We start from the raw sequence: 126,096 nt of genomic DNA on the forward strand, positions 1-126,096 counted from the left end.
TCCATCCCTCCCAGCCCCGCTTCATGCCCAAGGAGACTCACCCTTTCAGATGAAAAGGCGGAGGAGAGAGTGGTCAGGCCTCATTCTCTGCCATCACCACTTAGGAGCTGTGTCTCCGTTGGTAGCTATGATGTTCCACACCTGTGGCTCCCCTCAGGTGGCCCATCTTTCATGCTCTAGCTCTCACCAGGTTCCAATGTCAATTTTCCTCCCCTTCGCCCCATCAGCCCTAAGGGAAATAATGGCTTCCTTCGAGTGCCAGACTCAAAATCCCTTGTTCATTTCCTCAATTTTGTCCCTACCTCTCAAGCCTCTTCGTTCAAGTTTCTTGGTGATTGCTGTTTCCTGTGGGGAACCTGACTGATAAACCAACTGCCACTCATTTGCATTAAAAGAGATCTCAGTTAACAAAAACAGATTTTCTTCACAACTTCAGAGTATTGCTTAGGAATATGGGTTTTGAAGTCATGCAGATCTGTTCTTATTAATTGTATGATTCTAGGTGTGCTTCGCCTTTCTAAATATCAGTTTTCTCATCCAGAAAATGGAGCTAAAAACGGTGTTTAACACATCAGATTGTTGTTAGGATTAAATCAGATAATGTTGGTAAAATAGCACAGTGCTTAAAACATCGAAGACTGTCAGTAAGATGGAGCTCTTCTTTTTATTATTATCTTTGAGTTTATTTCAATTTTCAAACTATCTAAGAATGCATCTTTATATATGAATTGTTCCGTGTTTCTTATTTGTGAAATGAAAGCCAATTACAGAATGTTATTGTTGTTTTACCAGTATGGACAATGGATGCTCAAGGGATTTGTACTGGTAGATTAAGAACCAACAGCAGAGAAAGAAAGGAGTTCAAAGCCTTGCCATTGGTTACTTTTAGGAAATAGCATTGCTCTTACCAACTCCCCCCAAAACAGATACCTAGCTTTTCACTCTTTTCATACCAGCCTATCACACATTTACCCCGTTCTGGGCAATATGACACATGATCTTGTCCTTTAGTGCAAAACAGAATTCCTCTTTTCATCTGTTCACCTGAAATGTACTGAATCAGCTGGTGTTGGTTTAACTGTGAATGACCTAAAACTCAAAATAATAGTAGTGTAAGCAAGATGTTTATTCTTCCTTCACATAAAATCCGAGTGGGTAGTCCTGAGTTGGTAGGGGACTCCATCGTGTCAAGGACTCAGGCTTATCGCTCTGCTGTGCATGGCCCTTCTCCCTTCTTTCAAGATGGAGCTCCAGCCATTACAGCCATATTCCAAGCAGCAGGATGGAGGAAAAGAAGAAAGATAAAGGACCTTGTGAAATAATAGAAAATATATATATTGGCCTCCGTTTCCCAGTTCCTGCCACAGTCCTCCTAAAACCCTTATAATTTCCTAAATGATAAAAGCAGTAGGAACTCTCATTCCTAATCTTTGGTCTTTGACCCTAGTTCTAGACACACAGCTCCTAAATTCCTTGGAATTTCCAAGATGTGTCATTTATTCTAATGAGATGGGGCCTGGTGACCAGAAAGATCAAGCCATAATTAGAAGCTTGGAACTTTTAATCCCACCCTCTATTCTCTGGGAAGTTTTATAAAGTGGCTGGAGATTGAGTTAATAACCAATCATAGCTAAGTGATGAAGCCTTCATAAAAATCCCCAACATATGGGGGATTCAGAGTTTCTGGGTTGGTAAACACATCCACATGAGGGGAGAGTGATGTACCCCAACTCCACAGGGACAGAAGCTCCTGCGCTTAGGACTCTTCTGGACCTCTCCCATGTATTTCTTCATCTGGCTGTTCATCTGTAATCTTTATCAAATTCTTAATTATATAATAAGCTGATAAATGTATGTTTCCTTGAGTTCTTTAAGTCACTGTAGCAAATTATCAAACCCAAAAAGAGGGTCATAGGAACCCCAATTATAGCCAGTCAGAAGTATAGGGGACAACACAGGACTTGTGATTGGCATCTGAAATGAGAGGTCGGGGGCAGTTTCGTGGAACTAAGTTTTTAACCTGTGGGATCTGACACTAACTCCAAGTAGCTTGTGTCAGAACTGAGTAAAATTGTAGGACACCCAGCTGGTACCAGGGAATTGCTCAATATGCAGAAAACCCACACATGTGGTGTCGGAAGTGAAGCGAAATGTGGTAGTGGTGTAGGGGTAAAGGAGAAACATGGGAGTTTTTCCTTTACATTGTCCTACACTAGCTCTCCCTTAAAATGGGGATCCCAGAAGTTGCCATTCGACATTTCTGCTGTGAGCCCATGGGCCACCACTCAGTCAGGTGACTACCCTAGCGTCAAGGAAGCTGGGAAATGTCTTTACCCCGGGAAGTCACGTGTCCAGCTCAAATTTCTATAACTATAGAAGAAACGTAGAACAAATACTGGGGGCAAGGAGCAACTTCTGCCACAGACATCTTCCTTTCCACCACTCTTCTTCCTTGCCAGAGTTAGGAAAAAGAGAGGCAAAGAGATTTTTTAAAAAAACAGTGCCATCTTGACAGTAGAAAAGGGCACTTCATTATTTTTAATGTTTGTTTGTTTGTTTATTTATTTATTTATTGAGAGATAGAGGCAGAGAGAGAATCCCAAGTAGGCTCCTCCCTGTCAGGAGCAGAGCCAGATGCAGGGCTTGCATTCATGAACCATGAGATCATGACCTGAGCTGAAATCAAGAGTCAGATGCTTAACTGACTGAGCCACCCAGGTGCCCCAGAAAAGGGCACTTTAAAGTGTTTTTCAGCATCTCAGAAATGGTATGGTGTGAAATCAAAAGGAAACTGGAAAACTGTCATGCATCTTACTCTGCCCCACCTCAAACTCTGCTCAGATCAGTTTCCAAACATGAGCAATCAGTAGACCTTCTTTTAGACCATTGCCCATACACAATCAGAGCACAAATCTATATAAATATAACATTGATAGTAACTGCAAACACAGAATACATTTTATATCTGAAAGATAAGAGACAGCCTAACAAAACAGTCTGATGTTTATCTTTAACCATTCAGACATGGATTCAGCTGGTACCCATGGCAAATGCCTGGCAAATCCATTCTGTTGCCCAGTGGCCATCTCCATAATTCATAGTACTTGGGTGTCATAAAGATTTTTGAGTACATGTGCAAATAAGATCAGAATTATGCTCTAAGAATATTAACCTGGTAAAGTATTAAGTGGTCAGGCAAGAGAGAGAATGGAGTTGACACCAGTGAACAGATACTGCAGTGCTAATGACAAGTGAGGTATACAATGGGAATGGGAAGCTGGTTACAGATAGAGATCTACTCCAAAGGACGCAGAAATAGACTGTTTTCAGGGGACACACTGAGAAGAAGTTTAAAGAAGGAATCTGTCAATTTTGTGTTTTTAAGAGTCTCTTTTTGTAGATAATTGTTCCTCTGCCATTCTATATGATTATGGCAAGGCTGCCAAATTGCAGGACCCTGCTGTTTAACAGATGAACAGAGATGTGAGTGTGTGTGTTAGTGGTAGGAGCAGCCAAGCATAGAATCTTAAGCCCAGCCAATCATAGTACTCCATTCTCTTAGGCACAGTGATTGGTCCAGGGATGGACAATACATGCCAGTCTGGGCCAGTTAGAGCCCTTTTCTGAGACTTTTTAATTTGGAGCTGTTGGGGAGGAGGCAGGAGTGGAGAAGAGGTGTTGCTTATTGGAAGTATGTGAGTGAGGAGTACCAGCAGCCTTTCTCTCTCTCTCTCTCTCTCTCTCTCTCTCTCTCTCTCTCTCTTTCTTTCTTTCTTTCTTTCTTTCTTTCTTTCTTTCTTTCTTTCTTTCACTATTTGGAGAATACCTGTCTGCAGTAGGAAAGAATGAAGGCAACATAGATAAGTGGGCAAAGGGTACATGGGGCAACCAGTTGAGTTCCCGAGTCCAGTCAAACTAGAAGTTAGATCACTGCCTGGACTTTCCAGCTATGGAATCCAATAAATCTCCTCTTAAGCATAAGCTAGTTTGAGTTGGGTTTCTGCCATTTGTAATCAAAACACATCTGAGCTGGAAAGAAAGAAAGAAAGAAAGAAAGAAAGAAAGAAAGAAAGAAAGAAAGAAAGAAAGAAAGAAAGAAAGAAGTTGAATAATATGCTCTTGCTATTAGAAATAGACTTAATAAACATCTAAGAGTCCACAGTAAATTCAATGAAATGAATGCTTAAGCACATTGGTAACTAAGAAATATTTATTAGCAAACTATAGACAAATCAAAGGTGTTAGGAGAATGTTGAAGAAGCCAGTTTTGCTCATTTTTGTCATATTCCTTCTGACACCGGTAGTTTTTGCTTTTGAAATTATAAGAGGAAGAAAACAGATGTGTCAGTCAAGAGAAAAGGAATTGATTGAGAGGCAAGAAAAGGAGGTATGGGAATAAAATGACGGGAAGGGAATGTTGAGAGATGGCATGGCATAGCAGTTCTAGTCTGGGAGTCAGGACCTGGGTCATAGCCCTGGCTTTGTCACTACTGTTCCACCAACTTGGGTAAACCACTTTGACGAGTTGTAATTTCTACACCTGAGAAATAAGGAAACCTGGAATAAAGGATGATAAGGTCCCTCTTGGTTCTAACAATCTATCATTCTAGCATATCCTGTTTCTGCCAGAAAAATGAAGGAAGGAGGGGAATAGGGTGCATCACTATTGGATTTGCAGCTGTCAAGAGAGTGACCTAAGTTTTCTGAAGAGGTACAGCTTGGATGTCAGCTGCTCTGAGACACCCTCACCAGCCTCAGATCATCCCATGGGCAACTGAGGCTCTGACTTTACCCTGGAGGGTCAAAACATGGTCAACAATTATTGGGCTGGTGATAGAAGTAGATCCAAGGCAGGGCTCCCTGTTTATAATTCATTAAATAATTTATCTAATTCCTTAGGCAGAGAGAGAACCAACCTAATCTCCCTCTTCTCTCCCCACCCTCTTCCTACCCACTAAGGAATCCTGACCCACACTAAATCCTATCCAGAGGAGCATACTGGAATCCATCCAACCTAGCAAGTGGAGCCTGCTTGGCAGAGACCTGAGCAAACCAGTTTCACACAGGAAAATTCAATAGCCTGCTATTATCACAGCCAGGGAGGCAGGGGAGGAGCAGTCCCATCTATCACAGCAATCTGAGGAGGTGGAGAAGTGAGAATGGGAAGAAGAGGTGAATAAACAAACAGGGAAAGGAAGAATTATAGAAGGTGCTCCTGCCCAAAAGTTGGGGCTGAAGGATACTGTGTGAGAAGAAAGGAATTTCCTTCGAGCTCTTTCAAACTGTTTCTCCATTCTCCACCAAAGTGGTCAGCAAGAAGTTTCTCAGTTCTTAAGAGTTCTGAAAAGACTTGGTACACAGTAGGCATTTAATATATATTTACTGAAAGAAAAAAAAAGAATGGATGTACAAATCTATTGGTCACCATGTTTACTCTTTGTCTGACTTTCTGATGAACCACAAAAATGGAATATACTCCATAGAAGAGAAGGCATGATAAGGATAGGGGCTAATTTCAGGCTCAGCTGAGGCTGATAGTCCCCACTGTGGACTATCCAGGCTGAGTCGTAATAGGTCACCTCACACAGAGGGTGTTTCCTTCAGTCAATGAGCAATTGTTAAACAACACGCTCTTATGGACCCAGGACCATGTAGATGTTAGTCCTGGAATTCTAACTGAAGAGGGTGTTAGCCCATATAGAACAATGATATGAATCACATAAATGAATAAATAGCCTTGTTTAGGGAGAACTAGAATTGCAATTAAAGTTCAAAGAAAAGAGAGATGAGTGGGGCTGGAACAGTCCAGAAAAGCTCCACTGAAGTGGGATTTGACCTTGATGCAGAGAACAGGCAAATGTTCATTCACTTGGGACAAACTTGGGTTAACATTCTGAACTCTGATCCCACCTGGGTCATCACAGTGCTATTTTCCAGCTGCATGGCTAACCCCCCTTCCAATTTGCCTTTCATAATCTGCATGGCAAGTGAGATTTCCATCACCATTAGAGCAGAGGGGAACCTCACAAGGAGCAGTGCAATTTGAGCGGTGATGAAGCCAACAGGTTTGATTCTGAAGGTTATTATTGCTGCCAGGCTGTAACCTAGACATATAAACTTGCTGCTTCAAATGTTCCATCAGGAGAATCGGCTGGGGTGCACTAATCCTAAGTGAAACCCTCTTGATTACAAAGGAAGAAACGACAACACCGTATCATTTAACCACTGAACTTCATAATGAAACACAAAGCGGCATTAAAGTTCTCTGCCTGTAATGCCTCGGTTTAAGCAGTTAATCTTATTTTAGCTGAATGGCATGTTCATTACAGCAAATAAGTAGGTAATATGTGGGATTACTGAAAGGAAAGATAAACCAGTTATGGGCATCATGTTGATTTTTTTAACTGTCTGATTTAACTTGGTATTTTTCATCAGTCAGAACTAATGTATACTCATCTAGCAGAGATTAAGTAGATGGGACTCTTGCCCAGAAAAGCTATTATATACAACTTAAGATACTAGTTTTAAGGGCAGCAATCCATGGTACTCAGCACTAGTTCCAGCTTGGAATCTTCAGTGCTTAAACTGGAGTGTTCCTGAATGGTAAGATGGCATTTCTCTCTTTTCTATTAAGTATGTTTTCACCATTTATGCTTCTCATGGGCAGCTGAAGGACTTTTCTTCAAGGTCTCAAATATCCTTCTGGGTGGAACTGCTACAAAGACGCCTTCCAACATAATGCATAGTGCAGGGATGTATCTTATCTCATTCATACATGCTTTCCTCAAGGAAGTACTGCTCTTACTCCAAACGCCATTCACTGAGCAAAGGATACAAAAGGGAGATATATAGTCCCTGAACTGGAGAAGATAACAATCTAGCCAAGAGAGAAGGGATAATAATCACAAATGTAAGGAACCCAGGAAACAATGTGAGAGGGTGTATAATCCAATGCCAGTTGCACAATGCAGTCCATAAGGGAAAAAAACTAGTACTTACTGAGCAATATGAAGCACTACATATTGGGCATTGCACTGTAGGCTCTTTGTATACCTAATCTCATTTAATTTGCACAATAATCTTGTGAGAACAGTATTATTACTTCCCATTTTCACAGCCCTCCCAAAGTGAAGGCTCAGAGAAGTAAATTGCTTGCCCAAATAAGGGGAAAAACAGGAGTTTAAGCCCAGGTCTGATTGATTCTAAAGCCCTTGTTTTTTCTGTTATGGCAAAGTGCTTCCTTAAAAAATATGAAGAAAGAGGGGCGCCTGGGTGGCGCAGTCGGTTGGGCGTCCGACTTCAGCCAGGTCACGATCTCGCGGTCCGTGAGTTCGAGCCCCGCGTCAGGCTCTGGGCTGATGGCTCAGAGCCTGGAGCCTGTTTCCGATTCTGTGTCTCCCTCTCTCTCTGCCCCTCCCCCGTTCATGCTCTGTCTCTCTCTGTCCCAAAAATAAATAAACGTTGAAAAAAAAAATTAAAAAAAAATATGAAGAAAGAGCAGAAGAAAATCCTAAAAGATGTAGTGAAAGGAGGGGAATTGGATCTGAGTCAGAATGTATCTTCAGTCCAACTTAAAAACAACAAAGTTCATTACTAGTACCTATTTGAAAATCAATTCTACTTCCAGAAACAGCCTAAAGAAATAAGCTTTCCAGGTAATGCAATGACCTTAAAACATTTTAACTCCAAAAATAATCCCCTCTTGATGTTTATGCCATTGTTGTTTTTATCTATTCATTCTTTCATATACATAGATATATGAATATCTATCTATATATTAGAGAGAGAAAAAGAGACATCCCACAGAATATTATTGTTGTGTCCAGTCATTATTATTTAAATTTATCTATATATTTTACCCTTTTCATCAATCTTTTCTTCTTATACCTGAGTTTCCATCTAGGGTCATTTTACTTCTCCCTGAAGAACTGCCTTTAGTAAATCCTTTAATATGTAGGCCTGCTTGTCAAAACAAAACCAAAAACAAAAACAAAAACAAAAAGAAAAAAAGAAAAAAAATATGTAGGCCTACTTGTGAGAATTTTCTGTCTTTATGTCCATAGATGCCTTTATCTCCTTCTTAATTTTGTTTTTTTTTTTTTAATTTTTTTTTAACGTGTATTTATTTTTGAGACAGAGAGAGATAGAGCATGAATGGGGGAGGGGCCGAGAGAGAGGGAGACACAGAATCGGAAGCAAGCTCCAGGCTCTGAGCCATCAGCCCAGAGCCCGACGTGGGGCTCGAACTCACAGACCGCGAGATCGTGACCCGGGCTGAAGTCGGACGCTTAACCGACTGAGCCACCCAGGCGCCCCTCTCCTTCTTAATTTTGAAAAACATTTTTGATTGGGCGTAGAACTCTAGATTGTCAATCACTTTCTTTTAGCACTTTGAAAATATTCCATTTGTCTTCTGGCTTTCATTTTCTCTTGAGAAATAAGCAATAAGTTTAGTTATTGCTCTTTTAAAGGCAATATCTTTTCTCCAGCTGGTTTATAAGATTTTCTCTTTGGTTTTTATCTACTATGAATGTGACTAGGTTGTTTTGGTTTGTTTTAAATTCTTCTTGGGCATCTTCATTTGTGGCAATGTTTTTCACCAGTTTGGAAAATTCTCAGCTATGATGTTTTCAAAAATTGCTTCCATCTCATTTTCTTTCTCCTTTGCTTCAGGGACTCTAACTATATTTATATTAAATTTTTTAATGCACCCCCTCTATCTCTTACCTACCCCCTCCCCAATCTGTATTCCCAAACTTTTTTCTTTCCCTGTTTCCTTCTGAAGATACTCTTCCAACATATTTTGAGTTAACTCTTTAACTATGTCTTATTTGCTATAAAACCTTTCCATTGAGTTAATTTCAGCTACCATATTTTTGGGGATTTGGTTCCTTTTAATGGCTTCCCTAATTGCCAATCTTACTTTTTGTTTTACCTCTTTACCTTTTGTTTTGTTTTTGAAAGAAAAACTATTTTACTTAAAAAAAAAAAAAAAAAGTAGGCTCTGGGAACAGAAGATTAGTCCATTTGAGCCTTCAGTGTCCTGGTGATAATTTTGTCCTTCTCAATGATGTGGACAATGGCACCCATGCCTGGCATTGCATCTTGATCCACAGCATTCAGCATGGCTTGTAGGATGGTTTCAAACATGGTTCTGGATCCATGTTAGGCTCCCAGAAGGACTCATACATCCCATTCTTGTTTGGAGTAGATGTCACTGACCACAAAGTCGTCAGTCACCATGGGGTTGCTGATGAGGTCTAGAGATCAAATGAAGAGCTTAAAGGTCTTCAGGTTCAACCCAGGGATTTCTGGCTCTGTGTAGTAGGGGCCAAACCATCTCTGTACAAGAGGTTGGCCATGATGCTCATGAGGGTGTAAGCCTTGATCTCCCAACCATCCTTCAGCTCATACAGGTTCAACCAGAACTTGAGTTGCTGGGCAACAGTCTGGACATCAGTGATAAGCCCAGTCAGTCCTATATACAGCTGATTGCCCATGAGAAAGAACTTCTGAAAGTCCGTGGTCACCATCTGGGCCTGGATCCCAAAGTGCCTGTCAGCAGAGATAGCCACACAGTTCTTCCCTTTCAAGGCCATGACGGCCCCTCCATTATAGGACATAATAGACATAATTGCAGTATACTGGGACCTCCAATAGCCACAATTCCAGTCAACTGGTTAAGGCCCTCACTGCCTGTTTTACCTCTTTGAATGTATTAAACAAATTGTTGAGCAGTTTTCCATCAAGTAAAAACAGTTGACAATAAAGAAGCAATCAGCGAGTTCTAGTCCCACTTAGGATATAGAAAGCCAGTAAACACTGCTCCTACCAACTATTTTGCTTTGGGAAGAGTACAGGAGGAAGAGTAGCAGCCAAAAAAGTAAAGGTAAAAAACCCGAAATGTTAACAGAAGTTTAAAGACCAAGTATGGCTAGAATGACAACTTAGAACTCCTGGGAGCCATGGATACAAAGTGTGTGCCCCATTTGCCAGCACTTTTCCATAGGCCTCCCTGGGTATTCACAGGAAAGACTGGGTGCAGATCAGGAGAACTGAAAGAGCCTCCCTTTGGTGAGACAGGCATGCAAATGACGGCCAGCTACCAATGCGAGACAGGCATGGGGCCCATGTCCATCTTCCATACAAAGAAAAAGCCATCTGCCACTAAAGGAGTAGTACTAAATCTTCTTGCCCCTGGTCCCAAGATAAGGTTGGCTGTGGCAGAAGAGGAGTTGAAGCAAAAGCCATCAGATGCTGGAGGAAGGCAAGAAACCTACCAGTCACCAGGATCCCTCACTGATACAAAGCAAGGTCTACTGTCAGTGAGAAAGGGACAGAAAACTCACTCCCATTTAAGACCTCCCCCATTACAATGCAGTGTCCGATTGCCATGGGGGAGAAGGAGGCCCACCTTAAAGCTCAAGAGCCCAGGACCTGCATGAAACTGAGGTTAGAGGGGGGAGAAACAATGCCTGCCCCTACCATAAGCCTTGCACAAAGAAACAAGCAAGAGACCCCTATAGCTGAGGAAGAGACAAGACCATGGAGAGAGATCCCACTTAGCACGGTTATACACAGTCTGCTGAAAGTTGAAGTAGGAACACTGAGAAGAACTCTCTTGGCATTCTAGGCCACACACCAAACACAAAGTAGCTGCACAAATTCCATCACTGGAGGAATTTGACCTGTGATATACTGAAGGTAATAATACTAACAATAAAACTCAAATCCAGATCAACTACTGATGGGAGGTATTCAACCCTCACTCCTCATACTAATAGTCTGATAGAAATGTTTGCTCAGTTGTAGGTATGAATACTAGTTATTTCAGTTTCTACTGTTCTTTTTCATGCAATGTCTGGCATTTAGGCAAAAATTGTAAGATGAATTAAAAATCAAGAAGAAAATGACAATGATGTATTGTTAAGAGATGAAGTAATCAAAGAACCAGATCCAGAGATGGTTCAGATATTGATACTATCCAACAAGAACTTTAAAATAACTGTGATTAGGGGCACCTGAGTAGCTCAGTCAGTTAAGCAGCCAACTCTTAATCTCAGCTCAGGTCTTAACCTCAGGGTCATGAGTTCAAGCCCCATGTTGGGCTCCACACTGGGCATGGAGCCTACTTAAAAAATAAAACATAAAATAATATAAAAATAACCATGATTAAAACACTAAAGGATCTAGTGGATCTAGGAGAATGCAAAGAAAAATACACCCAGACACATCACAGTAAACCTGCTGGAAATCAAAAATTAAGAAGAAATCTTGAAGGTAGACAGAAAACAACAAAAACATTACATACAGAAGAACAAATACAAGAACTATAGCAGGACTCTCTTCAGAAACTTTGCAATCCTGAAGGCAAAGGAATGATTTCTTTAAAGTACTGAAAAACTTAGACTTTACCACAATCCCATCAGGTCATTTGAATTTTTGGTGTTTGTGAAGCTAATGGGGACAAAGAAAAATGGTGGCACTATGGGAACAAGAGTAAATGACAGGGCTTAAATCCAAGGAGCTGGGTGGACTTGAGAGCCAAAAGTGACATGGATATACCTCGTGAAAGCAGACTATCAATAAGCAAGGATCTCAACCCCCAAAAGGGTTTTCCAGAGCCTGACCAGGTCAGTGACTGCATTCTCTAACTCACTTCCAGCATGGTGGGGTTGGTTACAAGCAAAATTTCAGTACCCATGTAAGTAAGCACCTATCCATGGTGTTTCAAAGACTCAGAATGAGTGGTGCAGATTTGGTGATAATAGCTAAACTACAAAGGATAGTTCCTATGATTCCATCTATTGTGGTATTAGGAGACGGGGAAAAGCGAACAAAGAAAAGAGGACATAAACCTAGCAGGAGGAGCCAAAGCAGCTAAACAACAATTTCATGTTTCTCCTGAGATGCTGGGTTGGAGCAGGAGTAAGTCCTGAGTGGATGGTGGGCAAAGTGTGGCAAGCAGTGTAATTTCAAGCAGTCTTAGCCCTTTCACAATGTCCATCATTTTCCAAAAGCCTCCCCCAGTAAATATACAATCTAATACTACTCCTAGAGATTTCCATTCCTAGGTCCCTCCTATATAAATATTTGGGAATCACAGGGGAGAGGTGTGAGGGGAAAGAGTAAATGTGGAGATTCTACTTGCTCACTCACACTCTTTACATCCTGTGCTAGCTGTTTGCCGACACCATAATTCTCCAAACCCATAAGGAGAAAAGCAAGAGAAAGAGCATGTGTATGTGTTGGGGGGTGAGGTGGGAAATGCTGGAGTTTGACTGATAACAGCCCCTAGGTTGTAAAAACAAAACAAAACAAAACAAAACCAACAAAAAAACACTGCCTTGTTTAGTGAAGAACAGCCAAGATATAAAGAGGATTTAGATTTTATTTGTTTGTTTACTTATTTTGAGGATTTGGATTTTACAAAGCCATGGTCAAGCCCTTTATATCTCAGCTCCTATTACATTACTGGCAATAGCACTTCAAATGAACATAGAAAATGAAGTACTAATAGGAGGGAGAAAGGGAAGACATAACTTCCCCTCAGGAAACAGGGATGACTGTCAAGCTTTCTCTTGTGGGCCTCTGCCTCTGAAGATACACATTCTGGTGACCAGAAACCTACTTCCTTCTGCTTACTCTTCTGCTTCAGAAGTCAAAACAGGATAAGCTAACAACTTCCAATCCTCCTATCTACATTCTAGTTGTCTACAATTACTCCAGAAATTACAGTTGTTGAATTGTTTTTCACTTCTAATGCTATTGGGCAAAACTTTTGGATACAATTCTGGTACTTAGGTATGACAATGGAGGATTTACTACAATATCTAGCTAAAGATGGGCTTATCATTCATTCCTTTTAAAGGTTTGAAATATTTTGATTGCATTTAGGTACTGGGATGGATGTTTTAAAAAATACATCTGTTTATCACAGGAAAAATATTTTAAAAATTATTATGGAAAACCTCCCTACTTTAAGAAGCATGAATTAGTCATATTATCTTCTAAAAGCCCTCTTTAGTTCCAAGGAGACAAAGAAAACTACTGGTCATTAAGTATGTTACATATATGACTAATATTTATTATACCCAACGTAATAGTTTAGAACAAGCAACCCTGGTAGAGTTGTAATTTTTATGTGTTACATGTATAATTCAGCATATGCCGAAGCTCTTTTTATAATCAATGTGATCATTTTTTGGAATTTTGGATGAGCCGAGTAGAAAAACATTTGATTAGGTATTTCAAGTCTCAATTTTAGATTTGACTATCAAACAATGGCTCAGTCATAAATAAGGAGCTCCATGATGTTCTGCTTCCTCAATTGAGAAGATAGGAAACAAGTGACACACTTTTTAGAGGGAATTCATGCAGTGGATGGGTTAGATCCAGCTGTCTTTAGGGATCCATCTGGCTCTCGGAGTCTGTGACCAGATGACCACTAAGGTTTCTTGTAGCTCAGAAAACAATGTGCTTGGAACATAATTTTTTTTCCTATCTTCACCAGGTACATAGGTTACTGGTGTAAATTTTGCTTTTTTAATTCATTGCTGCTGATGTCTATTATTTATAGATGTCAAGTCTTTCATCAGGAATGCAACCCCAATAATAACGTTCTGGAAAAACATTTCGGTTTATAAGGACTACACTGCAGTAGAAGTACAGCTCATCCATGAAACATTAGAAAATGCTGTCCCCTTAGAAGTAAACTTTACCATCTACACTCTGGTGGTATTGATTTAGAGTCACATTTTAAGATAGCTAGCTGATGCTAGTTCTACATCTCAAATCCAAACAAAAAAATAAACAATCCAAAAGTACATTTTTATTAACAACAAAATGATTAGATGGTACTTTTAAAGTAGGCATTTAAACTCAATGCCTGAAAAACTGATGTGTGACGTTCAATTACATCTGAAGTTTTGAAAATATATCTTAAAAAAATCAAATATGGTGCACTGCAATTTTTTAAGTTACTTCCTTTATTTCAAAGTGTCAAAAAGCTAAAGATGCACACACATATGCTTGTGTCTCAGAATTTAAAACTATGCAAAGAATTTATCTGTATGACTAAAAAATGAAGTATTTACCCACTTCAGTGTAATGCTTAATACTTATTTTTGAAATCTATTGCTGATGCTATGTTGAAAGAGCAATGACTCAACCAGAAAAATAGCAAAGGCTATCTTTTCTAAAGTGCTTATTTGCAACCATACCCAAAAGCAATGGTTTTTAGAAATACATAACATTGAAAGGTGATCAAAGAGTCACTACTTACAGATTCAAATATGCCATTTTGTAACTTTGCATATGTAAACTGGTTTTATCTGCATTAATGAAAGATTGCTTTCAATGGCCCTCAACTATATGCTTCAAATCAAGACAGTGTTATTAGTATCAGCAGCATGAACAATGACAATGACAGAATAAACCCCAGCACATTTTAAATGGATCACAGCCAACTAGAAAAACTGTAACGGCTTTTGGATGTGTTACATATCCAAAGATAAGCCTTCTTTTTCAACTCTACATACATAGTAAACATTAAAAAAAATTAAAAACACTTTCTTGCCTCTTTATAGAGCATTTTACTATATATGAAGGGATTAAAATTCTTGTACTATTTAACCTAATTCTTGTTTCTATACAGAGCAGGCTTCACATTCTCAACATTTAGAACAAAGCCTATTTCCACCAAGAAAGCAAGAAGGAATTAACAAATGAAATACCTAACACTAAAAACCTGAGGGAAAAAAACTGTGAACAATTCTGAAATGAAGCTTTTTTCTAGAAAGGTTGATACAAACATCCCAAAATAGAATTTGCTTTCTGACAGTGAAATATCTGACTTCATTTCTATCATATCACATTTAACTGATTTAAATAATTTAGAAAAAAAAACAGGCATCTTAACCTAACTGCTTTCTGTATCAAAGTCATCTTAACTCATGCCCTCAACATGAACCATTCAACAGTCTTCTCGTGAGCACCCCTCACGTCCCTATTTTCTGAACCTTAAGGTTTTTTTACCCCTCCTCTCTCTCCCCTCCAAAAAATCTCCATATATCCCAAGAGAATCTCCATTAAAAAAAAAAATAACAACTTAAATACATATTGTGAGAATGCTACATTTGATTTAAAGTAGTAATAAATTATAAATTGCCAAATAACTTAATGTAATTCACAATGTAAATCCCTGGTAGAAAAAGAATCCATCTTGCCCTGAATATAATACAGCAGTCCAGTGATTTCAAATTATTTAAGAAATAAAGGCAAAAATAAGGTGTAAAATACAACACTATTTATAAAAGTTAAGTAAGAAACCAGTTATTGTAAATCTTTTTACAAAGATAAATGTAATGTGCCTTCCTGCTTCTAAAAATTGTTAGGGAGGTTTCTAACTAGTGGTTTCAAAAATCACTTAAAGTAAACTAGAGATTGAATTACATATTATTTGTAATGTGTGACATATTAAATATATATATAAAACAATAATACTGCAATGGTAATTTAAATTAATCTTTGGACCTGCTACTTTTTGGCAAGTATATTTCTTTTTCAAAGTCTTTGCTATAATTAATTAATTTTTAAATGTTAGTTTTCAAAAACTTTGCTACTAAAATACTATATTAATAAGGAGATACCAGAAGTCTCAAATAGTAATAATATGCCTACAAAACAAAACAAAGATTGTCCTTGCATCTTTTGTTATTGTAACAAATACTCTTTAAAATAGACAACATTACTTGGCCTGGAAATTAAAAATACCCAAACCCTTAAAAAAGGAACAAAAAAGGAAAGAAAAATTGAAAATCCTTATTTAAAAATAAATCTGAAGTCCTTGCATTTCTTAGGAACTTGACTTGTCAAATCAGTTTATCTTCTTTTGGACCAAGCTGCATCTCCTACCATTCACCCATGGAACAGGACGTTAATTCTCCGTTTTGTAGATTTCAGTTTGAATTTTCTTGAATGTTTGCAAAGCTGGTACTGGACTTGAGACGTTTGGCTAGATAAATCAAAAGTATTATATTTTAACTCAATTGTAATTCTCTAAATGTAATTATTCATTATTTTTATGTAAACTATAGTATTCATCTAATAATTCTATGTTTGAATCAGAATAGACTCAATCTTCTAAGAATTAAAACCCAAGTCTATTTTTTTCTACCAACCTCAAAAAACCTAACTTTGCTTGAAGCCACACATGACCCTGTTAGAAGCAGCACCAAATAAAACAGACATAATTTATATCATCTTGAACATCACAATCTCAAATATGTAATATAGGTAAGAGTATTCTACTTAAAAATTGGAAGTGTTACAAGGTACAATAATAAAATTGTATATTTAAAAGTCTAAGTTAGTAGGGTGCCTGGATGGCTCAGTTGGTTAGGCATCCAACTCTTCATTTTAGCTCAGCTCATGGTCTTTTTTTTTTTTTTTTTTAACATTTATTTATTGAGAGAGAGAGAGAGAGAGCGTGAACAGGAGGGGTACAGAGAGGGGGAGTCAGATTCCAAAGCAGACTCCAGGCTCTGAGCTGTCAGCACAGAGTCCGACATGGGGCTCAAACTCACAAACCGTGAGATCATAACCTGAGCCAAAGTCAGATGCTTAACCAACTGAGCCACACAGGCGCCCCAACAGCTCAGGTCATGATCTCATGGTTCGTGAGTTCAAGCCCTGCATCAGGCTCTGCACTGACAGAGGGATTCTGCTTGGGATTCTCTCTCTCAGCACCTCGCTTGCTCTCTATCAAAAATAAATAAATATGTGGATCCTGAGAAACTTAACAGAAGACCATGGGGGAGGGCAAGGAAAAAAAAAAGGTTAGAGAGGGAGGGAACCAAGAGACTTTTTTTTTTAATTTTTTTTTTCTTAATGTTTTTATTTATTTTTGAGACAGAGAGAGACAGAGCATGAGCAGGGAAGGGGCAGAGAGAGAGGGAGACACAGAATCGGAAGCAGGCTCCAGGCTCTGAGCCATCAGCACAGAGTCCGATGTGGGACTCGAACTCACAGACTGTGAGATCATGACCTGAGCCGAAGTCGGACGCTCAAGCAACTGAGCCACCCAGGCGCCCCAAGACTATTAAAAACTGAGAACAAACTGAGGGTTGATGGGGGGATGGGAAGGAGGGGAGGGGGGGTGATGGGGGGCACCTGTTGGGATGAGCACTGGGTGTTGTACGGAAACCAATTTGACAATTAATTTCATATTAAATAAATAAATATTTTTTAAAAAGTCTAACTTAGAAATCCAAATCTAGATTTCTCTTAAAATAATTCTATAATGTCAAAAAATTGTCAAAAAAAAGTTGAAAAAAACTTAAATGACTTACAAAAAAAAGTTACATTGAGTTATATTACATGTGCACAGACACACAAATACATATGGCTGCTAATAAAATATGTGCAATCAATTTGATTATGATGCTAATGGGACTGAATCATTAGGGTTAATAAAGGAAATCATGGCTATTTTGCTTGGTAATGTTTGTGCTTATAGTTAAATGTGAATGTTTCTCATGTTCCATAAGTGAAAAACAATTGTGCCATAGTAAAAGTATCTTACATTGGATAGCTAGGAATCTATCTACTTCAGAGGCTTTTAACATGAGAGTAGAGGTTGTGGTCAGAAGGTCTGCGATGGGACCCAGGCGTCTGTTTTTATGTTTTGTTTTAAAGCTCTGCAGACAATTCTGATATGTGTTCAAGGATGAAAACCAGTGTTCTGGTTTCCATCAGGGTCTCTGCTAACCACCACTCTAAGATGACAACATGACTTTCTGGACCAGTGTATTGCTTCAGGCTAAACTAAAGGGCAACTTAACCTAAAAAACTGCCTAAGCTTGAAGTCTACTCTTAAGCTTCTGTGGGTTTGGGAGACAAACTAAATCAAGAGGGTTTCTTCCTATGTTGTTTAAAATTACTAGAAATAATCTAGTTTCTCACTAATTACCAAGTTTATTAAACTAACCAGGTGCAATGCCAATGAGTACATGTATCTACAACCTCCTTGCTTCCTTTTTCTCTAATAAATCCCTATATCCTTCAAAATTCTACTCCAGGGGATATAAAAGGAGAGGGGAGGGAAGGGGAGGGGAGGGGAGAGGAGAGGAGAGAAATTCTACCCCAGAGATCTAGGGATGAATTCCAACAGCCCTAATGCAGAGTTGGTCTTACTCTCTGTGGGCCAACCACACTGTATACCTTTAACTACATCTGTTGTAATAATTGGATTATGGTCAGTGTGTTCTTTGAGGGCACATATTGTGCCTTGTTCCTTTTTTTTTTTTTTTTAATCGCTAATTCCTACCACAGGACTTAATAAATTGGGGCATATAAAATTGTGACATAAAAAAAAAAAAAAACAAAAAACAATGTCCATGAGATAACAGCACAAGAATTGTTTGCTTACACTAGCATTTTCTTAAATTCATAAATCAATTCATAAACATGAAACATCACAGGTAATATGCAAAAGTTCTGTCAAGTTTTGGGAATATAATCTCAGAACCTTTAATTTATATTCAGGTACATTATGGAGATCATAAAAAGGAATTTCACAGGACTAGTTATTTTAAGGAACACACCCTAGGAAATGCTAACATTAGATACACGTTCTTTTATCCAACAAATATATTTGAGCACCTAATATAGGCCTGGTACTTTCTAGATACTGATATAGTGGTGAACAAGATAAAATCCTTGTTCTGATGGAGCCTCCAGTTGAGTCAGGAGAGCAAATAAGATAGAATATAAATGAAAAAGTTAAGTTAAAAAGTGTCATCAAAGAAAGATGATAGATATAGGAGAACTGAAAGAAGGATGTCTTAAGGATGGGGGTCATAGAATGTATCTTTGAATAAGTATCTTTGGCCTAAGACCTGGATGACAAGGAGCCAGTCAAGGAAGGTAGAGAGGGCCAGTGTAAGAGCTTTGGGAAGGGGGCAGTGTGAATGAGTTTGGTGTTTGAAGGGAGCAAAAAGGCCAGTCTGCCTACATACAGCATCATGAACAAAGAAAGGAGTGGGTGTAGTGAGTTTAGAAAGGTAGATGGGGCGGGAGGGGCAGGTCACACATAGCTTAGAAAGCAGACCCTGGAAATATGTTTTGAGTTTATTCTAGATGCAACAGGAACACAGGAAGGTTTCAAGTGGGAGAAAAGCATAGTAAAATTTGCGTTTGAAAAATTACTCTACCCACTATATGAAGAATGGATTGTTGTGGGTCCAAAAAATGGAAGCAGGGATACCAGGTAAGGGACTCCTGCATTAGGGCAGATAAGAGATGGGATGGCTTGGGCTAAGGTATTATCAGTGGAGGTAGAGAAAAGATAATTTAAGATACATTTTTGGAAGTACAGCTGTCAATACTTGCTGATGGAGTGAAAAAAGGTAGGGAAGAGAATATGGAAATGGGGAAATAATAAAGAAAAGAATTAAGAAAGTAAAGATAACAAGGTTTGTGGCTTGTACAAGCAGATGGATGAAAGTGACTTTGAAAAACCCTGATCATGGGGCGCCTGGGTGGCGCAGTCGGTTAAGCGTCCGACTTCAGCCAGGTCACGATCTCGCGGTCCCTGAGTTCGAGCCCTGCGTCAGGCTCTGGGCTGATGGCTCAGAGCCTGGAGCCTGTTTCCGATTCTGTGTCTCCCTCTCTCTCTGCCCCTCCCCCGTTCATGCTCTGTCTCTCTCTGTCCCAAAAATAAATAAACGTTGAAAAAAAAAAAAATTTTGAAAAACCCTGATCAGAAGCAATAAGTATCTTCCACAGAGTTAAACTGATTTGCAAGGCAAATACGATGTTAAACTTTAAAAGTACACTAAGCCTTGAAAAAGAAAGTTTCTCAATAGTGAGGTCCCTGCAATATTTTGTTAAAACTGTAAGTAAGTGCTTTTAGGACTCATTTATTACATATTTTATAGAATGCTAGCAATCTTTGAAAAGCTTTGCCAAATACACTCATATTACAGACTTTCCCCTCTATTAGCTAGCTTTTCAAGGTGACATTACAAATTCAGTTCAAGCTGATCTGTAAGTAGCTTTTTTTAGTTAAATATATTAGTGAGGTTAAATAAACTGTGAAGAAGAAAGGCTAGAAAGAAATTTATAAAGGAAAGAAATTTTATATCATAGGTTCCTAGACTAGGAATAACATTTAAGAGGAAAAAAAGCCTAACTTTTTTCTACAAAAGACATTCTCTATTTTAAAAATTAAAATTATTAAGGGATAAGCCCATACCTTCATTCTGATCATAAACAAGAAACCCACTAGACTTAGAAACCACTCGTCTTCAGCTAAATAGGAACTTCTAGTTAGTGCTTTTTCTGCTCTGCCCTATTTGATGGGGAATATGTGTGAGCACATGCTGTATGTGAAGTAATGTCCTTGCAACTACAATTCCAATTTATTCATAAACAAATTGTCTGTGTGTTCACTATAGTTTCTCCCCGCCTTTTTAGGTGGCTTTCTAGGTGGCTCCGCCACAGCTCTGATGGGCCTGAGAGCTGTCCACCTCTCCCTACCATGGCCGTTCAGGTCTGCAAAACCTTTGTTGCTATTCTGTTGTTGCCTACCTAATTCCAGAGCTAGCTCTCTCAGTTAAAACATCTGAAAAGATACTGTATGTTGACTTTTGATTATTTGTACTTATAGACTTCTTACACATCTCTCCTATTAGTAAGTATTTACTGTAAAATTTGAAGCAGAGAGCTGTTTTAGTCTAATACAGTTTGAGTTTTCAGAGTATACATCATTTCTAAAACAGGCTTAAGTTTTTAAAATACAGGTTTTAGTTAAATAAATAAACAGTCGTAAAAAGAAACTTACGTAGAATGAGTTTCCGTTTCTTTTGTTCTGAGTGAAGAAAGCTACTAAGGTAGAAGACAATGGGTAGAAAGAGAATGAATACAGAAACAGCAATTACAGGCACTGTGTCACTGCAAGGGACAGAACAATTGAAAGTTCGACTCCAAAGTTTTCGAGTAATGTTCATCTGGAACGATAGCAAATAAAATTACTTTGTTTTACATTTAATTTGTCTTCAAGTCATACAATTATTTTATTAGTAAAATAACAGGCATCCAGAATTTAAAACTAAATATACATCCCTAAAAAATCTATTAATAGTTGAGGACAATTTCTTCTGCCCAGGAAATTAGCTAGTTTACAATCAGTCACTGTGTAAGTTTATATCATACAGAAATTTCATATTCTAAATTCATAACACCATCCAAAGAATGTCAGCCTTTCACAGATCTCAGAGAACTTGTATCAACAGAAATATGGTTAGACCATGCTTCATTCATTAAAGAAGATTTAAAAGGGTAACAATGTGAGGTGATGGATGTGTTAATTAACTTGACTGTGGGAGTCCTTTCACAATGTATATGTATATCAAATTATCACGTTGAACACTTTAAATATATTACAATTTCATTTGTCAGTTATATCTCAATAAAACGGGGGGAAAAAGGCTCACAAAAACAAATTTTTTTTATGTTACATGTGTAATCTCACTGAGCTTGTTGCAATATTTTTAGAATGAAAATAAAAACATCAACTAAATATGTAAATACAGCTGTTCTTCAAGAGATGATATCTATGAAATGTTTAGTACCTTACCTAAGATATTATGAAAGATTCATATGGCAAATAATTGTTTAAGTCCATAATATCTAATGAATCATGGAAACTTTTTTAGATAGTATTTCATTTAGCACCATACATTAAAAACAGATATATTTAGGGGCAGCAATACCCCATTTTCATTGAGCTTACAGTTTCTGTCAAACATGGTAAGTGATATAAGGAAACTATCAAATTTAATGTAGAAAACTGTTCTTGCCTGAATTTTGAGATATGGTTTGCAAATGGTGCTTTGTATGTTTACTGTAAGCTTTGCTTACTGTAAGAAGGACGTTCTAAAAACAGGCAGTCATGTTGATTTCCTATGTAATCCAACCTTTGTCAGGGAATCAATATTCATCTTTCTTCTTCATTTTAAAAATGATGAAATAGACTATTATTCTTAAAATAAATATTTAGTATTTACTGAGAACCTACTAGAAGCAGGTACTCTTCCAGACATTAGAAAAAGAGCAGTAAAAAAAATAAAAATCCCCATGGTATACCCATTTTAAGTTGATAATAAGTGCTTTTTGCCATCACAAATATTATTGATCCACCATAGTTCACTCTGAGCTGCTATTCATATTCATCATTCTCAACCATTAAGTTTATTAACTCTGACCTTTAGTTCTCTACTTTTAGCCAGTAATTCCTATTTCCTTTGATGCCTCAACCCTCAGGCACCATATTCCCATAAAAAGGCATGATCGCCATCTAGTGGTGCCCCACATGAAGGCCGACTACACAGTGGAGGAAAAATCTTTCTTGTTAATCATTTAATCAATATACATTACTAAAGGCCTACTATATGCTTGGCACTGTTCTAAATACTGGACAGTAAACAGAAAAGGACAGGAGGTCCTTTTCCTCATGTGGCTTATATTTCAGTGAGAGGTAACAGACTGAAAATAAGTAAACTAAAAATTTCAGATGATAACAGATATAAAGAATAAAAGCAATGGGATAGGAAGCAATTCAAAAATGGCTTCAGAAACACATGGTAGCAGGGCACCTGGGTGGCTCAGTCAGTTAAGCGTCTGACTCTTGATTTCGGTTCAAGTCAGGATCTCACAGTTTGTGAGACTGAGCCCAGCGTTGGGCTCTGTGCTGACAGCGCAGAGCCTGCTTGGGATTCTCTCTCCCTCTCTGCCTCTACCACCCCTCAGCTGTTCTCTCTCTGGAAATAAATATATAAGCTTACAAAAAAAAAAAAAAAAAAAAGAAACACATAGTAGCAAAACCATAGACTTCTTGAATCAGCAATAGCACACAAGAAACTGAAATGTAAACATATAACAACACCCATGCCTCTGAAAATGACACATTTTATCAACCTTAAAACACCAAACGTACCAAATTGTCAACTCATTTATGAAGTACTTGATTAATGTTCATTTTAGTTTGACAGATCAGGATATTCTAAAACTCTACTACTTTATAACTAGTTATTTCTGGTTGAAGACAGCATATACAGATTCCAATATACCTCTAAAGGGGATAGTACTACTGAAGGCACAATCAACAACACTGCAAAATATGCATCATATCACAAGTACTTACTGCATCTTCCACATCAATGCATAAATGTGTTCCAGATTCAGCCTTATTTTCAAGTTCATTCATTTTTTGCATTTCATTGTATAGACTACTCAGAGTTTTGTATGCTTCACGACAGTTTTTGCAAACTTCTGAATAATTCCTTAACTGCGTAAGACTGTGAACGCTCACCTAAAACATTAAAGGCACATTTAATACACACAATAAACATTACATCTCTTTTAACATAAGCTATTTGACCTCCTAGCAGACAGGAAACACTATAGCACATTAAAGTACTGAGCTGTGTGATGTTAGGTTACTAAATCACTCTGAGCCTGTTTTATCATCTATAATATATTGCTACCACTACCTGTATTATAGGTCTCAAGGATTAGAGAAGCACGCACATAGCAAAATATTTTCGCACTTTCTAGTTACCCTGAAATTTTGAAAACCACTGCACTAGTCGCTGGTAAGTGAGAACAATAGCTCCGATGCCAAATTACTAATGTCTAAATCCCCCAAATGTCTTAAATCATCTGGTCATTTATATGGCTGCTCTTATCTATCCTACTCTCACAGAATAAACCAAATATGCCGTTCCCTGTGCTGACTTCAACACTGAAGTCTGCCTCATTGATGAAGCACTTTATTAATGCGGAAGGAAAATGCACCAAAACTACATCCCCACTCAACCCTCTTATGTCAAGTCTTGTAATCCAGACCTCTCTAGTCAACAAAAAGGGACTAATGCCAAAGGATTATATAACCTAAAATGAAGGTAGTGGATATAATATGTAAGCTATTATGTTGCTGAATCTCAATCTTTTCCATTTCCGCGACTGACACTTGTCTTTTCAAGAGCAAGTTTGCTAACCAGTCAGTTCACATCTTTGCCTTCTCTTCCCTTATTCATTACCTTGTAGCCTGAAGAAATGATATTAACTGAATATTGGAATGAAAGAGAAAAGAAACAATTAAAGGAAACTGATGCAGCCCCCACAATGTTACCCCCCCCACCATCTATTTAACAGAGAAACTAAGTCTCCCTTTAGTTCTGCCACAAGAACCTTACATGGCCTGTTTTTCACAGAACAATTGTGCATTTCGCTAAATGTGTTCAAAAATTGAGCACAGAACTTTGATGGCGGAGTATAATTTAGCCATTTATATGAAAATTTAAAATGCATATATCTTTTGACAGAGCAATTTCACTTCTGTTAAAGTCATACAAATACTCAAAAAAGACATGTTTGTAATAGTAAAATACTGAACCAAAAATCTCCATCAACATAGGGACTGACTGAATAAACAGTGGCATAGCCAAACAATAAAAAGACCTACAGTGTTTAAAAGGAATGAGGAAGTAGGATTCTAGAAAGAGGATGATATTAGCACATGCCTTGTGTCCTGACTTCTTCACAAGATTCAAGAAAAGAAAGGTAAATCCAGGCACTTGAATAGCACCTTAAATACAAAGGTATGACATGCAAGTCTCACATCACAGGAAGGTTGTATTGTAATATCAGCTACTATACCAGTCCCAGAGAAACTAACCAGAACCACAGTCTTGTGAACCTCTATCCCCTGCAGCCAGCCATCCACTGGGCTCTAGAGATGCAAGAGGCTAGAACAATAGCCCTACCCTGTCTGCAGACCCAGCCAGAAAAAGGAGCCTTTCCACAGCCACCAAGACAGTCCAGGTTCTCAGAGAAGCCACCTGCAATCGCTTACTACCCAAAATGGATCCGGTCTGGAATGTAAACCCATTTTCCCGCCCAAGCACTGAGCACCGAGCCACTGCCACAGACAATGTCACCAATTAGGCTGCTTCCCTTTTGACCTCAAACTTTTTAGTTGCGTTCTTTCCAGTTTGCCTCTAGGCTCAGGCAGAAGACCCTGAGGGCAAAGCATCTCCAGAGGGGAACTTAAACTACCCCCTGAAGCAATAAGGGCGGCCCTGAGCCTATAAGACACTGCCCATGATTGACTCCAGGACGATGAGGATGATGATCAATTTGACCTTCACTTCCTGCCTGCACTATCCACCCATCTTTGCCCCACATTTTCCTAATGTAAACCTGGAAGTATTTTCAGCACTTTGGAGACAGTCTTTGGGATGCTAGTCGGCTGTCTTCTGGACATTGGCCTCATAGAAATAAATTCCTTTCCTGTTTCATCACCAATCAGTCTCTCTGCCTTTGGATTTTGTCAGCAGCAAATGGCCGACCCTGGTCTGTTTGGGACCCCCGGAGCCAGGCGCTCTTGTACCCCAGCTACACCACTCTTAAGCTGGCTCCCTTCTCCTTTTAAACACATGGGCGCATGCACACACACACCCTACCTATAAAACACTGGAGTTCTTTGGGGCCCCTTTATTATCACTATAGCTTTACTCATTCACATTTGGTCTCATGACTTTAAACACCATCTGTACCTGATCTGATGATGGCCAAATCTGTATCTCCAGCTCACACCTCTCCCGAGCTCCAAGTTCACATAGAACGTTATTTGACATCTCAACTTAGGTGTTCAATAGCTATTTTGTATTAACTTGCTCAAAACAGAATTCTTAATCCCCAATCCCTTACAACCAGTCTTTCTAGTGGCCCCATCATACTCTCGGATACTCTAGGATAGTCCTGCTTCTTCTTCCCTCTCTGATCAGCCACCACAAATCTCAGGAATTACCCAATCTATCAGCAAGTCCTGTTAGATATACTTGCAAAATATATTCTGAACCAATCTGCGTTTCTCCAACATTACAGCCAGGACCCCAGTCCACACCATCTCTCTCTCCTGTGACAGCTTCCTAAATAAGTTCCTCCTTTCCGTTCTTGCCCAGGTTCAACTGAGTTTCTCCACAGCGCAGCCAGAGTACTATTTTAACATGCAATTCATATCATGTCACATTCCTGCTTTAAATGGCTTCCCATTGTGCTCAGAATTCAGTCCATATTTCTTCCTTTGTTCTGCACAGCTCTACAAGATTTGGCCTCTGCCTATCTCCCCGTATCTCATTCACATATGCTCACTGTGCTCCAGCCAAACGGGCCTTCTTCTTATTCCTTGCACATACCAAGCTCATTCTCTCTCCCAAGGCCTTTATCCTTGCTTCTAAGGGAAGCATTCTTCCCATGGCTGACTCTATGTCAAAATTTAGATTGTCTCAAAATTCACCTACTCAGAGGTACTCCCTGCCCACCCTCTCTAAAATAGCACACTACACCCCTTTCCAGGACTCAGTACTCTTCATGATCTCATTTCTTTGTTATTAGTCTTACCCCTACTAGGACATAGTTCAGAAGAACAGAAATCTTAGCTGTATTGTTTACTGCTCTATCCTCAGTGCCCAGAACACTACCTCCTGGCACGTATCAGTGCCCATTAAATATTTGTTGAATGAATAAGTGAGTGCATAGTGCCTGCTTGAGGGAATTTCTGAAAGTCAAGCTATAGAAACCAAACTCTATATGGAGAGAGAGATTTCTTTCAGCCCTCCCAACCTAGTACAACCGTCTTATCACACTGACCACATGAGCACATAAGAAAGTAAGATGAGCCTAACACTAGACATAAAAAGAAAACAAAATAAATTAAAAAAAAAACAAGCAAATAAAGTGATTCGAAGTGCAAATTAAACCTAGACATCAGAATAAATGCCCTAACGAAAAAGAATTCATTCAGCGTATAGGAGAGAACTTTTAAAAATTAATTACAGCTCCAGGTATGAAATAAATGTCCATGAGTCCATATTGATATAAATAAATAAATGTGGAAGAAGTGGCAAATCTTCCTTATAGAAGATTTCTAAATAATTTAAGCAAACACTCACTCCTCCAGGACTTAGATCTTAATTTCCCCATCCCCATTCTTGTCACTTAGGAACTTGCTTCCAAAGAATAGAATATGGAAAGAGGAAGAAAAAGGTAACTTTGAGTTAAAGAGACCTAGAAAACACTACCCTGTCCAGGTGATCAAGATTAACATAATCAGGGATAAATCATGGTGACAGCATGTACCTCTGACAGGATGTGATGAGAAAGGCACTTCACTTCTGTAGTGTTCTTCCCCAAAACCCATAGTCCCAGTGTAACCATGAAAGAAACATTAGACAAACCCAAACTGGGGGACATTCTATAAAATATGTGGCCAGTACTCCTCACAATTATCAGTCATGAAAAACAGGGAAAGATTGAGAAACTGTCATAGACCACAAGAGCTAAGTGTGGTGTGATGGGAAATAGGTATTTGGCCTTTGTCTCCGGTTCCTGGCACTGGGATATCCCCAGTGATAAGAGAGCCTTTTGTATGCTAATGCATGACTGGTGGCTGGGCGTCCCTACATAGCTTCAGGCTAAAGGCTGGTCACCAGAAAGACCAAAACAGGATTGGGTGTTGGAACTTTTAGCCCACCTCTGACCTCTGAGGAGGGGAGAGGAGCTGGAGACTGAGTTAATCACCAGTAGCTGAGGTAATTAATCATGCCTACATAATGAAACCTTCACACACACACACACACACACACACACACACACACACACACAAAACCCTCAATGTTACAAGAGCTTGCTTCTGGGTTGGTGCATACAGCGATGTGCTGGAAGAGTGGTATCCCCAGCAGGGCATGGTAGCCCTGCACACACACCCCTCCCTCACACCTTCGCCTACACATCTCTTCCACTTGGGCTATTTCTGACTTGTATCCTCTGTAATAATCAGTAAACATAAGTAAAAAGTGTACCTGAGTTCTGTGAGTCATTTAGCAAATTATTGAACTTGAAAGGGGGCAAGTTGTGGGAACCCCTTGACTTTGCAGCCAAGTCGAACGCAAGGGTAGGTAACCTGGGCACTTTGTGATGGGCATCTGAAATAAGGGCTTCTTGTGAGACTGAGCCCTTAAATCTGTGGAGTCTGACATTAATTCCAGGTAGTTAGTATCAAAATCGAATTCTAGGACACCTAGTTGGTGTCAGAGAATTAGTTGTTGGTGTGGGAAAATCACTACACACTGGACATCAGAAGCGTTGTGAGTAAAACTAACTCACTTAAGGAAACAGAACAACTAAATGCAATCTGGAAATCAGGATGGAGAAGGAAGGACTTTACTGGAGAAACTAGCGAACACAAACTCTAGTTTAGTTAGTGCTAATGCACCAATGTTGGTTTTTCAGTTGTGACAAATGTGCTATAACAAAAGATGTTAACAGAGTGGAAACTGAATGAGGGGTATATGAGAACATTCTGTATTATCTTTGTAATTTTGTTCTAAATCTACTATTATTCTAAAATTAAAACTTGAAAACTCTTTAAAAAGCAAATAATATGTCATCATACCTACAACTTATTTTTTTCCAACTTAATTTAAAATGCTTCAGCAAAAAACTAAACATATCTGCACATATATAAAGAAAATATGACAAAAAGTTGGTAATTGTTGAATCTAGATGATAGATATGAGTCTTCATTGTAACACTCTTTCAACTTTTCTGTGAGTTTTAAATCTTTTCATAAGAAAAAGACTGAAAAAATAATGCATATCATTTGTCACATTTATCTGCAAAGATCTGAGATAAAATAAAATCAGCCTGCCTCTTGAAAAAAATAGAAGTCCTGAAAGGTAAAAGAGACTATATTAAAAATAATTGCTTTAAACTAGTATATACTTAGTAAAAGTGAGAGACTAAATATATGTGTAAAGAGATATTTACAAATAATCTGGCATTTGATTTCTTTCATCTGTATTTCCCAATGTTTACCTACAATAGAATAAAGCAAATAACATTGCTTATTCTTGAAACAGTAAGAAAAACAGCACCTATTAGAGCAATAAAAATTCTTGAAAATTAAAAAATACCTCACAACAGAAGAAATATAGAACCAGTGAAAAGTAGAATGCAACACTGAGGATATAATTAGTGATTCAGACAAGGACCTCTCCTAGAACACAAAAAGAAAAGCCAGAGAGAGAGAGAGAGAGAGAGAGAAAGGGAGAAAGCGAGAAAGCTTACTTAAGAGAAAGAAGATAAGGGGCATAGAGGAACCAGACCCAAAAGATTCAGTATATCTGTAATAGGACTATTATAAGAAGAGAAAGGGCCAGATAGGGCAAAGTAAAAGAAAACCTAAGTAAAAATTACCTATACATGAAAACAATTCAAATTGGCATTGATTTCTATCTGAAACACTAAAGATAAAGTAGAATAATTCATAGAGAACTGAGAAAAAAGAATTATGGTTCTAGAATCGTAAACCTAGCCAAGCTATTACTCACATGTAAGGGAAACAAATGGACATTTTCAGACATGCAAAGATTTAGAAAGTACATCTCCCATATCCTTCTAACAAAGTAGTAGTCTAGTCAAACATCAAAACTCAAAAAAAAAAAAAAAGGGAAAGATATAGAAAGGCCTGGAAAGGATAGCAAGCACAGAAACAGTAAAATATGAATAACTGCTAATAGAATGATTATTGGGGCAGGTAAGGGGTTTTGAAAAAGATATATTTCAAATTTAATAAAAATGAGTTTTAAATTGCAGAGTATTTATATAAATTATGGGATATGGGATTCTATCTTGATCTAGGAAGACTATCGTGATAGAGAACTACAAATTCAAATATACTTCTTTAAAAAGTTAAAGAAAAACACTATGATGGCAGAATAGGATATATGAAATTTAAATTACAAATAGAGAAAAAGAAGTTGAAAAACAGGTCATTCCAATAAAAGTCAAGAAAAAGGAAAAAAACCCCAGAAAATAGAAAAATGGGTGGCAGGAATTAGACCTAAAATAATAGCACAATACATGTGAATTGGTCAAATTCCTCTATTAAAGAGAGACTCTATGTCAAATACAAAATAAAATCCATACATACATGCTACTTATATCAGAAATATTTCTTAATTATATAAAAAAGATTAAAAATGAAGAAATAAACAGAGATATAGGAAACATGCAAACAAAAAACAACAGGGGTGGCAACATTAGTGTTAAAGTAGAATTCAAGGCAAAAGCATTCAGTTGGATGAAGATAAATATCTTACATAAATATTTTATAAATTTATAACAAAAATACAATCTAAAAAGACATCAAACTCATAAACCTTTATAATCCCTACAACACAGCAACAAAATAATAAAATTAATACTTTCACAAGCACAAGGTAAATTCATCCAAAATAAAATAACATATAGAAACTTAGGGATAGCATACATAGACACATAGAAATTTAAGTAACAGAACCTGCCTGAGTTTCAGCAGGGCACTTGGTCACCTAGCTAGATATGGTTATTGACTACATTCTTATCAATGAGACAAAAACATAAATGACATGGGAATTTCTGTGAAACTTCCTGAAAAGGAAACTCCTTGCCCTTCACCTTCTTTCTTTTCCCATTCTCACAGGATTAAATGGGGTCCTGGCTGAAAGCCTCCTAACACAACTCCTTAAACGAGGGGGGAGCACAAAGGGATAAGAAATGTAGGTCCCAGAATCACCTTGTGGAATACAGCTGCCTATCGTCTACCTGTGGACCATTTCATTCTCTTATTTGTGATAGTTATTTGAGGTCTCTGTTATGACACCTTTGCTTATATTCTTCATAATATACTAACAAATTTGACCTAAAAGTAAATAAACAAATAAGTAAAAAAAAAAATCACTTTGCATCCTATATACATATTCTTTTCAAATGCCCATAAAACATTTTTTAAAGGTTTTTAATAACTGATTATTACATCACAAAGATATCTCAATTAGTTCCAAAATGTACACAGGCTATACTTACTGGTCACAATTTCAATGAAACTTGAGATGTACAAATGCAAATAAACCAAAGAAATCATGTCATTCCTATTAAAAAAAATAACTTTTTTTTTTTAACGTTTATTTATTTTTGAGACAGAGAGAGACAGAGCATGAACGGGGGAGGGGCAGAGAGACAGGGAGACACAGAATCTGAAACAGGCTCCAGGCTCTGAGTGGTCAGCACAGAGCTCGACGCGGGGCTCGAACTCACGGACCGTGAGATCATGACCTGAGCCGAAGTTGGACGCTTAACCGACTGAGCCACCCAGGCGCCCCCAAAAAAATAATCTTCCAAAGAACTCTTAAGTCAAAGAATAAATCAAAATTAAAATTAGAAATTTAGAAATAAAAAGCAAATACAATGCCTTTATATGAGAATCTTATTATTGGAAAGACCAAAGTTATAAACTTACAATCTGCAAATTATTTTATTGTTGAGCAAAAAAAAAAGCTAGAAATACATTGACCATTCAATTCAAAGAACTAGAAAAATGACAAAATTAACCAGAAAATATAGGAGGAATAAATGCAAAAGCAAAAATAAACACATTAAAAAAAAACAACCTAGAAACCAATAAATAAAACCAAACACAGGTTTTCAGAATGATCAACAAAAATGAACATACCTTTAACAAGCCTAAAGAAAACTGAAGGGGAAAACTGCACAAAACAGCATTTGGAATAAGAAAGGGAATGTAGCTATATATATGATAGAAATTTTAAGGAGTAATCTGTTACTAAATGTAACATGTTATCCTGGAATGGATCCTTAAACAGAAAAAAGGACATTAGTGGGAAAAGTGGTGAAATCAATAAAGTCTGGCATTTAGTTAATAGCTATGTACCAACATTGATTTCTTAGTTTTGACAAATATACCACGGTAACATAGGGTTAACATTTGGGGAAACTGGGTCAGGAATATACAGGAATTCTTTGCATTACCGATGCAAGTTTTCTGTAAATCTAAAATCATTCCAAAATAAAACATTTTAAAAGAAAGTAACCACCGAAAATCCGGAGCAGGGGAAGAAACGATATCATTCACAATGGCACCAAAAATAATATAATACCTTGGAATAAACTTCCGAGATGTATAACACCTATATGAAATTTAAATAAATCAGTAAAACTACTAGAGGGCATGAAAAAAATAGAGAATAAAGGTGGCTGCCAGAGGCTAGAGGAGGAAGACATGGAGAATCATTGCTTAATGGGTACAGACCTGCAGTTTGAAAAACTTCCAGAGATGGTTGGTGGTGATATTTGCACAACACTGTGAGTGTACGCTTAAAAATGGTAACATGGTAAATTTTATATTCTATTTTACCATAATAAAAAAAATAGATGATATACCATATTCCTAGATAGGAAAGCTCAGTACCATAAACATGCCAATTCTTTCCAAGTGATGAATCTAAAATGTAATGTAATTGTAATAAAATCACAAAATGATTGATTTTTTTTTTAACTTGGTTCTATATTCATCTCACGGATTTATTTAGTTAACTGGGACAGTTAAGAAGCCATCAGGAAAAACTAATGACCTATGCCTCGCATCTCACACCAAAATAAATTTCAGATAGAGATAAGATGTTTTAAACACAGAAAATGAGGGGCGCCTGGGTGGCTCAGTCGGTTAAGTGGCCGACTTCGGCTCAGGTCATGATCTCGCGGCCCATGAATTCAAGCCCCACGTCGGGCTCTGTGCTGACCGCTCAGAGCCTGGAGCCTGTTTCCGATTCTGTGTCTCCCTCTCTCTCTGACCCTCCCCCGTTCATGCTCTGTCTCTGTCTCAAAAATAAATAAACGTTAAAAAAAAAATTTTTTTTAAACACAGAAAATGAAACCATAAAATTACTAAATCACAGCAATTTAAAAAATTATCTCAAAGTGGGAAAATCCTTCTAATATGACACCAAGTCTACAAGCTATTACAATTTTTTGACAAATCTGATAATATAAAAATTAAAATTTTCTTTGTAACAAAAAAGAAAAACACAATAAAAAAAAAAACCAACAAACTAGGATAAAACATTTGCAACTAACATCCCAGCAAAATGCTAATTTTCCTAAAACATTCATCAGAACACTAGTCTCTTAAACCAAAGAGTAACTAACTGATCAAATAGACTTGGTAAACACTGTACACAAAAATTACCATTTGGTCAACATAGTATTGGAAACCTTAGCCTCTGCAGTCAGACAACACAAAGAAATAAAAGGCATCCAAATCGGCCAGGAGGAGGGCAAACTTTCACTCTTCGCAGATGACATGATACTCTATATGGAAAACCCAAACGATTCCACCAAAAAATTGCTAAAACTGATTCGTGAATTCAGCAAAGTTTCAGGATATAAAATCAATGCACAGAAATCGGTTGCATTCCTATTCACCAACAATGAAGCAACAGAAAGGGAAATCAAGGAATCGATCCCATTTACAGTTGCACCAAAAACCATAAAAACCTAGGAATAAATCTAACCAAAGAGGTGAAAAATCTATACTCTGAAAACTATAGAAAGCTTATGAAAGAAATTGAAGAAGACACAAAAAAATGAAAAAAGATTCCATGCTCCTGGATAGAAAGAACAAATATTGTTAAAATGTCGATATTACCCAAAGCAATCTACATATTCAATGCAATCACTATCAAAATAACAACAGCATTCTTCACAGAGCTAGAACAAACAATCCCAAAATTTGTATGGAACCAGAAAAGACCCCGAATAACCAAAGCGATCTTGAAAAAGAAAACCAAAGCAGGACGCATCACAATCCCAGACTTCAAGCTATACTCCAAAGCTGTCATCATCAAGACAGTATGGTACTGGCACAAGAACAGACACTCAGATCAATGGAACAGAATACAGAACCCAGAAATGGACCCACAAATGTATGGCCAACTAATCTCTGACAAAGCAGGAAAGAATATCCAATGTAATAAAGACAGTCTCTTCAGCAAGTGGTGCTGGGAAAACTGGACAGCAACATGCAGAAGAATGAACCTGGACCACTTTCTTACACCATACACAAAAATAAACTCAAAATGGATGAAAGACCTAAATGTAAGACAGGAAGCCATCAAAATCCTAGAGGAGAAAGCAGGCAAAAACCTCTTTGATCTTGGCCGAAGCAGCTTCTTACTCAACATGTCTCTGGAGGCAAGGGAAACAAAAGCAAATAAAACTACCGGGACCTCATCAAAATAAAAAGCTTCTGCACAGTGAAGGAAACAATCAGCAAAACTAAAAGGCAATCGACATGGCACAAAAACAGACACACAGACCAATGGAATAGAATAGAAACCCCAGAACTAGACCCACAAACGTATGGCCAACTCATCTTTGACAAAGCAGGAAAGAACATCCAATGGAAAAAAGACAGCCTCTTTAACAAATGGTGCTGGGAGAACTGGACAGCAACATGCAGAAGGTTGAAACTAGACCACTTTCTCACACCATTTACAAAAATAAACTCAAAATGGATAAAGGACCTAAATGTGAGACAGGAAACCATCAAAACCTTAGAGGAGAAAGCAGGAAAAGACCTCTCTGACCTCAGCCGTAGCAATCTCTTACTCGACACATCCCCAAAGGCAAGGGAATTAAAAGCAAAAGTGAATTACTGGGACCTTATGAAGATAAAAAGCTTCTGCACAGCAAAGGAAACAACCAACAAAACTAAAAGGCAACCAACGGAATGGGAAAAGATATTTGCAAATGACATATCGGACAAAGGGCTAGTATCTAAAATCTATAAAGAGCTCACCAAACTCCACACTTGAAAAACAAATAACCCAGTGAAGAAATGGGCAGAAAACATGAATAGACACTTCTCTAAAGAAGACATCCAGATGGCCAACAGGCACATGAAAAGATGTTCAGCGTCGCTCCTTATCAGGGAAATACAAATCAAAACCACACTCAGGTATCACCTCACGCCAGTCAGAGTGGCCAAAATGAACCAATCAGGAGACTATAGATGCTGGAGAGGATGTGGAGAAACGGGAACCCTCTTGCACTGTTGCTGGGAATGCAAATTGGTGCAGCCGCTCTGGAAAGCAGTGTGGAGGTTCCTCAGAAAATTAAAATAGACCTACCCTATGACCCAGCAATAGCACTGCTAGGAATTTACCCAAGGGATACAGGAGTACTGATGCATAGAGGCACTTGTACCCCAATGTTCATAGCAGCACTCTCAACAATAGCCAAATTATGGAAAGAGCCTAAATGTCCATCAACTGATGAATGGATAAAGAAATTGTGGTTTATATACACAATGGAATACTACGTGGCAATGAGAAAAAATGAAATATGGCCTTTTGTAGCAACGTGGATGGAACTGGAGAGTGTAATGCTAAGTGAAATAAGCCATACAGAGAAAGACAGATACCATATGGTTTCACTCTTATGTGGATCCTGAGAAACTTAACAGGAACCCATGGTGGAGGGGAAGGAAAAAAAAAAAAAAAAAAAAAAAAAAAAAAAGGACGTTAGAGTGGGAGAGAGCCAAAGCATAAGAGACTGTTAAAAAACTGAGAACAAACTGAGGGTTGATGGGGGGTGGGAGGGAGGGGAGGGTGGGTGATGGGTATTGAGGAGGGCACCTTTTGGGATGAGCACTGGGTGTTGTATGGAAACCAATTTGTCAATAAATTTCATATAAAAAAAAAAAAAAAAAAACAAAATCTATAAAGAGCTCACCAAACTCCACACCTGAAAAACAAATAACCCAGTGAAGAAATGGGCAGAAAACATGAATAGACACTTCTCTAAAGAAGACATTCAGATGGCCAACAGGCACATGAAAAGATGTTCAGCGTCGCTCCTTATCAGGGAAATACAAATCAAAACCACACTCAGGTATCACCTCACGCCAGTCAGAGTGGCCAAAATGAACAAATCAGGAGACTATAGATGCTGGAGAGGATGTGGAGAAACGGGAACCCTCTTGCACTGTTGGTGGGATTGCAAATTGGTGCAGCCGCTCTGGAAAGCAGTGTGGAGGTTCCTCAGAAAATTAAAAATAGACCTACCCTATGACCCAGCAATAGCACTGCTAGGAATTTATCCAAGGGATACAGGAGTACTGATGCATAGGGGCACTTGTACCCCAATGTTCATAGCAGCACTCTCAACAATAGCCAAATTATGGAAAGAGCCTAAATGTCCATCAACTGATGAATGGATAAAGAAATTGTGGTTTATATACACAATGGAATACTACGTGGCAATGAGAAAAAATGAAATATGGCCCTTTGTAGCAACGTGGATGGAACTGGAGAGTGTAATGCTAAGTGAAATAAGCCATACAGAGAAAGACAGATACCATATGGTTTCACTCTTATGTGGATCCTGAGAAACTTAACAGGAACCCATGGGGGAGGGGAAGGAAAAAAAAAGAGGTTAGAGTGGGAGAGAGCCAAAGCATAAGAGACTGTTAAAAACTGAGAACAAACTGACGGTTGATGGGGGGTGGGAGGGAGGGGAGGGTGGGTGATGGGTATTGAGGAGGGCACCTTTTGGGATGAGCACTGGGTGTTGTATGGAAACCAATTTGTCAATAAATTTCATATATATAAAAAAAAAATTAAAAAAAAATAAATAAAAGGCAATCGACAGAATGGGAGAAGATATCTGCAAATGACATATCAGATAAAGGGTTAGTATCCAAAATCTATAAAGAATTTATCAAACTCAATACCCAAAAAACAGACAATCCAGTGAAGAAATGGGAAAAAGACATGAATTGACACTTCTCCAAAGAAGACATACAGATGGCTAACAGACACATCAAAAAATGCTCAACATCACTCATCATCAGGAAAATACAAAGCAAAACCACAATGAGATACCACCTTACACCTGTCAGAATGGCTAACATTAACAACTCAGGCAACAACAGATGCTGGTGAGGATGCGAAGAAAGAGGATCTCTTTTGCATTGTTGGTGGGAATGCAAGGTGGTGCAGCTACTCTGAAAAACAGGATGGAGGTTCCTCACAAAATTAAAAATAGAACTACCCTACGACCCAGCAATTGCACTACTAGGTATGTAGCCAAGGGATACAGGTGTGCTGTCTCAAAGAGACATATGCACCCCAATGTTTATAGCAGTACTATCAACAATAGCCAAAGTATGGAAAGAGCCCAAATGTCCATCGATGGATGAATGGATAAAGAAGATGTGGTGTATATATACAATGGAGTATTACCCAGCAATCAAAAAGAATGAAATCTTGCCACTTGCAACTCCATGGATGGAACTAGAGGGTATTATGCTAAGCAAAATTAGTCAGTCACAGAAAGACAGATATCAAATGACTTCACTCATAAGAGGACTTTAAGAGACAAAACAGATGAACATAAGGCAAGGGAAACAAAATATGAAAACAGGGAGGGGGACAAAACATAAGAGACTCTTAAATATGGAGAACAAACAGGGGGTTACTTGGAGGGGTTGTGGGAGGGGGGATGGGCTAAATGGGTAAGGGGCATTAAGGAATCTACTCCTGAAATCATTGTTGCACTATATGCTAATTTGGATGTAAATTAAAAAAAATAAAATTAAAAAAAATTACCATTTGGAATTCTACAACATACATTAATTAGTCCACTAACGTTCTAAAGTCCTGTAGTAAAGCATTTCCTAACCTTATTAGAACACTCACTAAACCTTTTTTTATAGGCCATGTATTAATCACACTTTGCAGAATATATTTTGGGAACTGCTTATCTAATAGTTCTTATTCTCATGGAAATTCATAATTCTGTGTTATCACATTTATTAAAGAGGAATCATATATACCTATATACTAAACATGTTTACATCTATTTGTGGGGATTACTTACCTGCTAAGCAAATTTCAAATCTAGGATTTTATCAGAGTTCTAACGTCACCCCTTACCACCACCAGGAAAGTTCCAATACCAACAGTCAAGGGTCAGAGGTGGAGAAAACAAAACCAATAAGGGCAAGTTTCTTTTTTTTTTTTTTAAGATTTTATTTTTTGGGGCACCTGGGTAGCTCAGTCAGTTAAGCTTCCGATTCTTGAGTTCAGCTCAGATCATGTTCTCACAGTCATGAGATCAAGCTCCCCATTGCTTGCTCTCTCAAAAAAAAAAAAAAAAAAGTAAGTACTCTCTATACCCAATGTGGGGCTTGAATTCACAACCCTGAGATCAAGAGTCACAAGCTCTAGCAACCCAGCCAGGAGCCCTAAGGGTAGGTTTCTTAAAGGGTACCTTTTATATTATAATTCAATATTCAAAGCTACTTTACTAAACAGTGCCTTTAAAAGCAGGTAAAATATATTTCAGCAAATATTAAGGCAAAGAATAAGCTGCCTGTAGACAGAATCATATACTGCATTACATAATACCTTTTGCATAAACAAAGTCAAGGTAAATCACTGTCAGAACAACATTGTGTTTTAATTAAACAATGACATACCTAAGTTACTGTGTTCCATACTCAGTGTCTCATTGGATCCTCACTACAAAATACTTGAAGGCAGGCAGGATAGATTTTGCTGTTCCCACCTTATAAGTAAGAAAACTAAAGTTTTGATGATTTGCCTAAAGGCTAGTAATGTAAGAATTTAGCAGATATCCAGGTCCACTTACTCTTCTACAATGTATGTCTAGATAAATATCAATAATTAATGGTAAAACATTTTTAAAATTATTCATTACTCATTTGTACAAGGCATCATTTTAATTTCAAGTATCATATATAAAATACCTGAAGGTTATGCTCAAAGCAGGTCAAAGTGTGATTAAATAGACTGAGGAAATATAGCGTGCTATTTGACAATTCTTCACTTGTGTTCGTTAAACAATCTGTCAAACAAACAAAAATGTATGTTAATATATCTCAAGCAACAATTATAAACTGTCATTTATCTCTCAAGCTATCATATTCTGTTTCAAACTATAGTAATTCTTTATTCAAACAAGCATTATGTGTTCCACATACATGAAGCTTACCCCTTTTAGTTTCTAAAAGATATTTTTTCATATCATAAACATTTTCACAAAAATCTTAATCACACATTCTCCTCTCTCTATAAAAACAATATTCCAGAGCAACTGTAGCTTAGTTGGTTAAGTGTCTGACTCTTGGTTTTGGCTCAGGTCATGATCTCACGGTTCCCTGGGTTGGAGCCCTACATCAGGCTCTGTGCTAACAGCACTGCGGAGCCTGCTTGGGATTCTCTCTCTCCCTCTCTCTGCTGCACCCCCCACCCACGCTGTCTCTTTTTCAAAATAAATAAACTTTAAAAATTAAAAAAAAAAACTACATCAAATAAAATTTAAATTGATTTTTGATATGTTACAAAGTCTTAATCGTGAACATCAGTTATCAAATACTGACTTAATAAGCGCACTTAGTGCTGTGTAGGCATAAAGACTGTGTATCCTACATTCATTTAATCTAAATTTATATGCTTTTTGATCCTGTTTTGTGCCAAATATAGTAGTTCTGTGTCTCTTCCATCTTCACTAGTGAGTCATTTACTGCATCTAACAGGATCAACCTTTTAAAATTTGCTCGTTTGGACTGGATATTGTATGTAAGCAATGAATCACAGGAATCTATCCCCAAAACCAAGAGCACACTGTATACAGTGTATGTTAGCCACCTTGACAACAAATTATATTTAAAAATAAATAAATAAAATTTTGAACAATAAAATAATATAAAAAATAAAATAAACTTTGTTCTTTTGGAGCACCTGGGTGGCTCAGCTGAGTCAGGTTGAGCACCTGACTCTTGATTTCGGCTCAGGTCATGGTCTCAAGATTTGTATGATCGAGCCATGTGTCAGGCTCCGAGCTGGCAGCACACAGCATGCTTGGGATTCTCTCTCTACCTCTCTGTATGCCCCTGCCCTGCTCATGCACACATGCTCTCTCTCTCAAAATAAATAAACACTTAAAAATAAATAAACCTTAAAAATAAATACATAAATAAATAAATTTGGTCTTTCAAATCTATTGTGAGTTATGGGAACAGAGAAACTAGATGGTAAGAATTTTGCCTAAAAAATACTGATAAAGGGGCTTCAAGTAAAGTCTGGAAACAAAGATAATTATTTTACGTGTTTTTTTAAAATTTAAAATAAATGATATTCCTCTGCAACTTAATACTCTTACTTAACATTAGCTCGAGTTCATTCCTTTCGCTTTCCATGTATCTAGGTTGTAGGTTTGAGTGCCTGGCTCTATATCCTGAAACTTGTGGCCAGCCATTTCAATCTCACTCTCTGAGAATCCTTGCCCTCCTTACATTACACACACTCACAAACATTTCCAACCCTAGACAACCTCCGTTTACTTCCTCTACTCCCAATTCTGTTTTGTAGCACACTATTATAGAAAATCTTAAGGTTATATTAAGGGACTCAATTCTAAATTCTAGTCATAGGGCCACAAAAACTTCTTATAGGCACCCTACCAATTATTCTACAATGGATGTTCCAAATATTTTCTATTCTCTAGTACCTACTCCATGCTACTCTTGTCCTCCTTGATTTCAACTGATAGCCATATATTATACCCACTCAGGGCCATCTAATATGATGTCTCTCAACTGAGAGTGGAGAGACAGGATAGGAAGCTATTGCAATTATCCAGAAGGTAGCAATGCAAACAGAAAGAATTCAATGGATAAGAGATAAACTGAACAGGTAGTGAAGGGTACTGGAATAGAGTCACCTCAAAATATGCCTCTGGGGCATATAGATTATTTTGAGCTAAAGGTCACTGATAACCAACAGAAGCAGGAAAAAAAGCTCTCAAAACAGGGAACATGTTATGTTTTATAAATGAAATTTACATTTGGAGGGAAATTTCCATGTGTAAAACGTCTCCCTCAGGGTGTAAGGAAGAGGAGGACTCTTAACAACACTTACCAATGCAGAAGGCTCTGATGTAAATCTGCATTAATAACCCTGGTTTACCATACCTTTTCTGGTTCTCAGAACTTGCCTCCTCCACTCAGAAGTCTGAAACCTGTTTTCTTTTGATTAACCTAACATGATATAGAAGCCCAAATTCTAACCATCCCTTTGGATTACTTCTATATGTTACTCCCCTTATGGGGTGTTCCCATGTGTCCATGTGCAAAATACATGTTAATAAACCCTTGTTTTTCTCTTCTTAACGTGTTCTCACCTGATCTAATCTACAAAGTTCTAGCAAGAGAACCTAAAATGGGTAAAGAGGTTTCTTCGCTCCCCTACAAGAGACACTAGTGTATCACACACTATGATATATGCATGTACTGTAATTCTTATAATATTAAGAGGCAAGCATTATCATTATCTCCATTTTCTAAATAAGGAACAGAGGTTTAGAGGAATTAAGGAAGTTGCCTATGGCTACGAAACTGGTAAGTAATGACCTGAAATTTCTACTCAGTCTGATTCCTGAGACTGCATTTTCAAATACTGTGAAATTAATATTCACATCTACATTCTAAACCATTAAAGTTCAATACTGGAAATCAACAAATACAGGCCACTGCTCCTCCCTCCATAAGGAATAGATATCTTACACCACGCAGGGATTCAGGCAGTGACTACCAACTGACCAGTTTAGGCAACTGTGATGAACGGTAAATCTGCTGAACAGGGCAGCAACCAGCACTCTAAAAAACTCCTTTGTGCAAATTAGAAAAACATCCCCTCTGGGTAGATAGATTACAAAATGGCACACTCTTGCCTCCAGAAGCTGAGCTGGAATTAAGCCCCATTCACCTTCTCATCCCCTAGTGCAGGGCTTGGTGTGCACCTGGTATACATGAGGCCCTGCTACTGAACCTAATCCTAGAGTCTTTGCCTCTCTGAACTCCTACACTCTACATTCTCTGCATCTTTATCTTCTCAAGAATGTAAGCCCCATTCTGACTGTTCACCCTTATCATTTAAAAATCTGAGGGATCCCTTCACAAATTAGGAAACAGCCAGAGAAATAAAGTAATATACTGAAGATCATACATTGAGTTAGTAAGGCACTGCGATACAAAATATTCTTTCAAACTTTTAATTAAGTATTCTCTTAATTATACCACTCTTTACTGCTTAAAAATGTTACTCCATCTGTCAGCTTTCAAAAAGTTCACACACTGAATTCTTTTTTAAACAAATATAACTTAAACCTCTCTTAATCCTGGTTTAGTGTCATCACAAAATCCTTTTATGCATGAGGCAGTATATATACAAAAAACACAACTACAAACATGCAGAATGTATTGGCCCAAGAGATTAAAACAGGTTTTCAGTTCTTGTAGTTGACATTTTGTAGGGAGCAGAGGGAATACAATTTCACCCATAGCAATTGCACATCTGTGTTAATGAGCCATGTCATGGCACTTGACACACACATTAGAGGGATAAATGGGGGGGGGAGGGGTCCCTGTACTGCCTACAAAAACAGTAGAAAGCACACGAATATGGGAGAGCAGTGGCAATTTCTTCGATACAAAGTACATAACTGAAATAATTTTTTTTTAATTTTTTTTTCAACGTTTATTTATTTTTGGGACAGAAAGAGACAGAGCACAAACGGGGGAGGGGCAGAGAGAGAGGGAGATACAGAATTGGAAACAGGCTCCAGGCTCTGAGCCATCAGCCCAGAGCCTGACGCGGGGCTCGAACTCACGGACCGCAAGATCGCGACCTGGCTGAAGTCGGACGCTTAACCGACTGCGCCACCCAGGCGCCCCGTCATGGCACTTGACACACACATTAGAGGGATAAATGGGGGGGGGGGGGTCCCTGTACTGCCTACAAAAACAGTAGAAAGCACACGAATATGGGAGAGCAGTGGCAATTTCTTCGATACAAAGTACATAACTGAAATAATTTTTATTAAAAAGTAATTTATAGGATAATTATGGAAAATAACAACAAATGAAAAAATAATTTATAAAGGAAGCTTCTCTGAACAAAAGAACTTAATCTCTTCTATTTTACTGACAGCCATTCCTTTTCATTTAAAATAACATGAAAATTAAACTAAAAGCTAATACAGACTGGTCATCTTGTTAAGTACCACATTAATGCAGTACCATCAAAATTTTTTCAATGATCATTAGACAGTGGTATTATAAAGCACAAAGGAGTTCATTCATACAATAGGGTTAAAAATGTCTTCATTATTAAAGAGCCCTGACTTTCTGATTTAAAATAAAGGAGCTCCAGTAAAATTTCTTTTGTGCTTTTGTAGGAATTGGAAGCATAATGTTATAAGCAGTGAGAAGCTATATATTTTATAAATTAGTAAGTTAGGGAATATTAGTAATAATAAAGCTTCCTATAAGCACCAAGTGAAGTGGTTATTATGAATTTTCCACATCTCAGATGATCAATGCAGCCTCATCAAGGACAGATTAGCATAGCTTCTTTCTTAGTGAGGGCTCAAAGCATCAGCTCAAGAGGCATTCTTAAAGGTATGGAGGATTCAAGTTAAGATACAGAGACCTAAATCATCATGACAGAAATTATTACGCACCTTTAGATAAAATATTTGGCATCCATTAGGCATTTGTATAAAGATCTTTGCTGTTTTACAAAACTAGTTTTATAGAGAACAGAAACAATTACCAATTTCTGAAAAAAAAGGGCAAGCTTCAGAAAATATAGTATAAACTCCTAGAACTTTGTGCCTCAATAACGTAATTAAGTTTTAAGTATGAAAACAAAGACATTTTAAATTGTAAGACACAAAATAAGTGAGTCTAATGCTTAGCAAATTACCATGTAGATAAAATATGTAAAAGAGGGGTTCTGGTTAACTGACCTTCTGATAACCATGAAGTTTTATTATTGACTTTTAAACAATTAAGACATAGTAAGTGAAGGGTGATAGAATATGCCATTCCAAAATATGCCTCTTTGCCGTAAGGATTGTTTTGAGCTAAAGTCACTTGAAAAACAGCAAATGCAGAGAGCTTTCTGTGAACTGCCCTTAACTGCCTAAAGACAAATCTTCCAAAAGAAACTCAACTGGCATAAATCCCTTCCCTGGGAATTTCATCAACTAGTTAAGACTGACTTATCACAGGAAAGGAGACCGATGGAGCAGAATCCGGAGTCCAGAAATAAACCCCAGCATATACAGTCAACTATGAGCTTAATTCATAGAGAAGAATGGTGGTTGCCAGGGGCTAGAGGAAATAGGGAGATGTTAGTCAAAGGATACAAACCTCCAGTTATAAGATGAGTAAGTTCTAGGAATCTAGTGTACAGCATGGTGAGTATGGTTAACAGCACTGTCATATATTTACATACCTGAAAAGTTGCTAAGAGAGCAAATCTTAAACATTCTCACCACAAAAAAGAAATGATAATTATGTGACATGTTGGAGGTATTACCTAAACCATGGTGGTAATCATTTTCCAATATATATCAAATCAATACACTGTACCTCTTAAACTTATATCTCAATTGTATGTCAATAAATTGAACAAGAAAAAAGAAAAAACAAAGAACCAAAACACTTTATCATAAAACAATCAATGGTCTCATCAAAGTTTGTGATCCTGGTAATTATTCAACTGTCATATGCATAGGATAACTAAGAAGCATGTTGATAACAAGGCTATTCCTATATCAACAATATACTTCTGATAACTGCTGTAAAATTCTGTACAGGAGAGGGGTGCCTGGGTGGCTCAGGTATGATCTCACAGTTCGTGATACCAAGCCCCATGTTGAGCTCTGTGCAGACAGTGCAGAGCCTGCTTGGGACTCTCTCTCTCCCTCTCTTTCTCTGTCCCTCCCCTGATCATGCACGTGCTTGCTCTCTCTCTCCACCCACCCCCCCCCCACTCTCTGAAAATAAATACTTTAAAAAAAGAGAAATATTTAAAATTCTGTAGACAAGAAATGTTGATATATTTCCTTTACTACTTAGCAGACATTCTCCACAAGAACTAGTTTCCATGTTATATGTAATGTGAAATGTAAGAGCTGAGCTCTTACCACTTTGAGTCTCCATCTGTTTCCAAAACCATCTTTCCTACCAAGACTAATATCATTCAAAGACATAGCAATTCTAAAGATAAAAGAAATGGGAGTGGTACATGGACGACACTCTATTTTTAATTGGGTTTCTAGCCTTCTTTTCATCAACTAATAACTGCAGAGACTTGGTATCAACCTGAGCTAGATCAAGTAGAAAGGAAAGGTGGGTTTTGGCAGTGTATTAATTTTAATAATATTTTTAAAACAATATTTTAGCTTTTACATTTTTACATTTTAATAAGATTTTATAATTTTTTATTTTTGTATTTTAAATAACATTCTTTTTAAAAAATAGCCTCTTAAATTCTCTTAAAAAGATTTTTACCTATATAATTATTACAGTTTTGCATTTGCTAACAGAGAAGTTGGGGGAAAAATAGTCATTTTATATCAAAAGATACATCTATACAAAGTGGATCATATACTGGTTTAAGTTTCCATTAAAAACAAAATTTTTTTTTTAATTTTTTTTTCAACGTTTATTTATTTTTGGGACAGAGAGAGACAGAGCATGAACGGGGGAGGGGCAGAGAGAGAGGGAGACACAGAATCGGAAACAGGCTCCAGGCTCTGAGCCATCCGCCCAGAGCCCGACGCGGGGCTCGAACTCACGGACCGCGAGATCGTGACCTGGCTGAAGTCGGACACTTAACTGACTGCGCCACCCAGGCGCCCCTAAAAACAAATTTTTAAAACACATCAGTAGCTTTTGCTTACTCTTTGTAATTTTTTTCCTTCCTTTTTTACCTTTTAGGTGCTAGACTAAATAGACTCCATATTATTCACCATTAAAGATCCCTACTGCTGGCCTCACCTATAAGGGGTATATTTGCAAATTTAATAACTAGATCATCAAAAAAAAAGTAATGGAAACAAATGGATTAGTGGCTTAAGTTTAATAATTTCACACAAATTCTGAGAAAACTGAGCAGTCTTTTTTTTTTTTTTTTGGATTTAAATAAAAAGGTAAATAATCCAGAAAAAATTTTTGAGAATTTATATTGTGATTTTTATGTATATACTGTAGAGGAGAAAAATAATTTTCCCTCTATTCTTCTAAGTTCTCAGCTGAGGCTCCTGTAACAAAAGACAGATAACAGGAGAAAAACAAACAAATTTATTAACTTGTATCTCTCACATATACATGGCAAACATGAGTAACTCAAAGAGATGGCTTAGAATGCAGGCTTAAATGCCACCTTCAGCTAAAAACAAAGTAAGAAGAGTATGAGGGAGGCCAGTTACGAGGAAGTAACCAGGAGAATCATGGTAAACAAGTGTAAGGTTTGTTATGCAGATACATGTCCCTGTCTTCTCCATTTTTAATATTCTCTTGTGAGTTGGAGTCATCATTTTCTTGGTACAGAGAAGGAAATACTCTTATAAATGGAGATTTCCTTTATAAATATAAATTTCCCTTGTAAAATGGTTATTTCTACTCTGTCTTCAGAGCTTCTCCTGTGTCTGCTGTTTATCAAAATAATTAGCTCAAAATAATCCTTATGCCAGAGGTGTATTTTGGGGTGGCATATTCTGGTCTCCTACAATACAAAATTACAACATCCAGGCAAACTTCTGACCAGGCAATCCCTTTAAAATTATAACATGTCTGTTGTCTTCCATTTATTAAAAGAGTAAACACCCCTTTATTCTTTTACATATTTTTAAAGGTCAATGATTTAAAAAACAATGACTGGGTAGGTAGGTAGGTAGATTTTCTTTCAAGTGAACAAGTAAATGGAAGACTTTATTATCATTCACCAAGAAAATAAAAGAGTAAAGATCCCATGAAATTAGTGTTTTAACAGATCTGCTTGCTAGAGATGCAATTTCATGAGAACCTGATGCTGGATCATTGCTAACAGTAACATTTTTCTATAAAATGTGCAACTCTGGTGCCTTCTTAGTGCACTGGATGGTGCATCAGTCTCATGGAAAATGTGCAACTCTATTAAAAATTTTTTTCACATTATCTAGTTTTAATTTTATGTAGTATTACTTGTTCTTTATAGTATTTTACATTTATATTAGTAAAAGATTAGACTTTCCATAATATCAAGCACGTATATAGCATAAATGTTAAACTTTTGTGGGCTAATTAAAATATATTTGCATTTTTTAGAGATTGTGCAATGAATCTGTCAAGCACTACTTTAAAAAACTAAATTAGGCATTAACTTGTAAACACCATCTATTCAGATGAACAATCTTAAAGCCTTTTGAATTTAGTTCTAGACTCTGGATCTGCAGTTCATCTATACTCTCCGAACCCTCACTCTACCTCATAAGGCTTATTGTGAAGCTCAAATGAGACAAGGGCTACAAAATTGAGAAATTTTATTTATCTATCCATCTATTTATTTACTTTATTTCTAAGATTTTATTTTTAAGTAAATGTCTACACCTGATGTGGAGCTTGAACTTAAAACCCCGAGATCAAGAGTCACATGCTCTACCAACTGAGCCAGCCAGGCGCCCTGAGAAATATTAACTGCTAATTTGTTGCTCAACTTCTTTAACTCCTCATTTTTTCTTTCCTTCCTATTTCTTCCTCACTACTTTGTAAGAGAAGATTATGCTGCTCAAGTAAGAATGCTTTATTAAATTTTGGTAAAAAATTAGAAGTTATTTAAACAATTCCTTAAAATTTTCAGAAAATGTTCACATTATCTTTATTAAATACATTTGCAAAGAGCATAATTAGAAGAGTTTCCAGGTAATTTTGGTAGAGATTATTCAATTCTAGTTAAGATGATTATTTTAGAATGTCCAAGAGAAAACAGTTGAGGGAGTACATATTTATGGAACTACTTTATTTCCACTTAAAATATAGAATATAAGTTACAATGAAAGTTTAAAATGTGAATGAAAAATGAATGGAAGATAATTTTTTTAATGCATAATGCTAAAAAAGACTGACTACATCTAACATATAAATACCCTAAATTTGGACATTCTGTTAAAATTTAAAAAAAATTTTTTATTATGTTTATTTATTTTTGAGAGGCAAAGAGAGACAGAACATGAGTCGGGGAGGGGCAGAGAGAGAGGGAGACAGAATCAGAAGCAGACTCCAGGTCCTGAACTGTCAGCACAGGGCCCAACATGGGGCTCAAACTCACGAACCATGAGATCATGACCTGAGCCGAAGCCGGATACTCAACCCACTGAGCCACCCAGGCGCCCCTCTGATAAAATTTTTAAATGTATTTTTGAATAGGTATTAAACGCATATGGCATAAAATCTAAAGGGTACAAATATAAGTACAATGAAAACTAAGTCTTCTTAGTTTCCTAATTCCTCAAAAGATGTCATACTTCTCTGCACCTTGCTTCTTTCACCTGACCATATGTCTTGGCCAAATTTTAATTAGGAGGTAAGCATTTCACTTGTTGTTCAAAAGAAGTTTACTTAAGGAATATTTACAAGACAGGATGGGTCACAGGAAAACAAAGGTATCCTAAGAATTTATTCTAAAGAGTTTTATAACTACCATATTAAGTAAATATGCAGCAAAATGTTTTCTTTCTTTTTTAATTAACTGGTGAAGAAAGCTGCTTTGCATTAGTGAAGTCTTTGTCACAAAATATCTTTTTTTGTTACAAAATATCTTTTAAACAAAAGATGCTTTGCCTCTCAAGTATAAAAGTTAAGTCATACCATTCAAAAGAATTGAAATCCAATACGTATCCCATTTACTCTAATTAATTTTAAATTACTTATAATTAACATATTTTTTATATTAATGGATTTTTTAAGGTTTTAAGAATACTTAAAAACAATTCTCCTATATAGGTTAAGTAAACTCTGTTCAATCATTTTGAATACCAACTGTATACAAACTCTGTTCAATCATATTTATACTAGAAATTTTTACACTAAAAAAGTAAAGCTTTTGCTTTAAAAAAGGCTGTCAGCCCAGTCTCTGTTCAAATTACCATAAAATCTGAATTAATAGAGACAAAGTTAAGAGAGTCAATAAAAAGGAAAAAAACTTAGCAGGGGTCATTTTGCCATTTACAGTTTTTCTCATATGAACTAAACAAAAAGACAAGTCCTTAGAAAAGTTAAACTCATTAATGACTTACATACAGGTACACAGATTTTAAATCCTATGGATTTCCCCTGCCCATGCCCTACTTTGTGTTTTCTCTGCTTCTTGCCTAAACTATTATAATAACTTGCTCACTGGTCTCTCTCTTCCTCTTCCAATGGGATTCCATAAAAAGAAAAAAATAAAGGGTCTTTGTAGTAAAAACAAAAAAAAAAAGCTAGAGATAGTGACTGTACTTACCATGGTGAGCACTGAGTAATGTATAGAATTGTCGAATCACTAAGTTGCACCCCTGAAACTAACATAACATTGTAGGTCAACTATACTTCAATAATAATTTTTTAATGAAATAAAGAAAACAAAACAAAAACAGCTTGGAAAGTCCTAGGTTAAATGTTAAAAAAAATTTTAACCTATAGTAGTCCTTACTGCCTTTAATATTCCATGTGTATTGTGAATGCCCAACATACTATAGTATATAACCATTTCTTAATGTACTGGTGATAAACTACTGCGTCAGTCAAGGTCCTACTTTCCTTTTCCAACTTTATCTCCCATTGTGCTTCCAGACCCTGGAACGCTACAACTCTGACACCTCTGTGCCTCTGTCTTTGGTGCCTCACCCTCTGCAGTGTCCTTCCTGTCATCTCTACTTCTTGAAATCACGCCTAGCCATAAAGGAATAGGATCAAAAGGTACCTACTCTAAGAAGTCATTTCAAATTCTCCCCAATGTATTTTCTATATCCCCCAAGTATTCGATAACTTTACTAAAGCATTTATTTATCTACCTTAGGGTTATCCTGTAAATATAACTTTCTTCATCACTAAATTATAAGACATGGAAAACAAAAACTGCCTGGTACACAGTTGGTATTCAAAACACTTACAAATTGAAACAGTGGTTTTAATTTTCCCCAAGAGTGCCTGAAAATAGATCTCACTGTATTATACAAATACACATAAACCTGCAAAACTGGTAGAACAGATGTTATCACCTCCCACCACCTCCATTTGACAGATTATATTCATCATCATTATTATAGTAAACAGTTAACATTTCTTCAACATTAACTATGTGCCAGCTACCCAGCTAAGTTCTTTACATAATTTTTTTCACTTAATCCTAAAAACAATCATATAAGGTAGGTTCCCATTATTGCCCCCAACTTACCCCCAAATCAGATGAAGAAACTGAAGCTCCAAGGGGTGAAGTTACATGCCCAAGGTCTGACTGCCAGTCAGTCAGGGTTAGCAAGTGGCAGAGCTTAGCGTGAAGTCCAGCTCTGACTACAAAGCTCATCCTGTTAACTGCTACACTTTTCTGCCTTTCAATATTTGCCCAAGTAATTCCCACTAATAAACCATGATGCTAATTGCAGTTCATTTAAACTTGGTAATAAAAAGTATTATCTAGCTTCAAAGATCTCAAAATTCACTAAAATAAAATCTGACATCTATACCATTGAACCATAACTGCAACATGAAAATGAAAGAATTACTTACTTGCACAATTTGCCTTCTGCCATGTGGAGTTAAAAAACTCAGACAGAATCACAACTATCTGCATTCTATCTGCCATTAAGAGGCTTCTGGCACAACTATGACTCTCTGACGTATTCTGTAACAACAACAAAAAGGTAGAAAAATATAATCTGAGTACTTTTAGACTTCCTAAACAACAACATAAGGCAAAAGTTCTCATAAAAATAATTAAAAGATTAGAAGCATTTTAACTGTTTGATATAAGCAAATAATGATATAATTAATAACCATAATAAAAGCAGCTAATATTTACTGGTACCAGGTTCACTAGCAAGGGAAGAAAATCTTTGCTTCTTAAATAAGTATTTGCTTCTATTAAACAATCTCAACCATTTAGGGCCAAATTGTGTCTTGTTTCTTGCTTTTTACACATAGGAAAAAATTCTGGAAGGCTTTCATCAAAATGTAGCACTGGCATTATCTCTGAATAATGGAAATATGGTGATTTTTATTTTCTTTTTTGCCTCATTTACACTGCCTAAATTTTTCTACAATGAACATATATTATTTACATAATTTCTTTAATCTCGGTAAATGATCACACATTTGGGTTTTATCTTCTGGGCAACTTTTGGTGCAAAAATCTTATAATCCACAAGACAATGTGACACATCCAATTTGTACCCAAATAGTTTATACCCAGATAGAATGAATATGCTTTCCACAGGTCATCTGAATAATAAAACTCACACTATGCAAATAAATAAATCCAAGTCCCTAAACTATTTGATCCTTATCTATTCCTTTTCCCCTTTGTCCCAAGAAAGGAATTAAATCATGCTGACCCTTCATTCTTTCAAAGCTATTTAACTCCTACTACTTACCAGGCACTGTAAGAATCCTGGAGTTTTGAGAACACAGAAAGTGTAAGGGAATGCCATAAACACTGGGACTTCAAGAACCTCCCCAGATTAACTACCAAGTCTTGTCAAGACTACATTCTACATGGCTCTGAAATCTGTCCATTTCTCCCCATCACAATGGTCTAGCCACCATTTACCACATCACTGCAAGAGTCTCTTAATTCACCTCTCCACACCTGCTCTTCCCCTACCCTCCTCAGTCTGTTTCCTCCACTTTCTCTCATGTAACCAGGATGGTTAATGTACGAATCTCATCGTGTCATTCTACAGAATTAAACCTCTCAATAACATCGCACTGCTTCAACATCAAAGTCTAACCCTTAAACATACTCCCACCAGGCCCACATGACCTGGTACCTGCCTACTTCTTCAGGCTCAGGTCACAGGTCTCCTTCTGGCTCATAGTACTTTGAGTTCTTTCTAGTGCTCAAACACACCAGACTCAGTCTTCACACCTGTTACTTCTTTTGGACGTATACCTTCTCTTCCCCGCCCCACACCCTCCCAGATTTTAGGTATCAGCTTTAACTGCTGACCACTCTACCTACCACCAGCCCTAGTCAAGATCAGCTCCCTTGTTATATGCTTTGGTAGCATCTGGGTTTTTTTTTTTTTTTTTTACTTGGCAACACTTATCACACCTGAATTAAGTAATTACTTGTATTATAATATAGTTAATGCCTGTTTTCCCTACCAGACTACAAGGTCTGCTCATTCACAGCTATATCCCTAGTAACTACCACTGGCCTGCATATAATACTCAATAATTTTCTTGAATGAATGCATTAGAAGCATTATTTTCTGATTGCTAATGAAAGATACAGATTATTATGTTATTCTATGTTGATTCTCCCCCTATATTCTTAAGAATTTGTGTATTAATCTATACTGAAAAAAAGTATGTTGACCACTTCCAGATACATACCCCTAATCACTAGCACCTTCATAAATACCTATACATATCTATATCTATCTATGTACACTTTAGACAAACCAAGTAGAATGAGATAGAGCTAAGCAATTCAGAGTTTGGGGCGGGGGGGGGGGGGGGGGGCAAAGCATCCTGGCAACTTCTCTGAGGATGCTGAACAGCTCAATGAAATCACCATCCATTTAAATTAAAAGAAAAAAATACTGACTGTAAGGAAGAGGGAATCAGTCAGTTCTGTATTCTTTACCTTCGGATAATAAAACCATATGCACGCCTTGTCTCAATAATTCCAAGAGGAACTGATAAGAAAACAGAATTCTTATCAGACAATTCTATTATAGTTAAATGAATTAGCTTGCTGTACCAGAGAAACAGCTTGCTAATTTCTACCTTAGATTCTTTTTCTCCTTGTTATACTCCCCTCCTCTCTCAATCAACCCATGGACATGGATTTGGCCTAAGGAGATGATAAAGGACATCTTGTTCAAAATTCAGCTCATAGGTTTTCTCTGATTAATGCCCCCTTGCTCTGTTCCCTCCTTTAATTCAGTATCTCCTTCACCTTTCTGCTGTAAATTGCTATTGTATGAATTATAACATTCACATTGATGATTTTTTTTTCCTTTTTTCTTTTTCACAAAAGAGGTTTATCTCTCCAACTGATAGTTTGGAGCTTGGGCCTTATCCTTCTTTTCCTCCTGTATTGTTTTACCAGCCCAATATTTAAAAATACCATGTCCCGAATTAAACTCATTTAAATGAAAGACTGAGTTTATGTGAGTCAAAGAAAATACATTACTCTTGAGAAATACCCCCTCTGTGCTCGCCCCCCCACACACAGAAAGGACAACTGATTCCTTCCAGTTCACTCATAAGAAACTCAGAACACTTTTTTTCCAGAAGTTCATTATTACACATGATGATTCAATTCCAGAACCAATCCAAGGAAGCCTATAAAATCCATGAAGTGGGGTGCCTGGGTGGCTCAGTCGGTTAAGCGTCTGACCTCAGCTCAGGTCATGATCTCACAGTTTGTGAGTTCAAGCCCCGCGTCAGGCTCTGTGCTGACAGCTGGAGCCTGGAGCCTGCTTCTGTTCTGTCTCTCTCTCTCTCTCTCTGCCCCTCCACCGCTCATGCATGCGCTCTCTCTCTCTCAAAAATAAATAAACATTAAAATCCATAAAGTAACTCAGAACTGTAAAAATCATGCTTCTGAGCTAGCAAAGCACATCTAGCTTTACTGAGGAAAGGGAAAGAGGTCAAGGTCTAGGATGTTAGGAATTCCAGGTTGGGTAAAGGGTTTTTCTGCCTTTTTAAATCTCTTTACTCTCTTCCTTTCACACAAGGATGAGGTGAGTCCGGTGCCCAGATCCACTGGTAGAATCTGAGAGGCACCTAATAAAAAAAAAAAAAAAAAAGAATCTGAGAGGCACGAATGAAAGGAAGGAAGTTTCTGCCATCCCCTACCCGAGGAAGTCTCTCTTGGGCAGTGAGGAATTCATGTGGAAATTCATACACAGAATGGGTGATGGGTACCACTAGAGTTTGGGGTAATTTTTTAACTTTTTCTCAATTCCACTGTATCTACACAAATGAGGAAAGCATTTGCTCCCTCAAAAGATCCAAGCTTTGCATCATGATTCAGTCATGTTGGCCACAAAACAACTCACTTAATTGCTCAAAACAGATATGATGTCATATCATACCTTGCTATCGTGACAGGGACGAGTCTTGGGTGCTATATTTTAAAATCATAGGAATATAGATAGATGGATAGATATCCACCTTGTTACACCTAACAGAAGTATGCCTGAAAAATACTGAAGCCTAAGTTTAAGCTATGTTAAAATTAAACACAAATGGAGACCAGACTTGAATATTCCCTGATCAGGGAAAGCCAGTTCAGTCACACAAACAAAAACTTTAAATTTAGCTTACTTTGCAAGACAAGTGAAGCTATCTTGACCTGGGCTACTTCTTGCTTATCCCTTTGAAAATCATAAGCCAGACTTAAACTGTTCTCCCAAATTGATATGAGGTAACCACTAACCAATTCTCTTTCAGAAAATTCCTATGAAAAATAAAAAGAAAATTCCTATATTGTAACCAACGCTGTGAAGAATTAACAGTCACCATTCTATACTATGTAAACTGCTTTATAATAGTGTATCTCTGAGCCTCATTCCATGTTTTGGTTTGAGTGCTTCCAGTTCATACTGTCTTTTTTGGTGTGTGCACAATAAATTTTACTAATTACTACTTTGGTGATTCATTGGTTTTAATTGTTTTTTTCCAAACTTGACAACTACCTTTAAAACTAGCTCTTTACAGGAAGATTGACCTCATATTTATTTAATGCAAATAAATTTCCTATATATGTTTAAAAAAAAAGATTTACCTTAAGGAATATCAGGCTGACTTAAAGCAGGATGCAATTCTATATAAGTTTTTGTCAAATCAACTATGATTGATGAAATAATTCCAATCACATTTTCGTGAGACTACTTGTCCCCTCAATACAAGAGGAACTTTCCCCCTCCACAACCCTAATGTCATTCCTCATGTTTTTCCTTTACAAGGCATATCCGGCCCACACCTCATGACTCCTACCAGCCCTGACACTCTTATCCTTTCCTACTCTAGACCCTATAAAATTTCTTATGAGTTAGGAACACGTATTCTTTCTCTTTCTTTCTTCCTTCCTTCCTCTTTTCTATTAAACCCTTCACAGGACCTACCACATGACCAGAAAAGCACTAAGGGTATCAAGAATGGAGGGTAGATATATCATTTCCTAAAATTTTAACTCCCATTTACTGAGAACTATTACTATGTGCTAATTTTCTAAGAGCTCCTTTCATCTTACAGATAAGAATACAGACACAGAGAATGTAAGTAATTTGCTCAGAGTATATGGCTAAAAGATAAACTTTCATATGTCAGCTCTTGTAATTCTTGTAACAGTCACAACAGGTGCCTGTTTTTTTCCATCTTACCGAGGGATCTATACTAAGTCTAATACTAAGTCTATACTACACTAAGTCTGTACTAAGACTATAAATAATTAATCCAAGACCAAGCTGCTATAAAGTAGTGCATCTGATATTTTCTGGCTACAAAGCTCAATCTTCCTAACCACTGCCATACTAGAGTTTCTCCACTCTACTTGGAGTTTCAGGAAAGGGTCCTTTCTGGGAACACCAAGTAGAGATGGGAAGAAGCTGTACTGGAGTGGGGCGAAGAGGGTAAAGGAGGGAAGGGAAAGGAAAAGTAGGGTTAAGGGTGTAGGAGACCCAAGAAAAACAACCATACCTATCTGCAAATATGTACCAAGCTGCCCAACAGCAGCTACGGAGGCAAAAATCGAAACTCCAAGCCCTATAATGCCACCCACTCTTCTGATGCCCCAAACTCCACAATCCCAGTCCAACCCTTTTTTCTTACAAACAGGAAAACTGAGCCCCCCCCCAGAGTTACCATCATTACATCCTCCTTTCCCAACCCTCCACGCCGGAGGTCCAGGGTGTGCTCCGCTACCCACCCCCACGGCTCGACTGATGTTGTCCATCTTGTTCGCGACCTGTTGGAAGAGGGGGTAGCAGGTCTGACAGAGGCGCACCGGCCGGGCGCTGCGCACTAAGCACCCGGTCAGCTCTGCGCTGCTGTTGGCGAAGTCCAGTAACAGCTCCCGACACTCGGGATCCAGATCCGGCAGGTCCGGAGGTAACGACAGTGGCCCCAGCCTTCCGCCCTGCAGCAGGGTCAGGGACAAGTCCTCCACCTCCAGCAACTGCTGCTCAGACAGGAGGTCGTGGAGGACCCTGTGGGGGCTGCTGACCACGGCGAGCGCTCCCAGAACCAGCCCCGACCACAGAAGCGGCACCAGCAGCAGCCGCCGCAAAAGCAACGACCTCCGCCACGCGACTGGCGCGTCTGGCTCCATCGCGGGGTCCGCAAACCCCAAAGCACTCAACCCGCCTCTCCCCCGCGAGCCGGCGCAGCTGACGGCCGTCGCTTCCGGCTTCCTTGGGCGCAGGCCGCGAGCGGGGTCACGAGGCGCGCGCGTCATGGCCCCGCCCCGGCGCGCGGCGCCCCGCCCCATTGGCTGCCGAGAGCCGCGCGCGCGCTCGTGCAGAAGCGCGCGCACAAAGGCAGGTTCGCGCTCCTGGTCGGCTACAAGCACCTGAAGGAGAGGATGCGAGACCAAGGGTGGCGTCAGGCTGTGGACCGCAGAGCGGAGGCTCCCCACCCTGTGAATACAGGCGTCCAACGCTTTGAACAACTGAATCTCGGGGGTCTTGGCCCTCTGTCGCCCACCGCTTTGGGATTCCCTGCGTTCTAGAAGTCTGAGGAGTTACTTCACACAGCAGAAAGACGGACGGCCTCCGCCGTGAGAATTACGTGAGTTCCCAGAGAAAGCCTTCCGGCAGGTGCCTTTGCAGGTTTTTGCTTGGTGGTTTCTTAGCATAATTTCCTCCCTCATCCTATTTGGAAGGAGTAATAACGTCTGTTAATTATTTTGGGTAGGGGAGCCCAGTGGCTTCCGAGCTTTTTTTCCCTTTTAACTTCAAAGTGTCAACATCAGCGTTGTCCAATAGCCTTTCTGCGATAATGGAAAAATTCTATATCTGCATTTTCTAATACGGTAGCCACTAGCCACTTGTGGCTGCTGAGCGATTGTGACTTAGCTACGGCGACCGAGGAAATTAATTTTTCATTGAACTTAATTTAAATGTAAATAGTCCCATGCGGCTAGCGGTGCCGTGTTGGAGAGCGCAGGTCCAAGTTCTCTCCCAGTGTAAGCCTGGTCCTAGGGTGGCTAACGTCCGGGTTTGCTTGGTACTTGGAGGCGTTCGCGAGGTGCAGCACAAACCTGCAGCCAGGGCAAAAACCTGGGAAGTCCTGGGCAAACCGCGTAACTGCAAGCTCCCGATTTCTGACATGCCCGAGGCCATGGGAGAGGCCACTCCAAGGAGCGCGCCGATACCACTGCTGGGCTGCAGGATGTAAGCTAATGACTTGGAAAACGGTTTTCTGACAAGTATCTGACGAACACGTGTGGTAGAAAAAATATTTCCTGGTGTTTTGTATCGTCCTGCTTTCATTTCTGCCTTGCAAATTGCAGGGCTACTGTACTAACTCCCATTCAGCTTATGGTGCTAATTTATGTTTCTGAGCATTCTTAAAGTTTTTAGCCAGTCTGTTCGGTTATTGTTTTGTATTTCTAAATTTGCTCGTGATGGCTAAATTTTGCTCCATTTTCTTTAGCGAGAAACTGAATTAGTAGGAAATTTGACTTATGTAACGATAAATGTATTTCCAGAGAAATAAGAAGAGAAAAAATGTCTTAATTTTCTCAAATGTTATCCTGTCACGTTTAGGTCTTTCTGTGTATTTCTGTTTCTATGTATCTAAGAGTTCTTTCAGGCATCATCATGAGTAAATTGTTTAAACTCTGAAAAGTAATGTAGCACAATCAACAGCATGACAAAGATACATACTCTCTGACCCAACAAGTCCACTTCTAGGAATTTATTTTAAACATATACTGACCTTGTATAGACACCATGACTAACTGCAGTATTGTTTGTAATAGTTAAAAAAAAAAAAAAGGCTAAAAGAGAATGTGAAAGAAATCACGTTTTCCCCTTCCCTTCCTGGAACAAAGGGTGTCAGAGAACAGGTAAGAAGAGGAGGACAGGGGTGCCTGGCTGGCTCAGTGGGTAGAGTGTGGGACTCTTGATCTTGGGGTTGTCAGTTTGAGTCCCATGATGGGTGGAGAAATTTTTTTTTTTAATCTCAAAAAAAAAAAAGAAGAAGAGGAAGAGGGCATTAGAGGATAAGGAGAAAGCATCAGCCTGATACAGGTATTGGATCATGAGTAGAGTAAGAAGAGGGGCGCCTGGGTGGCTCAGTCGGTTAAGCATCCTACTTCAGCTCAGGTCACGATCTTGCGGTCCATGAGTTCGAGCCCCGCATCGGGCTCTGTGCTAACAGCTCAGAGCCTGGAGCTCTGTTTCAAAAATAAATAAACTTAAAAAAAATTTTTTTTAAAAATGAGTAGGGTAAGAAGAGTTTCCATGCAGGGGAGGGGGCAGCAGTGAGTGGGAGTCTGCTTATGTTCAGAAGGATTGATCAAATAGGTAAATATATTAAGGATAATGAAGGTCCAGTTTCTCACTCTCAGAGAAGGGAGTTACAAATATGAAAAGAGAGACCAGTAGAATGAACTCTGTAGTGTTGGATTAGAATTAGCAATGTCAGTGACTGGACATACATACAGATATAGAAATAAATATAGTTGTATATGGGTGTGTGTGTGTGTGTGTGTGTGTGTGTGTGTATTTTCCCTGGCTTTGTCCACTGAGAAGACCTGGTAGCAGAGGCACCCCTTTAATAATAATGAGCACATATTGGGCCCAGGTGGTAGCTTCTAAATATTACTCTCCCCTAAAGGAAACTAAGAATCCTTGGAGAAATAACTGATTCCACCACTGGGGCATCGGAAAAACACAAGTTTAGCCTGGATCATCTTGTTGTGCCAGAAAGTAAGAAAGTGCTCAAAGAATTGATGGGGGGGGGGGCGCCTGGGTGGCTCAGTAAGTTGAGCGTCCGACTTTGGCTCAGGTCGTGATGTCACTGTTTGTGAGTTCAAGCCCCGAGTCGGGCTCTGTGCTGACAGCTCAGAGCCTGCAGCCTGCTTCAGATTCTGTGTCTCCTCCTCTCTCTGCCCCTCCCCTGCTCTGTCTCTCTGTCTCTCAATAATAAATAAACGTTAAAAAAATTAAAAAAAAAAAAAAGAATTGATGGGGACATGAAAACAACATACAGCTTGAATAGGCTCCCCCTGGCCAAACCTGGGACATTTTGAGCATCAAAATAATATTGGTCAACATGTAATAATCCATTGAATAAAACAGGAAACCGCAAGCCTATATTGATACATTTTTTTAGGTTTTATTTATTTTTGAGAGAGAGAGAGAGAGGGAGAGAGAGAATCCCAAACAGGCTCTGCACTGTGAGTGCAGAGCCCAACTCGGGGGTTGAACCCATGAACTATGAGATCATGACCTGAGCCAAAACTGAGAGTTGGATGCTCAATCGACTGAGCCATCCAGGTGCCCTGCCTATATTAATGTATTTAAATGAATAAATTGAATATTTAATGAGGAATAAGATATTTACATATTTTAAAAGTTCCTCCCCCCAAAATACTTATTAATTACAAATGGAAAAAAAATGATAAATTTATAGTGGAGAAGTCTGTCAGATCCCACGTTAATCAAATGGTCAACATGAATATCATCCAATTGGATAAATAGAAATTGTATGCCACCTGATGGAATGTAGTTAGAAGATCACAACACCACTTCTGTTATATTCCTGCCGAAGATACATAACATGATGCTAATATGAGAAAGCATCAGACAAATCAAATTAAGGTTCACTCTATAAAATAGCTAGCTTGTAATCTTCAGAAGTGTATGGCTATAAGAGGGAAAGATTGAGGGACTGCACCTGACATAAAGGACATTATTGGAAAACTAGTGAAATTTGAGTAGAGTCCGATAATTAGATGGTAGTAATGTATAATGTTCCTGATTTTGATAATTATATTGTGTCCATGTAAGAAAATATTTTTATTTGTAGAATATGTATATAGAAAAACATTCAAGAGTAATCGGATATTAGGTCAGCAACTTACTTAAGTATTCTGCTGGGTGGGACAGAGTTGTAGGGAGGTTATTGTAAACAGACTTTCAGACTTTTAGCTTCAGTTTACCTACATTTTCAAAGATACCTTAGGTCCTGTATTTCCCATGTTTCTTGAGAATTCTATAATGTAATCCACTTGCTTTTTTTCCACTGTAGGCTTAGGATTCAACTATTCCGGTTCTGCTAAATCAGTTGTCATTAGTCCAGTTGCTTTCCAGCTTCCAGTAGTCTTATTTTGTTTTCTCTCCTCCTGCTCTCTATGTCTTTGTGTGTCAAAAATCTTTTTACTGTCATTTTGGTGGGATTTCAGGAAGGAGCAGATCTAATCATGTATTCAACTTGCTATCTTAAATGGCAGTTTCCTCTGTTTTACTTCACTCTTTAGTAATTAGAGTGTGTCTTATGCCCCCCACCTTCACCCATTAGCTGATAACCTCATGGAGAATATGAACTGTGTCCTGTTTATATTTGTATACTCAAGTACTGGCCTTAGTAAAGTACTCAGTACACTTGTTACATTGAATTTACGTTGTAATTCAAATGTACATCTGCTTTAAATGGTTTTTCCATTGATACATCAGTAGAAACTTATACTTCTATTTTCCAAATTCTCTAATATGCAAAAACAAAAAACAAAAAACAAAAAAACCCACAATAAGTTAACTCCTAATGCCCATAAACTTTTCATGCCTGACTGGAATGACCTGAACAAATGGAACATGTAAATCATATTCATTCATTATACTTTGCAAAGAGTCTCATGTATTCACTCTGGTGACCAATCTCATTTCCAAATCTCCAACCCCAAAATAGAGTACTTTATAGCCTCTGCATTGGGGTATTTTTATTTATTTTTTTTTTAATTTTTTTAACGTTTTATTTATTTTTGAGACAGAGAGAGACAGAGCATGAACGGGTGAGGGTCAGAGAGAGGGAGACACAGAATCTGAAACAGGCTCCAGGCTCTGAGCTGTCAGCACAGAGCCCGACGCGGGGCTCGAACTCACGGACCGTGAGATCATGACCTGAGCCGAAGTCGGCCGCTTAACCGACTGAGCCACCCAGGCGCCCCGACATTGGGGTATTTTTAAAACAATGAAGTTTAATCACATTTACCTGACAGATTATCTGTCAGGTAATAAATGCATATTTCTCTTAGATGAATTTTATTAGAACTTTAACTTTGTATCAATATATTTTTAAATAAATATCTCCTCAATAAAGAAATGAATAGAGGGGTGCCTGGGTAGCTTAGTCGGTTAAGCGTCCAACCCTTGTTTTTGGCTCAGGTCATGATTTCACAGCTCATGAGATCAAGCCCTATGTTGGGCTCTGTGCTGACAGCGCACAGCCTACTTGGGATTCTCTCTCTCCCTCTCTCTCTGTCCCTCCCCACTCGCCCTCTCTCCCTCTTTCCCTTTCTCTCTAAATAAATAAAAACTTTAAAAAACGAAATATTCATGAATATGTGTACTCCAGTATTTGTATATTGTGAGTGGCCAAATTCTGATCATTGAATCCATTTCCTAATAACAGGAAGACTCATGGTTAATTAGATATATAACATATGGTGCTGTTTTTCTCCTATAGCCAGAATTCATGAGTCCAGGAAGCAAGGGGTAACAATGGGAATGGTAAATCTCACTATTAAGCCTAATAATTCACTAGCACAATTTTGCTTCCTGTCCCCATGACCTTATGTTCCACTGGTCTAGAGGTCTTTGTTCCAAGGGGAGGAATGTTTCTACCAGACAATACAACAATGATTCCACTGAACTGGAAATTAAGACTGCCGACTGGCCATTTTGGGTTCTCCATGTGTCTGAATCAACAGGCAAAGAAAGGAGTTACTGTGCTGGCTGGGGTGATTGATCCTGACTACCAAGGGGAAATTGGACTACTCATCCACCATAGAAGGAAAGAAGAGTATGTCTGAAATACAGGGGATCCCTTCGTATTACCATGCCCTGTGATTAAGGCCAATGGAAAACTACAACAACCCAACCCAGACAGAACAACTAATGGCTCACATCCTTCAGGAATGAAGATTTGGGTCACCCTAACGGTAAAGAATCATGCATGACCACCTGAGATGCTGGCTGAAGACAAAGGGAAAACAGAATGGGTAGTGGAAGAAGGTAGTTATAAATACAAGCAATGACCATGTGACTAGTTATAGAAGTGAGGACTATAATTGTCATGAGTATTTATCCTTACTTTGTTATGCATGTGTGTGCGTGTATTTCATAAATACCTTTGTTTTCTTCCCTCTTGTATTTCCTTATCATATAATGTAAGATATATTGACTTTATGTCATAATATTTAAGTATTGTTAATTTTACATTATAGAATTTGAATTATGGGATATCAAGAAGAGTGAACATCATCCAACAATATTACCTCCCTTTCAAGGGAAAGGGTTAGAATGTTTTTGGTTTATGCAAGATATTATGTCATGTTAGGTAGAATTATGACCTTGTTATTGTTATTATTTAGAGATTAAATTTGGTTTAAGGAGATGCGTATGGGTTCCAAGTTGACAAGGGGTGGACTTCTTTCTGATGGTTAATTGTATATATCAACTTGACTGGGCCATGGAGTGCCCAACATTTAGTCAAACATTATTTTGGGTTTGTCTGTGAGGATGTTTCTGGATAAGCTAACATTTGAATGAGTACACTGAATAAAGCAGATTGCCCTCCCTAATTTGGGTAAGCTTTACTGAGTCAATTGAAGACTTAAGTAGAACAAAAAGGCTAGGTCAGAGGGGACTCCTCCTGCCTGATTGCTTTGAGCTGGGACATTGATTTTTTTTTTTTTTTTCCGGCCTTAAGACTTGAACTGAAACATCAGCTCTTCTTGGGTCTTAAGTCTGCAAGCTTGTGGACTGGAACTGAAACCATTGGCTGTTCTGGTTCTTAGGCCTTCCGACTCACAATATAACCACACATCAGCTCTTCTAGGTCTGTAGCATGCCAACAGTAGATCTTGGGTCTTTTCAGGCTCCATAATCATGTTAGGCAATGCTTTACAATCCATCTCTCCTCCCCACTCTATCTATATCTAGTTCTCTCTCTATATATATCCTATTGGTTCTATTTCTCTGGAGAACCCTGACTAACAGACATATTTTAATTATATATTGAAAGGTGATTGCCCTACTTAAAAAATCTTATTAATTGTTCAATGTTTATTAATAACCATATATGGATTTTATGCATCTTTTGGTAGTTTCAAAGTATGTTTTATTATTATTTGTTATCCATTTAATTTGTTGGGATATATAGATTGCTAAAGAAATGAACAAGATGCTATTTCTATACAGTATGCCTTCCTTAAATCAAGTTTTAAGTATTCTTCAAGAAGCATAGAAGGATGATAACAAGTAGTACTTGCTCCAAATGTTGCCATAGGTAAACTGGACAACATGAACTTCCTGAGACATGGACGTTCATAGACTTACCTTGTTTGTAACATTTGCTTCCTTCTGCCTCTGTTGTCATGTACACAGTGAACGTGACTTACTTACAAAGAAGGCAGTGTCAAATTGTTTGCTATGTTTCTTTTGTAACGGATTTTATTTTTCTTCCAATTTTAGTCCTGCCTAATTGTTCCATTCAAGTAAAGTCATTTAATCTCTCCTGTTCTGATTGATACTTTAATTATCCAGGTTTAACCAGCTGTGTCCACCTCAGCCTTTTATGAAGAAAGGAGAGCTATGGTTTCTGAATTTGAGTAATGAAACTATAGACAGGATCATTTTTTTCTCCCCAAAATTAGAGAAAGAAATTACCCACGAAAAGAGCACCATGGGGGTGGTGGTTGCCTATCCAGTCCCCTTTATTAGTCTCTTAACATTTTAAAGACCATGACGGTTATTTAAACTAATTACTTGAGGGGCACCTGGGTGGCTCAGCTGGTTAAGCATCTGACTCTTGATTTCTGCTCAGAACATGACCTCACAGTTTATGAGTTCAAGCCCTACATTGGGCTCCACGCTAATGACAGTGCATAGCCTGCTTGAGATTCCCTCTCTCTCTGCCCCTTCCCTACTTGTTCTCTCTCTGTGTCTCAAAATAAATAAACAAACTTTTAAAAATAAAATAAAATAAAATAAAATAATGACTTGAGAGGCACCTGGCTGGCTCAGTTGGTAGAACATGCAACTTTCAATCTGGGGGTTGTGAGTTTGAACCCCATGTTGGGTGTAGAGATTACTTAAAAAAAGGAAAAGAGATTGGGGCACCTGGGTGGCTCAGTCAGTTAAGCGTCCGACTCTGGATCTTGGCTCAGGTCATGATCTCACAGTTCATGAGTTTGAGCCCCACACAGGGTTCTGCACAGATGGTAAGGAGCCTGCCTGGGATTCTGTCTCTCCTCCCTACCCCTCCCCCACTTGTGCATGCTCTCTCTCTCAAAATAAATAAATAAATTAAAAAAAAAGATTATATGATGATGAAATGAGTTAAAAAGTAATTACTTGATTTTATAGCAAAGAAATATATATATGCATATAAATATTATATATAAATATAATATATTATATATAAATATATATACATATAAATCTTGGACTTGTCAGATCTCATTTTGACTCCTCTGGAGCACCTCGATTGTATTCCTAGATCTTCAGAGACTGGATTCTATGTGCATTTGAAAATAACTACTAGCTGAAGTGATAGAGGCAATAATGTGACTGTAGAACTAACAGGTAGGCTTCTATCAAGACAGTCTATCTCTTGGCTCACTTTTGGTTTCAAGAAACAGAAACCAACTCAAGTTAACTTAAGCAACAAGTGGAAAATATAAGAATGAAACCAAGGCCATGTCTCAGGGATGAGACATTCTCTCTTTGTTCCACTCTATGTATCTAACTACCTAATCTTCGTGGTAGAAAATATGGCTGCAAAAAATGTTTTTTATATCTCCTGCATTTAAAGATTTCAACCTAAACACAGACCAGATCTCTTACTCCCCGTTCCAAATTTTCCAAGACTGAATCTCTGTCCAGTCCAAACTGTATCTAACAACGTTAGGGGACATAATTTATAACCATGGCTGCTTGGAGACTATCCTGTGACTATGTAGATAAGGGGAAAGGGAGAAGTTTGCAGAGAAAGGAGAGCCGATGTCAAACTTAATAGGGGTCATTTGCAAGACGCTTCACTTTCCTCCTAATGGAAAATTGATATTAAACAGTATCTTAGGGGCACCTGGGTGGCTCAGTTGGTTGAGCATCCAATTCTTGATTTCAGCTCAGGTCATGATCTTATAGTTCATGGGATCAAGCCCTGCCATGGGCTCTGCACTGATAGTGTGGAGCCTGCTTGGGATTCTCTCTCTACCTGTCTGCCCCTCCCCCACTTGTGCTTTCTCTCTCTCTCTCTCTCTCTCTCAAAAAATAAATAAATAAACAAAAAAAAAAAAACAACACAGCTTGCTGGAGTCCATGTTGAGGAAGAGGAAATGGATGGTATAAAAAGTAGATTGGGTAAAAGGAAAACTTTTGAGGCAACTGGGTTTTTGGTGACTTTCTTTAATTCAAACCATAAGTATGGTTTCTTGAAATACAGCTCATTATTTGGGCCATTCTTACACGAAGAGATTTAATTGAGTGTGGCAAATTTATTACTGGATTTTGAGCCATCTTCAAATTCAGATATATGTTAAGTATCCAGATCAGCTTTGTAGAAATGACTAGAATGGACAAGTAGTGACTCAGTTATTTCCATCCTATAAACCAGTGGGTTACAGCCTGCGATCCCTAGACATCTAAGAGTACATAAAGAAAGAATTAAGCAAAACTAAAAGGCAACCAATGGAATGGGAGAAGATATTTGCAAATCACATATCAGATAAAGGGTTAGTGTCCAAAATCTGTAAAAAACTTATCAAACTCAACACCCAAAAAAATAATCCAGTGAAGAAATGGGCAAAAGACATGAATAGACACTTCTCCAAAGAAGACATCCAGTTGGCTAACAGACACATGAGAAAATGCTTAACATCACTCATCATCAGGGAAATACAAATTAAAACCGCAATGAAATACCACCTCCCTCCAGTCAGAATGGCTAAAATTAACTCAGGCAACAACAGATGTTGGCAAGGATGCAGAGAAAGAGGATCTCCTCTGCATTGCTGGTGGGAATGCAAAGTGCTGCCACTCTGGAAAACAGTATGGAGGTTCCTCATAATGTTAAAAAAAGAACTACCCTACAACCCAGCAATTGCACTACTAGGTATTTATCTAAGGGATACAGGTATGCTGTTTTGAAGGGGCGCATGCACCCCAATGTTTATAGCAGCACTATCCACAATAGCCAAAGTATGGAAAGAACCCAAATGTCCATTGACAGATGAATGGATAATGAAGATTTGGTATATATATAGAATGGAGTATTACTTGGCAATCAAAAAGAATAAAATCTTGCCATTTGCAACAACATGGATGGAACTAGAGGGTATTATTATACACTAAGCAAAATAAGTCAGAGAAAGACAAATATCATATGACTTCACTCATATGTAGAATTTAAGATACAAAACAAATGAACATAAGGGAAGGGAAGCAAAAATAATGTAAAAACAGGAGGGCCATAAAACATAAGAGATTCTTAAATACAGAGAATAAACTGAGGGTTGCTGGAGGGGCTATAGTTGGGGAGATGGGCTAAATGGGTAAGGGGCATTAAGGAAGACACTTGTTGGGATGAGCACTGGGTGTTATACATAGGGGATGAATCACTGGAATCTACTCCTGAAATTATTATTGCACTACATGCTAACTAACTTGGATGTAAATTACAAATAAATAACCAGAAAATAAATAGGCACAAAATGAGATAAAGGCATTTTCATATTTCACTGTACTGATCAGCTAGTGGTGTCAGTAAATTTGTTCCCTGTGCCATCTAACATTAAAAGGGGCTTACTTTAATTAAAAAAAAAGAAAGATCCATAAGCTATTTCCAATATTTCATAAAGCCCAAAAGAAATCATAAATTTACCTGACGCAAAGCTACTTAAAAAACATCAAAATTTTCTGTTTATACTGTAATTATTCCAAGGCAGGAAGTAAGCCTATTATTCCATGCTGATCCTAAGCTCTGTATATATCTATCTGTCTGTCTGTCTATCTATATATCTATCTATCTAGATATATGCACACATACATACACACACATATACATAAACACACAAATGCATACATAATACATACAATAGTTCATTAAATAGATTCTGGGTAAATGAATTACATCCTGGGAGAAATGTGACTTTAATAAATTTATATGTGGCCACTATTATTCTGTTTATATTCTAAAGGCTATAGAAAAAGAAATTTAAAGTTCAAGATTACCAAAGTCAACTTTCCTGGACATCTATAAACATGAGATAACTAGGCATCTCTCTAAAATAATAAGGCCTAAAATAATGACCTCTGGAAAATCCTCCTACTTTCCTCTTAAAATATATTAAAATATCATCTAGCCCATTATTAGAAGATGTATTGATTAGGATAGTATAATGCCTTAATGATGAAGACTTGTGGGTGATAAGTTGTTACCAGAAATGTTCTGCCTTTAGAGCATGAATTTTGATCATCCTGTGAATGTCAAGACCTTGGATGTTTAGGATTTCCTGAAAGTCCTCATCTCCATAGTGATCACAAGCACTTGTTTATTCTTCTGCTTCATTCCATGATTAGGCCTTCTCAACCCAGATGGGAAGAACAAGATGGATAGGGGGCGCCTGGGTAGCTCAGTCAGTTAAGCGTCCGACTTCATCTCAGGTCATGATCTCACAGTTTGTGAGTTTGAGCCCCGTGTTGGGCTCAGTGGTGACAGCTCAGAGCCTAGAGTCTGCTTCAGATTCTGTCTCCCTGTCTCTGCCCCTTCCATGCTCGTGCTCTGTCTCTGAAAAATAAATAAACATTAAAATTTTTTTAAAAAATAATTAAGATGGATGGGAAAGGTTTCTAAAATATTTATTCTCTACCTGTAGTCCACACTGTCAGAGATCTTTCATGCCCTTAGCAGTGGTACACACATTTACCTGAAATCCACTTTGGAGCAAAGCCACTCCTCTTCCTATAGCCAAGATATCTCAGTAGGTCATTTTGAGCAGCCTTGAACACTTCTCTCACCTCATCAAGGCTCAAACCTCTGCACTAAGTTGTTTTCCATTTTGCCTTTCAGAAAATGATTACAGTTGACCCTTGAACAACATGGGTTTAAACTGTGGAGGTTTAATTATACATGAAATTTTTTCGATAAATACAGTACAATACTATAAATATATTTCCTCTTATGTTTGTCTTAATAACATTTTCTCTAGCTTTATGGTAATAATACAGAATATAATACACATAACATACAAAATATATGCTAATCGTTTATGTTATCAGTAAGGCCTCTAGTCAACAGGAGGCTATTAGTAGTTAAGTTTTGGGGGAGTCAAAAGTTATACATAGATTTTCCACTGCACAAGGGTCACTGCCCCAACTTCTACATTGTTCAGGTCAACTGTAATCCCAATTCAAATAAAAAAGTCCATAATTGCAACTTCATCTTTAAATGTACCCTCTACTGGGGCACCTGGGTGGCTCAGTCAGTTAAGCATCTGATGTTGGCTCAGGTCATGATCTCACAGTTTGTGGGTTCAAGTCCTGCATCAGGCTCCGTGCTGACAGCTCAAAGCCTGGAGCCTGCTTCAGATTCTGTGTCTCCCTCTCTCTCTGCCCCTCCCTGGCTTGCACTCTGTCCCTCTGTCTCTCAAAAATAAATGAATGTTAAATGTACCCTCTCCTTCAGTCTTGGAAATGATATATCTAAGTTTGAAAAAAGTTAATGAGATTAGAAGCAATAATGTAGACACAAATTCTAATAAGACTTACTACTTTTTTAAAGCATTGGTTTAAGTATAAAGCTACACAGAAACAGACCCATAAATACAGAGAACAACTGATGACTGAGAGAACGGAGAGAGTAGGGGGAATGGGCAAAATGGGGGGAGGGGAGTGGTAGATACAGGCTTCCAGTATGGAATGAATAAATCACAGGAATAAAAGGTACAGCACAGGGAATATAGTCAGTGGTATTGTAATAGCACTGTATGGTAACGGATAGTAGTAGCTGTACTTCTAGTGCATAAGGTATAGACTTTTTGAATCATTATGTTGTACACCTGAAACTAAATGTAACATTGTATATCAAATATACTTCAATAATAAATAAATAAATAAATATAAGGCTACATATTTATTCAAAATTGATTCATATTTTATGATGGACTAATCACTTCTCAAATGTGCTTCTTTGTAAGGCTATGAAAAGGGAAGAGTAGGTAGGACATGCATTAATGAGTGTAAGGTTTTCTCACCCTGAAATACTTGTACAAGATATTCTTTGGAAAGCAAATGTAGTGAAAATCCCCTTTTCTTCCTTGAAGCATCTGTGAATCTTTCTTCTTTATATAAAATGAGGTTTTTGGTGAACACATGACAAGGAAGAGGTTCAGTGTAACAAGCAATCATGTTATTTCAAACAGTTCCATCTCTAAGTTTCCACGCTGAAGCTTTTTAGAAAGGATAGGTTGCAACATGTGAGCAATTTAAAAGTGTAACATTTCATTTACAGGTTCAGAGTAGCTTTCAATTCCCTTCCTAGTGTGCTTCTAATTAAATCTTAATTGTACCATACACTATGAAATGAAAGAAACACTGATATACTGGGTTTTCAATAAGAGAAAGTCAAGATGGCCCTCATAAAATGGCTAGCTAATCTAAAGAAAAGGAATAAAATGTGAAAACGAGCCTCAAAATTAAAACCTAACATTTGAAGCTGCATAATTATTAAGTTATCAGAAATAACATTTTTTGATAGACCCAGATGATTTAAATATATATGATTATAGTAGATCACCAGAATGCATGAGGAGTAGTGAGTAGGTAGCAAATGTAATAAAAATGATATATCCAATAATTTAAGTTGCTACTTTATCATATGCCAGTTTTCAAATACATCCTCATGAAATAAACATTTTTAGAGTTGATTTATCTTAAAGTCAAAAGAAGAAAGGACCAAAAATGTAAGTAGCCCAGTGCTACTTTCAAGATTTTTGTCTGAATTATGGGATAATTGTTACACTTGTTTCATTACTCCTCTTTGGCATGTTCTTGGGTAATTTATATTTTCAACTTAGAGTGACATGATTTTCAAAAACAAATCAATTCCCCTTCCATTAAAAAAATTTTTTTTCTAACCTTTTGTATTTATTTTTGAGAGACAGAGAGCACGAGCAGGGGAGGGGCAGAGAGGGAAGAAGACACAGAATCCAAAGCAGGTTCCAGGCTCTGAGCTGTCAGCACAGAGCTTGATGCGGGACTTGAACCCATGAACTGTGAGATCATGCTCTGAGCCAAAGACAGATGCTTAACCTACTGTGCCACACAGGCACCCCAATTAAAAAAAATTTTTTTAATGTTTTTATTTTATTTTTGAGAGAGAGAGTGAGCAGGGGAGGGACAGAGAGAGAAGAGGACAGAGGATCCAAGGCAGACTCCACACTGACAGCAGAGATCCTGAGGTGGGGCTTGAACTCACAAACCGTGAGATCCTGACCTGAGCTAAAGTCTCTGACACTTAACCAACTGGGCCACCCAGGTGCCCCTCCCCTTCCATTTTTTAATTTTTCCTGTCTATAGAAGTCATAATTCCTAAAATGTGGTGATTTTGAATTTAGAATTTAAATGAGCACACTCTTCCATTATCCCCTGCAACTAGCTCTATAGAGAATTAATGAAATAATAACTTAAATGGTATACCAAGAAAGCCTCCAACAACTATGTGGAACTGAAAACAAAAGGTTTATTTCTCATGTCTACAGGTCTAGAAGATAAGATCTCAGCCCTAGGTTTTTCTCATAGTCTGAGATTAGGAATTTATTCTTTCTTTCTTTCTTTTTTTTTTTTTTTTGAAAAATTAACTACAAAAAAAGCACATATGATAATGTACCAAACACCCATGTTCCCACAACCCAGATTTTAAGTTATTAGCATTCTGTCACATTTTTTGAAAGTCATTTCTATAAAAGTATTTTTTAAATTCCCCTTCATCTTTCCTCTAATCCCATTCCCTCCCACTCCCTCCCCAATCCAGACTATAACCCACATAATGTGATGTATTAGTATCTATTGCTGCATAACAAATTACTTAAAACATTTATTTTCTTACAGTTTCTGTGGATCAGGAATCCATGTGCTTTTTTAAATTTTTTTTTTCAACGTTTATTTATTTTTGGGACAGAGAGAAAAAGAGCATGAACGGGGGAGGGGCAGAGAGAGAGGGAGACGCAGAATCGGAAACAGGCTCCAGGCTCTGAGCCATCAGCCCAGAGCCTGACGCAGGGCTCAAACTCACGGACCGCGAGATCGTGACCTGGCTGAAGTCGGACACTTAACCGACTGCGCCACCCAGGCGCCCCAGGAATCCATGTGCTTTAGCTGGACTCTCTGGTCAGGATCTCTCACAATGTTGCAGTTGAGATGTTGCCCCGGGGCTGCAGTCATCTCTAGGTTCAACTGGGGTAGAACACTTCCAAGTTCACTCAGAGGTTGTGGGCAGGATTCAGCTCCTGGAGGATTGTCAGACTGAGGGCTTCAATTCCTTTATGGCTCTTAACTAAAGGCTGCCCTCAGTTCCTTGGCACATGGACCTCTCCATAGAGCAGCTCACGACACGTAATTTGTTTCATCAGAGCTAGAAGAGCCAGAGCCAACAAGAGAAAAGTCAATTTTTTTATACCCACTCTTGAAAGTGACACCATAACTTCTGTTCATTACAAGCAAATCACTAAGCCCCAGTCACACCCAAGGTGGGGAGATTATACAAGGGCACGAAGACTAGGAGGAAGTATTCATTGGGGACTACCTTAGGGGTTGGCTACCAAATTGTATCTTTCTGGCTATTATACTTTTCTATGAATATCTGTAAATGAACATTTTATATACATAAACATAAAAATGTGCAATGTTTCATGTTTCCAATTTGTAAAAATGATTATCGGGGCGCCTGGGTGGCGCAGTCGGTTAAGCGTCCGACTTCAGCCAGGTCACGATCTCGCGGTCCGTGAGTTCGAGCCCCGCGTCAGGCTCTGGGCTGATGGGTCGGAGCCTGGAGCCTGTTTCCAATTCTGTGTCTCCCTCTCTCTGCCCCTCCCCCGTTCATGCTCTGTCTCTCTCTGTCCCAAAAATAAATAAACGTTGAAAAAAAAAAAAATTAAAAAAAAAAAAATGATTATGTAAGTGTGTATTATTATGCATCTTGCTTTTTTTCTCTCAACATTATATTTTTTTTTTAATTTTTTTTTTCAACGTTTATTTATTTTTGGGACAGGGAGAGACAGAGCGTGAACGGGGGAGGGGCAGAGAGAGAGGGAGACACAGAATCGGAAACAGGCTCCAGGCTCTGAGCCATCAGCCCAGAGCCCGACGCGGGGCTCGAACTCACGGACCGCGAGATCGTGACCTGGCTGAAGTCGGACGCTTAACCGACTGCGCCACCCAGGCGCCCCTCAACATTATATTTTTGACATCAATTCATGTTGATCTGTTTACATCTATTTAGTCCCTTTTAACCACTATTCAGTAGATTGTGTATTGAGTCTATAGATTACCACATTTTACTTAAAATTCTACTCATTCATTTTCCTGGTAATGGACATTTGTTTCCCTTTTTGGTTTTTTTTGTTTGTTTTTGGGGTTTTTTTGTTGTTTTTTGGGGTTTTTTGGTGTTACAAAGTGACAATGAGCAACTTTGCACATGTACATATACCGGAATTTCTATAAACTTAGAAGTTATTTAAATATTATAACATCCTTTCAAATTGTTCTCCTGAGAGATTATACCTGTTTATACTTATGCCAGTAGTTTAAGAGATTTACCTTTCCCCAACTTGCATGCCACCCCTTAATTGGTGATACATGATATCTAGTTGTTGTTATACTTGTTTTTTCCTAATTACCTGGAAGGTTGAGCATCTTGATGTTGATCACATGTTGATGAATCATTTGGGTTTCCTAATCCCTTCAGTTTCTGTTCATACTGTGGCCATCTTTCTATTGAGTTGTTTGTGCTTTTCATTACACTTTGATTATATGTTTTTTTGTCTTATAAAAAACATTTATGCAGTCAAATATCAATTCTTTGTCTTTATGATTCATACTTTCTGTGTCTAGTTTAAGAAATTTTCTATGACCCAAGATCCCAAAGATATTCCCTGTATTCTCTTCAAATGGTTTTAAAGTTTTGGGTTTTTTTTATCTTCAAGCTTCAGTCTGTCTGAAATTTGCTTCTATGTTTTGTTTGAAGTTGAGATCTTAATTTTATTTTTCTCTATGGAGAGTGAATTGTTTTGACATTGTTTATTAACTTATCCATCTTTTTACCCCAGATTTCAGTAACACCTCTGTTATAAATCAAGATCCCCTAAAAGCAGAAGTCTGTTTCTGGGCTTTCTATCCCCCTCAGCTGATCTCTTTGAACATTTCTGAATCAACTGATCTCTGTAATTGCTAAAGCTTTATAATGACTTGATATTTTAAAGAGCAAGTCCCACCTCCTTGTTCTTTTTTTTTTTTTTTTTCCAGAACTCTTTGGGATATTTTTAGATATTTACTCTCCCATTTGCATTTTAATCATTTTCTCAAATTACATTAAAAAAATCTCCCCTGGAATTTTGTTAAATTTATACATCAAATTGACATGCTTTGAAATCACATCTTCCCAAAGGAGCACATGGTAGGTACCTCTATTTAAAAAAACAAACAAACAAAAAAAAACCTCCTTATGTTCTTCATAATATGTTACAATTTTCTCCATAAAGAATATATACATCTTGGGGCGCCTGGGTGGCGCAGTCGGTTAAGCATCCGACTTCAGCCAGGTCACGATCTCGCAGTCCGTGAGTTCGAGCCCCGCGTCGGGCTCTGGGCTGATGGCTCAGAGCCTGGAGCCTGTTTCCGATTCTGTGTCTCCCTCTCTCTCTGCCCCTCCCCCGTTCATGCTCTGTCTCTCTCTGTCCCAAAAATAAATAAACGCTGAAAAAAAAAAAAAAGAATATATACATCTTTTGTTAGATTTATTCCAGGTACCTTTATAGTACATTTACTATAGTGAATGGTATCCTTTTTCTACTAGTTTTTTAATTGTTTACATAATGCTGACTTATAGAAATGCCATTGATTTTTATGTTAGTATCATGTCCAGAAAATTAAACTTCTTCATTAATCTTATAAGTTTGACTATAAATTACTTTAGATTTTCCGTGTAGGTTATTATAGCATCTGCAAATAACAATTTTTACTTTTTCTTTTCCTGAATGGACCTTTATCCTTTGTTTTGACCACCCAGCATCTGAACTCTTTCTGTTTGAGGAATTTCATACTTTACAAGTCCAGTTGTAGGACAAAGACTGCTCCCTCTTTAGGAGCTTAAAATATTCCAAATTTCTTTCCCAGCTTTCTATACAGCTGAGGAACGAGCCATTAATGATGCTGTAGTGGTGACAGCAGTGACATTAAGAGCAGTGTTGGAGCAGAGCTGACCTCAGTGTTAGCAGGGGTAGCAGTTGCAGTCAAGTTGCAGAAGCAGAAGTGATAATGGTCTATCAATAATGTCTAGGCTTCAGTGGTGGCAGCAAAGGATTCCTTGTCAGTCCATTTCTGCAGCCTGATATAGACACTTCAGGAAACTCAGCCTTAAGCCTGGTTTTTCAGCTCTCCCAATGATTCTGTGAGCTGTCAAATATTCTGGTTTATAAGCTATTTATCTGCTTAATTAACCAGAGTAAGCATCTATTGCTCATAACTAAGAACTCTAAGAAATATATTTTGGCTCTTTGAACCCCTTATTCTTTTTTTTTTTTTTTTATCCTAGTGGATTGTCAAGGATCTCCAGTACAGTGTTGAAAAATTGGAGTGATAGTATTTAGTATTGTCTTGCTCCTAGCTTTAAAAGGAATGTTTCTGGGGGCACCTGGGTGGCTCAGTTGGTTAGGCATCTGACTTTGGCTCAGGTCATGATCTCACAATTTGTGAGTTCAAGCCCCACATCAGGCTCTGCACTGACAGTGCAGAGTCAGCTTGGAATTATCTCTCCTCCCCTCTCTCTGTCCCTACCCCTGCTCACATTATCTCTTTCACAAAAAATTAAAAACTTTGAAAAATATTTTTTAAAAATGTTTCTGAAGTTTTACCACTCAGCATGCTGTTTGTATGTTTTTAGTAGATATCAAATAATCAGGTTAGGGAACTTCTATTAATCTTTTGCTGAGAAGTTTTTTCTTAAATCATGAATGGGTCACAATTAGGTCTTTAATCCATTTAGAATTTATTTTTGTGAATGAAGGAAGAAAGTGGTCCAATTTCATTCTTCTGCATGTTGCTGTCTGGTTTTCCCAACACCATTTGTTGAAGAGACTGTCTTTCTCCCATTGGATATTCTTTCCTGCTTTATCAAAGATTAATTGACCATCTAGTTATGGGTTCATTTCTGGGTTTTCTATTCTGTTCCATTGATCTATGTGTCTATTTTTGTGCCAGTACCATACTGTTTTGAACACTACAGCATTGTAATTTAACTTGAAGTCCAGAATTGTGATTCCTCCAGCTTTGCTTTTCTTTTTCAAGGCTGCTTTGGCTATTCAAGGTCTTTGGTTGTTCCATACAAATTTTGGGATTATTCTAGCTCTGTGAAAAATGCTGTTGGTATTTTGATAGCGATTGCATTAAATGTGTAGATTGCTTTGGCTAGACAGTTTGACAGTATTTGGTCTTCCAGTTCTTAAGCATGTGATGTCTTTCCATTTCCTTTTCTTTTTTTAAATTTTTATTTATTTTTGAGAAAGAGAAAGAGAACTCAAGTGGGGAAGGTGCAGAGAGAGAGGGGGATAGAGGATTCAAAGTGGGCTCTGTGCTGACAGCAGAGAGCCCGATATGGGGCTTGAACTTGAGAACTGCAAGATCATGACCTGAGCCAGTCAGATGCTTAACCAACTGAACCACTCAGGTACCCCAATCTTTCCATTTCTTTGTGTCATCTTCAGCTTATTTCATCAGTGTTTTATAGTTTTCAGAGCACACATTTTTTAGCTCTTTCATTAAGTTTATTCCTAGATATTTTACTGTTCTGGGTACAGTTGTAAATGGGATTGACTCCTTAGTTTCTATTTCTGATGCTTCGTTATTGATGTATAGAAATGCAACACATTTCTGTGTGTTGATTTTGTATCCTATAACTTTACTAAATTCATGTATCAGTTCTACCAATTTTTTGGTAGAGCCTTTGGGGTTTTCTGTATATAGTGTTACGTCATCTGCAAATAGTGAAAGTTTTATTCCTTCCTTGCCAATTTGGATGTCTTTTATTTCCTTTTGTTGTCTGATTGCTATGGCTAGGACTTCCAGTACTATGCTAAATAACAGTGGTGAGAGTAGACATCCCTAGTTTGTTCCCAACTGTAAAGGAAAAGTTCTCAAATTCAAGGTGGATTAAAGAACTAAATATGAGACATGAAACCATAAACATCCTAGAGGAGAACACAGGCAATTATTTGCCTGTGTTTGACAGCAGTCATAGCAACTTATTTCTAGATATCTCTCCTGAGGCTAGGGAAACAAAAGCAAAAATAAAATATTGGGACTTCATAAAAATAAAAAAACTTCTTCTGCACAGCAAAGGAAACAATCACCAAAACTATAAGGCAACCTGTGGAATGGGAGAAGATATTTGACAGTGACATATCTAATAAAGGGTTATATCCAAAATGTATAAAGAACTTATAAAACTCAACACCCCAAAAATGAATAATCCAATTAAAAATGGGCAGAAGACATGAACAGACATTTCTCCAAAGAATGCATACAGATGGCCAACAGACACGTGAAAAGATACTCAACATCACTGACCATCAGGGAAATATACAAATCAAAACTACCTCATACCTGTCAGAATGACTAAAATCAACAATACGAGAAACAACAGGTATTACTGAGGATGTAGAGAAAAGAGAACCCTCATGTGCTGTTGGTGGGAATGCAAACTGCCCCCCCCCCCGGAAAACAGTATGGAGGTTCCTCAAAGTTAAAAATAGAACTACCCTATGATTCAGCAATTGCACTACTTGGTATGTACCAAAGAATAAAAAATAATAATTCAAAGGGATACATGCACCATGACGTTTATAGCAGCATTGTCTACAATAGCCTCACTATGGAAACAGCCCAAGTGTCCGTTGGCTGATGAATGGATAAAGAAGATGTGGTGTGTATATATATATATATATATATATATATATATATATATATATATACAGTGGAATATTGCTCAGCCATCAAAAAAGTGAAATCTTGCCATTTGCAACAATGTGGATGGATGGAGCTGGAGAGTATAATGCTAAGTGAAATAAGTTAGTCAGAGAAAGACAAATACCATATGATTTCACTCATATGTGGAATTTAAGAAACAAAACACATGAGCAAAGGGAAAAAGAGAAAGAGGCAAACCAAGAAATAGACTCTTAACTATAGAGAACAAACTGATGGTTACCAGAGGGGAGATAGGTGAGGGGATGAGTTAAATAGGTGATGGGTATTAAAGAGTGCACTTTCTGTGATGAGCACTGGGTGTTGTAATAAAGTGCTGAATCCCTATATTGTACACCTAAAACTAATATTACACTGTATGTTAATTAACTAGAATTTAAATAAAAACTTAAAAATTAAGTAAAAAAGTTTTAACCAAAGAAAACTGCAAAAAAATCATGAATAAGGATTACATTTTATCAAATCTTTTTTAATATATCTTTTGAGGTAATCATATGCTATTTCTTCTTTAACATGTTAATATGGTGAATTATATTAATAGTTTACTAAAGTTATTGTTACATTCCTATAAATCCTATTTGATCATCTTAAATTTTTTTTAATGTTTATTTATTTTTGAAAGACAGAGAAAGAGCATGAGTGGGGGAAGAGCAGAGAGAGAGGGAGACACAGAATCCCAAGCAGGCTTCAAGCTCCGAGCTGTCAGCACAGAGCCTGACGTGGGGCTCGAACCCATGAACCATGAGATCATGACCTGAGCCAAAGTCGGATGTTTAACCGACTGAGCCACCCAGGTGCCCCCTATTTGATCATTTTTATACAATGTTAGATTCAATTTTCTAATGTTTTATGTAATATTTTACATTTGTGTTCTTAAGTGAAATTACCTAAAATTTTATTTTCTTTTACTCTGCTTTGGGTGTTAAGGTTAGTCTAGCCTCAGAAAAAGAATTTGGTAACTTTCCCTCTTTCCTAATTCTCTAGGACAGTTTGTAAAGAGAGACTCTTTCTTTCAAGGATTGGTTAAAACTAACCTGGGCCTGTGTATTAATCATGTTTTTTATTTTGCTGTATTTTATGATGCTGTGACATCTTGGGGCCAATGACCTGGGGAGGGACTGCCCCTACCAGGATTAGCTAATTCCTGGAGATAACAAACAGTTTGCATTTGAACATATCTTTGATATCTAAACCAACCAATTCTGAGTCTGTAATCTCTCTCTCTCTTTCTCTCGCTCTCTTTTTCTCAAAAAAAAAAAAAAAAAAATCCTGGACTGCCAGTACCTGATAAAAAGAGGGAGTTACAGACTCTTACCACAGTAAGTTTTTTTATGCCAATAAAATTTTCTTAATAGTTATGGCTCTATGCAATTTGCCTATATCTTCTTGAATGAATGGTGGTGATTTCTTTTTTTTTTTTTTTTTTTAGAAAATTGACTATTCTTTTTTCAAACACACTGGCAAAATTAATGAAATGATCCTGATTTTTTAAATATTTACAACTTCTGTAGTTAGTTTCTGATATTGTTCACTTAATGCCATTCTCTTATTTTCTTGATTACTTTGTGAAAGTTTGGTCTATTTTATTGGTCTTTTTAAACTGTATTCAGTTTTATTAATCATCTCTTTTATTTTTCTGTTTGTTTTCGTTCTAATTTCTGATTTTATATTTATTTTTTCTTTTATTCTACTTCCCATGAATTTATTGTAGCTTCTAGAATGCTTAGTTCATGTATTTTTAGCTTTTCTTATTTTAAGATATATTCTCCACTCCCAAAATTTCCTTTCATGTTGAAAGTACTCACTGTAATGCTTCTGATTTCTGTCTACCCTACTGCACTGCAGGACAAGGAAGGAGACTTATTTGATTGGTAAATTTTAGAAGAGTTCCAGATTCTTCTAACAACATTTGGCTCAACTCTTCTTCCCTTCCTTTTGAGAGTAAATGACCAGCAAAGAGCATGGGTACCCCTCTGCTATTCCATGATGTAAATCTCACGTAGACAGGATTCCATGTGGGGAGACCTGCCCACGTCCAGTGTCCCTATATACAAACTCTCAGTTCTGGACCTATGCTCCCACCTTCATGAGTTCTGTTCATTACTGCTCTTCCATGAAAGCTGTCTGTGCCTTTTAAGACTATTGTCTTCCTTACTTTCCCATGTGTCTTTAGTATTCTTTCAAGTTATAATTACTATAAAAATCATATAACAGTATTACATGAATGTTGAAAAGGGGGAGGAGGTAGCAAATTCAGCATCATAGAACAACCACTATCACCATTCTTTTTTTTTTTTTTTAAATTTCTCTCATGTGAGATAAAGTTTTTTTGTTGTTTTTTTTTTTAACGTTTATTTATTTTTGAGACAGAGAGAGACAGAGCATGAACGGGGGAGGGTCAGAGAGAGGGAGACACAGAATCTGAAACAGGCTCCAGGCTCTGAGCTGTCAGCACAGAGCCCGACGCGGGGCTTGAACTCACGGACCGCGAGATCATGACCTGAGCCGAAGTCGGCGGCTTAACCAACTGAGCCACCCAGGCGCCCCTCACCATTCTTTACATATTCCTTTGTCATGTTGTATACACATTTTTTATACTTGTAATCATGTAACATATATAGCATATATATTATTTCATGTTTCTAAATTGTCTTATACCTATATGCAGCATATAATTTCAATGAAAGCATAATATTTTATTGAGTAGACATTTCATAATTTAACCATGACACATTACTTAAAATTTTTTATTCGTGAAATTAACTCTGTAATAAACATTTTCAATTTTAACATTTTCCTATCTTTAATTTTTTTTTAGGATTAATATTGGTAAGTATACTTATTAAGCCAAAAAAATGATAATTTTTTGATAATGAAATTTTATGAATCTTAACTAGTTTCCAGTTATATCCAAAATGTCTATGCTGGTTAGTTTATACTATGTTAGTTTATACTGCTCCCTGTAATACATGAGTACCCCAGTACTCTTCCCCAAACTGGGTAATTTTTGAAATATTAGTGTAAATGTTTTTTTGTTGTTACTTAGTACATTTGAAAATATTTTGCTTTTTAAAATCAGAATTCTTTTGGGGGTGGGAGGGGTGCCTGGGTGGCTCAGTCGGTTAAGTGTCTGACTTCGGCTCAGGTCAAGATCTCACACTCTGAGTTCCAGCCCCACATAGGGCTCTGTGCTGATAGCTCAGGGCCTGGAACCTACTTTGGATTCTGTCTCCTTCTCTCTCTGCCCTCCCCCATTCATACTCTGTCTCTGTCTCTGTCTCTCAGAAATGAATAACCGTTAAATTTTTTTTTTTAATTAAAAGAATTCTTTTTGGGGGAATATCCATGATTTTCCCACTTACTTTTTTTTAAGTTTTAATGTTTTTCAATATATGAGTTATTTATATAAGATGTTAATAATTTTGTTATTTTTTTGTAAATAATTTCCCTGGTACTTAAGAATATTTGAGATAACACAAGAAAATATAAACAATCGTAAGATTAATACAAGAATTGTTTTAAAAAATAAAACTGGCTGGGGAAAAAAGAGAAAGAAGCAAGTATACTAATCATAGGAACTAGCAAATGACCTAATGGAAAAAATGGTCTGATATAAAATCTCTGGCACTTAAATAGCTTTATTATTGGTAGTTATAAAACTCTCATTATCAAAAATGGAAAAACATAATTATCTTTTAGAGAATATGAAAATTCTCAAAACTACCATCTAACATAAAAAGCATTCCTCCTCCTTTCTCCTCAAAGCTGGGGGTAGGCTTAGTAAAGCATGTCGTTGGATAGAGCCATGTAACTAGTTCTGGCTAATGAGTTTTGTCTTCAAGGCTAAAACGTTTGGTTATTAATACAAGACCTTTCAGACCTCTCTTTCCATTGGCTATGGTAACTAGCAACATTGGAGAAGTAAACTTGCCTCCTTGCTTGCTTCCAAGGTCCATGAACTTGGGTCCCAGAGTGGGGAACCAAGAAGAAGCAGCTCCCAGATTCACTGCAGTGGGTATGTGGCATGAGCAATAGATCAACCTTTGTTCTTGTAAACCGCTAAGATTCGACTCTGTTACTCAAACAGCCTAAATTCTCGTAACTGAAACAAGAAGATCAGTTTCTTTGGTCCTAGATGTTCTTGTAGGGACTTCCATAAATGCATTAGAAAGCTAAAGAATTGACTTTTGCTTCACCCCTAGTTGCCTACTGATGGACCCACCTAGTCTGCAGTAGCAATATGCAGGGTAGGTCCTGTCCCCTTGAGTACCAACACTTTATAAACAGCAGCTCCTCTTGGAAAAGGAATCAGTTCTGCAATTCACATTCTCCATTTGCCTTTCACTTAATTATATATACCTAACATATTCCAAATTTGTATAGATTCTTAAACCACTATATCACTGTTTTAATCAGTGTCATTAGTATTATTGATAATTACCAGAAACTTGAAGCAACGAAAATGTCCTCCAACAGGTGAATGGATAAAAAATTGAAGTATATCCATACAATGGCATAGTATTCAAAGATTAAAAAAAAACACACACTGTCAGGTTACAAAAAAATATGGATATACTTTAAATGCATACTTCTAAGCTAAATAGCCAGTCTGAAAAGGCTACATATTATATTATTCCAACCATATGATATTCTGAAAAAGGCAAAACTATAGAGACAATAAAAACAGTGGTTTCCAGAGGCTCAGGGGAAAAGAGGAGGGTAAAATAAATGAAGTACAGGGGATTTGGCAGGGGCATAGGTCAAACTGTTCTGTATGATGTAATGGTAGATACATGATATTGTGCATTTGTCAAACCTTTAAAACTTTACAGCAGAAAGGGTGAACTTTCAGGTAGACAATTAAAAAACACCATTTAGGAGGTTGGGGGATCCCAGGATAGAATGCAGAAAGTGATAAGTCAATTGAACTGTATTACAAATGTATGAAGCAACCTTACTAAAGGGGGGGGGGGGCGGTAGGAGGAAAGGTTCTGACCTAAGTAACTTTGAAAATGAGTAGAGTCTGTAAGACTAAAGGCAAAAGGAACTGCACATAAGCACTATACTTTAATATTATGTATTTAGTATTTAATGTTATGATATTTCCCACAGGGGTACAAGTTAATGGTTCTGATAACACTGTACACGAATCCTGGAATTGAACAATTAAGTAAATGGATGGTGGAAACAAGCTTTCTCACAGTTTGAGTGGAAATTTACAGATAAGGAAGAGCCCAGAAGAGATTAGAGTTGGAGATATCAGATTAGTATGAACTATATTATGTTTGGCTTAATATAGACACAGGTGGCTATATATAGAAATATTTATAGATATGTATATATAAATAGGTCAGTATATACACATATATTCCCTTGCTCTGTCTGCTGACAAGGCCTAGAAGCAATGACACTCCAATAGCAACAAACATTCCTAGCTCCCAGATCTTGGTTTCTAATACCAACTTCTAATAAAAGAAACCAAGGCTCCTTGGAGAAACAGCTGATTATAGGACCGGGGCAGGAAATATACAAGATGAGCCTGGAGCATCTTATACCACTGGAAAGTAAGGAAGTGCTCTAAAAACACAAAACAAAACACTGCATTGATGGAGTATGTCAAAGGAGCCAACTGAAAGCTCTCAGTGGTCAAAGAACAATTTGAGCAACAAAATAAAGCAGCCTTGGATTACACCCTAAAATATAAAATATTCATAATTCCATGTTGATATACAGAATTGATTGAATAAATAAATAGGTGGGGGGAAGAAACAAATCTGCCTTGCAGAAGAATTCTAACTTATTTACGTAGATATTCTGTCCTCAAGGAGGTAGAGTACAAGGCCCCATTTCTTAAATGTGGGTTGTGCATAGTGACTTTCTTCCAAAGAGTATGGTATGGAAAGAAGTGTAAAAAAGAATAACTTGGTATTGGAGAAATCTGACAAATACTACCTTAGCCAGGTGTAAGGTCAAAACCAACAATGATAAATTATGTTAATAGTATATGTTCTCTTGATATGTGATGGAAATGGCACTTCACCTCTGTGGTTTTCCTCACAAAAACTAATAACCTCAATCTAATCATGAGAAAAATATCAGACAAATCTCAATAGAGGAGTATCCTACAAAGTATTTGACTAGTATCCCTCAAAACTGTCAAGATCATCAGAAACAAGGAAAATCTGAGAAGCTGTCATAGCCAAAAGGAGCCTAAGGAGAATGACAACTAAATATAATGTGTCCTGGATGAGATATTAGAAGAGAAAATGATATTAGATAAAACGAAGGAAATCTAAACTATGGACTTTAGTTTTAATAAGAATATATGAATGTTGGTTCATTAATTGTCATAAATACACCATGCTAATGTAGGATGTTAATAATAGGGAAAGTGGGGTGCAGGGTACATGAGAATGCTCTGTACTGTCTTCTTTTTTCTGAAAATCCAAAACTGTTCTGGGGGAGGCATTAATATGGTGGAGAAGTAGGGGGACTGGGATTTTCCTTGTCCCTCAAACACAGCTCTATTGAGGTCAGATCACTTGGAACACCCAGGAATTTGATCTGTGGAGTGGCAGAAGGATCTCCACAGTTGGAGGCAGACAGCATGGCAGGTGTGAGGTGTGTGGAAGTAAATTGTGGGAGAGAAAAATGGCGGTGCTGCAGAGGGGAGGGAGCCCATTCTGTGGAGAGACAAAAGGGAGAGAAGGGGAGAGGTGTTGAGAAAGTGCAGCATTGAGTTCGCACAAGAGAAAAACTTCTCTGGGTCACGGACTGGGGAGCAAGAAGTACTGAGTGTCACAGGGTTTTTTGCAAACAGTGTTTGGAGCTCAAACTATGAGGTTTTGGAAGTCCATGACTTTCTCCAGAGTAGAGCTGTGGCACCTGCTCCTGGGGAGGAGGGAGCTGGGCCCAGAGTGCATAACATAGTGTAGAGATCTCCGGAGCGCATTAGGAGAGAACATTCTCCTTCCTGGAGTTCTTTTGGAAGAGGGTATATTGCCTCCCCAAGGATGGAAGACCTTACAGGCACCAGCAAAAGGCCTTCCATCAGTAGGGGACAGAGGTGCACCCAGAGGGAATATAACCTTTGCTGCTTTTAGTGGTGTCACACCATAGATTCCACACATTGTGCATGCATAGGACTGTTTTTCAGGGACAAAGGACTTCAGACACAGCATGGATAGGCTCTACTCCAGAGGAGGGGAGCGGATCTGCGTGGTGCCATGTCCTTTAAGACTTTGAGTTTTGAATCCTAGCCTCATGCCAAGGAAAAAACAGGAGAGTTGTGGTTCAGGGCAAGCTGACTGCCTTCACTATTCTGTGAGGGCTACCTGAGCAGTGGGGTGTGTGAGATCCCCTGTCCAGAGAGGAGAGATTGGGGTGGTGCCATTTTACCCCCAACACCAACAGGGTAGGACTTCAAAGAGCAACACAGCAGCCCCCAGTGGTGGCGGGACCCACTTACACCAAACCCCACGCCCCTGTGCCTGGCAACTGCTTATTTACTGGGACGAGATTGCACAGGCCTCTCCTCCAGAAGACAAACACAGCCAGCACCCTGTATGCACCTAGTGTACTGAAGATCAAGTGCTTCAAAATTACACCTGTGGTTCTAGTGGAAATAGGACGAGGCTTACTTTTTTTCTTTTTTCTTTTTCTTCTTTTTTTGTTTTGGAATCGGGCTTATAGTTTGTTTTTTTCATCTCCCTTTCACACACGCATTCTCTCTCTCTCTCTCTCTCTCTCTCTCTCTCTCTCTCTCTCTGGATTAGTCCTTTTTTTATCCTTTTTTCTTATCTTTTTTTCATTTCTTTTTCTTTGGTATCAACTTTATAGTTTGTTGGTTTTTTTTTTTAATTCTGTTTGGGGTTTATTTTTGTTCTTGTTGCCTTCCTTTTTCTCTTTTTTTGGGATCATACTCCCCCCCCCCCTTTTTCCAGGCTTACTTCAACAAATAAACCAAAACACACTTAGTTAAAGGTCCAAACACTCCCCACTGCTCCACAGAGGACTGACCAGTGGGAAAGATAAGCCAAAATGCAACAGCAGAGTGCACACAGCATACACCAGAAACACTTCCTGAAGTGCCAGGTCCTGGACAGTGATGACCCCTTTTTAATATAGCAGTACTCTCAGGTGCAGGAAACATAACAATCTTTTAAAACACGCAAAAGACAGAAACTTAAGCCAAAATGACAAGATTGAGGAATTCTTCCCAAAAGAAAGGGCAGGTAGCCAGGGACTTGCTCAAAACAGATGTGAACAATATACCCAAACAAGAATTTAGAACAAAAGTCATAAGACTACTAACTGGGCTTGAAAAAAGCATAGAAGACACCAGAGTAACCCTTGCTGCAGATATCAAAGACCTAAAAACTAGTCAGGCTAAAATAACAAATGTTATAACTGGGATGCAAAACTGACTGGATATAGTCAAAATGAGGACTGAAGAAGCAGAGGAGAGAATAGGTGATGTAGAAGATAAAATTATGGAAAATAATAAAGTTGGAAAGAGGGAAAGGAAACTATTGGATCATGAGGGGAGACTTAGAGAACTTAATGATTCCATAAAACAAAACAATATCTGTATCATAGGAGTCCCAGAAGAAGAAGAGTGGGAAAGGGGGCAGAAGGTTTATTTGAACAAATTAGAGCTGAGAACTTCCCTAATCTGAGGAAGGAAACAGGCATTCAAGTTCAAGAGGCATAGAGAACTCCCCTCAAAATCAACAAAACAGGTCAACATGACCTATCATAGTAAAACTTGCAAAATACAAAGATAAAGAGGGAATTCTGAAAGCAGCTAAAGACAAAAGGTCCTTAACCTACAAGAGTAGACACAAAAGGTTACCAGCAGATGTGTCCACTGAAAGTTGGCAAGCCAGAAGTGAGTGGTAGGAAATACTCAATGTGCTGAATGGGAAAAATATGCAGCCAAGAATTCTTTATCCAGCAAAGCTGTCATTCAGAATAGAAGGAGAGATAAAGACTTTCCCAGACAAACAAAAGCTAAAGGAGTTCATGACCACTAAACCAGCCCTGCAAGAAATTTTAAGGGGGACTCTGAGCGGAGGAAAAAAAAAAAAAGAAGACCAAGGCAACAAAGGACCAGAGAATATCACCTGAAACATCAACTCTACAGGTAACACAGTGGCATTAAATTCATATCTTTCAATAATCACTCTGAATGTAAATGGACTAAATGCTCCATTCAAAAGACATAGGTTATCAGAATGGATAAAAAACAAGCTCCATCTATATGTTGCCTACAGAGACTCGTTTTGGACCTAAAGATACCTGCAGATTGAAGGTGAGGGTTTGGAGAACCATCTATCATGCTAATGTATGTCAAAAGAAAGCTGGAGTAGCTATACTTATATCAGACAAACTAGAATTTAAAACAAAAACTGTAACAAGCAATGAAGAATGGCATTATATCATAACTAAAGGGTCTATGCCCTCAACTTGAAAGCACCCAAATATATAAATTAATAAAACACATTAAAAAAATTAATTGATAGTACCTTAATAGTAAGGGGCTTTAATATCCCACTTACAGCAAAGGACAGATCATCTAAGAAGAATATCAACAAGGAAAGAAGGCTTTGAATGACACACTGGACTGTATGGACTTAACGGATATATTCAGAACATTTCATCCTAAAGCAGCAGAATACACATTCTTCTCAAGTGCACATGGAACATTCTCCAGAATAGATCACATACTGGGTCACAAATCAGCCCTCAACAGGTACAAAAAGATTGAGATCATACCATGCATATTTTCAGATCACAACACTATAAAATTTGAAATTAACCACAAGGAAAAATTTGGGGAGCCCTCAAATACATAGAGGTTAAAGAACATCCTGCTAAAGAATGAATGGGAACTTAAAAAAATAAACTTAAAAAAATACATGGAAAATGTAAACACAACAGTCCAACCCTGTGGGATGCAGCAAAGGCAGTCCTAAGATGAAAATACATTGCAATTCAGGCTGAACTCAAGAAGCAAGAAAGATCCCAAATACGAAATCTAACCTTACACCTAAAAGAGCTAGAAAAGCTCTTTAGGCAAATAACGCCTAAAGCCAGTAGAATAAGGGAAATAATAAAGACTAAAGCATAAATATACGATATAGAAACAAACCAAAAAAACCCACAATAGAACAGATCAATGGAACTAAGAACTGTTTCTTTAAAGAATAAACAAAATTGATAACCCCCTAGCCAGACTTCTCAAAAAGAAAAGAGAAAGAGGGGCACCTGGGTGGCTCAGTTAGTTAAGCATCCGACTTTGGCTCAGGTCATGATCTCATGGTTTGTGAGTTTGAGCCCCACATCAGGCTCTGTGCTGACAGCTTGGAGCCTGGACCCTGCTTCAGATTCTGTGTCTCCCTCTGTCTCTGCCCCTCTCCCGTTCATGCACTGCCTCTCTCTCTCAAAAATAAATAAGCATTAAAAAAAATTTTTTTTAAAGAAAAGAGAATAATAAATAAATAAAGTCACAAATGAAAGAGGAGGGATAACAACCAACACCACAGAAATGCAAACAATTATAAGAGAATTCTATAAAAAATTATATGCCAACAAACTGGGCAATCTGGAAGAAATGGACAAATTCCTAGAAACTCACACACTACCAAAACTGAAACAGGAAGAAGTAGAAAATTTGAACAGACCCATAACCAGCAAAGAAATTCAATCAGTTATCAAAAATCTCCCAACAAACTGGAGTCCTGGGCCGGATGGCTTCCCAGGGGAATTCTACCAGACATTTGAAGAATATTTAAAACCTATTCTTCTCAAACTATTTCAAAAAATAGAAATGGAAGGAAAGCTTCCAAACTCATTCTATGAGCCAGCATTACCTTGATTCCAAAACTAAAGACCTCACTAAAAAGGAGAATTTACAGGCCAATATCCCTGATGAACCTAGATGCAAAAATTCTCAGCAAGATACTAGCAAATCAAATTCAACAGTACATTAAAAGAATTATTCACCATGATCAAGTGGGATTTATTCCTGGGTACAGGGCTAGTTAAATATTTGCAAATCAGTCAACGTGGTACACCACATTAGTAAAAAAAAAAAAAAAAAAAAAAAAAGGATAAGAACCATATGATTCTCTCATTACATGCAGAAAAAGCATGTGACAAAATACAGCACCCTTTCTTGATAAAAACCCTCAAGAAAGTAGGGATAAAAGGAACATACCTCAAGATCATAAAGGCCATATACGAAAGATTCACAGCTAATATCATCCTCAATGGGAAAAAACTGAGAGCTTTCCCCCTAAGGGATGTCCACTCTCACCACTGTTGTTGAACATAGTACTAGAAGTCCTAGCCTCAGCAATCAGACAAAAAAAAAAAAAAAAAAAAGAAAGAAAGAAGAAAGAAAGAAAAGAAAGAAAAGGCATACAAATTGGCAAGGAAAAAGTCAAACTTTCACTCTTTGCAGATGACATGATACTCTACATGGAAAACCCAAAAGACTTCACCAAAAAACTGCTAAAACTGATGCATGAATTCAGCAAAGCTGCAGGATATAAAATCAACAACAGAAATTGGTTGCATTTCTATACACCAATAATGAAGCAGTGAAAAGAGAAATCAAAGAATTGATCCCATCTACAATTGCACCAAAAACCATAAAATATCTAAGAATAAACCTAACCAAAGAGGTAAAAGATCTGTATGCTCAAAACAATAGAGAGCTTATGAAAGAAATTGAAGAAGACTCAAAGAAATGGAAAAACATTCCATGCTCATGGATTGGAAGAACAAATATTGTTAAAATGTCTATACAACCCAAAGCCACCTACATATTCAATGCAATCCCTATCAAAATAACACCAGTATTCTACACAAACCTAGAACAATTCTAAAATTTGTATGGAACCAGAAAAGACCCCGAATAGCCAAAGTAATGTTGAGAAAGAAAACCAAAGCTGGAGGCATCACAATTCCAGACTTCAAGCTGTATTACAAAGCTGTAATCATCAAAATAGTATGGTTCTGGCACAAAAACAGACTACAAAGATCAATGGAACAGAATAGAGAACCCAGAAGTGGACCACAAATGTATGACCAACTAATCTTCAACAAAGCAGGAAAGAGTATCCAATGGAAAAAAGACAGTCTCTTCAAATGGTGCCGGGAAAACTGGACAACGACATGCAGAAGAATTAACCTGGACCACTTTCTTACACCATGCACAAAAATAAATTCAAAATGGATGGAAGACCTAAATGTGAGACAGGAAACCATCAAAATCCTACTGGAGAAAACAGGCAGCAACTCTTTGACATCAACCACAGCAACTTCTTATGAGACATGTCTCAAGAGGCAAGGGAAACAAAAGCAAAAATGAACTATTGGGACTTCATCAAGATAAAAAGCTTCTGCATAGTGAAGGAAACAATCAACAAAACTAAAAGGCAACCAATGAAATGGGAGAAGATATTGCCAAATGACATATCAGATAAAGGGTTAGTATCCAAAATCTATAAAGAACTTAACAAATTCAACACCCAAAAAACAATGCAGTGAAGAAATGGGCAGAAGACATGAATAGACACTTCTCCAAGGAAGACTTCCAGATGACTAACAGACACATGAAAAGATGCTTAACATCACTCATGATCAGAGAAATACAAATCAAAAGCACAATGAGGGGCACCTGGGTGGTGTAATCAGTTATGTGTCTGACTCTTGATCTTGGCTCAGGTCATGATCTCACAGTTCATGAGTACAAGGTCCACGTCGGGCTGTGCGCTGATGGCTCAAAGTTGGCTTGGGATTGTGTCTCTCCTTCTCTATGCTCCTCCCCCACTTTTACGTGCTCTCTCTCAAATAAAGAAAAAAAGAAAAAAAAACACAATGAGATACCACCTCACACCTGTCAGAATGGCTAAAATTAATGACTCAGGAAACAATAGATATTGTCAAGGATGTGGAGAAAGAGGAATAAATGTCAACTTCATTAGCTGACAGACAAAATTTTATCAGAAAGAAAAACCCAATGGGAATATTAAAAGCTATTCTCAAATAAAAGAAAAAGAGGGAGCTAGTCTGAGCAATATTTAAGAAATACGTGCTAATTTTGTTAGATGTGATAAAGGCATTGAGGTTATACAGACAAATCCTTAATTTTTTTAATGTTTTTTTCTTTAAAAAAATTTTTTAATGTTTATTATTTGAGAGAGACAGCAAGCAGAGGAGGGGCAGAGAGAGAGGGAGTCACAGAATCGGAAGCAGGTTCCAGGCTCTGAGTTGCCGGCACAGAGCCCATCATGGGGCTCAATCCCACAGACCTGGAGATCATGACCTGAGCTGAAGTTGGCAGCTTAACCAACTGAGCCACCCAGGCGCCCCCAAATGATCCTTAATTTTTAGGGGTGTACACTACATGTATTTCTTTCAAAATACTTCAGTAAAAGAGGCGCCTGGGTGGCTCAGGCGGTTGAGCATCCAACTTCGGCTCAGGTCATGATCCCACAGTTTGTGAGTTCAAGCCCCACATCAGGCTCTGCACTGAGAATGCACAGCCTGCTTGAGATACTCTCTTACTCCCTCTTTCTCTGCCCCTCCCTCCCTCTCTCTCTCTCTCTCTCTCTCTCAAAAATAAGTAATAAACTTAAAAAATTGTAAATGAATCCTGTTACTTACACACAGCTTTGATAAGTATTTTCATATTCACTTTTTTCTTGTTTTTATGTTTTTACCTGTATGGCACTGTATTTCTCATGCTTAGTATTAACTTTTTCTGATCGACCTATCTGATATCAGGAAAATGGAAAAGTGGTGAGGCAGACAAAGTATACATAGCGAGGTCCCAACATGTTGGAGGTAATGGAGGGGAGGCAGCCTGCTGGAGGTTTGGAGCTTGAGAAACCCGGGAGCTTGCTGGGGAATAATGGAATCCCAGAGTTAGGGACTTGATATTTGGCTCAAGGGTAAAGGGACGGGCATAGGATAGAGATTATTTTGAGCATACTAAGAAGTCTGGCATGGACTCACTTGCCAAGTCTAACCCCTTGGACTCCTCATCTTCTGAGCAACAGGGCTTCAAGAACTAAACCAACAAAAACTAAAAGATGTAGTTTTGTTTCTAACGTTATGCTGTAAGAAATTAAGAGGATGAGTCCCCTGAGGCACAGATATCAGTGACTCTGCAGGCAGCATCAAGGGATTTGCCAGCGACAGATGGGCCAGGAGTATGGCTAATGATGGCATCAGGGAACTTGCACAGCCCGGCTGCTGCAGAGGCTAGTAGTGGGGACTTTGGCAGGAAGCCATGGGACACACTGTCAGAGTGCATCGGAGGGAAAGGATCAGTACCCCAGGATGGCCTCAGGACCAGTTCTAGGGGCAACATGCAATATTCCTTGGCATCTTTCAGAAGCCGAGGGCCTAGAGTTCCTACAAAGAAATGCTGACGGTGACCATTATTGTGATACACTTCTTACTGCCTGTTTGGAAAACATGAATTATATTTTTCTGACCCCAGACTTACCCTTCTGCTCATTTCCACATTTTAGAGTTCCCCCTTTCTTCTTTAGACAGTCCTCCATTCAGAGGAGCTAATATTGGTCCTTGTACGGGCATTACGTTTCCACTGTACCCCATCGCCCCCCGCCAGCCATGATTCTCTGTTTCCCAGTTGTGTATGAATGCTGCGGCTTCGGGGCTGATGTTTCTATTCTAATATGAATATCCCACCGGGGCCTGCAAGGGTCAGACCCCAATCTTATGAATATACTTCTCACGTGAAGAGGGAGATCATTTTGGTGTCAGTCATTTGAGTGAGTATGAGAGTATAAGAGGAAACTAGAAATCTGGTCAGAATCTAAGGAGGGAGACCCAGCCGGTCTCTCTCAATTTAGATTTCTGGGGCTTTAAATAGCACTAAATGCATGCTTGGCTCATGGAGGTCAAAATGGCATCCACTATGTGGGGGGAGGATAACCTTCAAAAGATTTCTTTTCCTCATTCTCTAACCAGTGACATGAGTCTTTATCACGTGTGCAAGCTGTGTCTCAGCAACTGTGCTTCTTTTTTACCCTCCCTTTTGCTATTTAACCTTGAATAAAGTCTTTTTTTAATGTTCTAACCAGATCTCTGCTGTGCTACTGGGAAACCAAAGGACTGATTTCTCACTCTTGGCCCCTGGAGGTGAAGAATCTGAACTTTAATTTAAACTAAATAAGAATGACATTTTTCCTTGAGGCCCTTAATATATTGGGGGAAAATGTAAATTAATGTTACCTTTCCAGAACTATTTGAATTTTAACATTATCAGTAATTGTGATACAGATTTTGTCCACCGTTAAAGGAATTTTCAAGCATTCACAAATCATATGCAGCAGACATTTTTGGAGAGAGGTCACTAGAAATCCATCTATGGTGGAAATCTCCTGATGTCAGGCCTGCTTTCTGACTCATAGTACCCTAACTCACATTTTGTATTCTGCAGATCTTCCTACTTCTCAATCTTACATCAACCTCAGTTTAATAGCCTTATATCCTCTAATACCCTTACACCAACCATGGAGCTCACAGATCAGTAAAATTCAACTTCATTTACCTTAGTGACCACCCAAGGTATTTATCCCCTCCTGAAAGTTGGAGCCAGTCTTTGTCTGATTACCATATCTTGTGGCCAAGGGGTTTATGGACGTATTTTTCGTTACCATTTGTCCCTCAGAATGATTGGCTGAGGAACTTGGTTTCATGAAAGTATAAAAGATGTGTGTGTCAGAGAGCAAAGAAAGATGGGATTGGTGTAGGTGGATCAGCATTTCATTTATGCCCAACCCTCATCTCCTTGCTGCCTCTGCTATAGAGGTTTGAAACCAAATACTGCTTTCCCAGCTCTTTAGCAGTTTAGGATGCCACATAAAGACCCAGTTCCAGCCCAAGAGAATACTGCTAGGGGGCTTCGGATAAAGCATATGTTTTCCTTATTGACAGATGTGGCTGGCATAAGCCTTTTCTTTTTCTTTCTTTAAAGATTTTTAAAAGTGTGTTGATTTATTTTGAGAGAGAGATAATGGAGGAGGGGCAGAGAGAGAAGGAGAGAGAATCCTAAGCAGGCTCTGCACTGTCAGCACAGAGCCTGATGCAGGGCTCGAACCCACAAACAGTGAGATCATGACCTGAGCCAAAATCAAGAGTCAATCACGTAACTGACTGAGCCACACACGCACCCCTGACATAAGCCTTTTCTTGAGCCCCCTTCTTCTGCTTTGAATGCAGACATGATGATTGGAAATGCAGGAGCCATCTTGAAACTAAAGGGAAAAAACTAAGAGAGAACATCTGCAATGTCATCATCAAACCACTAAAGCAAAGCCAGCAACTGCTAACTTCAGGCCTTCTTCTTATGTGGGGGGGAAAAAAAAAGCAAAACCATAATTGTTTAAGGCCCATAAATTGGGACTTCTGATACTTTTAGCTGAATAAACCCTTACAGTAAACATCCCAGTGCTGGGAATTAGAATATTCCTGAGTGAGAGAAGTATCCTCTTTTGTTTATCTGGCCAAAATCATGCAAATGAAAAGTTGACTCAAACAATGAAGATGGGGGTGGTGGGGTCACCTGGCTGGCTCAGTTGATGGAGCATGCAACTCTTGATCTGAAGGTTGTGAGTTCAAGCCTCACTTTCGGCGTGGAGCCCATTTTTAAAAAAAACTATAAAAATTTTAAAAAAGGAATAATGAAGATGGTTTGGGATCTTAGATATTCATAACCAAGCAAATAAAATTTCTTATGTCTGGTATCCAGACCAGAGTGATCCAAACTGATCTCAGTTAAGATTTTTAAGTCAAGGGGCACCTGGGTGGCTTGGTTGAGCATCCAACTTCGGCTCAGGTCATGATCTCATGGTTTGTGAGTTCAAGCCCCACATTGGGCTCTCTGCTGTCAGCACAGAGTCTGGTTCAGATCCTCTGTCCCCTTCTTTCTGCCCCTCACCTGCTTGTGTGCTCTCTCTCAAAAGCAAACAAAAATTTAAAAAATATTTTTTTAAAAAGTCAAAAGATTGGGGCGCCTGGGTGGCGCAGTCGGTTAAGCGTCCGACTTCAGCCAGGTCACAATCTCGCGGTCCGTGAGTTCGAGCCCCGCGTGGGGCTCTGGGCTGATGGCTCGGAGCCTGTTTCCGATTCTGTGTCTCCCTCTCTCTCTGCCCCTCCCCTGTTCATGCTCTGTCTCTCTCTGTCCCAAAAATAAATAAACGTTGAAAAAAAAAATTTTTTTTAAAAATAAAAAGTCAAAAGATTTTGAACCCTTTGAGCCCAGTTTTAAAATATTCCTTTGTATTCCAAATGGCAAGATATAAGGAAGCATTGTTACCTATTGTGTTTCCTGCCATAGAAAAGTATTTGGAGTCAGGATTCAGCAGACTTGGATTTTGGTTATGCATGAACCCCAAGTCACTGTGTGATCCCTAACATGACTTCTCTATTACTACTATATACTATAAGGGAAATTATAAGTATCACTGGTAAAAATAAATAATTTACATGAAGATCTGCTTTGAAATGGGTGATATCCTATCTCCTAATGAATTACCTGATTCAAACAATGATAAGAGGGAGATGGGAACTTTACATTGAACGACTGGGCTGACATCACCTGAACCCACTGATTAATCAATTTGAGCTTCACCCAAAACAGAACAAGACATTGTGGACCTCCTGATTTGGTACAATATGAAAATTACCTCCAATGTATTATTTCCCCCAAAAAATGACAAATAAAAAAAAAAAACCAGAAAAATCTAAATTTATTCAAATCTTTAGAACTTAGTGCTAGTCTTCAGGAAATGCAGAAGAAAGAAAAACAAGTCAAATCTCTGCTTTACTGACCCATGAAATCTCTGCTAAATGATACCATGAGGAAGCAAACAAGAAAGCAAATCCAGAATGTGGAACATTCCTCAGAACAACTAATTTGGTTTCCTGAAAAACTCAATGTCATGTAAAAAGAATGGGAGAGAGAAAGGAGAAACCATACTAAAAGATTTTAAAAGACTTAAAAGCCATCACAAAAACATTTTTTTTAAGACTTAAGAGCTATACAACCAAATATAAGTGTATCTTATCTGGATCCTGATTTAAACAAATTAACTGTTTAAAACCAGACAATGAGAGAAATTTTAATATGGTCTGGATATAATATATTAGAGAAATGTTTATCATTAGATGTGTTATTGCCACCGTGACTATGTCATATTTTGAGATGTATAATGAAGTATTTAGGGGTGAAATGACATTTAATGTCTAGGATTCACTTTAAAACATCCTGGCCAAACCAAGAGGGAGATAGGAAACAAGAGGCAAAATATATGCTTATTGGAGTTAGGTGATAGATTCGTGGGGGATTTTTTTTTTTAAGTTTATTTATTTATTTTGAGAGAGAGAGAGTGCAAGCAGGGGAGGGGCAGAGAGAGAGAGAATCTCAAGCAGGCTGACAGCACAGAGCCTGAAGTGGGGGCTCAAAGCCACAAAACTGAGATCATGACCTGAGCTGAAGTCAAGAATCAGACGCTTAACTGAGCCACTCAGATGCTCATGGAGGATTATTATACTTGACTTTTGTGTATGGTGGGAAATTTTCACAATAAAACCTATAAAAAAAAGAAAAGTATGACATGATGTAGAATGTGGTTTATTACTCAGGTTTGGTGTTTTCTACTAAATGCTAATATATATTTTTCTTTTTATTTAGATATAAGTAAATTTTTCAGTAAATATAAGTAAATGCACTAAAGGGATGATGGAGTCCCAACAAACCATTCAAAGCACTAAGCTCTTCCTTCACAAAGTGCCCAAGAAGCTTCTTCTAAAGAGCAAGCTTGTGTCTACAAAGCACAAAATAAAGCAAAATCATATAATCATCTGATGACAGGTAGTAGGGTGCACAATTCAGATAATTCAGTCTTTGCATGTATAGTCTGACCTGAATTGTTCAGTTTGGCTGTTTCAAAACTTACAGTGCTTTAATAATTGTACATTCTTGGGGTGCCTGGATGGCTCAGTTAGTTAAGCATCAAACTCTTGATTTTTACCTCAGGTCATGATCTCATGGTTCGTGAGTTTGAGCCCCACATCAGGCTCTGCACTGACAGTGAAGAACCTGCTTGGGATTCTCTCTCCCCTGTCTCTCTCTCTCCCTACGCTGCTTGCTCACTCTCTCAAAATAGATAAATAAACTTAAAAAAATTTTTTTTTGATAATTATACATTCTTCTCTTTGCTTTATTACCATTTTGACTCAGTACAAATTGAAATTAGCTAGAGCAGCCATGAGACATTCCAGCTGTCTTTGAGACACTGGTTACCATACTAAGATGAACTGTGTGGGTCATGATATTCTGATAAACAGGAAAGACTGAAGAGGATGCAGCTGAGAGTTCATGAAAACTTTAAAGTTGACATGGGGTGGTTTGAGGAGAGTGCCCTGCACCGAAGTGGGGTCACCACAGCTCTTCCTCTGGCTCTGACAGTGGCTACAGGAATTATGATTCATTTGCCAAGGCTCCCTTTGTTGACTTGGCATCCCTCATTTCAAACCTAAGTCATCATTTGGGTCAGATTGGGGTCAAGGCTCTACTGGAGCCAGTAATGGCTCTACCAGGGGGACAATATGGAAAAGCTCTGAAAGAAGCATATACTGTCACTGGCAAGAGTTGTGGAACATAGTGCTGTCTACTCTCACTGGAACATGCACTCACCTCTTATTAGTATTTCCTGTAGGTGTGCTACAACTATCTCATTAATTGCTGTCAGGAGAAACTATTTACCCTCTATCCAGGACACCAGACTGATCCTCCTAACCTGCTTCTCTCAAAGCAGATTTCAGAACAACTGTGTTCTCTGCATGTCTGCCCCCCCCCCTCCATCTCCCTCTTCCAGTGTTTGGCACTTGCATTGGAGAGTCACAAACACAGCATAGGAGTTTCCCTTCCTACTATATACTCAAACTCAGCCTCCAACAATATCCTCCTCACACTTCTCAGCAAGGGTTGTTCTCAGCTGCCAAGGAGTGGCTGTGGTTCACATTAGATTCCAGAAAGACTAACCTAGAACTACTGTCCTTCTAGGCATGGTTTACAAGCCCAAACTTTGAATCTCAGAGGATAGTCCACAATTCAACAAATTTCCTGAGAACTCACCCAGGGCAAAGTTCTGGATAAGTGAATGGTTGTGGAGCTTAAGGGAGAAGAAAATGCTTCTGGTGTGTCCTAGGTGCAGGAGAGATGAGGTGTGTGAAAGAAATCCCTGTATAATATCAGAACATGTAGAAGAGTATTGAGGATAAGGTAGAAAGATGAGGAGGGAGCAACACAGAGGCACATCTTGCTAGTGGATTCAAGAAAAGCTTTTAAAAAGAGCTCAAAGACACAAATGCCACACTTTGCACTGCCTTGATTAACCTGAAGTGCTCACTCCAAGTAAACAGTGACTTGCTTATCAAGGAGATCTTTGCCTTTGATGTCACCTTTTCCTTCTTCTTTTATTTTTAACTGTTTGGCCCTGGACATTAGCAGAGGCTTCAGGACAGTGGTTCTCCTTCACTTTTGCTGTAGTGACTGAAATACCACCATTCCTTGGGCAAAAACCTTGTGCCCCAGATGTTCCCCATTAAAATTCAAGAACAAATAAATACCAGAGAGGAATGGTGCTTTCATTCTAAACTGCTTTCCCCTTTGGTAAGTTGAATTTTTGCCTTAGTTACTAACACCTTGCTAGGACCAAGAAGTTAGCATGGTGGGAGGCAGAGGTTTGTTTAGAGGAAAGAGAAGGAAGATTCTGGAACCTGAATGCTCTCTGGGGCAGGCAGGCAGAGGCTTCCAGTGTCCAGCAGAAACCTCCATCTGCCCTCTGTAGCCACATAACATCCAAACTTCCACTAAAGAGAAAGAGAAGTAGGGCACCTAGCTGGCTCAGTTGATAGCACATGGGACTCTTGAGCCTGAGGTTATGAGTTCAAGCCCCACTTTAGGCCTAAAGCTAACTTTGAAAAGAGGGGGGAGGCACCTGGGTGGCTCAGGTTATGATCCCATCCTGGGTGGCTCGGTAGGTTGAGCCCAACTTCAGCTCAGGTCATGATCTTGAGGTTCCTGAATTCAGGCCCCACATGCGACTGGCAGCTGCCATCGCACAGAGCCCTTTGCATCCTCTGTCCCCCTTTCTCTGCCCCTCCCCCGCCTTTGCTGTCTCAAAAATAAGTATTTTATTTTTATTTTTTTTATTTTTATTTTTTTTTTTTAATTTTTTTTTCAACGTTTATTTACTTTTGGGACAGAGAGAGACAGAGCATGAACAGGGGAGGGGCAGAGAGAGAGGGAGACACAGAATCGGAAACAGGCTCCAGGCTCTGAGCCATCAGCCCAGAGCCCGACGCGGGGCTCGAACTCACGGACCGCGAGATCGTGACCTGGCTGAAGTCGGACGCTTAACCGACTGCGCCACCCAGGCGCCCCAAAAATAAGTATTTTAAAAGAGAGAGAGAGAGAGAGAGAAGTCAGACTCCTTCCCCCCTGCATGCCCTGTCACACTGCCCAAGGCACAAGCACTGAGGATGCACACTTGACCCAAGAGCCCGAAAGAATCTGCCCTGAGTCTCATTCTTCCCAGCTCTCTCCACTAAGTTTCACCTGCGGCTATGTGAGCTCTCCTGTTTTCTGCCTCTTCCAATTCTCTCCCGCTCCCCGTTACCAACTGACGTCGCAGGCTCTCCCAAACCTTCCTTATATTTATCCTTAAATTTTCATTTTCTTCCACCAGGGGTCGGCTTTGTTTCTTTTTTTCGAAGGCTGATACAGCTCCCACTGCGCGCGAGATCCTAATCCAAAAACAGACTCCCTTTTTTTCTTGGAGGTATCGGAGGCGTCATGGTCGGTCTACAAGATGCGCCCCTGCGTCGCAGTTACTCTTGTAGGGAGTGAGCTCGCCAAGGGGGAGGCCGTGGTCCTCTCTACCATCAAAAATGCCCTTTCTCCTCCCCGTTTGAGGCACTTGAGTTGGATCAAATCTCTAGGGTTGGGACGACCCAGAAGTATAGGGGGACAGGTGGGGTCGGACACCCAAGTCCTCAATGTAAATGCCTGAACCAGTAGGCCCTACGGCTGCTGCGGTGGGATCCCGGCCAAAGAAGGGCCGGGAGGTCACCTCCCACTTCCCATTGGGCCAAGGGAGCACAGAAAGTCAGTCCCGCGTGGGTCTGAGACCAGTGTGGGGGGCGGGGACATTGGGGAGTAGGGGCTGAACGCCCCTGCTAGGCATGTGAGCTGTCCACTCAGGACAGGCATGCTGCCGGCAAGCTCTGTGCCTTCGAACGTCTCCCCAGCTGGCCTGGGCGGTAGGCACGAGCCGCCAAAGCCCATCTCTCTTTCGAACCAGGACGGGACATTCATCTCCAAAAAACCTTTTCTTCTTGTTCTTCCTCCTGTTTCTCCCTTCCCATTTGTATCCCTCTGGCTGCAAACCAAGAGAGGCACCCAAATATAAGTCAATTAGAATTAAAAGTGAATGGCTGTTTGCTCCAGCTCCCCCCCCCAGCACCCCTTAAATTGTGTTTCAAAACAACATAGTGACTTTTTGACAAAATTTTTCTGTTTCACCCACACCACAATAGAGATGCAATGAAGGCGGCTGGTGAAATGTTTGGCTGTGTCAAATTCAGTCCCGAAGGCTGGCTTGGGCCAGCACTGGGGCTCTGCTTTGTGTTATGTTCACGGAGAAGATATTAATTAAAAGAAATACATGATTAAAAAGTAATGAGTTGAATAAAAATTATCTCAGCTCATTTTCTGATTATGTTAATTGTTAAAAACCCTTCAATCACGACGTTGCAGTCAATGGGCTTTAATGTGAAATTAGTGGGCTCTTGATAACTTACAGTCCAGAATAATCCTGGCGGTTTAGTCATCATTCCTAATAACAAGGATGTTGCTAAGAACAGAAATTTTACATGATTTTGATACATGCAGCCCTTCCCCCCATGTGTCATTTAAAAAAAAAAAAAAAAAGGCTTAGCCTGCCTGAGATTTCCAACTTCTTCCACCGCGGCCTTAGACTGGGGTTTGTATTCCAGTCCCTTTCGCTCCCCACGCGCAGCTCCACACCGTTGCGTCGGCGGGTTGCCGGTTGCTGGTTCCCGGCTCAGTGGCCGGGTGCGCCTTTTCCAGACGGTCTGCGCAGCTTCCCCTCCTGGCGGGGTCAGAGCGCCTTACCAGGGACTGTACTGGCGGGCGTGGGGAAGGACGGAATTCGCAGCTACTGGGGCTGGAGGGGCCTCGAGGCCGTTTTGGGACCGGTCGCCAAGAGGCTGGCGAGTAAGACTGTGCGTAAACATGTCCAGACAGTCGTGGTGCGCCACGCAGGGTTGCTGGGCAAGGCAGGCTGAGTTGTGGCACGAGTGTCTGTGTGTGTGTCCTTCCTGCTAGTGCGCTTTTGGAGCTTTGAATGCCACGAATCCTGAGAACCCATCCCAAGCACTGAGGGGGCGGAGGGTCAAGCGAGCTAGGGAAAAGTTGCCCACGCCTTAGAGCCAGGGTCGGGCTCCTGACAAAAGTGCCTAATGCAGAGTAGGCTCTTAATAGATTTTTATTGGATCTAAAAGAAAGCTAGTATATCTGTGCATGATTCTGATGAGTGACGACGGTCGGTGTTTTTGGCAGCCCCTGACCCTCTTGGGGCTCCCACCCTACCCAAGACCAAACTTAGAGCAGAGGATGGGAGTGAAAGGAGGGTTATACGTGGATCGAGGATAAGGAGGGATGCTTTTCACCTACAACATAAACACTTTAAATTATCAGTGAGCCGAGGGAAAGAGGAAATGTCCCAAATGCGCCCTGCCCTATGCCGTTTTGTTGTTGCTGTTGGCTTCCTGGGGAACAGTGCTGCTCAGATTGGGCCTGTGAGGGAAGTGTTACCGAGAGAGTCGTGGGGTCCTGGACTTTGAATAGGTGTGGGCGATGGGCTGCCTGAGGCGGAAGTGATGGACTCCCGCTGGTTTCAGCTCACCTGGTGCTGGAGATCTAGGGAACCCAAAACTGACCATTCCAGGTGCTTTGACACCTGGGCCAACAACCATCTGCCATCCAGCTAGAGACAGGAAGGGATTCAAGCTCCATTTTTCTCCCAAGAGAACTAAGTAGGGGAAATTGCATTTCCTGAATTCTAGCTGTCTGGAATTATATATAGATACCTATAGAAGTCTACAGAGATTGCCATGCAAAAGTATGTGAGCTGGGCATGGGGGTTCAGTGAGGTGAATGCTGTGCGCATGTGTTAAACAGATCTGATTCATTCCTAGAGCAGGAAGCTTTGTTGCTCAAGGTGCATTTTTCAAAGCTTCTAACTTTAAGACACACTATCTGGTTGGTGTGGGTAATCTGGTGTTTCGCAAGCTGGTGGAGGGGGTTGTTTTGTTTGGGGGCGTTTGTTTTGGTTCTTTTGCGCCTCCGAAAAAGCAATTTTCTTTTAGCGCCTTTCTAAAAATGTTTCCACCGTCTCAAGCCCAAAAACTGATGAATCTTCCCTGGGGAATGGAGGGTGAAGGTGTCAGCCACGGACTGGGATGAGTCCCAAGGCTAATTCTTGTTCGCCTCTCTATTTGCAATCGCTGTTAGGCTAAGGATCATTTTAATAAATAACAATGAACTGGAATGGCATCTAGAGGGCTTGTCGGCAACATTTAAAAGCCAATAGAGTTTATAATTCTACTCTATCATTTCTTATTGATTAGCGTAATCAAGATAAAAAGCTAGCCGGGCTCGGAGAACTTCAGCGGCATATCATTAAAGATAAGAGTCAGTTAATTCTGGAGCTAGGGTAATGTGGCTGAAATGAAGAGTTCATTTGCATGAGATGCTGAGCCCAGTAACAAGGGGACAAAAATCACTAATTAGGATTGCAGAATGTCGCCCTCTCTGCAAGCCCCCTTTCCAGATCGCGGACGAAGTGGAGATCCACGTTTATGTAAATCTAGGGCTGGGCAGACCACTCTCTCTCCTTATAGATGGTGGTTATCATCCCCAGTTCTCTACACCATCCTGCTGGCCCGGCTGCCGGACTAGGGTGGGGATGAGGGTCCGTCCAGACAGATCCTCTCCTTCCCTGCCCATCCCACTCCCCAACCCCGAGGCCGCCAGAGCTCAGCTCGCCCACTCCTTTACGGAGGCTCACGGGCGCGTGTCTGGTGCCTCAGTGAACTAGTCCTGGTGTCCAATCTTCGCCACGAGTTCTGGCCTGGTCCGTATGGGCGGCCTGAGGAAGCCCCAGCTTTGGTGCAGCGCCCGTGGGGTGAGGGGTGGAGCGTTGCACCTGCCCAGGCCCCACGGGAAGCTCGGGGCATTTCCCCCGTTAAGGATCCCCAAAGGAGGCCCAGGTGTCAGGGCCGAAGTCGATGACCCCCTGCCCCCCACTCGGATGGCTTCCTCTGTCTCCCTGCTTGACCTAACATACGCGACAGAGCCAGTCCATGGGCGCCCAAGAGCGCGTGCTTGCGCACTGCGAGAGCAGTTGGGAGTGCGTGCATGTATACTGTGTGCCTCAATGTACAGGAATGTGTGCATACCTGTGTAACTATATGTGTATGCAAGTGAGTCCAGGTCTTGTGTAAATCTGAATATGTTTCAGAAGCTTGCTGCGGCGTGAACGTTTTTACTGCATGTGCGTACACAAGTGATAACGTTCGTGTAAATGATTTGCAGTGCATGTTCATGGGTACACATGTGATATTGTATATGTACTGTGTGATGTGCTTGTGGCGCTAAGGGTGGGGGGGGGGGGAGTGACAGCCTGCAGAGGTTCCCCAGAGGGAAAAGTGCTATAGGCGTCCAGGGTTTGGGCGCCCAGGGGTGAGGTGTGAATTGGACGCTGCGGGAAATGGGCGCGAGGTGTTGGCGGGAGCGGGAATCGCCCGCGGCAGGGGTGCCTGGGGGGGGGGGCCCGTAAGAGGCGAGGCGAGGGGAGAACACCCTTCTTGCAGCACTTGGCCTCCCACTCCGCCGGGCGAACCATAAGGAAAAGCAGCTTCATCTCTCGGCCGCTGGAGATTCCCTCAACCCACCCCGGGGAAGTGAAAGTGGACAAAAAGGCACCCCAAGATAAGCTTTAACGTAATGAGAGAAGTGGACGCAGAGTAGCCGCTGGACGAGCAAGGACTGCGCGTTCACACCTAGGCCCCAGCCCTTTTTCTGCTCAAGGTGGTTTGGGATTCATGTCCTTTGCGGCCCTCCCAGTCCGCTGCTGGGGGAGATCCCGCATCCACGGGCGCTGGGGAGCTGGGAGCTCTCAAAGTTCCTTCCCAAGGAGGGAAAGAAAAGCGCGCGGCTGCTGGGGCAACCCCTCCCGGAGAGGCCGCGGCCGCGCCTGGAATCCCGCCCGGCATCCCGCTTTTTACATCGGCCTCTTTAGAACTAACTTTGCCCCTCACTTGGCTGCGGCATAAAAGAATCAAGGCCTATGTCAGATAATTGTAGGTGTCAGCGTGGAAAGTGGCAGTGTTTGCACACTCTCACAGGTCTCGCTGTGTCTGCTCCCGAAGCTTCGCAGGCCTCTCACGCCCCACCCCCCGCCCACGGCGTGGAGGCAGCAGCTTCCTGGGCCGACAGCCCACGGACCCCATGCGCGCGTGCGCCGAGCACCTGCGCCCGCGCGAGCGCGGAGTCGTCGAGGCCGCGCGCCCTCCAGGGCCCGGGGCCGGAGGTGCCCGCGAAGGGCGCGTTGCTTTAGCATCGACACCCCGCCCCCATCCCTCTCTCCAGGGATTTTTTTTTTGTATCTGAGCACAGCTGGGGGCTCCCTCACCACCCACCCCTGGGCCTCCCCATACAGAATAAAGTCAGTCTGTATTTAATGGTTATGGCGGATGTGAGGGGGATTTGGCAGAGGCAGAAGAGAGGCCTTTCGCTCTCAAATATCGCTCCTTACGTCGTGTGAGTCTACCAACCCACCACGACCCCATATTCTTGTGCGGGTGTCTGACTCGAATGACAAGCGAGCTGATTTTTTCAGTACATAGCTGGGAAATGTAGTGAGTGATAATAGAGATTTCTCTTTCATTTTTTACGCTTGACTTGGTTATTGTTGCTTTTCTTTTCCCGTGATTCCTTCTGAGGATTAGCTCTGACTTCCCCACTATTGGCGGTCAAAGTGGCCCCGACTCGGGATGACAATTGACGGGGATCAAGGGATTGCCCATTCTGTGCCTGTAAGAACGGATTCGTGCCAGAGAAACTCATCAAGTGGAGGCGGAGAATAAAGACCGTTCGGGGGTAAATGTATTCATTGAGAAGGGTTCTCCCAAATTGCTTCTAAGTTTTTTTAATGAAAAGTAACGATTGCAGCAATCAGCGGCTTTTTGGCGGATTACAAATCTGGAGGGAGCTGCGGCGCTGCATTGAAAAGCGCCCCCGCCTTCGCACGGGGCAGCCGGTTCACAGGAGCAGCGCGAGGGCGGGGGTCCCAGTCACCAGACAAAGGCTGGAGGGGGCAAGCCGCGTAGGGTGTCTTCGGGCGCTCCGGCGCGCACCCGAGAACCAATCATCAACCCGGGCGCAGGTGTGGCAGAGAGAGCCTTCCCCCTCCCCCCTACACACACCGAGGGGCAGGGGCCTGAGCAAAGTGTCTAGAGAGGTGGACCCCATCGCGGCCACTGGGTAGATCCGGGCATCAGAAGCGAGAAAGGTGCGTGAGAAACACCGAGCAGGTGACGGTGGGACGGTTGGCTCCTCCACCTCCACCCCGGAACTGAGCACGCTAGTTTCTTCTTTTAGGGACGCCCGATTTTGCAGACGGGAACCGAAAGCGTGGGGACCCGTCAGGTACGGGTGGGATATTCTCCAGGTGTCCTGGGCAGGAGGGAAAGTGGGGTCTCCTCCCCCCCGGCGGGGGCAGGATGGCCTAGAGCCGAACCTGGCTGAGCTGGAGGCGCGAGGGCGCGCCGCCTGCCGCCCACACGCTTTGGTCTGGCCGGCACCAGTCCCCTCCGCCCCGTGGAACCCGAGCGCACGCCCCAGCTCTCCCAGAGTCGGCGGGCACGGCCTCCAGGCCCGCCCTGAGCCCCGGCCTAGGCCGCAGCCTCCCAGCCCCAGGACTCGGGGAGTCGCCTTAGAAAATGGGGGGAGGGAACGAGAGCGCAGAGACAAAACGCTATTCTCACAGAGGTTGAAATCAGCTGCAGCGGTCTAAGGCAGCCGCATTCAGCCTGACTTTTTATACATTTATTTTTTTTAATAGTGTATCTTAGCAGGGGGGTGGGGGGTATGTTTTTTCAAACCGACTTCTTTAAGGCTCTCTGAAGTAAATAAGGGAGTAGAGAGACAAGGGTGGGGAAGAGAAGAAAAAGAAAGGCTCTCCCCTCTCCTACCCCCCTCCTCAAGTTTAAAAAGAATAAATCCAGCAGGCAACTCCACAGCCCTGAAGGTTTAACTTTTTTTCTTTGCAGCTTGTCAATGCGACCATTGCTTTGATGGGAGGCTCCTCAAGGTGACACATTTCTGAACTTCACCCCCTTTTCAAACTAACTCCCTACCTCCTTGTTAGTGGCCAGCTCTGAACTTCTGCAGAGTGTTTTTGTGTGAGTCAAGGCTCATTCACGGGCGCTTTTGTGGGCCTCTCCTCCTTTCAGGCCTCAGCGTGTTACACCAATTAAAGGGCGACGTGCTGTAAATGTAATGGGCCGCTCAGCGATTGTTTCTGACAAGCAACAAAACACATCGATCCACCCCTTAGATTAGGCCGTTGAAGGGGAGGTTGAGGCCGGTCAGTTTACTGAATAGTTTGTGAACTGTAATTCTGAGGACTCATGTGAAAAAAAGTCTCTTCCCACCTCCCTCAGCTTGCTTCCCTTCCCCAAAACCTCCAAAAAAGGAGGGAGAGAGAAAGTGAGAGAGAGAGAAAGAGGAAAAGTGACATCCATGGGGCAGAATGGGGTCACTATAGAAAAAAACAAAAACAAAACAAAAACGGTGAGTTGCTTGTCTTGTCATTTGGACTGTCCAAAAAGCCCCTCCAGTTCTTTCCCCTCCTTCCTTACTTCTTTGAACCTGGTCCTTAGTTTTATTGGCCACAGTAGCCTTCTCCCTTGAGGGTGGACCAAGTACCCCCCCCCCATTAGACTTGAGATCAGGGTAGCAGTGAGGAAAAGTCAGGTTGTCTTAGAAAATCCCACTGGAGTTTGATCTGGTCCTAGTGGGACAGTGATGAGTCCCAGGCTGCAGCCACCCCGTCGTCTCTCCCCTGGCAGGGTGCTCAGCCCCTCCTCTTTCTCCACAACCCTGCAAGCTGGAGCTGTGGAGTCCCCCCCCTCCCCCGCCAGGCCAGCACTGTCATCACCAGACAGTTAAAGAGCACATTTCACCTGGAAAGCATAGGTTTCCAAATTACCTGCTCCATCTTCCTCACAAGTTCTGAGGCCCAGAGAAGTGACTTGTCCAAGCTCAGAAAGCATATAGCTGAGCTGCAACTGGAGTTCAGATCTTTCATCCCATCCCATCCCATCAAACACCCATCCTCCCATACATCACCACCCCCCACCACCACCAGCCTACCTCTGAGACAGCTTCTCCACCCTTCCTCATACTCAGGCAACCCTAGCTCCTGAGGCTTTGCCTATATGTTCCTTCTCTCACTGCCCTCCTCTCCATCCTGCCACACTCTGTCCATCCCCAGCCTTCCCAGCCCAGCTCCATTCAACAGATAGTTATTATTAGTTACATACAAAGAACACCTTGCATTTTCTATGAAACTTTCCCCGGCCACTCTTCTTCACTAAGTCCCCTCCTCACTCAAATTCCTCCACCTGGAATCCTACCAGCCTACATCACTTTCTGCCTGGAAATCTAGGCATTCCTCAAGACCCTGCTCAAATGACACTTCTGTGAAGCCATCCCAGGACGCAAAGACCCCAAGGAAGGAAGGAGGCATAGCGTGATGAAGGAACTCTTTGAAGCCTAGCGTGGGGCTAGAGAGAGGCGCAAAGGTCACATCTCCTAAAGCCTTGTGGGCCACATGAAGGATTTTGGGTGGTACCCCAGAAGCAATGGGAAGCCACTGAATGGTTTTGAGGGTCTCTTGTCTAGATTGAACTTCTTGAGGATAGGGATGGTGTCCTTTTGCTCTCTGTGTCCCTCTATTCCTATCCCAGTGTCTGGCACATAGTGCCTGAGAACTATTTGCTGAGTGCATAAACGAACTAATAATTCATTAAATACATACCATCCAGCCCTTCCTTATCTCTTTTTTAAAAAAATTTAAATATTTATTTTTGAGAGAGAGAGAGAGAAAGCAGGGGAGGGCAGAGAGAGAGGGAGACACAGAATCCAAAGCAGGCTCCAGGCTCTGAGCTGTCAGCACAGAGCCCGATGTGGGACTTGAACCCACAAACTGGGAAATCATGACCTGAGCTGAAGTCAGAGGCTTAACCCACTGAGCCACCCAGTTGCCCCAAGCCCTTCCTCATCTCTTAATTCTAGTTAACCAGCTTACAAGCGCCAAGATGGTAGGGACCAAGTCACGGTGTCTCTGAATTCTCAACAGAACCTAGTCGATGCTATTTCCATGCTAGGAATACAGTACATGCTTGTCCATTGACTAAGGTGTGGAAAGGCAAGAAAGTAAAGTCAGGAGGCCTGACTTCTCGTTGCTAATACTAATAGCCTTACCTTGGGGAACACCTTACTTAAATCACTCTTAAGCCTTCATCAATACAATCTTCATCAATAATAAATTCTTCGTCAATAAAATGGGAACAATGCTACTCATTTCTTGGGCTGTGAGGACCAACCAATACCATTTGTATCAGAATAACTTGATTGTAAGGGAATACGTATATGAATGAAATTTAGTGTGTGCCCTGGGGTCAGGGCAAGACCAGTGGTGTAGGCACCGCTTTAAAATGACAAAAGAAGGTCCTGGAGCAAGCGGGGTCTTGGAAGAACTCCTCGTCTCGCAGCAGTTGGCTCAGAGCCCAGCTGGTTCCACATCTTCCCCCAGGGCGTGTCTCCGCTGCTGACACCCTTCACGCTTGGCTCCCTATATGCTCCTGCTCTAAGAAGCCTGTTTCGCAGAAGCCCCAATTCCCTTGTTGCCTGTAGAAGGCTGCACTTGGAGATGAGGCAGCTGGACCCCGGGGTGCGGTGGCAGAAGTCATGCAGACTTTGATTCCTGCTAACCCAGGCAAAGACCCACTCGTGGCAAGAGCAGACAGGGCCCACCAGCCCCATGGGTACTCACCAAACTCTGTTGCCCGGTTGCCATGGAGTTCTGGTCCTGAAGGCCCGCATGGCGTTGGAGATGAAATGTGAGTACTAGAGCAGAGACTGCCAGCATGCTGGGGGGTGGGTGTCTGCTTGCGTGTGAGTGTATGTCTGTGTTTGTGTTCCAAACCATCGTAGTTAGCCTCTGCCAAACATAGTGGGGAAAGAATCTCCTAAGAGAAAGGGGAAGTCTTTTTAAGTTTCTACATCCAAATAAAATAAAGAACCAAACTGCCTCTTAAGTCCATTTAAGAACAGAAAGGAGAGAAACTTGGGCGTCTTATCTTTCCCTGTTGTGCTTTCATCTGAACATTTTTTAACCTCAAGAAGCAGGCATAGAAGCTAATATCTGTAAAGCTCTGAAGCAAGCCAGCCAGCCAACCTGCCAGGGAGAACTCCAGGAACACGAGGGGTAGTCCAGGCGGGTGGTGGGAATCGTTTGGCAACTCACATCCTCCCCGTGGAGATGGCTTTCGTATCTGCAGGCTAAGTATATGCCAAATGAGGGGCCTGCCGTCATCAGAGCTAACGTGGGAACGAATTTGTCCTTAGAGACTTTTCACGCCAACCCGATAAGTGTACTGCTAAATCCTCTCTCCCCGGGCCCCAGATAACAACAAAAGCTATCTTTCCTCTTCTGATGCGTGAATCCCTCAGCTACAAGGAATGCATGTTGCTTGGGCTCATTGTTAGCTCTTGCAACCATAAGTGATTTCAGTCAAGGATTCTAGGCCTGAATATTTTTTTGCACTGGACTCCTCCCAGAGGATATTTTTCAGATGAGCTCCTGCTCAGATAGAGTTGTGTGTTCTCAGAGGAGAGTCACTTTGGCAGCTGGGAGGTGCAGAGCGGTGAATGGGGAAATTGGTAAGCAGCACCAAGGGAGCGAAGGGTAGAGAAGAATTTCCCTGGGGTGGGGGAAGATAGTAGCTGTGGCGAAGGGAGGAGGAGCCTCCGATCCCTGGAGAAGACACATCCATCCAGAGGCGGTCTACAGAGGGTACCGGTGCTGCATGCGAGCTGAGCAGTGCTCTCCTTGCCATGGGATGGAAGGTGGGGGAGGCAGAAACCTAAACAAGAGAATTCAATTACATCTGAAAAAGAATGGGCTAAATTAGGATTCGGTCCTTGGGCCTGTTCCAGAAAATATTTGTGAAAAGTTGGTTGAAAGAATAAGAATACCACCATCCAAACCCTAATTTTGCTATTATATAGAAGCCCCAATTTCTTTGCAGTTTCTGATTAGAAAAATGTTTTCCTGATTCTGTCTTTGCTACTGGTGTGTGACCTCTTAATTTAATTTTGGTTTTTGCTTCTACAAACCAAGTGCCAGGGAAACTTTTTCCTGTGGTGTAGCAAAGACGGGGGAATGTAGAACACTGGTAATTATATATTACGTACCTAATTCGTTTAATTAGCAGTTATCGTGCATCCTTAATGGTTCCTAGCCACAAACTAGGTTTATATATGAGGATAGCAGCTTGCTTCAGAGATCTCTCATGTGTGTCTCTGTGATGCAGAAAGAGGGAGACTGTTCTTAGTAGAATGAGGTTAGAATTAGCCAGGATGCCCCAACATTTCCTGCTGCCTTCTGCCTCTGCCTTGACCTGAGCTGAGCCAGTGAGGTTGGTGCCCAATCAGTGATACCACTGCCCAGTTTACTCAGATGGGCAGTCAGTGGGACTGGGATCCAAAACCCAACATTTTTTGTAAAATTTATTTTTGACTTTTCAGTCACTTGCCTGATCTGGTAAAGAGGATGCTCCTAGGATTCTTCAGTTCCTCTTCTCAAGGAGTGTTGCTAACCCTTTGAGAGAACTCTCATATCTATGGGAAATGTTACACATTTGGGAACATAAACTAGACAGAAAGCTCAAATTTAGAATACATGGTGCATTTTTTTTTTTTGGTGTCATGTGACATTTCATGGTCGATGGAATTCAGGGCTGGTGCAGACAGTTACACAGGCTACACACTGTACAATGATAGAGGGACAGAGTGATAGAGGGAAACATTCAGCAGATCATGGATGGAATTGGGTCTTCTGCTCTTAGGGATGGGGGTAAAAACAGAGGATTCCCTCTCTTGCTTGTGATCTTTATTTCACCAACTTAAGATAACTGCAAAAGATGTTGAAAATAGTGTGTTGCTTTTGGATAAAATGACAAAATATAAGATCTGGACCCAGGCAACTTGGGCCTAAACTCTGCCTCTGCCTCTGCCATACACAAGCTGAGTCTCCTTGGATGGATTCCTTAACCTCTCTGTGTCTCAATTCCTCATCTATAAATAATAGATAAACAATACTACATAACAAGAGTAACCACATCATGGGTTCATGAGGATTAAATGAATTAATACACGTAAAAACCTTAGAATCATGTCTGGCACATTGTAATTGCTCAAATAATATGTTACAGTTATCCTTTTATATGTTGAAAAACATGTACTTTTCCTCTATTGTGGCAAAGGATAGAAACACAAGTTTCCCATTATTCTGTTTAGAAAAAAAGTAAAGTTCTTGCATGGTTTGGCAGGAAGAGGAAAGGCACTCAGGTAGATAGAACAGGTCCAGTAACCACCTGTTTTGACCTTGGCTGTGTCCTCTACAGCTGTAGTTTCCTCATAAGCAAATTGAGGATGATAATAGTATCTACCTTGCAAGATTGGTATGAGGATTAAAGACAAAACCTGGAAAAGGTCCAGCACAGTGCCTGACCTTTAAGAGGCTCTCCAGAAGTGTTAGCTATTGTCAAATTGAAATTAAGCCAAGACATGGCATTTGGATACTATTATCTCCAGAGTCACTGAGGGTGAGAAAAATCTTCCCCCTCCCCAATCCCCCAGCTAAGGGCAGTGATCTAAAAATCTTTAGGTGAGGTTGATGTTCAGACCCTAGTCCTCTTCTGGACCGTGGGACCTTGGTGTTTGATCTGCTTCCTCCACCTCCTCCTAGGTCCTGGTCAAAAGTAACGTTTGCAGAAACTGAGAAAACTGGTCAGGGGAGGTGGAGATTGTCCCAGTGCATTTTGTACGTGTGATGGTGTTCTGAGTACCAGATCATCAGCTCCATAGGGGCAGCTCTATGTCTGTTTCTGCTCAACATTATATTCCCAGGGTCTTTAGTTAATATTTGTTGAGTAAGTCTTAAAAAATATATTATTAATGCCTTTCTTATACAGTAAACCTGAACTCAGTGAATGGAACTCTCAATTTACCTCATTTTTTTTTTTTACATCTCACCTTTTTTTAATTTGAATACAGTTGACACACAATGTCACGTTAGTTTCAGGTGTACAACACAGTGGTTCAACATCTCTGTACATTATGCTGTGCTCACCACAAGTGTAGCTACCATCTGTCACCATACAACTCTATTACAATATCACTGACTATATTCCAATGCTGTGCCTTTTATTCCTGTGACTTTCTCATTGCATAATGGGAAGCCTGTATCTCCCACTCCCCTTTACCCATTTTGCCCATCTCTACCCTCTCCCCTCTGGCAACCATCAGTTTGTTCTCTGTATTTATTGGTCTGATTCTGCTTTTTGTTTGTTTATTCATTTCTTTTGTTTTTTACATTCTATACATAAGTGAAATCACATGGTATTTGTCTTTCTCTGAGTTATTTCACTTAGCATAATACCCCTGAGGTCCATCCATAGGGTCACAAATGGCAAGATCTCATCCTCTTTTATGGCTGCGTAACATTCCACCATATGTATGTGTGTGTGTGTGTGTGTGTGTGTGTGTGTGTTCCATGGTATGTATATGTATGTGTGTGTATCTTCTCTATCCATTCATCTATCGAGGGACACTTGGGTTGCTTCCATATCCTGGCTATTGTAAATAATGCTGCAATAAACATAAAGCTGCATATATCTTTTCAAATTAGTATTTTCTTTTTCTTTAGGTAAAAATCCAGTAGTGGAATTACTGGATCATACGGCATTTCTGTTTTCAATCTTTTGAGGAACTTCCATACTGTTTTCCACAGTGGCCATACCAATTTACATTACATCAACGGTGAAATGTAGCAGTACACCAGGGTTCATTTTTCTCCACATCCTCACCAACACTCATTATTTCTTTGTGATTCTGGCCATTCTAATAGATGTGAAGTGCCCTACATTTCACTTTGTGCAAGAGGAAGCTAATAGAACTAGCTCCTATGAGGAAGTTAGTATATTAAAAAAAAAACTAGTCATATTTTTTCAGAATGTGATCAGGATTTGTCCAGATTCAGCCCAGTTTCTATACCTCACACATGGGGACTGTTCACATCATAGAAATCATTCAACCAACATTTATAGAGCAAATCCTATATAGCAAAGACTGAAATAATAACTTATGCCCTTAATTTACTAATTAATTTCATGTATAAACTCAAAGTAATTCCCCCTGAGATAAAAAGAAAAGACAAGTATTACCACCTTCATTTTCTCTTTCTCATACGTGGAAAGTAGGGCTCAGAGAAACTTGGTGATGTTCCTGAGGTTCCTTGATGATATAGCTGGGATGCAGCGGGGTGTTCTGACCCTTTAAACACAGTACTGTGTCCACTTCTCCCTAGGATCTCTTCTTTGGGAACTGCTATTTAAACTCATGACTCACATGTCACCAAGAGAACAAATATTGTCACTATCTTACAAGGAAAGTAAACATTTTTTTTAAGTTTATTTACTTATTTTGAGAGAGGGAGAGCATGCACAAGCCAGGGAGGAACAGAGAGAGAGTCCCAGGCAGGCTCCATGCTAACAGCGTGATTCTCACTAATGGTGAGATTATGACCTGAGCTGAAATCAGGAGTCGGACATTTAACTGATCCATCCAGGTACCCCAAGAGCAGCTTTTTTTTTTAAGGTTGTCATTTAATGGGTATAGAGTTTCGGGGTTACACGAAGAAAAAGTTCTGGAGATTGGTTGCACATCAAAGTGTATTGAACTGTACACTTAAAAATGGTTAAGATGGGGGGAGGCGGTACCTGGGTGGCTCAGTCAGTTGAGAGTCTGACCATTGATTTCAGCTCAGGTCATGATCCCAGGGTTGTGGGATGGAGCCCCACATCCAGCTCCGGGCTAAGCACATGGAACCTGCTCAGGATTCTCTTCTCTCTCTCCCTCTGCCCCTACCCCCTGCTCACTCTCTTTCGCGCTCTCTCTCTCTCTCTCTCTGTCAAATAAAAAAATTTTAAGAAAAAGAAAAAGAAACCCCTTCCAGTGAAATGTTTTTTTTTTTTTAATACAAGCATTTTCTGGTTAACACAAAGGTTTTATCAGAAAATGAGTCAAGAATACTTCACTCCCCAATCTACCCATTAGCCCAAATTTAAATGTAATTATCTAAGATTTAAAACAGAAAAAAATAAGGCACTTTTGGATATTTCTAACAATCTGAATAGAAACGTTCAGCATGCATTTCCACAGCTGATGATTTACACTGCCTGCCAGGCACATCCCACCTTGTGGTGACAGAGAGGGTTGTAGGCCAACCTTCCTGGGGTTGGAAGGCCCCTTGGCTTCCTTGGTGGTTGGCCAACCTTCCTTGGTCCTAGCACAAGAAGCCACAGGGCCTCAGAGAGAAACAGAGACAGAGACAGAATGAGTAAGGAGTAGCAGCAGTTTCCCCAAGAAGTCCAGCTATACTTTTCCTGTATCCATCCAATAACCACCAGCTCTCCCCTACACATAAGTTTGAATGGGTCTTTTGTCCTTAAAATCAAATTTACTTAGCTTAGGACAGTTGTGACAAAGGCTGCCCTCAAGATGAATTGGATGGGAAAGGATGGAGAATCTGTCTGGTCACAAGTCCTGGGGGAAACTGCCACACCAGCCAAGTTTGTCTAGCATCCTTTAATCTCCCCAAGCTCACCTACTTCTTAGCCACTCACCCTCACGGGTGGCCTACACTCCCACAGTGACCTTTGCTTCTGAAAGGTCCTAACTGCCATATTCTTCTTAGGTTCCTTTTTGGAACATTCTCCAAGCTTCAAAATTACTGTTACAAGTTTCTTGGGTAGGTATTAAGATTATCTGACCAAGCTAACTCATCCTAACTTGAGTAATCCCCAGAGAATTAAAAGTTATACCCAGAGATGTCTCAGTCAGTTAAGCTCGGACTTCAGCTCAGTTCATGACCTCATGGTTTGTGGGTTCAAGCCCCCACGTGGAGCTCTGTGCTGACAGCTCAGGGCCTGGAGCCTGCTTCAGATTCTGTGTCTCCCTCTCTCTCTACCCCTCCCCCATGCATGCTCTGTTTGTCTCTCTCTCTCAAAAATGAATAAACATTAAAAAAAAAAGTTATACCCAGAGAATTCAAAAGATCTTATGAACCAAAAAAAAGCTCTGGTTTGTGGGTTTTTAAAATATTTTTTAATAATTATTTATTTTTTGAGAGACAGAGAGAGAGAGAGAGCACGAGCAGAGCAAGGGCAGAGAGAGAGGGAGACACAGAATCTGAAGCAGGCTCCTGGCTCTGAGCTGTCGACACAGAGCCCAAGGCAGGACTCAAACTCATGAACCATGAGATCATGATCTGAACTGAAGTCAGATGTTTAACTGACTGAGGCACCCAGGTGCCCTGGTTTGTGAGTTTTATGCCAGAAATGTTTCAGGAGCCCAAGAATGGAGTGTCCTGGGTCATGTGCTCACCCCTGGTCAGTAAGCAGAGGACACAGGAGCATGGGGCCCACAGGGCAGGCCAAGGTGGACAGTTTTATTTTTTATTTATTTTTAATTTTTTTTAACGTTTATTTATTTTTGAGACAGAGAGAGACAGAGCATGAATGGGGGAGGGTCAGAGAGAGAGGGAGACACAGAATCCGAAACAGGCTCCAGGCTCTGAGCGGTCAGCACAGAGCCCGACGCGGGGCTCAAACTCATGGACCTCGAGATCTTGACCTGAGCCGAAGTCGGACGCTTAACCGACTGAGCCACCCAGGTGCCCCATTTTATTTTATTTTTAAAGTAATCTCTACATCCAATGTGGGACTCAACTCATGACCCCAAGATCAAGAGTTGCATACTCTACCTGCTGAACCAGCCAGGCATCCCACAGCAGACAATTTTAGAAGGGGATATGAGCTGTTGCAATAATTGCTATCTCTTTTATATGGTTCTTGTGTTAATCTGCTCCAGCTGCCATAACAAAATGCCATAGACTGTGTAGCTTAAATAATAGAAATTAGTTTTCTCATAGTTGTGGAAGTTGGGAAGCCCAAGTTAAAAGTGCTGGTCAGTTTAGTTTCTGGTGAGAGCTCTCTTCTTGGCTTACAAATGACTGCCTTCTCTCTGTGTCCTCACATGAGGAAGAGAAAACTCTGGTCTGTCCTCCTCTTTTTATAAGGGCACCACCCCCACTGGACTAGGGATCTACCTTCATGAACTCATTTAAATTTTATTACCCCTTCACAGGCTCTATCTCCAAATATAGTCACATTAGGGGTTAGGGCATCAACATATGAATTAGAGGGGGGAGAACACAAACATTTAGTCCATAACATTCCACCCTTGGCCCCCCAAAATTCATGTCCTTCTCACATGCAAATACATGCCCTCCATTCCAACAGCACTCCCCCCCCCAAGTCTTAACTCATTCCAGCATCAACTCTAAAGTCTAAAGTCCAAAGTGTCATCCAAATAGCATCTAAATCAGATATGAGTGACACTTGAGGAGGTTTGATTCATCCTGAGGCAGAATTCCTCTCCAGATGTAAACCTGTGAAACCAGACAAGTTATGTGATCCCAAAATACAATGGCCGGTGGGACAGGCATAGAACAGACATTCTCATTCCAAAAGAAAGAACCGGGAAAGAAGGAAAGGGTGATGAATCCCAAGTAAGTCTAAAACCTAGCAAGACAAATTCCATTAGCTCTTAAGGTTTAAGAATAATCCTCTTTGGCTTGATGCACTGCCCTGCAGGGTCACTGGGGTGACAGTGTCACCCTCAAGACTCTGCAGGCAGCCCCACCCCATCAGCTCTCTGCTGAGGGCCCCCATCATGGCTCTTTTCAAGGACTCTGCCCTCTGAAACCAAAGAGGAAATAGCCTTGCTCCTGGGTCTGGGGTGGGAGTAGTAGCCCTAGTGATCTATAAATCACCTTCAGGATTATTCTTCCCTTTTCTTGAAGGATAACCCATATTAGCAGCCTTCCTTCATTCTCAGTTTCTAGAAGCTGTCAGTGTTTCTGATGGCATAATCCCATCTCTGTTTCTGGCTTCTGCTGAGATGGCTGATTAGATCCATGGTTCACACCACATTAATCTCCTTATCAAAGGGTTGCTTAGCCATTCCCTTTGGGTTCTTTTCAGAACACCTTCATTTTTGCAGTGTGGGTAGGCTGAGAATTTTCCAAATCTTTAAGTTCTGGTTTTATTTTTGCTTAAGGATTCCTTCTTCAACAAATTTCTCTCCTTTCACCTTTTAGTACTTTGCTCAGAAATCCCCTCTGCTAAATATCTGATTTCATCACTCACAAGTTCAACCTTCCACAGAACAGTATTTAACACTATTTAACACAGTTGAGCCAAGTTCTTTGCCACTTTGTAAAGATGTAAAGGATCATCTTCCTCTAGTTTCCTACAATCCATTCCTCATTTCTACTTGAGACTTCACCAGAATGGCCTTTGACATCCATATCTCTACCAACATTCTGTTCATGATCATTGTTGTGTTCCCTAAGAAGATGGAAGTTTTCTCTCCAGTTCTCTTTCTTTCTGAGCCTTCACTGCCTTTAACATCCGTCTTTATAGCATGCACCTCAAACTCCTCCAGCCTCCACTCATTCCCTAGTTCCACAGCTGCTTCCCCATTTTTAAGTATTTATTACAGCAGCACCCCACTTCATGGTACCAAAATCTGTATCTGTCAGGGTCCTCCAAGCAATCAGAACCCATAAGACATGTACCTATACAGAGATTTATTATAAGGAATTGGTTCAAACGATCATGGAGGCTGACAAGTCCCAAGAGGTTCAGTCAGCAAGCTGGATACAGAAGAGTCAGTGCTGTAGTTCTGGTTCAACTACTGGTGCACTCAAGATCCAAGAAGAATCGATGTTTCAGATTAAGCCCAATGTTTCAGATTAAGTCCAAAGGCAGGAAAAAACTGATGTCCTCAGCTCAGAGGCAACCAGGCGAGAGGAGTTCCCTCTTCCTCAGCTTTTTAAATTTTATTCAGGCCTTCAACTGAATTATGAGCTCCACATTAGGGAGGGCAATCTGCTTTACTCAGTCTACCAGTTCAAATGTTCACCTCACAGACACATCCAGAATAATGTTTGACCAAATGTCTGGGCACGCTGTGACCCAGTCAAGTTGACACATATAATAAAGCATCACAGTTCTCAACCTCATAAATCACCCTAGATTTGTAAGTACACATTGAAATGCCCTGGGGAACTTTAAAAACATCCCATACTCTGGTCCCACCTCCAAAATTCTTATGTAGCTGGTCTGAGGTGCAGCTCTTGGGAGTTTTAAAAGCTCCTGGGGCACTCTAACATGCAGTCAAGGTGACCAGATGAGGGACTTCTGCAAGCAAACTTAGTGGGGCAGAGAAGCCACTCGGGAGTGCTTTCTGTGACTCACCCCACAGCTACTACTAACTATCAACTAAGAGTCTCTTCATCCAGTTAGTTGAGGGCCCTTTTTTCACGGCTAGCTGTAATAGCAAAGCAATCTGACAATATAGGTGTTAAGTACACACATGGTAAAACTGATATGGCTTATGGTTTGTAATTTATGTGCTTTTGATTCCGTGCACTTTTTATCATTTAGCTGATTTTTCATAATTACTACTTTTTCGTCTGGGTTGGGGGGCACGCCACCCTTCATTTTCCCCAGGGCTGTGCCCACAGCCAGAAAAGGAGGGGTGACTTGGCCAAAGGACCTGCTGGGAGGACCTCGGGCGACCACTGCTGTCCCTGTGCCCCGCCCGGTCTGGGTCCTGGAGATTGGCTTCCTGTGGCGTGGGGAGGAGGAAGAGGCTGGGAGAATGATGGGGGAGAAACACTCCTCTCCACCCTAGCTGAAGAAGAGACTAAGGCCTAGGTGCGGGTGGAGTCACCAGATAGGATTCTGTATATTTAGATAGTAGTTCTGGTCCTTTCCTCCTAATGCTAAGAGCGAGGAGTGACACTTTGCTCTTCTCTGAGGGACAGAAATTCTTCCTCACTCTGCCATGGGGTAAGTAAGGCAAACCAAAATGGCAATTCACTGGGTGAGATTTCATACAGTATTTACTCAATGTCAATCCAGAAAGAGTAAAAGTACACAGAAATGTTTTGAACGGGAAACAAGGGCTACGTTATCTTGCTCCGGCTTTTGTCATGAAGGAGAACTATGCAAAAACTCTCCACTCCTTAAAAGATGCTAATCTCTTCAAGAGAATTACTGATAACTTGAAAAACCGTGGAACCAACCTTGCCAAGCCCCCCTCGATGCAAACAGAGTCTCAGTTTGGGAAGATGGAAGGTAGTGATAGTCGTACAACAATGTGAATGTACTGAATGCCACGGAACTCTACACTTCAACATGGTTTAAATGGTGTAAAAAAAAAAGTTCCACATTAAAAAACAAAGGCATCCCACATTGAGAACTCACACCATCTTTAAATATGTAATACCAAAACAAAACCCCTGAAGGTTTTACTGTCTTAATCAGAAGTTCCGGGTTCACATACATTACAGGAGGCAGGAAACGGGATGGCAGAGAGATCAGGTCTAGGCAACCGCCAACCGCCAACCGCCAACCAGTACCCACGCTTCCGAAAAGCCCCGTGGTTCTCAAGATGGCAAAGACCTAGTGAAGGTTTTGCTTAGTTGAGCTGGGGTTCTGGTGGCAGAGAAGCAACGCCCGGGGAGGGAGGAAGACAGGGAGAAATCTTCCTCCTGCAGCCAACGAGAAGAGGCCGGGCCGCCCACCAGGGTCGGACAGCCGCCCCCTCCGGGAGCTGCCACCCAGCTCCCCTGCCTGTCCTCGCCCTCGGCCTGCGGGGTCGCCGCAGAGCCCGCGCTGCAGAGAGAGCGTCCGGCCCGCGCGGGCCACCCGGGGCCGCGCTCCGAACTCCCAGGGCCTCCTGCGGCTGCTTCGCCCGCCTCCCTCCCGCTCGCCCGGCTTCCAGGTTCAATAAGGATTACATCATGGAGCAAGTATGCGGGGCAGCCTGAGAATCAAAGCCGTCACAATCAGAGGCTGGTTAACTGTAATGTTGCTGAAACACATCCTTCCCACCCCCTCCTCTCTCCCCTCTCCCCACCCCAGCCCTCTGCTTTTCGTACTATTAAGCATAGTATTATTGGGGAGAGGAAAATCTGATCAAAACTGTCGACCGCCAACGGCAGATTTTCTATGGATTCTATAAAGGCCACCTTAACGATTTCCCTAATTAATGGATGACATCTTTGGCTGAAGGAGAGGCGATGGATTCGACTCCGTCTTCGTCTTTGTTACCCTTCTAATTAACTTTCGTAGGTCACCCAGGTCTCCCAAACCTAAAAAGTGAAGAGGCCCATTGTGCGAGGAGCAGTAAACTTACTTTTTCTGCTGGGGTACTTAAAAGGGAGAACGATTATAAGCCGAGAAAAATAACTCCATTTAAAAGCTTTGTGGCTGCAGAGAATGCATAGGTCCCTCCCTCAGAAAATAATTGAAACACCTTTTATACCAATATTTCTATGCATAATAAAAACAAATTAGCAAAATGCATCTAAATTCAGCAGCACTTTCAAATTACCTTTTTTGGAATGCAAGCCTCTGCAAGTCAACAAAAGGAGTGGGGTTTAGAGAGAAAATTGCAACAGCTACCAGCCTTTATGCAGGGCAAGTGCAGGACAGGGCCAGGGGCTCTCTGATACCTCTGAGTCACCTCCCTCAGGAAATGCTCCTGCCCAGGCTGGGGGGAGGGGGGGCCGGAGAGGGAGACCCAAAACCTGTGGGCAAAAGGGCAGATCTTTTCTGGATAGGAAGGATCTTTGGGTCTTCAGAGATATGTTAATGATCTTCGTGAAAAACGGAAACCAAGGTGGTGGAAAAGCCGAAAAGCAAGATGAAACCCCACTGTGATCAGCGAAATTGACAAATCAGAACAATTTTTTTTTAAGTAAGACATATACCTGTTGGAATTTTAGCATTGGTGGATTTGCCACACTATGCAGATGAGTTGTATCTGCTGCTCTGGTTCCCTGGCATCTCTGGCCAAGCAGAGGAGACACTGAGGGAAGAGGAGGTAGGTGTTCAGCCTAAAATGGAACTAAGTTGGAAGCTCCTTTAAAGGAGAACTTTATTTGGGAATGCAAGTTGGTACAGCCACTCTGGAAAACAGGATGGAGGTTCCTCAAAAAACTAAAAATAGAACTACCCTAGGAACGACCCAGCAATTGCACTACTAGGCATTTATCCAAGGGATACAGGTGTCCTGTTTCAAAGGGACACATGCACCCCAATGTTTATAGCAGCACTATCAACAATAGCCAAAGTATGGAAAGAACCCAATGTCCATCAATGGATGAATGAATAAAGAAGATGTGGTATACATATACAATGGAGTATTACTTGGCAATCAAAAAGAATGAAATCTTGCCATTTGCAACTATGTGGATGGAACTGGAGGGTTTTATGCTAAGCCAAATTAGTCAGTCAGAGAAAGACAAATATCATATGACTTCACTCATATGAGGACTTTAAGAGACAAAACAGATGAACATAAGGGAAAGGAAACAAAAATAATATAAAAACAGGGAGGGGGACAAAACAGAAGAGACTTTTAAATATGGAGAACAAACAGAGGGTTACTGGAGAGGTTGTGGGGGGGATGGGCTAAATGGGTAAGGGGCACTAAGGAATCTACTCCTGAAATCACTGTTGCACTATATGCTAACTAATTTGGATGTAAATTAAAAATGTTTTTAATTAAAAAAAAGAAAAAGAAAAGAAAGAAGAGCTTTACTGAAAGGGGACTCTGCTGAGATATCTTACAAGGGAATGAGATTCCTAACCCAAGGACAATAGCAGCAGTGACTTTAGCATTGTTTCTGATTATAAACAGAACCAGAGCTAATTATAGAAAAGTACAAAGACTTTAAATACTGTCAATATTTTAAATGTTTTAATGTTTATTTTATTTTTGAGAGACAGAGCATGAGTGAGGGAGACGCAGAGAGATAGAGACATAGAAGCTGCAGCAGGCTCCAGGCTCTGAGCTGTCACCACAGAGCCCAAGGTGGGGGGGGCTCGAACTCATGAACTGTGAGATCATGACCTGAGCTGAAGTCCGACGCTTAACCGACTGAGCCACCCAGGCACCCATAAATACTGTCAATATTTTAATCCTGTCTTTCCATTCTTTTTCTACACACACTCAAATTTTTACACGGTTGAGATTTGTATCCTGTTTTGTTCTTTTAGTACCATATAATGAGCATTTTTCTGTGTTATTAAAAATGGGAACAAGAGCCTTTTGGAGTCCTGCCCACACACCTAGACAGAAGGTGCAGGGAGCACCTTTATGCCCTCTCTTCTGGAAGAGACTCACCACTCGTGGGACAACCAGTGCTCTGATGCATTGCTGTGGAAGTGTAAGTTGCTGCAATCCCTCTGGAAGAGAGGGCAGTTTGACATCATTATCAAAATTACAAAGACATATGTCCTTGTATACAGCAATTCCTCTGTAGGACTTTTCCCTAAGGTACACTTGCACATGTGCAAAATGACATATGTATACAGTTATTCTTTGCAGCACTGCTTGTAATAGGTTGAAAGCAATCTAAATGTCCATCAGTTGGGGGACTGGTTCAGTGGAATATTACACAGCCATAAAAAAGATGAGGACGCTCATTGCACAAATTGGAATGGTCTCCAAAGTAGCCTGATGGGTAAAATACAAACAATGACAAAAAGGAGCAGAATTGGGGCGCCTGGGTGGCGCAGTCGGTTAAGCGTCCGACTTCAGCCAGGTCACGATCTCGCGGTCTGTGAGTTCGAGCCCCGCGTCGGGCTCTGGGCTGATGGCTCAGAGCCTGGAGCCTGTTTCCGATTCTGTGTCTCCCTCTCTCTCTGCCCCTCCCCCGTTCATGCTCTGTCTCTCTCTGTCCCAAAAATAAATAAACATTGAAAAAAAAAATTAATAAAAAAAAAAAAAAAAAAGGAGCAGAATAGTGTATACAGTATGCTGCTATTTTTAGGGAAAGGCATGGTTGGAATACTCCTAAAGATTTTCTTCTAGTAGTAGTTGTCTTCGGAAAAGAGAACTGAGTGGGTGAGGAGCAATTGTGGGAAAGAGACATCACCATAACTTTTGAATTTATACTGTGTGAATATATTGCCTGTTCAAAAAAAATAAATACATAAGTTTTAAAATTTAAAAAGGGTAAGATTGCCATTTTCCAGTCTGCTCTGTGCACATCTTTGTGCAATTCAAGGGTAGCCCAGTCTTTTTTTTTTTTTTTTAATGCCTTCCCTTTCATCTCTGCCATTATACTTCCATGGATTTTTTTTTTTAAGATTTTATTTTTAAATAATCTCTGCACACAACGTGGGGCTTGAACTCACAGCCCTGAGATCAAGACATTCATATTCTACCAACTGAGACAACCACGCACCCCAGGGGTAGCCCAGTCTTAAAAGCTTCCTGTTCACTTCCACAAACTAAATAGCTTATTTTAGACTTCTCAAAGTCTGCCTAGTTTAAAAGACCCCTAAAATGGAAGGTACACAGTCACTTTCTCTTTGAAATATTCAAATGCTTTTTTAATGAAAACAGAATACTGCATTCTGTGATTTAATTGTTCAAAATTAAAATTCAACAAACTATGAAGTCTGTATAAATAAAACATTCACAAGCTTCATCAGCACGTGCATCAGGACAAATGCTTTGGGGCTCAGGATTGTGGAAATATTTCCTAACATTTGAGATGTGCCAAGAAAGAGATAAAGAAATCAAATAAGATCTTGTATTACCCAAAATCTTTTGCCCACAAGAGTCTGATTTACTTGTATCAATCAATTTAAGTGATTCATGCTTTATGAGCTATTCTAAGTGATTGAACTAAAACCTGGAGCCAATATTACCCTCTCCCCACTCCTCAGCCCAATTTGTCAAAATGGCATGGGAAATGATTAAGTTAAACCATATGAAATTAGTGTTGTCAATGATCCAATGGCAGCAATTTCAAGATTTAACCTAATATTTTTCATCATGATGTTGCAGCCGACGGCTACATAACAGAGACATTGTAAGTTGCTCATCTGACATCCATTTCTCCTTTCTTCCCTGTTAGCAGAACTCCTATATAGTTCCCATTCAGGAAGGTAGTAAATCTCACCTCAACTAAATCATACACATGGAATTCCCATTTCTCTTACCTGTGATTGGTTTAGATTTAGGCCTGTGATACAGTTCTAGGCCAATAAGATGTAAGAAAAGACAGCTAGATTTCTCTCCCACTGGACATTTTCATTTTCAGGTCCAGATAGACTGCCCAGAATTCCAGCAACCATTTTGCTACCACCAAGGCAGCAAGCATGCAGGTGGGCCCAGAGTAGAAAAACGGAGGGAAGCTGGATCTCCATGATAGTACTGAGTGGTTGTGTTAAACAGCTTTGACCTTGTCCTTCTTGTTACATGAAATGATAATTCTCCTCATTGCTTAAGCCATTTTGAGTTGGTTTTCTATTACATTCTAAACATCAATAGGCCATCCTGGCAAATATTTTTACCACTTTAAGTGATGTGAAGCCCATGTAGTGTCTTGTCTTGTAAAAGCTCCTCAAGTAGTTCTGTTGTGCTCCTCTAGTCAAGATTATTTTATTTTATTTATTTATTTTTAAATTTTACTTATTTATTTTTGAGAGAGCACAAGTGTGGGGGACGGTGTAGAGAGAGAGTGGGGGAGACACAGAATCTGAAGCAGGCTCCAGGCTCTAAGCTGAAAGCTCAGCATGGGGCTCAAACTCATGAACCATGAGATCATGACCTGAGCCGAGGTCAGATGCTTAACCGACTGAGCCACTCAGGTGCCCCAGGATTATTCTAAATCATAAAAATAAATGTCTCCTCAATGTCTTTAGTCATTAGAGAAATGCAAATGAAAATCACAATGAGATACCTACCACTTCACACACACTAGAATGGCTATAGTCAAACAGATGGACAATGACAAGTGTTGGAGATGATGTGAAAAAACTGGAACCCTCATGCATTGCTGATGAAAATGTAAAATTTTGTGGCCACTTTGGAAAACTGGCAGTTCCTCAAAAAGTTCATCATAGAGTTACCATATAATCTGGCAATTCTACTTCTAGACATGTATACAAGGAAATTGAAAATGTTCATCCACACAAAACACACAAGAATGTTCATAGCAGTATTATTCATAATAGCCAAAAAGGAGAAGCAACACAGATGTCTATCAACTGATAAATGGATAAATAAAATATGGCATATCCATACAATGGAATATTATTTGGCAATAAGAGTAAATGAAGTACTGATTCATGCTACAGCAGGATGAACCTTGAAAACATTATGCTAAGTGAAAGAAGCCAGACATTAAAGGCTACATAGTGTATGATTTCACTCACATGAAATGTCCAGAACAGAGACAGAAAGTAAACTAGTGGTTTCTGGGGGCTAGTGGGAAGGGAAAATGGGAAATGATTGCTAATGGAAATACACTTTCTTTTGGGGGGTGATAAAAGTGTTCTGGAACTTGAGAAGGTTGGTGCACAACTCTGTGACTATACCAATTATACACCTTTAAAAGGTGAACTGAATGGTATGTCCATTATATCTCAATATTATGAAAAATTAAAAAACTAAATGCGTCTTATAATTATAATTGTTTTAAAAAATTCTAGAATTACCGTACAACTGAGAGCCAACTTTCAAAAGTACATATGGCCAATTCTTGAAAAGAAAGATGATTTTAAATCTAAATCTGCATTTTTGCAGTTATTAAGCAAAAATGAGTGGAGATTCTATCCTCCAGGAGACTATGAACTTCATGAGGGCAGGATCCTCATCTGTGTCTCCGTGTCAACATGTCTAGATGGACTACACATGTTATAGAAAAAGTGAATGAATGGATCTTGATGCATTTTCTCATGAGCAATTCTGGGTTCAGTCCCTAATATAGGCCTCTGTTTACTTACCTACAAAATGAGGCTAAAGCAGTAACTATCTTATGGATGTATGTGAGGATTAAATGAGATAAGAGAACTAAAATTTTGCAAAGTCCTGGGACATAATAAGAGTCAATAAGAGGTACTTATTGGGGTACCTGGGTGGCT

At 39.9% G+C, this 126,096-nt stretch overlaps 1 protein-coding gene, 1 long non-coding RNA gene and 1 pseudogene across 3 annotated transcripts; 1 reads left to right on the plus strand and 2 right to left on the minus strand.

Moving 5' to 3' along the window:
* Positions 1–8,308: 8,308 nt before the first annotated feature.
* On the minus strand, positions 8,309–9,828 carry LOC115513393 (annotated as a pseudogene).
* A 2,573-nt stretch (positions 9,829–12,401) lies between these two features.
* Positions 12,402–56,458, minus strand: OSTM1 (osteoclastogenesis associated transmembrane protein 1). Of its 2 annotated transcripts, XM_030316077.1 has the most exons (7): positions 55,965–56,438; positions 50,591–50,705; positions 38,741–38,838; positions 28,778–28,798; positions 23,207–23,374; positions 20,846–21,011; positions 12,402–16,015 (listed from the first exon to the last, which is right to left on the minus strand). In XM_030316077.1, exons 1-7 carry the CDS (start codon positions 56,364–56,366, stop codon positions 15,960–15,962), a joined length of 1,026 nt encoding a protein of 341 aa, XP_030171937.1. In that variant the 5' UTR covers positions 56,367–56,438; the 3' UTR covers positions 12,402–15,959. The 2 variants fall into 2 exon arrangements, with proteins under 2 accessions (XP_030171937.1, XP_030171938.1); XM_030316078.2 differs by lacking the exon at positions 28,778–28,798 and having other exon boundaries at positions 55,965–56,458.
* Positions 56,459–56,577: 119 nt separating this feature from the next.
* LOC115514252 lies at positions 56,578–62,846 on the plus strand. The gene is made up of 2 exons (XR_003968914.1): positions 56,578–56,824; positions 61,974–62,846. It is a non-coding gene; the product is annotated as an uncharacterized LOC115514252 (long non-coding RNA).
* Positions 62,847–126,096: the final 63,250 nt, after the last annotated feature.

This window comes from Lynx canadensis, chromosome B2 (genome assembly GCF_007474595.2).
Source record: "Lynx canadensis isolate LIC74 chromosome B2, mLynCan4.pri.v2, whole genome shotgun sequence".
Classification (NCBI taxonomy): domain Eukaryota; kingdom Metazoa; phylum Chordata; class Mammalia; order Carnivora; family Felidae; genus Lynx; species Lynx canadensis.

Coding starts and splice junctions, on each gene's coding strand:
- OSTM1 (XM_030316077.1), bottom strand. CDS start 56,366: ATGGAGCCAGACGCGCCAGTCGCGTGGCGGAGGTCGTTGCTTTTGCGG. Junction 23,375..28,777: donor ACTTCTATTTTTTTCAAGAG/GCAGGCTGATTT, acceptor TTAATGTTTTAG/GTGAGCGTTCACAGTCTTAC. Junction 16,016..20,845: donor GAAACGGAAACTCATTCTAC/GTAAGTTTCTTT, acceptor TGATTTATCTAG/CCAAACGTCTCAAGTCCAGT.